The sequence below is a fragment of the Gigantopelta aegis genome, chromosome 1, assembly GCF_016097555.1.
Source record: "Gigantopelta aegis isolate Gae_Host chromosome 1, Gae_host_genome, whole genome shotgun sequence".
In the NCBI taxonomy this organism is placed as follows: Eukaryota; Metazoa; Mollusca; class Gastropoda; order Neomphalida; family Peltospiridae; genus Gigantopelta; species Gigantopelta aegis.
The window spans coordinates 43,692,051-43,816,534 of NC_054699.1; the positions used below are offsets into that span (position 1 = coordinate 43,692,051).

The 124,484-nt window shown below is 37.3% G+C and overlaps 5 protein-coding genes across 5 annotated transcripts; 3 read left to right on the forward strand and 2 right to left on the reverse strand.

Annotated features, from left to right (window-relative positions):
* Nucleotides 1–3,907: 3,907 nt before the first annotated feature.
* Nucleotides 3,908–6,708, reverse strand: LOC121368265 (galanin-like G-protein coupled receptor npr-9). The gene has a single exon (XM_041492925.1). The coding sequence runs from the start codon at nt 6,465–6,467 to the stop codon at nt 5,076–5,078; it is 1,392 nt and encodes a 463-aa protein (XP_041348859.1). The 5' UTR covers nt 6,468–6,708; the 3' UTR covers nt 3,908–5,075.
* Nucleotides 6,709–7,742: 1,034 nt separating this feature from the next.
* Nucleotides 7,743–34,559, forward strand: LOC121382224 (vacuolar protein sorting-associated protein 4B-like). Its single transcript, XM_041511789.1, has 9 exons — nt 7,743–7,850; nt 19,392–19,518; nt 20,878–21,057; nt 22,243–22,396; nt 23,473–23,521; nt 24,938–25,164; nt 25,907–26,097; nt 27,903–27,976; nt 33,895–34,559. Exons 1-9 carry the CDS (start codon nt 7,743–7,745, stop codon nt 34,018–34,020), a joined length of 1,236 nt encoding a protein of 411 aa, XP_041367723.1. The 3' UTR covers nt 34,021–34,559.
* An 8,420-nt stretch (nt 34,560–42,979) lies between these two features.
* On the reverse strand, nt 42,980–81,749 carry LOC121375421. Its single transcript, XM_041502869.1, has 12 exons — nt 81,660–81,749; nt 71,853–72,095; nt 66,019–66,120; nt 64,708–64,872; nt 61,513–61,776; nt 58,320–58,387; nt 57,460–57,567; nt 55,834–56,011; nt 52,894–52,993; nt 51,424–51,530; nt 45,644–45,775; nt 42,980–44,681 (listed from the first exon to the last, which is right to left on the reverse strand). The coding sequence occupies exons 1-12, from the start codon at nt 81,660–81,662 to the stop codon at nt 44,559–44,561; spliced, it is 1,593 nt and encodes a 530-aa protein (XP_041358803.1). The 5' UTR covers nt 81,663–81,749; the 3' UTR covers nt 42,980–44,558.
* A 116-nt stretch (nt 81,750–81,865) lies between these two features.
* On the forward strand, nt 81,866–106,922 carry LOC121375430 (G2/mitotic-specific cyclin-B3-like). The gene is made up of 10 exons (XM_041502881.1): nt 81,866–82,195; nt 86,426–86,530; nt 86,983–87,245; nt 89,885–89,948; nt 90,562–90,663; nt 92,054–92,284; nt 96,261–96,416; nt 97,827–97,976; nt 99,469–99,599; nt 102,108–106,922. The coding sequence occupies exons 1-10, from the start codon at nt 82,100–82,102 to the stop codon at nt 102,157–102,159; spliced, it is 1,350 nt and encodes a 449-aa protein (XP_041358815.1). The 5' UTR covers nt 81,866–82,099; the 3' UTR covers nt 102,160–106,922.
* A 4,953-nt stretch (nt 106,923–111,875) lies between these two features.
* On the forward strand, nt 111,876–117,814 carry LOC121382301. Its single transcript, XM_041511911.1, has 4 exons — nt 111,876–112,190; nt 113,738–113,846; nt 115,091–115,277; nt 117,165–117,814. The coding sequence occupies exons 1-4, from the start codon at nt 111,876–111,878 to the stop codon at nt 117,643–117,645; spliced, it is 1,092 nt and encodes a 363-aa protein (XP_041367845.1). The 3' UTR covers nt 117,646–117,814.
* Nucleotides 117,815–124,484: the final 6,670 nt, after the last annotated feature.

The following is a 124,484-nucleotide window of genomic DNA, read 5'->3' on the forward strand; positions in this document are numbered from 1 at the left end:
GAATTTTATACTAACGGTAGGAAATACGAGATCACACCGACACTGACAACAGATTGCAACCAAACACTTCGTCCATAGTGTCCGGAAGTTAACCGTGTTACTATCACTCAGTCTCATATCCAAATCCACATTACATCTTTGTACTGTATACAGAAGCTAATATTTTCTATGTCTTACATTGTGGTGGTGCACACGCCGAGTATATTTGTAAACTGACAAAACCACCATCCGTAATCTAGACCGTAGCTGTGCACAGTGCAGTCGGATGGGTATTTGACAAAAATAATGGTTGATTCCACGAATATCTATGTAGTGTTTTGTCTGTAGGAGGACATCCACTCCTGAGGAGATCCTTTACAATACACAAGGCCGGATTTAGACATGGGGGGGGGGGGGGGGGGGGGTGTCTGGCAGGGGGACCCGGGGCAATTGCCACCTTTGCCCCTTATAAATTCGGCACTGACAATACATCTTTCCTGCACTGTTCAAAAGACGAGTGCAGCTACTCCCCGACTAGTTTACTAAATTATACCTAACACCGGACAGAGCTCATTGGAATAAATACAGCTGTGATGACATGCACTCTTGAATCACTGTTAAAAGGGGGGTGGGGGTATTACTGTAAATTCAGTGGTCTTCGGGATCAATCTAATTAAAATTAGCTCCACTATTACATGTGGATCTAACAGCAGCCAGTTGGAGCTCATGTCCTCCAATCAAAACCTTACTTGCAGAATCCTGCCAGTGATTTAAACATAATTTGAAAACATTCCGAATTATCCTGAGGGTATACGACATGTTTCGTGTGAATTACGAATGCCTTAAAACATGTTTTATTTTATAAAATAAATAATTCGTAATGTAAAACTGAAGACTGATTTAGTTGGGGTTTTTTAATAAATAGTGCGGCCACTAAAATAGAGAGAATACTACATGAGTGGTTGTAAGATACCATTCGCCTTACAACGAGTTATTTATATAGAGAATACTACATGAGTGGTCGGAGTATACCATTGGTTTTACAGCGAGTTATTTATATAGAGAATACTACATGAGTGGTCGGAGTATACCATTGGTTTTACAGCGAGTTATTTATATAGAGAATACTACATGAGTGGTCGGAAGATAGCATTGGTCTTACAACGAGTTGTTTATATAGAGAATACTACATGAGTGGTCGAAATATACCACTGGTCTTACAACGAGTTGTTTATATAGAGAATACTACATGAGCGGTCGGAATATACCACTGGTCTTACGAGTTGTTTATATAGAGAATACTACATGAGTGGTTGTAAGATACCATTGGTCTTATAACGAGTTGTTTATATAGAGAATACTACATGAGTGGTCGGAATACATCATTTGTCTTAAAACGAGTTGTTTATATAGAGAATACTACATGAGTGGTCGGAATACACCATTTGTCTTACAACGAGTTGTTTATATAGAGAATACTACATGAGTGGTCGGAATACACCACTGGTCTTACAACGAGTTGCTTATATAGAGAATACTACATGAGTGGTCGGAATATACCACTGGTCTTATGAGTTGTTTATATAGAGAACACTACGTGAGTGGTCGGAATAAACCACTGGTCTTACAACAACTTGTTTATATAGAGAATACTACATGAGCGGTCGGAAGATACCACTGGTCTTACAACGAGTTGTTTATATAAGGAATACTACATGAGTGGTCGGAAGATAACATTGGTCTTACAACGAGTTGTTTATATAGAGAATACTACAGGAGTGGTCGGAAGATACCACTGATCTTACAACGAGTTGTTTTTATAGAGAATACTACATGAATGGTCGGAATATACCACTGGTCTTACGAGTTGTTTATACATGTGTATAGCGAATACTACTTGAGTGAATCAATCTAATTAAAATTAGCTCCACTATTACATGTGGGTCTAAAGACAGCTAGTTGGAACTCATGTCCACCAATCAAAACCTTACTTGCAGAATCCTGCCAGTGATTTAAAAATAATTTGAAAACATTCCGAATTATCCTGAGGGTATACGACATGTTTCGTGTGAATTACGAATGCCTTAAAACATGTTTTATTTTATAAAATAAATAATTTGTAATGTAAAACTGAAGACTGATTTAGTTAGTGTTTTTTTTATAAATAAATAAATAATGTTTAATGTAAAATTGAAGACTGATAACGTATTGGTATTTTTCGCTGTACTGCGGCCACTAAAATAGACTCGCCCGATATTTTTAGAATTTGTATGCTCCCAAATAACGTTATAAAAGGCGAAGTGTGATTGGTCAATATTTAAATTATTATTTACAGACGAAATGTTGCCTGGACATTGGGGACTACGCAGTGTTGTTAGTTTTAAATCACTGACAGGATTCTGCAAGTAAGGTTTTGATTGGTGGACATGAGCTCCAACTGGCTGTCTTTAGATCCACATGTAATAGTGGAGCTAATTTTAATTAGATTGTGAGTGAATAATCGCTCGCATCGCTCGCGTCCGGTCAGGATACAGCTTTACTCTTTGCTTATCAAATCTTTATTTACACGTATTTATATACTATTCACCATTAATGCACGTACCCGTGTATTGTTTCTGATTTTGTCATTAGCACGATGTTTTAACAACAAAACGCCGAATACAATAACTTCCATTAGGCCTTCACTATGACTAGTGGCCAGTCTAAGTGCAGCTTCAACTATCTTGTTTGTTCTTCTTGTGACGCGATGTAGTTCAGTGGTAGAGTGCTCGGCTGGGATGTCGGGGATCGTGGGATCGATTCCCTTCGATGGACTCCTCCCAACAAATACATCAAAGGCCATCGCCTTCACGGAAAAAGGGGTGGGATTTAGCTCAGTCGGTTGAGTGCTCGTTTGAGGTGCTTGTGTCACAGGATCGAACCACCTCGGTCGATCCATTCAACTGATTTTTTTTTTTTTTCATTCCAAACAGTGGACCACAACTGGTTAAAAGCCGTGATATGTGCTTTCCTGTCTGTAGGAAAGTGCATATAAAAGATCCCTGGCTGCATTTGGACAAATATAGCGGGTATTCTTTGATGACAACATGTCTGAATTACTAAATGTTTGACATCCAATAGCCGATGATTAATTAATCAATGTGCTCTAGTGGTGTCGTTAAACTAAACATTTTTTTCACAGAAAAGTGCATATAAGAATACATTGTCGGTGTTTTTTTTTCGGTAAGAGTAGCTTATGTGGTGGCAGCAGGTTTTTCAAATTGTTTTCAAAAAATTTGTTTTGTTTAGCGACACCACTAGAGCACATTGAATTATTAATCATCGGTTATTACATTTGGTAATTTTTGACTCGTAGTCTTAGAGAAAAATCAACAATATTTTAGCATTAGTGACAATTAACGGACCTTTTATATGCACTTTCCAACAGACAGGACATCACATACCACAACCTGTTCTACATTCGATATGTATAATTTCTTACTGCAAGCTGAAGCTGAGAAGAGATACGTTATTTAGTTGAGATTACTGGTCAAAGGTAGTTATCGTGACACGTCGACATTTCGGTCTCGGAGAAACATTTAAGATAGATGAAATGTGTGTCCAGGATACCATGCTTGAACCTTAATTAAGTTATGGACTATATACAGAGGAATATATATTTTTAATGTCTCTCTTGAATAATAATCCTGTGGTCATTATCTAATGCCGAAATCTTAATTATTATATACATGTAACTCAGGGTATTTAAGGGGCGGGATGCAGCCCAGTGGTAAAGCGCTCGCTTGACGTGCGGTCGGTCTGGGATCGATCCCCATCGGTGGGCCCATTTAGCCTATTTCTCGCTCCAGCCAGGGCACCACGACTGGTATATCAAAGGCCGTGGTATTTGCCATCCTGTCTGTGGGATGGTGCATTTAAAAGATTCCTTGATATTAATGGGAAAATGCAGCGGGTTTTCCCTCTAAACCTATATGTCAGAATTACCAAATGTTTGACATCTAATAGCCGATGATTAATTAATCAATGTGTCGTTAAACAAAACAAACTTTTTTGTTTCCAAAAACGAACTTAGATATAAGCCACAACATATTCAGCTTTATGGAATACCATTCACAATGAATGGTATAGTGACATTTATTATGGAAACGTGTATTAAATAAATATTTAAAAACATTATGAACAAACTTGAAGCTTGTCTGAAAGAGAACATGAAGCCAAAGTTCAATGAACACATCAGGTTTGCATGTTAAGAAACAATAAAACCAATACATATATCTCGTCTGATTCTGCTCTTTATCAGATGAGAAGTGACGATAATGTTGGTCCGGGCGAAAAACTCCCTTGTTTTCAATGCTTTGTGAGGGGGCGTGTTGTCATGATGGAGCACCCAATTGCCAACGCGCCACAGTTGAGGTCGTCTGCGCCGAATATCCTCCCTCCGATGCCTCAGCAACTTCATTGATGGTGATCCGACGATCCTGATGCACAATTCGTTCAATTTCTTCGACATTTTCGGGGGTTGTGCTCGTGGAGGGTCGATCTGACCTCTCGGCATCCTCCAGTGACGTTATGCCCCTCTTAAAGCGAAAATGCCACTCAAAACACCTCGCCCGGCTCATTGCTTCGTTGCCGTAGGCTTGCTTGCATTTCGAGAGTCTCCGTTGCTGATTTCCCGAGTTTCACACATAATTTCTGCTCAAGTTTCAGGTCCATAGTAAAACCGCAAATAAGCAACTACACTTGGTCACAAAAATGCGTGTGGCATACTGAATAACGAAAGTCACTGCTCGCTCCTGCTGCACGTGCATGGCCATGTCGCGCTCCTAACATGACAATATATGGGATCTATGGACTCACGAAGCAGGAATAAAAAATGTTGATGATGATCCTCCACCTCAGGCTACCACAGTCATAGACATAGAGGAAAATTTGATAGATCAAACATTACAATAGGCGAGAATACTCAAAAGATGCATATGTTGCACTCCTGATATTTGAGGGTAGCTGACATTATTGGTGCATTAAACAAACAGAGAAAGACAGCTGAGTAGTTAATAGTCTAAAACTCCTTAAACAATTAAGAAGAGAATTTTCTTTTAAATTTCTATAATGCTACGGCCCTGGTTACATCGCCCCAACCCTGAATTAGATCTACTTGATGAGCGTCTCCCGAGATTCCTAGCCACCTTGCAGCCAAACATCTCGGCGACCCGACCACGAAACATTCGGCTGCAGGCCACGTACAGGAGGAAGTTTATCGAGTAGTTCAACAGCTCCAGCGGCTGCGCAATTTCTCGCATCACGGTCAGCGTCCGGTCTCTCGACTGAAACAGATTCTCTCCCTTGATGAGGGCAATGTTCATGCAGATGACGATAGGCGTCGCTAGAACAATGTAGGCCACCATGACGCTGAGGAGCATGGCAAAGGTTTTGTTGTTGGTCGCGTGATGGCTGATGGATGTTTCCGATAACTTCCGGCGTAATTTGGTCTGCAGTGTCAGGCGACAAATAATGGCTGGGGTCATGATGCAGAGAAGAACGGTGGGGATTCCTGCATACACCAGTGTCCCGGTCAAGGCGAATATTTTAGATTTCAGGACTATTGCCGGATAGGTGTAGCTGACCAAGCAGACGTTCCCGACGACCCTAGATGTGAAAGACCAGAAGCTGTTCAAGGTGATGATCGTTACGAGCACCACGGTCAAGGAGATGACGGCGTTCCGCTTTGTGCAGATGGTGTGAGCTCTCATAGGCAGCCAGACGGCGATGAGACGCTCCAGACAGACGAGCACGACGAACCAGGACGAGCACATCTTGGACGTCCTGAAGAGGGTGAAGAACACCTTACACGACACGTCGCTGAGCGCGCGCACGTCCACGCCAAGGAATCGGACGAGCCACACCTTTGTAAAGGGCTGCATCAGGAGCAGTGCCGTGTCCGACAGAGCTAAGGCGACGAGGATGGTGCTCGTTGTCATAGACGAGAACTCGCGACCGAACATCACTACGATCGTCAGCACGTTGCCAACGATGCCCATCGTTACGAACAGGAACGTGGTGACGTAGCTAACATACTCGCTTATACCCTTTGGTACATTTGACATTTCCGTCGTGGTTAGGATACAAGATGTTTCATTGGCGTCAGTTAGTGTTGCTGTTGAAGGTCTAATGTCTTCTGATGTTTCGTTGGCATCAGTTGGTGTTGCTGTTGAAGGTCGAATTTTTTCAGTTGTTTCGTTTATATCTTTTGGGATTATGGTTGAAGGTTCACCACCTAGGAAGGCTTCCCTGGCGGCACTTTGATGTATGGATGAAGGTTCAACGTCTTCTGTTCGTATATCGTTCTCTGTTGTGCTTCTGTCAAGGGAGTTTTTGGCTGTCGTGATTTTGACAAGGACGTCGGAGCCTGAAGAAACAACATCAGCGGTACTGACCTCTTTTTTGACGTGACAAATGGTTTGACTGGTCTCTTCTGTTAGTAACAGCATTATTATCAACCATAGCAACTGTTTTCTGTGGAGGAAATAAAATGTTCAAGTATAAAGTATAAAAATATGTAATGATTACAAATAAAACTTAATTTTTTAATTTTTTTACAGAGCTTAACTAAAATGATCCATAACTAGTTTAGTATAAGTTTGCTTGAGAATTGAAGCCATAGTGATCAGAGAAAGTTTGGCACTTAAAGTTTCTTTTGTTTAATGACACCACGTTCGGTTTTTAAGTTTTAAAGACCCCCCCCCCCCCCCCAAAAAAAAAAAAAAAAAAAAAAAAAACACAAAAAAAACAAACAAAAAAAAAACAAAAAAAAAACAAAAAAAAAAAAAAAACCTAACAAAAAAAAAAAACAAAAAACGCGTGCAGTTAGGATGCGTCAATGGAAATCAATGATTTCTAAAACAATCGCTCGCGGCCGTTTAGGCTAAAGCTGCATCCTAACCGGTCGCGTGTGATTTTATTTTTTTAGAAACCATTGATTTCAATTGCTGCATCCTAACTGCACGCGTACGGCACGACAGATTGATATATTCGAGCGCACAACACAATACCGATAGGAATTGTTTCAATTTTGTTGTCGCGCGACACGACAAACATATATAAGGGACGGTCCATAAATGTCAATGGTTTTCATAATCCTAACAATGTTAGGATTGGGTTTGACCCCCTCCCCCCCTCCCCTAATCCTAACATAAAAACATTGATATAATGTGTACGAAACATTGACCTTCGATGGACCGATGTTTTACCTGAAAAGCAATCCGAATATGGTTTTTACCCCCCCCCCCCCCCCCCCCCCCCTTCCGAACATTGTTCGGATTGTGAAGCACATCGATATTTATGGACCGTCCCTTAACTAATCAAACAGCTTTTACTTGGCGGTTTCAACTGTTGATCAATAACAATTTTAAAAAGAAGTCTGTCGTTATGTTCGCAACTGAGTGAATCGAAATAAAGTTTGAAAGTTTGATTAGGATATAAATAGTGTCGTGTCGCTCGCAACCGGTTAGGATACAGCTTATATTTAAGGCCTTTACACACTATACGCGAATTCGCGAGCGAATTAGTCAGGCGAGCGAGTGAAAAATATAGAACAAACAAACTATACTGTGAATGCACACTGCACGCGTACGAATGGAGAGCGAGCGAATACTTAGGCGAGCGAATTTAAAAAATAGAATCAATCCTATTTTTTTCGTACGCGTTAACAATTCGCCTGCAACGTCATTTCCTGTTCCCGGTCAAGAAGCATGTGGTTAAAAAAAATGGCACCGTCAACCAAAGAAAATAAAAAGGAAGAACTGATAATAGCCATCCAAGAACATCCAGTGCTTTATGATAAAAGCAGCTGCAACTACAACGATGCAGAACTTGTTCTTAGACTGGGATGGACCCAATACATTCTATATTTACGGTGTTGCTGCTGCCTACGGCGTAACAATAATGTCAATAGCAACATTTCCTCATCATCATCCTCGTGGTCAACTTCGACTGTGACAGTCGTCATTTTACACTGACAACTGAAAATTCGCACGATTTTTTTTTTTTTTTTCGCGAGCAGTGTGCATGTACTTATTGCTAGCGTCAACGCGAAATACGCGCCAACAATTGCTCGCGTACAGTGTGTAAAGCACTTAACCGGACGCGCAACGACGCGAGCGATTATTCTAGAAATCATTGATTTCAATCGCCGCATCCTAACCGCACACGTGCGACTCGACACAACAGATTTATATGCCGCGCCGCAGTGGCGTAGGCAGGATTTTGTAGGGGGGGGGGGGGGGGGGGGACCTGTGTAGTGGGATATGACACAGGAACCTTTTTAATGTTATTAATAAGCGAAAAGGTAAACATTTCCGTGGATTGAGTGGTGGGGGCATGGCCCCCCTGCCCCCCCCCCCCTCCCCCTCCGGCTACGCCACTGTCGCGCCGTACGTGTGCGGCAGGATACAGCTTTCCTCTTTGATTATCAAATTTTTATTTACACGTATTTATATACTATTCACTATTAATGCACGTACCCGTGTATTGTTTCTGATTTAGTCATTAGCACGATGTTTCAACAACAAAACGCCGAATACAATAACTTCCATTAGGCCTTCACTATGACTAGTGGTCAGTCTAAGTGTTAGGCCTGCACTATGACTAGTGGTCAGTCTAAGTGTTAGGCCTGCACTATGACTAGTGGTCAGTCTAAGTGTTAGGCCTTCACTATGACTAGTGGTCAGTCTAAGTGTTAGGCCTGCACTATGACTAGTGGTCAGTCTAAGTGTTAGGCCTTCACTATGACTAGTGGTCAGTCTAAGTGTTAGGCCTGCACTATGACTAGTGGTCAGTCTAAGTGCAGATTGGACTATCTTGTTTGTTCTTCTCGTGACGAGGCGTGACGTAGCCCAGTGGTAAGGCTCTCGCTCGATGCGCGGTCGGTGTGGGATCGATCCCCGTCGGTGGGCTCATTGGGAAGAAGAAGTTTGTTTTGTTTAACGACACAACTAGAGCACATTGATTTATTAATCATCAGCTAATAGATGTCAAACGTTTGGTAATTTTGACATATAGTCTTAGAGAGGAAACCCGCTACATTGTTTTCATTTTGTAAAAATAATTGAATTATGACAATGGTCCATAATTCAAAAAGTAAAATTGCTGAGAGAGTTGACATGGTTCCGTTAAGATGATGAGATAGCTAGATTTAGTTTCCAACAATTAATGTTAGTTTTATTTATTATTAATTTTTAGAGAAATAACGCCTTAAATCCGTGACAGTATGCCTTTAAAGACACCACTAGAGCACATTGATTGATTAATCATCGGCTATTGGATGTCAAACATATGGTCATGTTGACACAGTCATAAAGAGGAAACCCGCTACATTTCCCCATTAGTAGCAAAGGTTCTTTTATATGCACCATCCCACAAACAGGATAGCACATACCACGGTCTTTGATATACCAGTCGTGGTGCACTGACTAGAACGAGAAGTCGCCCAATGGCCCCACTGACGAAAACATTTAATGATGATTTTGTTATGTTATCCTTAAACATCGAAGGAAAAAATACTTACAGTTTTGTTATATGCATTCTGAAGTTCAGCCGTGCAGGTGCAAATCCAGGTATGTTTGTCTCATGATTGTCACTCTCTTCTCGCTTTTTGTAGAGGAAGAAACGGCATGTGTAAGTGCTGGTAACAAAGGTGTATGTTAGAGTAACGCCGTACTAAGTGGACATGCCGTTGGATTGAAATGACGTTTTAAGAACCAGCAGACCATCTATTGTTCTACTTCCAACAGTCTTCGAATGGCTCTCAGCTGTTCTGTTTGTATCTGTAGTTATAAAGCTGATAAAGTTGTAAAATCTAATGCAATGAAGCACTTGAACTTGTCTTTAGAATGTGTCATCTTCATGGACTTTTTCACTAATTGCTGTTTACAAAATTCTGCCCATTTCCAACTCTGCCCACGCACTCCTTCTGTCCCGGATCCAGTCACTGGCGAAGTCGGAGATTGTGCCCCAGGAAAGACAGGCTTGAACCTTAATTGGATATAGACACGTTGATATGTTGTCCAATCCATGAAATGCTAGTGACAATCGGGAATGAACATTTTCCTCCACAAACACTTATTTAATAGTGTGAGAAGATGTCGCCACCACAAACCTGATATATTTGTTATATTGCTTTTGTTTTATTGCTTTCTAACACATTTTCAACCAGAACTGATAAAAATTAAAACAAAATAACCCTTAAAGGCTCTGGTCCTAGTTATTAGGTAGAGTAAACAGTTTTTGGCTATCACGATTAAATTACATATTATTTACAACTTTATTCTTAATTTATTAATTTTGACAATTTCAATGTACAAGTGTTCTGGTTGTCTTGTTGTTTCTAGATAGTTGCTCCGGATATATTTTATGAAAAACCATAAAGGTACATAACTCAAACATTTGGATCAGTGACGTTACGGTTTTTACAGTGTAGGCCCACGCAGAAAATGGACTCCCAAATAAAGTCATTTCACGTCTGCTTCTTAATTCTATTGGCACCAACTTGTGATGTCGTTTAGTAACTATGCAACTAATGCATTCGACTCTTATGGCAACAAATAGCTTTTGTATAGTTATCAAAAGTCATCATTTAGTATAGGTACGCTGAGGGGGAAATGAGAAAGAAAGTCAATTCAGGGGATCTATAGGTCTTTATAGAAACGGAAATGTGGGCCGGAAGTAAACGTTTGACGAGTACTTAAGGAACGAAGTTGCGCCTTTGTAATTAAAGTTATATTTCTTGTATGCACGTTCCTGACTCGAGCGTTACACTTCCCCAGTATCTGTTTAAACACAAACATAATATGGATATTCGAAACAATGTGGACTGTAAAAACAAAGTTGTATACGTAGATGTGAGTACATTACATGTTTAATTTTTTGCAGTTTAAAAAAAAAAAACGACCCCCACCTCCCCCACCAACAAGACATGGGCAAACACATATATATGTATATAGGCATTGGTTGATAACATAATGCATATATCAAAGGTCATGGTATGTGCTACCCTGTCTGTGGGATGGTGCATATAAAAGATCCCTTGCTACTAATGAAAAAATGTAGCCAACCCCCGTAGCCAATGGGGGGTCGGGGAGTCGGTCGACCCCCCCCCTTACCGGTGGCTTTTTTCAATATCCCCCCCCCCTTACCGGTGGCTTTTTTCAATATCCCCCCCCAGACTCCCCCCCCCCTTACCGGTGGCTTTTTTTCAATATGCCCCCCCCCCCCCTCAAGCAACTCGGGCGCTTCGCGCCCTCGTGTGACACAAGCCTAAACGACCCCCACCCCTCTCAAAATCCTGGCTACGGGCCTGTAAGACTACATGTATATGTCAAAATTACCAAATATTTGACATCCAAATGGCGACGATAAATAAATCAATGTGCTCTAGTGGTGTCATTAAACAAAGCAAACATTCTTTCCCGGACATGCAGTGTGGACGTGAGCGTGGGCGGAGGCGGACTCGGCGGTGATGGAAGAATTCAGATTATTTATTTATTTATTTATGGGCTCCCATTTTTGTAATGGGTGCAGGCTGGCTGTTGTTCGAATTAAAGGAAAATGCACGAATCTGGATAACATCTATATAGGGTTGCAAACGAACTACTAGGCCTTCATTTGTACATGGATTACAACCACTGGCGTAACCAGGATTTTATGGGGAGGGGGTGGTGGTGGCAACCCACACTATGTATGATTTTATAAAATTTAATAACAGTAAAAAACAAAAGGTATAATGGGGAGGGGGGGGGGGGGGGGGCATTGTCCCCGTGGCCACCCCCTCGCGACATCACTTATTACAACTAATTTTGAGAGTAGAATGATGGAAATACATGTTTAAAAAAGTATCGCGTTAGCAGATTTTACTCGAATATCTGTATAATTTTTTCCCGAATTTGAGTTTTTGCTCCAGCGCAGTTGCCCCCCCCCCCTGGCTCGTACCTTATGAGTGGGCCCATGTTCAGGAATTCATTTAACAAAAGCAATGTTTATTTACATACATGTATGGATGGTTAGGTTAAATATTTACTTTGGCGAAATCAGTATTCCATGTACAGTAATATTTTGATCGAAAATATTTTTAACGGAGTGAAATAAATTGAATTCCGATCAGAATAGTGTAAATAACGATTATTTGTAAATGTGATCTAGCGAGTTTAACTGCACGTGGTGTAGGCCTACTATTTGTGTAATATTTTGCATAATTTTTTTGTTTTGTTTTTTGTTTTGTTTTCCTTCACAGTCTTTTGTATATAATTCATTTCCTTCCACTGGTTATTCTTGAATGTATACATGTAGTTTATATTTACAGCTATGTAATATAGGTCGCCGTATATATTGTATGAATATAGAAGAGGGCCTCGTAAGTTGTCAAACTTGTGCCCAATTATTTTGTTCCTTGTACAATAAAATATGTTTGCAATAAAAAAAACCCAATAAAAACAACAACAACAACAAAACCCCAGTGTAAATAAATTAAAACGAAAGTTCCAGACAGCTAGCTTTTTCAGAAACGAAGTTCCTGTAAATAGATGTCCACACCGTGAAAGCTCTTGCAAATAACCCATAACGAAGATACACGTGCGGCCAACACACCACATGGTTCATCTACTAGTCTTAACGTACATTCGTGAATCTGCGGATAAAACTGGCACTGGCAAGTATGTATAAATGTATGTCGGGTTAGACTAGTAGGCCTAAAAACATATACACATGTGTACTACACATATGGTTAACAATATCTTGGTACATATCAACGTGATACGTCTGCCAAACAAGTTGAGTGACATAAATTAAGATCGATTATGGGTAATAAATAGGATATTAAACTCACTACCATTTCGAATCATGTTTAGAAGAAGAAATGTTTTATTTAACGACGCACTCAACACATTTTATTTACGGTTATATGGCGTCAGACATATAATCATATGTCTGACGCCATATAACCGTAAATAAAATGTGGACCTTGAAGGACCATACAGATTTTGAGAGGAAACCCGCTGTCGCCACTTCATGGGCTACTCTTTCCGATTAGCAGCAAGGGATCTTTTATTTGCGCTTCACACAGACAGGATAGCACAAACCACGGCCTTTGTTGAACCAGTTATGGATCACTGGTCGGTGAGTATACCACGTGACCGTTATCATTTTGGTTCGGTTTGTTTTCTCGTGCACGGTTCGCGCAATCAACATCCGATTTGTTGTTGTTCATTTGTGAGATTTTTCTTCACAGTTCGTGAACATTTTCAGTAACAATAAAGTTCAGACAAGTAAGTATCTCAATACAAAACGTTACAAACCCTTAAAACCAATAATTTTGCTAAGTCCTACGATATCTGGAGAGGGGATACAACCAGGACAGAACAGTTGGAACATGTCCAGGAGAGGTGAAAAGAACGCACCCCAAGTCTGTGAAATTTGTCGTGACGTAGGCATTGTTGTGCTTCGAGCGACATCTACCGGTGACATCAGAATACAAACTTTCAAAATTATTTCAAGCAATTGGGACATGGGGATTCCCATGGTATTTATCGATATAAAACCTGCTTTTTCACTCCATTTGATAAAAACGTGATCTAAGTGTGTTACAGGTTTGTAGATTAACCAAATTATATTTTATTTTCGCTGGATAGAACTAGGGTGTGCGGCTTTAATTATGAACAATAATTTCCTTGGATATTATGAAGTGTAGAAAACTGTCCCCAAAGACGTTCAAACTTAAATAGTCCCTACTATTAAAGGTTCTTTTTCTGTGCAGGACAATTGACGGTGAATATTCTCCGTTAAATTTTTTAAAAATTAATTAATTAATTAACTTTTAATTTTAATTTTAATTTTAATTTTAATTTTAATTTTTTAATTTATTTTATTTTATTTTACATGGTGTGTGTGTGTGTGTGTGTGTGTGTGTGTGTGTGTGTGTGTGTGTGTGTGTGTGTGTGTGTAATAGAATATAATAGATACCCGTCCCTCCCCTCACTCCTAAAACGTGCGCACCGACTGTTCAATTTTACTATTTTTATTTTTATTATTATTATTTTTTATTATTATTATTATTATTTTTGTTATTATTATTATTATTTTTTTTTTTTTATTATTATTATTTTGTATCCCCGGTCAGTATTCTATGGGGATCAAATTACCAAACTACACCGGCTCCGGAATTTAGAGTTACGTTCCTTGGCGTAGATAGCAGACGATTTTTCTGCAACTGATGAGGGACGTTACTATGGATATTGAAGAGCTTGAATTATATACAGGTTACATTGTTCAACAAAATAAACCTAAAATATTAATTTCACTATTTAATCCCATGATTAAAGCGGTTTAGTAACTAAGAATTATGACTTGGTTGTTCTAAACCAGACATTGGCTATGTCACAGTATGTGGATAGTGGAGTCAGCCTCGAGGCTCGATGGATGACTTAAAATATTTTAATAAAATATTGATTTAAATTAGTTTTCTTTTTTCCTTCTGCACATTATTCATTAGCTCGAGTCACCTCCAGCCCTCCTATTATTGATATTGATAAGTAGGGGGAGGGAGGGCTGGAGGTGACTAGCTCATTATTCACACAAAACTGACAAACAATTAAAAACAAGAAACTATGTTATGAATAATGATTATAATACTCTATGCGCGGTCAGTCTGGAATCGATCCCCGTCGGTGGTCCCTTATTTCTCGTTTTAGCCAGTGCACCATGACTGGTATATCAAAGGCCATGGTATGTACTACCCTGTGTGGGATGGTGCATATAAAAGATCCCTTGTTGCTAATTGAAAAGAGGTTTCCACTCATCTGTAGGCTATGGTCCTTAACCATATGTTTGACGGCATATAACTGTAAATAAAATGTATTGAGTGTGTTTTTAAATAAAACATTTCCTTCTATTATTTTATTACACTTTATTATGCAAATATTTATCATCTTGTAACCAGTTTTCGGCACCTTAACGGAAAATGTGATGTTTTGCTCATTATCATAATAAAACGGAAAATAAACCTTAGCTACCAAGATTTTTTTTTTTTTTTTTTATATAGTTTCGGTGGTTGCGTCGTTTGTGCACAACAGTACAAACATTTGAATATTTTTTTACGAATTTGACTTTTGCACGGGGAAAGTAAACAAATGTTTGTCATATTCACAGAAATGTTCCTAAAAATAAAGTTAAAACTAGCAAAGAAAGCAAGATTGAATTTTACCCACTCATAAACACGGCACATTTCTTAATACCTTTTTTCTATGATTTTCAAAGACTGTAATTTGGAAGAAAACTTAAATTTTAAAAACTATTTCTGTCTGTTCTTAGCTGTACTGGTATCTGGTTATTGAATTCACATGATTGTCACAGCATCTTTACAGATACTTGCCAAAAATGTATGGTCCTTGTATGTTTTAACATAAATATCTTTCTGGATATCTGTTTATATATTTATTAATGCTTAGAATGCAGCTTATACTTTTTAACCAAACAATTTCATCATTATAACCATTCCTTTGCTCAACTTATAACATAATTGAAAGACATCATAATTGTTATATTCATTTTGCTAAAATGTCTGTTAACATTGGTTCTCGACGACTCCGTTTTGTAATTTGCTTTAAAATATTTGAAATAGTTTTTATAAATTATTATAAGTGCATGTTTTGCTGAACATCATACATGTTTTGATAAAACACTGAACATTTTGTGTGGGAAAGTTTTTTGCTGTAAGCTATACCACTAAATTATCACTCACCAAAACAGGTTACATAGTTAACAATATTTACTGCTGATGCATGCTATATTTTTTTACACACATTCGATACGTTTTTAACGAGTTGTAAGATAAATGGTATTTAACGGACACAAATGTCGTATTCTATTTCTTACATATCATCAGAAAACAGTTTTAAAATAAATTTAAACGCCTTTTCTAACTAAAAGCTAGGTATGGCCCTAGCCCTTGTGCGTCACAGACAAGTCAATTTCAGTGATAAATTCGAAGGTGCTTTTTTTTCATTGAATTGTATGGCATTGGTGACCTGGCCTGGTCAGGCTGGTGCTTGTAAAACTTTTAGAGTCTAGACTCAAGACTCAGATAGAGTCTGAGACACTGTGTCATGACAGTGCCATACAACTTGTATGCGTATGATGTCATTAGAGATTGAGACTGGACTCTATAAGAAATAATATTAATACATGGACTATAGACAAAAATATTCGTGTTTTCATCATGTGACTGAGAATGGTGCATTGAACAAGTTGGATGTTTACAAATTACATACATGTAGTATAGTATCTGTTGAATAAGGAAAATAATATAAAAATTACATGTAACTTCTTTTAATTATAGATATGGTCTTTGTTATTTTATATTTTATTTTAAATAACTGATCGACCTATATTATTAAAAAAATTATTTTTATTAAAAATGAATAAAATTTCATATTTATTAAAAATAATCAGATAAATATATCAGTAATTGAAATTGAAATTTGGTAGTTTTTAATATAAGATATAGCCAAAATGGTCTCTGTTTTTTGAAAATAGATTTTGTTTGTTTACATTAGTGCTGCAACGATAAACCGGTATACCGGTATACCGCGATAATTGATCAGCTCGATACGAACCGCGGTACAGTTTTGCGTATCGCGATTTTTATACGCTATTTTTTTTCCTTGTATTTTATTTGACTTGAAATAGGCAAATAAACAAACAAAAACCACATCATTTTATTAATTGGTGGTGACAGGAATTGTAACTATCACGTTAAGCGTAGTCGGCTTACTTGTTGGCATACGAAGTGATAGGTCGGTTATACTTGGTTCTGACTTCTAAACAAAACGTGTTTAATGTCCATTGAAAATAACCAGTTAACGATAATTACAAATAAATGTTTTGTTACTTACACGTTATCATTCATTGTCCATTTACGTTGGAATACGGCTACGGCTATCATCTTCAAAGAAATAAACCAACAAGTGAGAATCACACTTCGCTGTTTTTCACTGAACTCGGAATACTTCAGCCGATCCGATCGTTCAAAATACCTCGGCTAATAACCTCGGCTCTGGTTTGGTCGATCTGCGCGAAACATAGCGACTCAATACGTACATTTCCGTGTTAAGCGAGCAGCAACGGAAAAGCCCGATAGTAAGGATTTCCGAATGTGACAATTTATAAATAGTTTGACACCGTCACACCGGTGTTCTAGTAGACAAGTATTGTGTTAAAAAATAAAAATATGGCCTAAAACATTTAGCCTGACAGCTGAAACTAATAAAAATCATTAAAAAGTTATGCCTTCTGTTTTCATTAAAAAAAAGACCCAACCCATAAATATTAAATTTAAATAATATCAACTATATTGCAATACATATTGCAATACGGTTTCTTATATCGCAATACGGTTTTGACCGTATCGTTGCACCCCTAGTTTACATCCAATTTTCTTTTGACAAATTAATTTTTTAGTCCAATAAAATGAATTAGTGAAACAGCATCTATTCACCAGTTATACAAACACAGTGTAATAGCTTACCTGTCAGAAATCATATGAATAATATTGTTTTATTGTCAATAACTTCAGTTTTAGTCTATCAACAAAAACAATCGCAGACATCAAAAACGTGTGCAAGGTACCAAGTTGAGCTTTTGAAGGTAGGTTACGTCTTTCGGTTACTTCATGATAATTTAACTCTTTTTTTCTTCTTTTTTCTTTTTTCATGCACAAATTCCTGTTGGCTGATGCCTTTATACAGAAGCTATAGCATGGTAAGCAATTTTACAAAGATGACTTTCTTTTCTCATGTTGACAACACTACTATTAATTTAGTTTTAAAGGCATATTGTCACAGCCCACTGACCTATTTAATGGTCTAACAAATAATTACCTTAACAAAAATAATTTGATTTGTCTCTAAATGTACTTTATTCAACCATCTTCATAACCACCATACTCCATTTACTAATGACATTTTGTAAAAATGATTCCATTTTACTAATGACATTTTGTTAAAAATAATTGAATTATGGCAATGGTCCATAATTAAAAAACTAAAATTGCCGAGAGGGACGACATGGATTTCACTCCATCATGGTTCAGTTAAGGTGATGCGATAGCTAGATTTGGTTTCCAACAATTAATGTAATTTCTATTTATTATCCATTTTTAGAGAAATAAGTTCCTTAAATCCGTGACAGTATGCCTTTAATCTCGGGCTATATTATTTATCCTACATGTACTCATCAATCTTTAGGTTGCAAAAAAGATATTTTGTGAATTTGATACATTCTGTAAAAATCTGTTTTGTCAACTTAAATAATAAACAAACATTCATAAAAATTATGCTAATTAAAAAAAAGAAGCAAAACAAAGGTTTTGGAAAATTCAGCTTCAATTTGCAAAATTTATTAAATTAACTTTCTATAGCTTTTCACTTTTACTTTTCTTCTTACGTCAAACCAAACTGAAATTATTTACAAAAAACATATTTGTAAGAGGATGGGACGGACAATATAGATCCAATATATGGACCACACATTTATATTTCCGTTATTACTATAAAATATTTGAACAAACACTGACAACACTTGCTTTCCTGTTCTGAGTGAAGAAGCCGGCATAAGTCAACACCTGTGCCCACGACAGGCGTGCGCTACAACAGGGCCCGTGCTTATAAAACTTAAAGTCTAGACTTTAATAAAGTCCAGACTTGAACGTAATGCTATTTGAATAGCGTTGCCATGACGTTAAAGTCTGGACTTTATTAAAGTCTAGGCTTTAAGGTTTATAAGCACGGGGCATGCTTGCTCTGAATGTGCACGATAATCCCTTTGACCTGACCTGGGCCCTGTTCCATAAACCGATCTTAGCCCTAATATCACCTTAAGTGCATAGCTACCTTATGCACTAAGGTGATCTTAGTGCTAAGATCGTTTCATGGAACGGAGCTCAGACAGACATATAATACTTTATTAATCATACGACTGTTCTCATTGTGCTCAAACATATGTATCTAAATAAGACTAATTTGATCAAAATTTACATGTAGTTTTGTACTATTCTCGACTTTCTTGATGTGTGGTAACCTCCTGGCAACCTGAATAACCGTTCTCAACTCATTTCGATCCCTGTTTGTCAGGTGCAACTTTTGATGCTGTTTTGTAAAATGGAAAGAAATTACTACAATCACACATGGTATCGCGAGGGATTTTTAATAGGGTTTCATTGTTTTTCAAACTGCACATAAAAATTGAACATCTTTGCTGTTTTCAAAACACTTTTTCTTTTCTTTTTACATCAAGTGAAACTGGAATTAATGACAAAAAGATTTACAGTTTTACAAGGTGTAGTTAGATGTTAAGATTGGTTTTTTTGGTAGGAGGCACTGTGTAACTTGGAGGCAAGTCTGTGCAGTCACTACGATGTTCTTCTCAAGAAGATAGGACAGCTGAATGCAGACCATCATGTGGGCACTGATACACAACAGCCAAAGCTGTCTGCACCTGGTAAGCAATGATTGTAAAATAAAAAAATTGATGATTATGAATAATAATCACTTCTTACACACCAATGTTAGAATTCACTTGTTGTTTACATAATTTGTCTTCTCAAATGTATGTTGGAGATCAGCTTTGAGACTTGTGATTGGTTACCCCATGGTGTTGACCTGGTCGCCACAGCCATGCCATCCAATGGTCACTAATGTAATATTCTCTATATAATATATTCAGTAAAGATTTGAGAATATCCTTGGCATTTTTTCATCTACATCCCAATATCATCTCCATATCCATACTAATCTCCATATTAATAATCTTCTCCATATTCATCTTCTCCATCTTACTCCCATCTCCATACTAATCTCCATATTCATCCTCTTCTCCATCTCACTCCCATCCCTATCTCCACACTAATCCCCATATTAATCGTCTTCTCCATCTCACTCCCATCTCTATCTCCACACTAATCTCCATATTCATCCTCTTCTTTGTCTCACTCCCATCTCCATACTAATCTCCATATTCATCCTCTTCTCCATCTCACTCCCATCCCTATCTCCACACTAATCCCCATGTTAATCGTCTTCTCCATCTCACTCCCATCTCTATCTCCACACTAATCTCCATATTCATCCTCTTCTTTGTCTCACTCCCATCTCCATACTAATCTCCATATTCATTCTTTTCCCCATCTCCATACTAATCTCCATGTTCATTCTCTTCTTCATTTCACTCCCATCTCCATCACCATACTAATCTCCATATTCATTCTTTTCCCCATGTCCATACTAATCTCCATGTTCATTCTCTTCTTCATCTCACTCCCATCTCCATCTCCATACTAATCTCCAGATTCATTCTCTTCTTCATCTCACTCCCATCTCCACCACCATACTAATCTTCATAATCATCCTGACTTCTATCTCTATATTACGGTTTCTGCCAGAGGGTAAAACAGGTATGGCGCCATACCCAAAGTTAACCTTTTGACAAAATTAATGACTGTTTTATCATTACAGTATGATTTTCTTAACCCTAACCCTAGACCTAACCCAGTTGACTGTGGTTTTGTTCAGTCACATAGCGCCATACCCCAAAATTTTAATATCCATACTAATCTCCATATTCATCTTCTCAATCACTCCTATCTCCATATCCATACTAATCTCCATATTCATCATCTTCTCCATCTCCCCACCATAGCACAACAACTCTATTTCAGATGCACAACTGTAGCTGGAATTTGCTCAGCTTCCATTAAACATGTGAGAAACTATTTCATCGATGACAAATGACAGTTTTGTTTTTGTTGACAAGTTTAATTTACAGGTAAACAGCTGTATCTTTCAGACTGTCTTTTTTCAGAATCTGCTATGGCACAAAGCAGCGAGGATCTGCAGAAGAGAAGCCGACAGTCTGCGATAGAGGAAACGATCGTGCGTGCAGGAAGTATCCGCTTCAGCGACGTTGCCGGTCTGACGGATGCCAAACAAGCCCTGACTGAAGCCATCGTCATGCCGCTTCACTTCCCGCAGCTCTTCACTGGTGAGTGGGCGGGATGTAGCCCAATGGTAAAGTGTTCCGCTTGATGCATGGTCGGTCTAGGATCGATCCCCACTGGCGGTACCATTGGGAAATTTCTCGTTCCAGCCAATGCTCTGTGGGGTGGTGCATATAAAAGATCCCTTGCTGTTAATCGGAAAGAGTAGCCCATGAAGTGGCGACAGCAGGTTTCCTCTATCAATCTCTGTGTGATCCTTAACCATATGTCTGACGCCATATAGCCATAAATAAAATGTGTTGAGTGCATCGTTAAATAAAACATTTCCTTCCTTCCTTCCTTTCCTCTTCACAGAACGGGTCACAGGGACGGGACAGCAGACAGTTGGTTTACACACCCAGCAACCACAAAATAAAAACCTATAACCGGCCGCAGTGGTGTCGTGGTTAAGCCATTGGACATAAGGCTGGTAGGTAACGGGTTCGCATCCCGGTATCGGCTCCCACCCAGAGTGAGTTTTAACGACTCAATGGATAGGTGTAAGACCACTACAACCTCTTCTCTCTTACTAACTACTAACAATTAACAACTAACACACTGTCCTGGACAGATGGTACAGATAGTTGATGAGGTGTGTACCCAGGACATCATGCTTGAGCGTTAATTAGATATAAGCACAAAAATAATTTGAAATGAAATACTCACCTATCAACCACAAAATAAAAACCTGTACATCCATCTACACTTCTAGCCACCCTATCCACCTCAATGATAATTGTTTATTTGTTTTGTTTAACGACACTACTAGAGCACATTGATTTATTAATCATCGGCTATTGGATATAGGCATGGTAGGGAGGTTTCAGCTTTTTAAAGTCAGTTCAGCTTTTATTTTTAAATGCCTATCACATCCCTGTATACTGTCTTGGTTTACTTTGAGTAGCACTGGCAAAGCTCATTCATCATTGGTATTATTATGTTTAATATATTAATTATTTTGTTAGACTTACTAAACAGCAATGTCAACAGAAATTCCAAAAAAAAAATGTAAAATTGACTTGTAATTAACTCCACTGCAAAAGCATTAAAAAAAAATCCAAAACAAATTCCTTTTTTTGTTTAAAATTCCAAATGGATCATTCACCCACCCACCAACATCAATTTTTTTTTTATTATTGGATTTTTGTATATTTACAAAGCCCTTTAAGCATGGAATTGTTTTTTTGCAGGTGGGAGGAAACCATGGAAACGCATTCTTCTCTATGGTCCACCTGGAACGGGGAAATCTCGACTAGCACAAGCTGTCGCATCGGAGATCAACTCAACTTTCTACAGCGTGTCCAGTGCCGATCTCGTGTCCAGCTGGGTTGGAGAAAGTGAAAAGTAGATCCTATTTACATGTCCTAGCCTTCAGTTGATTACAAGGGGTGGGAGTTAGCTCAGTCGGCTGAGTGCTCGCTTGAGATGCTTGCGTTGCAGGATCGAACCACCTCGTGAATCCATTCATCTGATGATTTTTTTTTTCTCTCGTCCCAACCAGTGCACCACAAGTGGTCAAAGACCATGGTATGTGTTTTCCTGTCTGTGGAAAAGTGCATATAAAAGATTCCTTGCTGCATAAGGAAAAATGTAGCAGGTTTCCTCTGAAGACTACAACTGAGAATTAAGACATTTTTGACATCCAATAGCCGATGATTAATTAATCAATGTGCACTAGTGGTGTTGTTAAACAAAACAAACTTTTAATTTATTTTTATTTTTTTTTCCATCAAAGCTAGGATGGGATATAGCCTGGGTGTAAAGCACTCACCTGCTCCACAACTGATATAACAAAGGCTGTGGTATGTACTAGCATATCTTTGGGATGCTGCAAATAAAAGATTCCTTGCTGCTAATCGGAAAAAGTAGCCCATTGCGTGGCAGCAGGGTTTTCTTCTCCAATTATCGGGGGGGTGGGGGGAGATGTAGCCCAGTGGTAAAGCACTCGTTGGATTGATCCCCGTCGGTGGGCCCATTGGGCTATTTCTCATTCCGGCCAGTGCACCACAACTGGTGTAGCAAAGGTCGTGGTATGTACTATCTTGTCTGTGGGATGGTGCATATAAAAGATCCCTTGCTGCTAATCGAAAAGAGTAGCCCATGAAGTGACGACAGCAGGTTGCTTCCCTCAATATCTGTGTGGTCCTTAACCATATGTCTGACGCCATATAACCGTAAATAAAATGTGTTGAGTGCGTCGTTAAATAAAACATTTCTTTCCTTCTAATTATCTGTGAGGCAGGGTTTCTTCTCATTATCTATCTCCGATGCCATATAACCGTAATTTAAATGTGTATCATTAAATAAAACATTTCTTCCTTCTTACTTCGTCAAGGCTGGTCATTAGTATTCTTGTACATGTACGTTGTTATTAAATATTGTGTATGATATTTAATCCTGTATACATTCTCTTTTTCAAGGTTGATAAAAGAACTGTTCTTACAAGCCACGAATGAGCCCGGTAGATCAGTGAGTATGGTTCACTTCCATCATGTCGAAATGCCATTTGGTCAAAGAATTATTAATAATTGAATTGTAGAAATGGATGAGTGAATCACATCCATTTTTGTGAATAATATTTAATGAATAGTTTGAATGTGATTGTATGATTAATGTTAATTATGTCCAAGTTTAATGAAATGTCCAGTAGCATCAAGGTACTGGGGTATTTATGTTGGTGTGTGTTAGTGGGGCTGTCAAGATTGTGACTCTTCTCCACTGCTCGTGCTGTACTTTGTTGATAGTATTAGACATTGTGTATGGTTGTTGATCATCTAGTTTTCATTCATTTACCTTTATTTCACACACAATAGCTGATATATTTTCATTAAAGATTTATTAATTCATTCCCCCATCTATCCATCCACCCATCCATCCATCCACTCCATCCTTGCATCCATTTGTCTGTCCATCCATCCATCCATTCTGGACATGGAATAATGTTGGTTGTGTTGATTGGTTGGTTAATGTTAGTTCTACTGACAAACCTTTTCAAAGTGAACAGGAAAATAGCATGGTTGCATTCAGACTGGTGCTTTTCAATATCAGACATTTTACAGCCTAACAAAAGGTTCACTTACTTTGTTTAACATCAGTTAATTTTCAAGTCTACCATCTATTAATAGATTTCTATCTGTGGCAAGTTGATTTTTGATTTTCTTCAACTTGTAAATTGAGGGCTGATAAACAAATGCTATACTTTTGGTTTAATCAATGTTCAGCATATAGGCCAAACCATTGTTGTGTGTTAAATTAATCACAGACAAAACAGTCTCCCAAAAGTATTTTGGAGCAGTCTATTGTAAAAGTAAAGTAAAGTTTGTTTTATTTAACGACGCCCGCTGTCACCACATAGGCTACTCTTTTATGACAGGCAGCAAGGGGTCTTTTATTTGCGCTTCCCACAGGCAGGATAGCACAAACCATGGCCTTTGTTGAACCAGTTATGGATCACTGGTCGGTGCAAGTGGTTTACACCTACCCATTGAGCCTTGCGGAGCACTCACTCAGGGTTTGGAGTCGGCATCTGGATTAAAAATCCCATGCCTCGACTGGGATCCGAACCCAGTACCTACCAGCCTGTAGACTGATGGCCTAACCATGACGCCACCGAGGTCGGTAGTCTGTTGTAAGTCTCTTTAAATGTTAGCGTCTTGTATGAAAAATTATGCTCACTGAGATTTTCTTATTTACAGTGTATGTATTTTTTACAATTATGTAGCTTTGTATCACTCCTATTATAAGTTTGTTTCACCCAAAACCCTACATTAAAAAAAAATCAAAATATTAAATAGTGCTCTCATATTTACAAAGTGTGAACACAAGCATTTCTGGTTGTCAGAATTCAATATGTTTGCAGGGTTATAGCAGAGTTTTTATATTCAGGTTGTGTTTATTGACGAGATTGACAGCATCTGCAGGAAGAGAAATAGTCGCGAAGAGGAACACACAAGACGAATCAAGACCGAACTACTCAAACAGATGGAAGGGGCAGACACCTCTGTGACAGCTGATAAGATATTTTTGTTGTGTGCGACAAACTGTCCATGGGAATTGGACTTGGCATTTCTGAGAAGATTTCAAAAGAGGATTTACATCCCCTTGCCAGACAGGTGCTGACATAATGTTCTCTATAGTTTGTAAAAATTCACCAACTTTTGTGATAACCCCATACAGGTATATAATTAAAAAATCTTACATGTTTTCATGTATCCATGATTTATTATTACAGTTGTAGTAATATACTCTATGTATCCATATTATTCACTTACAGTACAATGTTTATCGTATGACATGATTTATTATTACAGTTGTAGTAATATACTCTATGTATCCATATTATTCACTTACAGTACAATGTTTATCGTATGACATGATTTATTATTACAGTTGTAGTAATATACTCTATGTATCCATATTATTCACTTACAGTACAATGTTTATCGTATGACATGATTTATTATTACAGTTGTAGTAATATACTCTATGTATCCATATTATTCACTTACAGTACAATGTTTATCATATAACATGAAGGGATATACTGATAGCAGCAGGGTCTCTGCCAGAGGGTAAGGAGGGTAAAATTACGTACTCTAAAATCTTGGTATGTGCTTTCTTGTCTGTGGGAAAGTGCATATAAAAGATCCCTTGCTGCATTTGGAAAAATGTATCAGGTTTTCTCTGATGACTACAAGTCAGAATTACCAAATATTTGACATCCAACAGCCGATGATTAATTAATCAATGAGCTCTAGTGGTGTTGTTAAATAAAAACAAACAACTTTATTGCCATTAATTTAAAATGTGCCGAGGTGCCATTAAGCTAACATTCCTTTCCTTGGTTTTCTGAAGAGAATCGAGACTTCAACTGATGAAGCTGCACTGCCGGGGAACGCAGGTGAAATTCACTGATGATGACTGGAATCAACTGGCTGATCAAACTGATGGATATTCAGGAAGTGACATCGCGACCTTCACCCTTGGTGCTCTGCTGGAACCTGTGCGAGATCTTCAGTCCACTAAACACTGGACTCAGTTACCAGGTAAGGACATGGTTCAAACACCTGGTCTTAATGCAGGCTCTAGGCCGGCTTTCCAGTAACTTGATTTTATGCATTATCAATACAATACGCGTTTATCAATACAATAAGCATTTACAGAGGACCTTTTCCATATACATGATTTTGGTTGCGGAAATAAAATGTGATCGATGATAAATTTTTCAGCGTGGTGACTTCATAACGTGAAGCATTTACTTTCTGCTTAAAGGTAGTATTAAACCAAATAACTTCTAACTGGGTCAAAGTTCAATGTGCACTGAACGTTTGATAGAGAAGTGAACACCACAAGTCCTGTCATTGGTGATAAATGTGAGTGTGTTGGGTGTAAAAAAAAAAGTAGTTTCATCTGGACCAAAAATGTATGCAATTTTATTTCATTTAGTACCACTGTGTCAAGTAGCCTTGTGCTTGGAACATGTGAGGGGTACCTGTAAAAAAAAGTACTCAAATTTTGTGCGGAACTAGGGTAGTCATAGATGCTACCCGTTATCTCTGAAATGAACAGTTCACCCCCAATTTTTTCTGATTCACTTTAAGAGTGAGGAGTAGAGTAGTATTTATATTTTTGGTGTTTATGTTGATTGATACACTTTAGGTAGGAGTTTTAGCCACATATGTTACTATTGTCATCAATGGGATTTGATTTGGTAGTATACACCTTAAATACACTCTGACAACGTAAAAGTTAGTATACAATCCCATGTAGTAATCTGCTTGCAAAAACGCAGATATGGAAAATCACAATTCTGTGCGTGGAAAATCACACAATAAAATGTGGAAAATCACACAATAAAATGCACATGGAATCGCGTTAATGAAAAGCGGTCCTTAGGCTGTCATTCATCAAATGAAAATTAAATGTGAATTTTGCATGTATATTTCAATGTTAAATCACCAGAGACCAATTTTACCAAACATTGTGACGTCTGTTTTGCATGTAAACATAAATCTATAACTAAATCACAAGTTTGCATTACTAACAGCAGTATAATAACATAGTTTGAAGTATACATAATTCATTTGCTTTTGTCCTTACAATGCTCAATCATTTGTAATCATGTTTTTTCTATGTGAAATAAGAAGAAGTTTGGTTTGTTTAACAACACCACTGGAGCACACTGATTAATTAATCATCGGTTATTGTGTGTCAAACATTTGGTAATTCTGACTCGTAGTAATCAGAGGAAACCCACTACATTTTTTCTAATGCAGCAAGGGATCTTTTATATGCACTTTCCCAGAGGCAGGAAAGCACATACCACAGCCTTTGTCCAGCCGTGGTGCATTGGTTGGAACAAGAAAAAAACCCATTCAGCTGAATAGATCCACTGAGGTGGTTTGATCCTGTGACGCAAGCACCTCAAGCGAGCACTCAACCAACTGAGCTAAATCCTGCCCCTCTATGTGAAATAAATGCTACATTTATGTAAATACATGTAAATATACAACAGGTATAAATGCTATTCATAAATGTAAACATGAGATAAAAATTACAAGAATACAATTCTTTAAGGGAGACCAAGAGAGAAGTCATTAGTAAGCATTAGATTTTTTTTTAGTTGAGATAAAAGTAATTTTTGAGTGTGAATTTAAATTTAAAAAATCTATGAGAAATTTAAGTGAAAGTTTGTTTTTTTAAACATTTTTTGTTATTTTTTACACATAGACTCTCACTCTGTCTCTGTGTCTCATATAGTCAGTTGTTTGAAGATATGCTGGGATGTTGTTAACCATTCCTTCTTTGTGATGATAATGTCCATTCCTTCATGCATGTGTCTATATTTCAGATGGCCATTTCATACCGTGCAGTCCTCATAGTGATGCCATCAATGCTAGCATGGTGGACCTTCCTCCTGATAAGGTAATAGAGAGAACCACATACCAGTTCATATATCACATTGTTTATTGCATGAGTTTATAGTTTGAAAGAATATTATACCACGAGACCATGGTATAAATCTTGCGCACTATAAACAAGTGCAATAAACAGTTTGGCAAAACAACTGGTAATGTGGTTCTGTATTACATACCACCTTTCTCCACTATGATTAATAAAAGTTTAATTAAATAACACAACTTACTTTGTCTGGACAGTTGGTTGAATTTTATGGAATTGACAAAATGCTGAACGTCCTGGCTAGGAACATGACATCATTCAGGTGAACATGCACTACGCATGTGAGATTTTGTATCACACATATGTTCAATAATTAATTTTTTTTTATTTCATGGCCAGAATTGTCTTTATTACTATAATGGTAAGATTAAATAGGTATGTAATACATCCAGATTTGTGCCTTAATCATGACCATCAACCTATATCATAGCAGATAGCTTGACTAAATGTTTTTATTGATGTAGACTTGGTGGTTAGTAACGAATTTTATTAATTAATGAAGAAAATCACTGGTACCATTACTTATATGTGTGTGTGTGTTAAAATTGTTTCAAGCTAATTTTAATATTGTCTGGTATTGTGATTGTTACTGAAATGGATGCCCCCATTAAAAATGTACACAAAGTATCAACCGAAACCATATCTTAAGTTTTCAACAGAGAATAGTGAAATTTATGTATAAACAACAGAATATCTGTTTACACTGTACATACAGGTACAATTAATAGTCCAGAATTCTGAATAAATCCAGATTGTACCTCGTGATATTTCACTGTTAAACTTCTATCAGTTTATCATTCATTTCACATTGTACTCTATTGTTTCACTGTTAAACTTCTATCAGTTTATCATTCATTTCACATTGTACTCTATTGTTTCACTGTTAAACTTCTATCAGTTTATCATTAATTTCACATTGTACTCTATTGTTTCACTGTTAAACTTCTATCAGTTTATCATTCATTTCACATTGTACTCTATGGCGAACACCCAGAAATTATCTCCCCCTTAGAGGTCGCGTTGTCACTATACATCCTAGCGTCTCGCTTTAAACAGCTGTTCAGTAGTGTGATTTGATACTGGTCGTATAAAATTACTTGTCCACCTCTGTACGAACAGGAAAAGTGGTCATATTTTTTCAGACGATGATGCATATTGCACAAAGAATGTCTGGACTGCATAACGGATCTAGTATATGACAAAATACAACAACAACAACAAAAAACAAAACAAACAGTGAATCGCTGAAAAACGAGGCGTTTGTATGTCATTGCCAAAAACCTATCCATTCTCGGTGTGTGAATTTAAAACAAAATTAATTGTTTATATATTATTTGAATAAAATCTAGTTGAAATATTATATTTTCTTCCTTTTATGTATGCTATGTGGACATTTGTTTATTTGTGTGTTTTGTTCACTGCTTTTTGGTAAGGGGGAGGGTCTAGGTGAGTTCGTCCTACCCCCCATGGCACTGATCATGTTTGTTGTCGATTATTTAATTTATTTATTTATTTTTAATAAATAATTTCCAAGACTAAAACAATATTTTTTTTTAAAACAACACTTTTTTTTTTTTTTTATGTACAGGGCCAGCGGAGTGTATTTGAAAGTGGGGTGGGGGTACTTATAGTGTGCTGTTTGTTAAAAGGTTGTGGTGTGTGTGAGAGAGAGAGAAAGACAGAAACAGAGAGAGAGAGAGAGTGTGTATACATGTATTTGAGGGCCTGAACCTGTTGGTGGGGGTTTGGAGGCATGCTCACCCAGAATAAGTTTAAATATCAGATGTTAACATAGGCCCTATGACATCTCCAGACTTTTGAGAACAGTAACAGGAAAAAAGAGGAGACCATGGCCCTATCGGCCCTCACCTCTTCCACAGCCCCTAATACACAATTTGAAGAAGAAGAAAATAATAGTTTGAGACATGCAAATAGCATACATACAATATAAATAGAATAGTGAGATGTGGAGTGCCCATTGAGGTGTAAAAACAATTGTTTATTGAAACCGACCCTACCTAAAAAAAAAGGCTTACCCTGATTATTTTTCCCAATTTTTTTTTAAGTTAAACAGATTTTTTTTTTTTTTTTTTTTTTTTTTTTTTAAAGTTTAGACTGGCCCTACCTAATATTTTTTAGTCATGTTCCCAGAATTTTTTTTAGGTACAAGGCAGAATAAAATTTTCTTTTTTTCATTTGTTAAACTCTACATTTGATTATTCCTTTGTTAATCTATCTATAGGGGGCCTATTAGTTGGGTATCTCTTTTGTAAGCTGTAATATGTATGTAGGATGCATTTTCTTTTTATACTAAGCATATCTGAAATTACTGACAAAAACACTACCAAAGGATGCTGTGATGGGGGGTGGGGGGGTCTCTTTATTCTTTGTCTTTTTTTTATTATTGCCTAACTGGACTATTTTGGACAAATGTAGCAAAATCCCAACATTTTATTCTCCAGTGACTGTTTAAGCCTATAACCGTTTATAATACTTTTACTTTTTGGGGTAGTATGTTGACTACATTGTGATAAATTCTAGCATGACATTGAAAAAACCCACACTGTTCGACTGAAAATATATATACCAGATAGGTATTGTTTATGTACAGTTTATCAAATACATGTACATGCTAAGCAAGTAACTCATCATACATTGAACATGAAACAAGCCATGTGTGAATACTGCATGTAATGCATCTCTTGAATTAATGTAATTAGTGTTAATTGTAAACCATAAGTGTACTTTTATATACTGAACAAAAAAAGAAACTTCCGATTTGTACATATAGTATTTGTTGTGTTAAAGAATTCATTGTGTAATGAAATTATATAGGTAGTATTAGCCGTGAGCTGTATTATCAGGATTCATGAATTTTATCGATTATTTTTGCACTGTTAATCGTCGACAACGTGAAATTCAATTTGCACATGCATGCATGGTTCGACATGTCCCGTGTAGTATTCGGTCAATTTGTTTTACTTGTCTTACTGACATTGTTGTCAAGTGAACGAAAACGCTTCAAAATTTGTAAAAACATTAACGTTTTTTACATTGTAGCATTTTGGTATGCCAAGAATACCCAATAATTTCTGCGAACAGGCAATTGGCATGCTTGATGCTGGCATGTCAACAGAAGACGTTGCAAGGCATGTTGGGAGTTCTAGTCGAGCGATACGAAATCTTCGCGTAAGATTTTGAACGACAGGAAGCACCAACGACTTGCCACGTCGTGGATGTCCGCGTGTTACAACGCGTGGTCAAGACCGCTATATCATGAACACGCATTTACGCAATCGATTCCAAACTGCCACTGCTACTGCTGCTAACACACCTAGGCTTCATAATAACCGAATCAGTGGGCAAACTGTTCGTAATCGTCTGCGGGAGAACGGTTTACATGCACGACGTCCTTATGTCGGATGCGTTTTATCGCAACGTCATCGTCTAAATCGTCTTAATTGGGCACGTGTACACACTCGTTGGATACGGCGACGCTGGAATACCGTTCTTTTTTTTGGATGAATCCAGATTTTCTTTACAACATGGTAATGGCAGGGTGCGCGTCTACCGTAGGAGAAATGAATGCTATGCTGACTGTTGTGTTCTTGAACGAGATCGTTTCGGGGGTGGGGGTTGTGTCATGGTCTGGGCAGCCATTGCCCATGGTTATCGTTCACCACTAGTCGTCATTGATGGCAATTCAAATGCTCAACGTTACCGCGATGACATTCTCGCTCATCACGTCATTCCTCTCTTCCATAACAACGCCAACATCTCGATTTTTCAGCATGATAATACCACCTCTCATACAGCTAGAGACACTGTAAATTTTCTTAGGACAAATAACATTGATTTCATTGATGACTGGCCCGCTAAAAGTCCTGATCTCAACCCTATCGAGCATGTCTGGATAGTCTGGACAGACGATTGAGGCGTCATCCCAACCCACCCGCTAACGTCAACGAACTTCATCAAGCACTCATTCAGGAATGGAACAATATTCCACAGGCAGAAATCAACACTTTAGTCAATTCTATGCGCCTGCGATGCACTGCAGTGGTCAATTCAAGAGGTGGTCATACCCGTTATTAAGTGGGTGTTTTGTTTTTTAACCTCTACCACACTTGGTCAAAATTTCTCCCAGTTTCTGTTAACCTATGGCCATGATTTTTGCACCAAACGATGCATCATGGAACACTCTTTAAATGCATATATAACAATTATTCCCCCGGTTTGTTTTCATCAAGTTATGTCCAAGCAAAGTTAGCGAAAGTTTCTTATTTTGTTCAGTATATATAGTCATAATTATTTCTTGCTACATCTGGTTTTAGAAATCCACATTTGTAAAATAGCAGTATTTTGTTTCTTTAATTTATAATTTATTACTCTTGCAGCCTTTGGAGAGAAAAAATAGTATAATTTCTAAAGCAGTTTTCAATTGCTGTTAATTTCATTATCAGTGGAAATCATGGAAAGTCATGAATTTTCTTGGTAAATAAGTGTATGAACCATGATAAAGATTATTTACGTTGGACTTTTCTTAATATAAGTACTGAAAAGTATAAAATTTAGATACCGGTAGGTCAAATAGATTCATGTTAAAACAGGCTCAGTGAAATCAGAATTCCTATGAGATTATGTCATTTACATTAACAAATTATAAATATTGAAAAACAATACCACTATCATTTCTAATTTCATGTAAAGGTGTATGAAAAAGTATTGTTATTGTTTCTACTTACATGTGAAAAAAAAAAATTAAGAACCAAAAAACTATATATTTAATATATTAAATTTCCTATTTATTTTTCATCATTTGAATATTTCTACTTACATGTGAAAAAAAATAATTAAGAACAAAAAAACTATATATTTAATATATTAAATTTCCTATTTATTTTTCATCATTTGAAAATTTAATATTTATTTCTGTAATTATATATGTATGTTATTGATTTTTTAAAATTTATTACATGTATACATATAAACAATTTTTTAATATATATTTTTTAATTTATTTTATTTTATTTTATTTTATTTATTTTTTTGATTTTGTTTGGGTTGGGTTGGGTTGGGTTGGGTTGGGTTTGGTTGTTTTTTGTTTTGTTTTTTTCATTGAAATAATTTATGAAAAATAATTGTTGACAAATTTGGTTGAATTTACTCTACTTTGCAAACGAATAATTTGTGGTTTTAAACACGTATATCTTCATATTAAATCGCGATAACAAACATTGAATAGTAAATCAATGAATGAATGTTTAACGACAACCCAGCATGAAAAATACATTGGCTACTGGGTGTCAAACTATGGTAAACAAATAACATTGAATAGAACCCGGAAGTAAACAGCGAAGAATGGAGCGTGGCGTTTTACAAATTAAAACTTTATTAAATGCTGTTACCGGTTTTTTTTATTGCAAACACTCAAGTATTATCAGTCAAATATGTACACATTTAATGGTTTTGGCATGGTGGATATATGATAGAAAGTTGTAAGAACGGTAGGCAGTAGCCTACATGGTTGGGGAAAACCCACGATTTAGCTGGACATTATTTTGTTCTTTTTTATTCTTCCATTTTTTTTTTTACTATCAACTGTGGAATTTCGTTGATTTTTATTATTTACTTTAATTTTTAGCCGTTCTACGCTTCAGTCACATACATGCTCACAATTAGGTCGGGAATAATAGAGTGGATATACCGATCGGTGCTTTACGACAATACAAATTTAGAAAAAGGAATGGTGTATAGTGCACGAGCGCCACCTGTCGGAAAGTCTCGGATTGTTCGCCATTGTTTCACTGTTAAACTTCTATCAGTTTATTATTCATTTCATATTGTACTGTATTGTTTCACACTGTACTCTATTGTTTCAGATTGTACCACGTGATGTTTCACTGCTAGACTTCATCAAGTCCCTTCAAACTCACCGTAAAACTGTGTGTGAAGAAGAGCTTCAGAAATTTGAACATTTCACCAAGAATTTTGGAGAACATGGATAAGAAAATGACTTTGACCTTGGATTAGCTCATAAATCCTTGACACCAGTAGCATGGTGAATATTGTCTAGCCCCCCCAATAGCTAAATAATCTGACACCCCTCATGCTTCGAGATAAAAGCTGTAGCAATATAATAGAGAAACTGTTTCAAAATATAAACTAGTACTGACCAAAGTACATGTAACTTGTCTGCAGTGAATATCTTTCATTCTGGTAATTTATTTTGGGATATTTAATTAATTTGATAAATGATATATTTATACTTTACCTGTAGTTGATTTATTAGGCAAAGGTGAACCTCTAAGTCATGTGACATTATTATTCTAAAAATCTAAAGCATAAAACAAAATTACCATTCTTTCAGTAGGTAACGTGATGTGTTTTGATCTGTATTAGTCATGTGACCATTTATGCCATTTTTATGTTATTTAAATCAGGGGTGAGACGTGGCCCAGTGGTAAAGCACTCGCTTGATGCGCGTTCGGTTTGGGATTGATCCCTGTTGGTGAGCCCATTGAGCTATTTCTTGTTCCAGCCAGTGCACCACGACTCAGTTTTGTATATCAAAGGCCGTGATATATGCTATCCTGTCTGTGGGATGGTGCATATAAAAGATCCCTTGCTATTAATGGAAAAATATAAAGGTCGATAAATAACGAGCTACTCTCGAACCACTAACGAGCTACACTCGAATTCAAAACTATACTAGCTCAAACATTTACCTTTCGACCGACCGTTCAAAATTGCGCCAAAATTACTCAACAAAATTGCGCACCTTTTCTCTTTGGTTTAAATCGCTCCACTCAAAATTCCATAGCACCACCATCCCATCCGCCTGCTACCGATTCAATCGGACTGCTGGTGCTCCCTTGCACCTGCCAGTGCAGACGGTCCCTCCTCCTTCCCCCCCCCACCTTTCCTGTCTTGGACAGAGAGGCCGGCCAAGGCCGGCACCTGTGCCCACGACAGGCGTGCGCTACAACAGCTTGCTCTGAACGTGCACGTAAAACCCTGATATATGCCCGCTAATAAAGTAACCGTAACCATAACAGATCATTCCTTCAATAGCTGCGCATGGTCGCTGTTGAAATAACATGTTTAAGTGTTAAATAGTCCATTCCTCGTGAATCTTTTTTAATATGGAAAATATCAACCGAGTCTATGTTAATCAGTATTTGTTGAGGCTCTGCTAAGACAAATACAGATTAACATCAACGAGGTTGATATTTTACATATTAAAAAAACACAAGTAGCGAATTCTATTTAAATAATATCCAATAACACTTCTAAAATAACATTTTAATTCAATATTTAGTTAATCAAAGTTGTCTCACTGGTTAGCATAAATGAAAGTTTAACATCACACACTTCAACTAAATTTCATCAAAATGTTACTCTCTGGTGTACAAGTCTTATTGGATGTAAACAAATGACCCCATTGACAGCAAATAATGGTAAATATCATCCATTAAAGGTTTTTGTAGGAGATATGGCTGGCACTATAATTTGCGATATCCCCTACAATATTCTACTAGGAGATATTGCTTCTTTTTGTGTGTATGTGTCGGCGCTAAACCTATCATTAGTGACGTCACACCACTGTCGTTCTGCTACTAGGCTACCTTTGCCAAATACAGTGACATTCAATCCACATTACTGACATTGTTTATAATTGTCGCAAATGAAAAGAATGATAATGGATGATAAAAAGAATACCCCCTTCATGTCTTGTGATATCATAATTTATCACCACTCGTTGATAAAGGAATTAAAATCCTTGGCAAGCCTCAGATTTCATACTTTTGTCAAGTCGTGCTGTTAAATTATGATATCACAAGACACTCTGTGTTTCTGCAAAGAAATTTTTGGGTATGGCGCTATGGAATTGAATGCAACCACAGTTAACAGGGGGGATGGGGGGGGGTGAGGGGGCCTCCCCCAGAAAGAAAATTGATTCAGTTTAGGGTTAGGGTTAAGAAAATCATACATTAATGATAAAGAGTAATTAATTTTGTTAAAAGGTTAACTTTAAAAAAAAAAAAATTGCAAATAAATCTGGGTATGGCGCCATACCTGTTTTACCCTCTGGCAGAAACCCTGACTTTGGTAGTATCCTCTATATATGAAATGGGTTTATGACATGAATATTATGGGCAAGTTATACAGAGGATACTCCCCGAGTGTCTGGTGATATCATAATTTATCAGCACGGGTTGATAAAAGTATGAAATCCGAGGCTTGCCTCTCTCAATATCCACAGTGACGTAACAAAACATTGTCTTGTGATTAAAATTTGACCAATCAAGAATACAAGAAGTGATATCTCCTCCTGTGGAGATATCGCAAATTATAGTGCCAGTGATATTTCCTACAAAAACCTTTAATGGATGATCAACCAATTTATTCAAAGACTGTTAAAAAAATACTTACCCTTGTTTGTTACTAAATAAATGATTGAAACTTTACACTTGGTTTTGTCATCTTTGCCTTCTATAGTTTCATGAAATTTAATATCGTTCATTCATAATCATTTTAGGGGTGGGACGTAGCCCAGTGGTAAAGTGCTCGCTTGATGTACGGTCAGTTTGGGATCGATCCCCATCGGTGGGCCCATTGGGCTATTTCTTATTCCAGCCAGTGCACCATGACTGGTATATCAAAGGCTGTGGTATGTGCTGTCCTGTCTGGGATGGTGCATATAAAAGATCCCTTGCTGCTAATTGAAAAGAGTAGCCGATGAAGTGGCGACAGCGGGTTTCCTCTCTCAATATCTGTGTGGTCCTTAACCATATGTCCATCACCATATAACCATAAATAAAATGTGTTGAGTTTGTCATTAAATAAAACAGTTCCTTCATAATCATTTGGACACTTAGATGCCACAGTATATTGCAAAGTGTATTAAAAGATCCCTTGCTGCTATTTGTAAACATTACTTGTGCTGAGGTGTCATACAAACATTTCCGTCTTCTGATTTGCAGTCTCCAATATAATTTGCAATCTTTCTAGACCACGGAAAAAATACACATTGTTCTCTTTTTTTTCTGTTATGTTTTGTATTGGTATGGGACTTGTGTGACTTCGCTAAGTATGGCTTAATTCTTTCAGTTCACGGAGATCTGAACCAATCAGATTACGCTAAAGAGTACAGACTGATATGTACATATTATAACGTTATATTACTACAAATTCAAATAATGGTTTAATATATATACACGTAGTTTAATAACTGAATGTTTCTTCAAAAGTAAACAATATTTGGTTTAATATATAATTTAATAACAATAATTGTATTCACACAAAAATATATTTTCAGCATTTCACATATAAACAGAATATATATATTGCACATGATGTAAAAACAGAAATTCATGTCATTCTGAAATAACCTTTGGTCAACAGCAAAAAGCAAAAGAAAACAAAAAAAGCAAAAACTTGGCATTGTAGGTGGATAAACTTTGTGGCACTACAAGCCTTGAAAACAAACATTTATTCCAAATAGATTTTAAAAATATAATTTATAATCTATTGTGTAATAATCAAGTTGAAATCAGCCAACAAATATAGTTCTATGTCTACCTCTGATCATTATTTTTATTGTAGATCGGTCTAACTGAAAGACTTTTATGTCAACAAAAACATGTAATCATATCGTTTATTATTTTTAAACCCCATCTCCCATTTTTTTTATTCCACTGCCCTCTTTCAATTCTGTCTTTTGAATTCCATGTCCTTTTTTCCCGATCTGGCAACACCTCCAATCCTATCAACTTCTTTCGCCATCCACAAAGACTTGTTTTACCCACTTTATACAAAGAAATGTATATAGATATACTGTCAAAATTATACTGACGTCCAAAAGAAACTATACAAATACTCTGAGACTGAAAAACAAAAATATGTTGCATGTTTAATAGTGTTTTCCCTAGCTTGTTTTAGAATGGTGCAGCACTATGACTCAATAGTCTAACACCATCGTGTCTTAATCAGCACCATGCTGCCCTGAGATTAAACAAGCCTTTTTCAGTAATTAATTCTAAAATTGCCTTTATAAAACACCCCCAAAAAGGTATTATTAATTAATAAAATATGCCTTTTATATCTTCTGCCATTCATTTATTGAAGCAAGCACATAAATTACATTAATGTTTATTTCAATTAATTTTTGGGTATTTTTAATGAAAAACAAGTGCCCCGAAAATGGTGAAAATGCCCCAAAAGTGTTTGGTCTACCATGCCTTGCTTAATTTCTAGGGAAATCACTATTTAATACATGTACATGTATATTCATGTTAGTGGTGGGTTTTTTGCATGTTGGGAACAAAATCTCATTCCATAAAAGCAGATACATATTTAAGCACCATTTTATTTTCATTATCCAAATTATAAAGGAAATTAAATAAAAATGTGTGTGATATAAAAAAAATTGGACGTCAGTATATAACATCACTGTTGATATGTATGTTACTATTTACAGCTGAGGTAATCCGTTTAGCTGCTTATAATTAAATGTCTGTTATATTCATTACTGTTTAAATGCATCCCATTGGTCCAGCCACAGCAACAACAGTTTGTTAATTTTTCAGTGAACATAAATATAACATCATCAGGGAATGTCACAGATGTCATTTTATATTTGGTACTTTGTTATTATTTAACATTACTGTCATAGAACGATAAAAAGGAATTAAAAACAAAATAAGATTTTGTTTGTTTTTTATTAATAAGTATGATTCAAACATAATTATATGTCTGTTATTACTTTTATGTTTATCTGGGTAGGAAAAAAAAATAGCCTGGCAAACTTTTGTGTGCATGGTTTGTACATGTTTTTTTTGTTCATGACCCAATTAACCTAACAGAAATAACAGACAATATTCAAGAGAAGGTTTGATTTATGAAAATGTAAAAACAAATATCAGTAAAAAAGTTGGATATGTAACAGAGAATTGCATACATACTTGTCGGATTCACAAAGCAGATTTTAATTTTTTTATGTACATAAGATATAATTCGATTTATATTTAAAATATATACATTTATTTTATTATAATATATATAATTTAATATATGCATAATTTTATTTTATTTTAATATATATAATTTTATTTTATTTCAATATATAATATAATTTAATGTACAGTAAAGTACTTTTAGAATGAACATGCTTACAACAAACTACCAGTTAGAACGAACTGATTGTAAATCAAGTCCCGTTTTCTCCCCTATATAGTACGAAGTGTGTATAGCGAATTAACTGTTAAACATAATCAATTTGTTAGTCAAAATTGTGAATTTCAGTGTAAATTAGTGTAAATACAGTGAACCAATAATAATTTTTTTTTTATTTGTATAATATCAGTCCGTAGCATTAATGGTAATGCATCTAAAATGATTGCACTGATATTGGTGATAATAAATGAAATTTTAAAAAAATCCACTAATCCTTGTTTAAATTTGAAAAATCCCTAATGGCTGACTTCCTGAATGAAAATGGCTGACTTCCACAAATGTGTATAATGAACTACAACTATAACGAACCGATGTGTCTGGTCCCTTGCAGTTCGTTGTAAGAGTACTTTACTGTATATAATTAGGCAGTAGCTGCCATTCATTTTCATATAGAGCAACTGTTGAAATGACTGTTAGACATTAAACAGCAAAAAATTTAAAAGTATTTTAATAAATTTTTAAGAAACGTGCAGAAATCCATTTCTGGAAAAATGGGTATGTCATAGCTGCCAACTTGGACCTTCAGTCTGAAAAATTCAGGAGAGTGAAACATGAAGCGTGACTGAGATCCACTAATTGTGATTTAAAGACCTCGTGTGATATCGATTTATAACATACATACATGTGTATGTAATTTCTTAGATATTACATATGTATGTTGTTTGTTTCCAAAACAAATTAATAATCTGCTTTTTTTTCATGAAGGATGTTTAAAAATACAATATTTAATTTATTAAAATAAGAATACAAGGAAGTTGTTTTTATTATTAATCTGATTATTAGATTCACTAAATTCATACTAGGGGTCAGGAGGCAATTTCACAAAACATCGTAAATTTATTTCTGAGACTAGCATTTATACTGGGCATACATTTACACATGTTTGGCATCTATTTTACACAGAAAATTACATCATTAAGGAAAATAGAGCATTTTAAAGACAAAAAAAACAGAAGAGAAGAAATATGTGTGTTTCTAACTATTTGTTTTATTATAATTATAATAATAAGAATTGTGGGTTAGTCATAGATTTATGTTTACGTGCAAAACTCGACTTAAAATGTTTTGAGAAAATGGGCTCAGGAGTTTTGCATCCTTCAAAAACAAGCAGTGATAGAAATATGCAGAATTTTTTACTAGTCCACCGGACAAATACATCTAGAAATCGACTTGTCCGCCAAAATGTTCACTTGTCCAAATATATGGTTTATTTTATTTAAGTGTCAGGATGATGTTTGTGACTGCTAAAAATTAAACTATACTGAACATTTTTACTTTTCCCCTGAACAATGACCGAGGCACATTTTGCTTGTCCGAATAGATTTTCACTTGTCGGGACAAACGGACAAGTGCTTATTTCGAACACTAACAAGTCTGCAACTACAGTAAGAAACAGAATGTAAAAAAAAGAAAGAAAAGTGTATCTTCATTCATTCCACGTTATATTAAGGTGATTATGTTACTGCTGACATCTGTTACATTATAAATGATATAAACCATATATATTAATAGGTATGTATACATACACATAATATAAAACTAACATATATATAACATTTCACAAATTGAACAAAAACGAACATTTAAAGATTTATATATAAACTATAGATAATAAATATAGTCTCCTGTTTTACAATTCAACACAAATTATGAAAGACATGGCTGGTTAAATATGTAGTGATATATATATATTTCTTACAATTCAACATTTAAAAAACCCTATACATGGTTTGCTACCATTGTAACATTTAGATTAATGGATAATTTTTTAACATTTAAAATTACATACTACTAGAATAGCAGTGTCTGTATATTTAATGTACATGTCATGTCATGTCATAGGGTTTTACGTGCACATTCAGAACAAGCTGTTGTAGCGCACGGCTGTCGTGGGCACAAGAGCCGGCTTTGGCCGGCTCCTCCGTCCATGACAGGAAAGTGGGGGGGGGGGGGGGGGCGGGGGGGGGGAGAGGAGGGACCGCCTGCACTGGCAGGTGCAAGGGAGCACCAGCAGCCCGACCATGTGGTATTCCTAATATTTATAGTAGCCCAGAAAGAATTTTACATCAAAATAATTTCATATTAGGTGAAAAAAACACCCAAAAAACCCAAAACAATATATGTATGTATGTATGTATGTATGTATCTATATATATATATATATATATATATATATATATATATGTATCTATATATGTATCTATATATGTATCTATATATATATATATATATATATATATATATACTCTGTTAGGAAATAAAATGAAATTCAGGCATGTGCAAGGGGGATGGGTTGGGAGTTGAACCCCCCCCCCCCCCCCTCTTTGCTCCAATGTATTTTCTGTTGCAGCTTGACTGACCCCATCCCCTGAAAATATCACTCGCCACAATCTAGATGAACCCTGGACAATTACCTGAATATGTGTCTGAAGTTCAAGCTACTACAAATATTATGACTAGAAACACATTGTACATACAAACCCTTTTCCTTTTATGTTCCGACTCTGGCTATGTCAGACGGGGTGGGATGTAGCCCAATGGTAATGCACTTGCTTGATGTGTTGTCAGTCTGGGATCAATCCCCGTCAGTGGGCCCATTGGGCTATTTTTCGTTCCAGCCAGTGCACCACAACAGGTATATCAAAGGCCGTGGTGTGCTATCCTGTTTGAGGGATGGTGCATATAAAAGATCCCTTGCTACTAATGGAAAATGTAGCAGGTTTCCTCTCTAAGACTATATGTCAGAATTACCAAATGTTTGACATCCAATAGCCGATGATTAATAAATCATGGTGCTCTAGTGGTGTTGTTAAACAAAACAAACAAACTGGCTATGTCAGAGTTTGTACTCACAATGAGCGTGTTTGAACTTTAAATGGATGTAAGCATGTAAAACCAGTTGATAGATTGATTGATTGATTGATTGATTGATATACAAACACTGATACTCCAAACAGAAAACTATATTTATGTAATTATAATTGTTGTAAAGGCTTTGTTAATTGAGAACACATCAACAATGGCAGCAAACTCTTGATACAGTTTTTTTGAATTAAATAAATTCAATAATTTAACAACACTGAACACACAATTATTAACTTAAAAATGATTATACATATTGTGAGGGTGTAACAGAATACATGTTTTTGCAGGAACCTCAGTTAGGTAACACCTGTAGTGCCAAGCTTACTGTTCTCAAAAACATGAACTTTGTTGATCCTTGCCCATTGGGCAATTTCTCGTTTCAGGCAGTGCACCACGACTGGTATATCAAAGTTTGTTTTGTTTAACGACACCACTGGGGAATATTAATTAATTAATCATCGGCTGTTTGATGTCAAACATTTGATAATTCTGACTTGTAGTCATCAGAGGAAACCTGCTAGATTTTTTCCCAATGAAGCAAGGGATCTTTTATATGCACTTTCCCACAGACAGGAAAGCATATACCACAGCCTTTATCCAGTTGAGGTGCACTGGTTGGAATGAGAAAAAAACCCAATCACCTGAATGGATCCACCGAGGTGGTTTGATCCTGCGATGCAAGCACTTCAACCGAGAACTTGACTGACTGAGCTACATCCCACCCTGGTATATCAAAGGCCGTGGTATGTGCTGTCCTGTCTGGGATGGTGCATGTAAAAGATCCCTTGTTACTAATGGAAAAATGTAGCAGGTATTCCTCTCTAAGACTATGTCAAAATTACCAAATGTTTGACATCCAATAGCCAATGATTAATAAATCAATGTGCTCTAGTAGTGTTGTTTTTTTTGTTTTTTTATACTTAAGCACTTTTAACATATACATAGAATACAGCACTCATTTTCGCTGGATACATTTTTACGAAACGAGTGAACTTCCCATATTAGAAGATACATGTACCATGGGTGGTTCAGGAGTTTCATAAACATCTAGTGACAACAAGTGTGGTATTTTATTTATTACCCACCATCAAATAATGCAAAATCTGACACTTAATTATTTCCAACATTACTCAATGACACATGCGAATGCACACAGCTAAAACCAGTGAAGATAGCATCACTAACCGAAATGACGTCATTTTGCAACTAACACGCACCACCAGGTGCATACAAAATGTGTACGACACAACCAGACATTTACTAGGAGGGTAATAAATAATTGATAAAGTTTTAGTTTTACACCATCAAAAGTCGCATATGATGCTACTCTAGCATAATTTTATCACATCAAGGTTAATCATTAGTAGGCACTGATTTGTTTTAGGAGTCCATCATAAAATGGTGTAATATAGATACTCTGGAATTCCATCTCATAATCGTACGATGCCAACCCTAAATCTGTGATTCATTCAAACACAGGATTGTGTTAAATTTGCAACCTGATTAGCCTTTGGGTTTCTGCCAGAGGGTAAAACGGGTATAGTGCCATACCCAAAATTTAATTTTTTAAAGTTAACTTTTTGACCAAATTAATTACTCTCATCATTTCTGTATGATTTTCTTAACCCTAACCCTAAACTTAACCATTTTCTTTCTGGGGGAGGTCCCCCATACCCCCTGCTGACTCTGGTTGCATTCAATTCCATAGCGCCATACCCAAACATTTCTTTCTGGCAGAAACACTGTCAGCATATCACATGAAGATAAATTTGACCTTTGATGACCTGTAACTTATTTTGCTACTTTAGAATATCACAACGACACAATTGGTTTGACATCAGATCATAGCTTTATAAATCTCTGTGACCCGTTTGAGTTTTGTTCCCTTTTTTCACCAACATCAATGTCCTATATTTTAAAAAACACCAAACTACATGTATTACAACAGTCTTGTACTTTCATATCACTCAATAATGTCACGGTCAATCACAAGTTCTGCGTATATTCCTGTCAGTAAATCTAATATACACAGACTTACAACTTGAACAGTTTTAAGCCAGTATAAATTAAAGTCTTAACTTGGTAAATATATTTTAAAATAAATTCACCAAAAAGCTAATGCTGAAAACTGGCAACTTCATGATCCTTTGGTTAAAATGAGCTGAAGCTGAAATGTATGTTGCCAGATTGCTTAAATCAAGTATGTGATTTTATTCAGCTAATGCTAGTATCAGTCTACCAACTGCCAGCAGAAAGTTGACCAACTTTCTGCTCTCACGACTTCTATGACTGTCCAGTCACTAGCCTGAGCGTTCTTACAATTTAATTCTCATCGGATAACCCATTAGTTGTTAATCCGAATGCACCAATCGTAAGTTGGGATTTGAGTTGCTGGCAGTTGGTAGTCTGATGTTAGTATTACGCCCCAGCATTGTGACGACTGCTAGAAGATGTAGTCGATGGGTCCGATGCTGCTGGTTTGGAAGAGAATCAGCAGGACGAAGGCCGTCAGCACGAGAATTGAGATCACGTACGACGGCTGGATCGGAATGTGGAACAGCTTCGCCTGAAAGAAAAAAAAAAAAGACTAAAGTTTGTTTTATTTAACGACGCCACTAGAGCACATTGATTTTTAATCTTATCATCGGCTATTGGACATCAAACATATGGTCATTCTGACACTGGTTTTTTTTTAGGAAACCCACTGTTGCCACATAGGCTACTCTTTTACGACAGGTGGCAAGGGATCTTTTATTTGCGCTTCCCACAGGCAGGATAGCACAAACCATGGCCTTTGTGGAACCAGTTATGGATCACTGGTCGGTGCAAGTGGTTTACACCTACCCACTGAGCCTTTCGCCTGAAAGAAAGACATTATTTGTGTTTTTTAATTAACACGGGGGTGGGGGTGGGGGTGGGGTGGGGTTGGGGTGGGGGTGGGGTGGGGTTGGGGTGGGGTAAAGTACTTGCTTGATGAGTGGTTGGTCTAGGATCGATCCTCATCCATTGGACTATTTCTACATCCAGCCAGTGCACAACGACTGGTATATCAAAGGCCGTGGTATGTGCTATCCTGTCTGTGGGATGGTGCATATTAAAGATCCCTGGCTGCATTAGGAAAATGTATCGGGTTTCCTCTGATGACTACATGTCAGAATCACCAAAAAATGTTTCACATCCAATAGCCGATGATTAATTAATCAATGTGCTCTAGTGGTGGGATCTCTCTCTCTCTCCTTTATTTCTCTCTCCTCTCTGTCTCTGTCTCTCCTCTCTCTATCCTTTCTGTCTGTGCATCTGTCTCTCTCTCTGTGTGTCTCTCTTCTCTCCCTCCCTCCCTCCCCCCTCCCCTCCCTCCCTCCCTCCCTCCCTCCCTCCCTCCCCTCCCTCCCTCCCCTCTCCCCTCTCCCCCCTCTCCCTCCCCCCTCCCTCCCTCTCCTCCCTCCCTCCCTCCCTCCCTCCCTCCCTCCCCTCCTCTCTCTCTCTCTCTCTCTCTCTCTCTCTCTCTCTCTCTCTTTCTTTCTTTACCTTTAACCTGGTCTGTCCGACAAACTGAAGGAAGGAATCGAGATCCAACTGTGAGTTATTCTTGTACCCAAAGACTCTCATCTCGAGCGATATTTTCTTCAGTCTGCGACACACAGAGTTCACCCTTGCTGCCTGTACAGGAAAACAACAGTTCATCTAATTATGTATACAATGAGTGAATGAATGAATGTTTAACGACACCCTAGGACAAAAATACAAAAAAATCGGCTATTGGGTGCTGATGATATATATAGAGGATTCATCACAAGTGTTTTTAAATATGGAAAATATCAACCTAGTTTATGTTAACCGATTATCTAGATGAGGTTGATATTTTACATATTAAAAATCACGAGCAGTGAATACTATTTACCCTATAACACTTCTAAAATAACACTGTAATTCGATATTTAGTAAATCAAAGTTCTAAAGTCACCTCACCAGTAATATGACATCAATGCGATTTGCACAAATGTAGTTTGACATCATGAACTTCAACTAAATCTCATCAAAACATATCCAGCCTATACAAGTCTCGTGGGGTGTAACGAAATTACCCATCAACAGCAAAACATTATTAACAGAGTTAATAATTATAGGATATTAAACGAGCTTCCATTTTGTATCATGTTTATATCCTGAGTGAAATAATTTTCAATTTTCATAGAAAATTATTTCACAAGAGCATAAACATAATATGAAATGGTAGCTAGTTTAATATCCTATTTATTACCCATAATCAATCTTAATTTATATCACTCAACTCATTTCGTTGATGTTCCTGTAGGTTGCAGTGCAATGTCATCAAATTGAGGAGAATCTATGTAAGGGTTACAGTGCAGTGTCATCAAACTGAGGAGAGTCTATGTAAGGGTTACAGTGCAGTGTCATCAAATTGAGGAGAGTCTATGTAAGGGTTACAGTGCAGTGTCATCAAATTGAGGAGAGTCTATGTAAGGGTTAAGTGGTCATCAAATTGAGGAGAGTCTATGTAAGGGTTACAGTGCAGTGTCATCAAATTGAGGAGAGTCTATGTAAGGGTTACAGTGCAGTGTCATCAAATTGAGGAGAGTCTATGTAAGGGTTACAGTGCAGTGTCATCAAATTGAGGAGAGTCTATGTAAGGGTTACAGTGCAGTGTCATCAAATTGAGGAGAGTCTATGTAAGGGTTACAGTGCAGTGTCATCAAATTGAGGAGAGTCTATGTAAGGGTTACAGTGCAGTGTCATCAAATTGAGGAGAGTCTATGTAAGGGTTACAGTGCAGTGTCATCAAATTGAGGAGAGTCTATGTAAGGGTTACAGTGCAGTGTCATCAAATTGAGGAGTCTATGTAAGGGTTACAGTGCAGTGTCATCAAATTGAGGAGAGTCTATGTAAGGGTTACAGTGCAGTGTCATCAAATTGAGGAGAGTCTATGTAAGGGTTACAGTAATAAGTTAAAAAAAGGTTTGTTTTGTTTAACCACATCACTATAGCACATTAATTTATTAATCATCAACTATTGGATATCAAACATTTAGTAATTTTCACATATAGTTTTTGAGGAAACCTGCTTTATTTTTTAATTAGTAGCAATGGATCTTTTATATGCATCATCTTACAGGCAGAATAACATATACCACAGCGTTTGATATACCAGTCGCAGTGCACTGGCTGGAATGAGAAATAGCCCAATAGGCCCACTGATGGAGATCGATCTTAGACCAACCATGCATCAAGCGAATGCTTTACCACTTGGTTATGTCCTAGAAGGGTTACAGTAATAAGTAATAGACCTCTTTCACATTCCCATTGCATATGTGCACGAAGAGTACCATTCCATGCTGAACTGGACGATATCCAGGCTATATAAAAATTGGGGGGCATGATCGACAGTTGTCATGAGCATCGTAAGTAGCTTCGTAGGAGCTGTAAATCTCCAGCGACTAATGTACATATTTGGTACAAGATGTTAAAATGGCTGCGAAAAACGGTCTACTAAACTTGACATTGGAATGGTTTAAGAACAAAAGCAGTGAAACATTAACTTAGATGAAGTCTCTGGAGCCGCCTGTCAAGGGTATTTTAACAATGTAAAATTAAAAGATTCATACAATAAAATTAACTTTAGTGGAATGTGTTTTTTATGTTTAACAATTAGAATTATAGTTAAATACTCACACGGATTTCCAGTGATGTTTAATTCTCCACATGTATCAGTATTTAAATTTAATCAAATATGCCTCCCCTTCCCCCTAAAAAAAATAACAAAACCCCTAACTCACATAGACCTTTATCACAGCTCTTTTTTCCCCTTATCGTTTCATTAAAAAAGACAGTCGTACAACTCCTAATCAATGTTACATGTCTATCCACAAATTATTTATTTATGTATTTGTTTATTTACTTATTTATTTATTTGACTTATTTTATTTTCACTGTCATTTATATCAGATACATACAACTTCACTTGAAATAATATCTGATATTTACGAAGTTTTAAAACATATATGAGCCGTCACACGCAAAAACCTACAACTTAGCATGACGTCAGACACCGAGTAAACACGGCTCAAAGTTTGACATCACATGTAAATGCGGAAAGTAAAGGTTGACATGCTGTTTGCGTTGTTTGTTTTGAAGAATTTAGAAGATGACATCTTCTTCTTTACATGAAGATCAGTTTGAAGTAAACATATATCTGTAAGTACAATAGTGTTTGGTTACTATTTTGTATTTTGTACCTGAGAACATTGGTCGAGATCGTTAGCGATACCATCAGCACTTTGATACACATTTACAAGTATAGGGAGAAGTCCTATATATCGATATGGTATGCAAGTATCACACGTTTTTATAACGTACATGATTATACATAACATAAAGTGCAGCAACTTTTCCACAGTGGTAGACCCATGCAACCCGATACGATCCTAATTTGATGTTTGGTCTAACTTATGAATAGTGTATATAACTTCAGGCCCGTAGCCAGCATGATTAGCGCGGGGGGGGATCGAAATTTCATGTAAACGGAACTCATCAACGGCAAGCCGTAGATGGGGGTGTGTGTGTGTGTGTGGGGGGGGGGGGGGGGTGTGTTCCCACATATATATATATATACAAATGTATATATATATATATATATATATATATAGAACCCCTTGCCAAACAATGACATGACACCGGTTACACTCGAGAATAATACACAAACTTTTGTTGCAAAATATACGTTAACAAGTTGCATTAAGTTGTGGTATGCATGTAAAATGGCCTGGTCACAAAGCCACGACAAGAAACTGTTTGTTATCAGTCGTACCAATGTATTTATAATAAATGATACATGGCATACTTCTCATATCCCCCAAACAGGATAGCATACACGACGTCCTTTGGTGGATCATTGGTTGGGACGGGAAATAATCAAACAGGCCCACTGAGGAGGATCGAACTTTCAGCAAATGGAACCTCAGACAGACGTTCTTGTTATGTTATCCCGGTCATTTGGGGACAAGGACTTTTATATGTGAAATGTGATATTTTTTTTCCATTTGAGCAGAACTCTCAATCCTGCGTGGGGGATTGTCCGGTCCCTCCGATCTCTCCTAACTACGGCCTGACATGGTACTTAATATGTTTGCTTCAAACATTCAAATGAAGTACATTGTGACTGCACATAATAAACCCGCATGAATTTATAATAAAGAGACCATCCTGAGTTTGTAGCTATATTATCAAGCTGTCGGCTAGACTAATCTGTTATAAATAAAACTTACATCTTTCTTAGGTTTAATAATCTTGTTCCGAATTTAAATAGCTGTATATGCAATACAGTTACATTTCTGACCATTTTCAGGTCGGTAGCAACCGAGAAGTCGGAGGGGGGGGAGGGACTATAGCCCCACTTTTATAAACCCGGTTTAAAATATGGCTTTTGCCCCCCCCCCCCCGACTGTGTCCCTCCACTATAGATTGTGCCCCCTCCCCTCCCCCAACTCCAGATATCATTCCTACGGGCCTGATTCTAATGTTTTATATACCATAGCTCAACTTTCATATGTATCATTTAATTTGATTCCAAATACCGAACAAAATTTTAAATAACTTGGTGAAAAGAAATCCCGACAAGAATCCTGAATGTATTTAACTGTATAATGCTTTATAAATATTTAAATTATGTTAAATACAACAAATCTCTGCATATATACACGCGCGCACACATTAATGTTATTTCAGCCCATATCTGATATTTATTGCGTACGAATCCGAACTGATGGTTTGTCGGGCGTTAACAACAAAATTTCATTATAAGCAATAATTCACAAATGTCTCCAATAAGTCTTATTGGATGTAGACAGAATTTTTGGGTTCCCTACTGATAGAATAATTAATCATGGAGATATTCACATTCCTATTACGTGGCCTCCATTTGTCTATGCCCCTCAACTTGTTCACAGGTCTATTTTTACGAGATTTCACGTGAGTTCGCATTTTGCGTCCTTGAGTTACCCCGCAACGGGAACATGCGCAGTAGAATGTGAAAGAGGTCTATACTGAAGGAAACAGAGCTGTGATTACCTGGAACAGTGGTAAACTGAGCACCAGTATCTAGAAGGGTTACAGTAATAAGTAATACTGAAGAAAACAGAGCTGTGATTACCTGGAACAGTGGTAAACTGAGCACCAGTATCTAGAAGGGTTACAGTAATAAGTAATACTGAAGGAAACACAGCTGTGATTAACTGGAACAGTGGTAAACTGAGCACCAGTATCTAGAAGGGTTACAGTAATAAGTAATACTGAAGAAAACAGAGCTGTGATTACCTGGAACAGTGGTAAACTGAGCACCAGTATCTAGAAGGATTACAGTAATAAGTAATACTGAAGGAAACTGTGATGACCTGGAACAGTGGTAAACTGAGCACCAGTATCTAGAAGGATTACAGTAATAAGTAATACTGAAGGAAACTGTGATGACCTGGAACAGTGGTAAACTGAGCACCAGTATCTAGAAGGGTTACTGTAATAAGTAATACTGAAGGAAACTGTGATGACCTGGAACAGTGGTAAACTGAGCACCAGTATCTAGAAGGGTTACTGTAATAAGTAATACTGAAGGAAACTGTGATGACCTGGAACAGTGGTAAACTGAGCACCAGTATCTAGAAGGGTTACTGTAATAAGTAATACTGAAGGAAACTGTGATGACCTGGAACAGTGGTAAACTGAGCACCAGTATCTAGAAGGGTTACTGTAATAAGTAATACTGAAGGAACCAGAGCTGTGATTTTCTTGAACAGTGGTAAACTGAGCATCAGTATCTAGAAGGGTTACTGTAATAAGTAATACTGAAGGAAACTGTGCTGTGATTTTCTTGAAAAGTGGTAAACTGAGCATCAGTATCTAGAAGGGTTACAGTAAGAAGTATTATTACCCATATGGTTAAAAATATCTTAGTTCATATCAGAGTGATATGTACCACTAGAACGCCAAGTGGGACATTATAACACTTCGACGTCATACGATGATGTCATCGAATGGCACACTACAACCTTACAAGAACATCAACTAAATAAGTTGAATGATATAAATTAAGATCGATTATGGGTAATAAATAGGATATTAATTAATTAAACTCGCTACCATTTCATATAATGTTTACATGTATGTCCCTCGTGAAATAATTTTCATTGTCACTTGCTAAAGCTCATGATAATTAAAAATGTATTTCACTCGGGACATAATAATGTTATGAAATGGAAGTTCGTTTTATATCGTGAAGGAAAGTGTGCCGTGTTTACCTGGAATAGAGGGAAACTGAGCATCAGAATCCAGATGACGGGGAAGATGCTTCTGTACACCCACACTCGCACCAAGTCATACTTGTTCAACGCCAAAATACTCACTCCTGAAAGTTAAGACATTTGTTTTGTTTAACGAAACCACTACAGCACACTGATTTATAAATCATATCGGCTATTGGATGTCTAACATTTGGAAGGAAAGAAGTGTTTTATTTAACGACGCACTCAACACATTTTATGTACATTTATATGGCATCAGACATATGGTTAAGGATCACACAGATACTGGGAGAGGAAACCCACTGTTGCCACTTTATGAGTTACTCTTTTCGATTAGCATCAAGGGAACTTTTATATGCACCATCCCTCAGACAGGATAGCACATACCAAGGCCTTTGATGTACTAATCGTGATGCACTGGATGGAACGAGAAATAGCCCAATGGGCCCATTAACAGGAATCAATCCCAGACCAACTGTGCATCAAATGAATGCTTTACCACTGGCTATCTTAAGAGTTTACCCATTGTAGCAGGCTCACCTTGTCCATTGTCGATTAGCCACTTGCTAATTTTTATACAAAATGGCTACAACATTTAGCATTTTGCTAATAAAATGTTCTTTAAATTAGCCTCTATTGAATAATTTTCAAGGAAACACTCTGCATATCTGAACATTGGTTGACATAAAAGTCTTTTTGGTGTGAGCCCTGCATTTTGGAAAGTTTACCCATGATGTTAATGTTTACCCACGATGTTAACGTTTACCCACGTTAATGTTTACCCCCATGATGTTAATGTTTACCCACAATGTTAATGTTTACCCACAATGTTAATGTTTACCCCCATGATGTTAATGTTTACCCACAATGTTAATGTTTACCCCATAATGTTAATGTTTACCCCATGATGTTAATGTTTACCCACAATGTTAATGTTTACCCATGATGTTAATGTTTACCCATGATGTTAATGTTTACCCATAATGTTAATGTTTACCCCATGATGTTAATGTTTACCCATGATGTTAAAGCTTACCCATGATGTTAAAGTTTACCTATACTAAAGAAAGAAATGTTTTATTTAACGACGCACTCAACACATTTTATTTACGGTTATATGGCGTCAGACATATGGTTAAGGACCACACAGATTCTAAGAGGAAACCTGCTGTCGCCACTACATGGGCTACTCTTCCGATTAGCAGCAAGGGATCTTTTATTTGCGCTTTCCACAGGCAGGATAGCACAAACCATGGCCTTTGTTGAACCAGTTATGGATCACTGGTCGGTGCAAGTGGTTTACACCTACCCACTGAGCCTTGCAGAGCACTCTCAGGGTTTGGAGTCGGTATCTGGATTAAAAATCCCATGTCTCGACTGGGATCCGAACCCAGTACCTACCAGCCTGTAGACCGATGGCCTGCCACGACGCCACCAAGGCCGGTTTACCTACAATAATTTTTTTACCTATGATGGAAAGTTCTGCTAGGATAACCGACGTCAGTGATGTCATCTTAGACATGGTTCCATTCAGCAAACTGATGCTTTGCCTCAACAGTAGCATATCCTGTTAACAGAAATAATCCTTTATAGTGTTAATGTTAGTATGTTTGGTGTTTGGTGCCAGAGTATGAACTTGACAAAATAATGCCAAAAAACTTGACCATAATAAAAATGTACTATGTATGTACAAGCATCAATTCCCTTGAAATTTTAAAAATACATGTACACCTTAAAAATATTATATAACAAATATATAAATTCAAGTGAATAAACAAATTCTGCAAAAGAAAAGCAAGAAAACAGAGTTATTTCTTATGATATTTGCATTTTTCAATGTTCTGTATCGTGTGCATGTTCCATCGATAACATGACAATAGTCTTTATCAGACATACATACAACATTGACGTTCCGTCGACAGCATGGTGAACATGTCCAAGTGTGTGCGTAAAATCATCATTGTAAAGAGTTTGGCAAATGAAATATGGGTAATTTTGATTTTATTATCACGGGACACAGTCGCGAAAATAATTCCTCACGAAATTGTAAAATGAAAGCCCTATCGCGAATTATTTTAGCCGCAAAAATATTTGCGTATACGGTAACTAATATGTATTATTCACTGTAATGCATTATTATGAGATAAACATTATCAGTAATTTAAAAAATAAAGAACAAAGTTAAAACTTTCATAGCTGTCATGACATTGGTGGATTTCTTCTTTAGTTAACGTATCATTTCCACTGTATTATTTTGTGTACTAAAAATTAATGTAAACAGAAAAACAAAACCCCAAACAAACATCATAGCTGTAATCAATGCATTAATTGGATTGTAAATTAAATTAAAAAAAAAAAAAAGGAATTCGAATAAAATTAAATAAAACAATTATATTATTTGGACAAATAGGCGATATAAAAGACATATTTATAAACTGGCTCTTAATAAATATTAAATATTATATATACAAGACCAAAATGGAAAAAAATTAAATAGATATACAAGCTTCTCAAAACGTTTTGCAAAATAAATACGAAATAGAAAAATATATTATTTTCAAAAACTGTAGATATGAAGAGTATAATACAATCTGGGCACCACGGAAACGACTTTTCTAAACTTATATTTACTTTATGTCCCCATTACATCAACCAGCCTATTTAAATATATTTCTATTATCTAGCCATTTATAATATGTTATTAATATTACTATCTACATGTACATATGCATTAATATTAAATATACTGACACACAATGAAAATGCAAAAACAACTTTTCATTGCAAATAACGACAAACTATTAATGAATTGATGGATAATGTAATATGACATTAATGACTGATAGTCATGGCCAGTTATCATCAGTAATCGAGTTGCATTCATAATCGAAAAGTTCAACCCCCCCCCCCAATATCAAGGTCAGTATCTGGTGTGTCCACCATTGGCTTGTGAGCATGCGTGAAGACGACGGGGAAAGGATTGGCACAAACATCTCAAATAAGCCACAGGAATGTTCCTCCACTCCTCCTGCAATGCCTGTGCAAGCTCAGCGACGTTACGCGGTGGTGGCTGGTGGTGACGTACACGACGTCCTAACTCATCCCACATGTGTTCAGTTGGGTTCAAATCCGGTGAAACGGCGGGCCAGTTCATAACAGTGATACCAGCTTGTTGCAGGAATGCCTGGGTAATTCTTGCAGTATGTGGACGGGCATTGTCTTGTTGAAACAGAAGGGGACCTCCTGGTCTTCGGTGATGGCGCAAAAGTGGTTGGAGAACTGGTCTTAGAATGACGTTAACATAACGCTGGGCTGTAAGGGCATCGTGGACAGTGATGAGATCACTCCTGAAATCACAGTTGATTGTCCCCCCCCATACCATCAGACAACCACTGCCAAACCGATCATGTTCCTTGACACATCCATCAGCGTACCGTTCATGGAGTCTCCTGTACACACGTGCTCTTCCATCTTCCTTTGACAAAGGACTCATCTGAGAAAACAATGCTCCGGTAAAAGGCTGGCGGATGATTACCATTCTGGAGAGCAAACTGTAGTCTCGCAGCACGATGTCGCAGTGTCATGATGTTACCGTTGTACGGGCGTCTGTATCTGAGTCCAGCTGTTCTGAGTCGACGGATGACCATCATCGGATGGATATGCCTTCCATGACGTCCTATCGTGTTGCTTGCTGTCATCGTCACAGTTCTGAACCGGTCACGGAGGTGGTGTCGTCGAATTTGCCGATCTTGGCGTGGGGTCGTAACGGGACGTTGACCAGGTCAAGGTCGATTACGGACACTCCCAGTCTCTTGATGACGTTCAACAAGTCGTCCAATAGTTGATGGATGAACTCTGAAGGTCCTAGCAACTTGGCTTTGCGAAGTCCCCACCTGAACCATGCCCAACGCTCGCTCCCTTTGTTCTTCTCTGAGTCGTGGCATTCTTAATGTGATGAGGAATATGACACCATTATGTGACTTTTATGTGTTCACATATTGGCATTTCACGTGCATTGCATGCAGCATCATTGAGCATGTAGTGAACGCATTTCACACCATTTTGTGTGTTTGTATGTGTAACGAGAACAAAACCAGGATTAAAACCCAGACAAAAGTACTAATCAATGGCTTCCTCTCATAAATTGTTATTTTAAGTCCAATAAATATATTTTTCATTGATCACAACAAAATATTGAAAAATATCTGTTTTGCGTTTTCATTGTGTGTCAGTATATATCATCATCTACATTATTTGTACAAGTATTACTATTACTATAATATACTAAAATATTTTTTTTTAAAAAGCAACAAAAAAAGAAGAAGAGCATCAATTGCAGTGCATCTTTGTGTGTATTAAAATTTAATTTAAACATTAGAAAAAGACTCGACATAAATAAATAAAAACCTTCATGGCTGTTTTAAGATCGGTTGATTTCTCCTGCAGACGAAGAGCGATACCCATGACGTAGAAGAGAATCATCTCGCACTGGGTCCCATAGTTGACGACGACTGCCAAAATCACAGAATTCAACACCATACGGCCCAGCAGCTCTATAGCAAACAGGACCCAGTGGACTTCATGACTACAACCAAAATGAAAGAGATACAAACACTTCCCAGCAGCTCTACCGCGAACAGAACCCAGTGCACTTCAGAACTACAACCAAAATGGAAGAGATACAAACAGCACTTCCCAGCAGCTCTACCGCGAACAAAACCCAGTGCACTTCAGAACTACAACCAAAATGGAAGAGATACAAACAACACTACCCAGCAGCTCTACCTCGAACAGAACCCAGTGCACTTCAGAACTACAACCAAAATGGAAGAGATACAAACAACACTTCCCAGCAGCTCTACTTCGAACAGAACCCAGTGCACTTCAGAACTACAACCAAAATGGAAGAGATACAAACAACACTACCCAGCAGCTCTACTTCGAACAGAACCCAGTGCACTTCAGAACTACAACCAAAATGGAAGAGATAGAAACAACACTTCCCAGCAGCTCTACCACAAACAGAACCCAGTGCACTTCAGAACTACAACCAAAATGGAAGAGATACAAACAACACTTCCCAGCAGCTCTACCTCGAACAGAACCCAGTGCACTTCAGAACTACAACCAAAATGGAAGAGATACAAACAACACTTCCCAGCAGCTCTACTGCAAACAGAACCCAGTGCACTTCAGAACTACAACCAAAATGGAAGAGATACAAACAACACTTCCCAGCAGCTCTACCGCGAACAGAACCCAATGCACTTCAGAACTACAACCAAAATGGAAGACATGAAGAGTGCTCCTGAAAAAGACTTTTAAATGACCTTGACCTTCTTAACATCGGTTCAAACTTACTCTTCTATTCCTTCCTTCATGAAGTTAAACTTGATCTGTAACAGTACATGGTAAAGGTATACACAGCTCAATTATATCGAGGCATTGTGAAAACAACATGTGGAAAACTATATGTGGGACAGATTAACGGACAGACAGACAGACAGACAGACAGACAGAGATGAAACCTATAGTCCCCTCCAGTTGCATTGGTAAGGGATTAAAAACATACACAAATATATTAAAGAAAGAAAGAAATGTTTTATTTAACGACGTACTCAACACATTTTATTTACGGTTATATGGCGTCAGACATATGGTTAAGGACCACACAGATCTTGAGAGGAAACCCGCTGTCGCCACTACATGGGCTACTCTTTCTGATTAGCAGCAAGGGATCTTTTATTTGCGCTTCCCACAGGCAGGATAGCACAAACCATGGCCTTTGTTGAACCAGTTATGGATCACAGGTCGGTGCAAGTGGTTTACACCTACCCATTGAGCCTTGCGGAGCACTCACTCAGGATTTGGAGTCGGTATCTGGATTAAACATCCCATGCCTCGACTGGGATCCGAACCCAGTACCTACCAGCCTGTAGACCGATGGCCTAACCACGACGCCACCGAGGCCGGTCACCAAATATATTAAAGATGACAAGATTTTTTAATGTTGAAAGATGCACAGTAACTTACCCAAGCTTTTTGAAAAATAACAGCTGAGGGAATTTAAAGGCCCAGACATACAGGCCTTGAAGAACTAGAGTAAGGATCACCCACAGGACACCACACACCAGAAACAATCTGAAATAGTCAACCCATTTTTTTTATTAAAGTTAAAAAAAAAAAAAAAATATTACTTGAGTAAAACTTTTTACGATAATTTATTGATGTACAAAGTATTAAATTCAATTACTTTCTTTTATTAAAATTAAAAAACAACAACATTTGGTTACTTGAGTAAAAAAACTTTTAATTTATTGTATTATTTTACTTAAAGGCACCGACTATAGTCACATTTTACTACCAACCATGAAAGAAGGTTAATTGTAGTGACTTACTATAGCCATTGCACAAAGCAACCTTACGGTAGTCGTAAGCGCTCCTTTAACGATTAACATCTTTGCATGGAAGTGCGAATTAGTTAAATAATATATTGGTTGAATTTTTTGGGTCCACAAAAGCATGCCAATTGAGAGTGATGTCGTCATGTGTGAAACGTGTTACTATAATGAGAAGTCTTATGGTATACTGTGTTTGGATGTGCTCGGAAACAGGAAATTTCCAACTTGTCAAACCGTATTTGCTAAGACTAATAATTATACTGTTCATGTGTAGTTCATGAAATTCTTCATTAGCTGTGGTTTCAAATTTCACTTTATAAATAAATTAAAAAAACTATTAAAAAAAACCCAAAACCCACAAACTTTTCGACATTGTTTAATGACACCACTACTGGAACAGCACACTTATAAATTAATCATAGGCTACATTTTTACATTACCAGCAACAGATCTTTTACATGCATTTTCCCTAACAGACAGGACAGCACATACCTCAGTTTTCTGACCACTATCTGCTGAGAGGCTGCTCTGTTCTGTAGTGGTGCAGCTTGGAGGAAAACCTGAAATTTGAGAAATTAATGAAAACGGAATGTTTCCCCTTTTGAGAAATACTTAATCTGACCTCTCACCTAACTTGAATTCCCCAAAACACCCCTAAAAAAAAAAAGTTTAAAAAAAAAAAAAAACTAAAAAGAAAACAAAGCATTCTGAGAGTACGGCTAAAGTAGTACATGTAACCCTACCAGGCCCAAAACAATTTTGTATCTCCTAATTTCAAGGGCCATAACTCTTGTCACAAATGAAAGAAAGAAGTGTTTTATTTAACGACGCACTCAACACATTTTATTTACGGTTATATGGCGTCAGACATATGGTTAAGAACCACACAGATTTTGAGAGGAAACCCGCTGTCGCCACTACATGGGCTACTCTTTCCGATTAGCAGCAAGGGATCTTTTATTTGCACTTCCCACAGGCAGGATAGCACAAACCATGGCCTTTGTTGAACCAGTTATGGATCACTGGTCGGTGCAAGTGGTTTACACCTACCCATTGAGCCTTGCGGAGCACTCACTCAGGGTTTGGAGTCGGTATCTGAATTAAAAATCCCATGCGTCGACTGGGATCTGAACCCAGTACCTACCAGCCTGTAAACCGATGACCTGCCACGACGCCACCAAGGCCGGTCTGTCACAAATGAGCAAATTCCCAATGGCATGTAAGGTCTCACTACACAGATCACTTCCGGGTGAGAGTTCATTGATCACGGTCCACTATAGTTCCTAATTGTGACACATGTTATGGTTCACATATTCACTTCTAGGAAATGGTGAAAAATTAAAACAATATGTATGTTTAATGGTAAGCCTTCTGGCTGTATTTTGCCCATGTTATTTTGTAATATTGTGCATGGACATGGGTATATAGCGCAAGTGACAGCCGGAGTGAATCGGTTAATGAACCACCTGTTCGGACCGGTACTACAGCCAGATGCGGTCGGTCATATAGCAAAAAACTGAGACGGAAATGTTCTCAATTTTGGAGTGAAAATAAATGCTTATATATAATGTATGTTCGCAATGGTGTATGTTGTTAGTGCCAATGAGAACCCGTTCTATTGGCAATCTTCGTTTGAAGTTGGGCAATTTAACATGGGTTTCAATGGCAGATGACATCTGTGTAGTGAGACCTCAGTCAAGATTGATCAGTAACTACATGATATACTTGATGCAGCTATACACAAAATTTCAATGGCAGATGACATCTGTGTAGTGAGACCTCAGTCAAGATTGATCAGTAACTAGATGATATACTTGATGCAGCTATACACAAAATTTCAATGGCAGATGACATCTGTGTAGTGAGACCTCAGTCACGATTGATCAGTAACTACATGATATACTTGATGCAGCTATACACAAAATTTCAATGGCAGATGACATCTGTGTAGTGAGACCTCAGTCAAGATTGATCAGTAACTAGATGATATACTTGATGCAGCTATATCCAAAAATTTCAATGGCAGATGACATCTGTGTAGTGAGACCTCAGTCAGATGATCAGTAACTACATGATATACTTGATGCAGCTATAACACAAAATTTCAATGGCTCATCTGTGTAGTTAGACCCTCAGTCACGATTGATCAGTAACTACATGATATACTTGATGCAGCTATACACAAAATTTCAATGGCAGATGACTCTGTGTATTGAGACCTCATCAAGATTGATCAGTAACTACATGATATACTTGATGCGCTATACACAAAAATTTCTGGCAGATGACATCTGTGTATTTTGGGACAGATTGATGGACAGATGATATACACAAAGCAGCTACATACACAAAATCTCATGGCAGATGGATCTGGTAGTGGACCTCAGTCCAAGAAAAAAAAACTAATGATATACTTGGGCAGCTACAAATTTTCACTGGTATGACACATTCGAAAGAAAAGTCTGGAAAAATTTATTTTGGGGTATGATTACAAACCTACATGTCTGTGGACACTTGGTGCTATAAAAGATCCCTTGCCGCTAATCGGAAAGAGTAGCCCATGAAGTGGTGACAGCGGGTTTCCTCTCTCAATATCTGTGTGGTCCTTAACCATATGTCTGATGTCATATAACCGTAAATAAAATGTGTTGAGTGCGTCGTTAAATAAAACAGTTCCTTCCTGTGACTAGAGCACATTGATTTATTAATCATCAGCTATTGGATGTCAAACATTTGGTAATTTTAAAATATAGTCTTTGAGAAGAAACCCGCTACATTTTTTCTTCCCACAGAAAGGACAGCACATACCATGGCCTTTGATATACCAGTCATGGTGCACTGGCTGGAAAAAGAAGTAGCCCCATAGGCCCACCAACGGGAATAAATCCGAGACCGACCTCGCATCAAGTGAGCACTTTACCACTGGGTTACGTCCTGCTCCATCAGAAGGAAATGTTTTATTTAACGACGCACTCAACACATTTTATTTACGATTATATGGCGTCAGACATATGGTTAAGGACCACACAGATTTGGAGAGGGAACCTGCTGTCGTCACTACATGTGCTACTCTTCCGATTAGCAGCAAGGGATCTTTTATTTGCGCTTCCCACAGGCAGGATAGCACAAACCATGGCCTTTGTTGAACCAGTTATGGATCACTGGTCAGTGCAAGTGATTTGCACCTACCCATTGAGGCTTGCGGAGCACTCACTCAGGGTTTGGAGTCGGTATCTGGATTAAAAATCCCATGCCTCGACTGGGATCCGAACCCAGTACCTACCAGCCTGTAGACCGATGGCCTACCACGACGCCACCGAGGCCGGTCATCAGAGTAAGAGTCCAATGATCAACAAACTGAGCTAATAGGGAAATTCCTACTAGTTACTGCCAGTAGGAGCACTTTATACCAACCAGGGGTGGGAATTGGTGAACTGTAAAAAAGACGAAATCTAGAGGGGTCCCTAGGGAATTCTTGAAATCCTAGATTAAAATCTGTGCCATGTGACACATTTTGGAGGAAAGAACGATTAAAATGCGAGGAAATGCAGTGTTCCATGAGAGGGAAAACAGCTGATTGGAGGAGAATTCCCACCCCTGACCAACACTACAGCTACAATATTGTATATTCCATCCCAACAACAAACACTACAAATTTAAAGTAATTTGATCCATCTACATTTACCTTCTCCATAAGGGCATACAGCTGTTCGTTGTCCTGTATTCTGAAATAGTAGAGCCCCATGAGGTATGCGACGAAGTGAAGGATGTTTGGAATGATGTACGTGGTGATGATGTGTTCGCAGGCCAGCGGCGGCCGAGTGGCGTCGGTGGACAGGTTGGTGGTGATGATCTTCGCCGGAACCATCGTCACGAACGGGTAGATGGTCGTCTTGTTAGTGGTGTTTGCTGCGTGAGTCGTCAGGGGTGTTGTCGTTGGAACAATCACCTAAGACAGAAAGGAAACAATTATTTTGCTTTACATCTCGGTAAGGAGGTAGAGCGTCACAGAGGGAGAGAGATAGAGAGAGAGAGAGGGAATAAATAAGTGAGAGAGAGAGAGAGAGAGAGAGAGAGAGAGAGAGAGAGAGAGAGAGAGAGAGAGAGAGAGAGAGAGAGAGAGAGAGAGAGAGAGAGAGAGAGAGAGAGAGAGAGAGAGAGAGAGACAGACAGAGAGAGGAATAAATAGAGAGAGAGAGAGAGAGAGAGAGAGAGAGAGAGAGAGAGAGACAGAGAGAGAGAGAGAGAGAGAGAGAGAGAGAGAGAGAGAGAGAGAGAGAGAGAGAGAGAGAGAGAGAGAGAGAGAGAGACAGACAGAGAGAGAGGGAATAAATAAGTGAGAGAGAGAGAGAGAGAGAGAGAGAGAGAGAGAGAGAGAGAGAGAGAGAGAGAGAGAGAGAGAGAGAGAGAGAGAGAGAGAGAGAGAGAGAGAGAGAGAGAGAGAGAGAGAGAGAGAGAGAGAGAGAGAGAGAGAGAGAGAGAGAGAGAGAGAGAGAGAGAGAGAGAGAGAGAGAGAGAGAGACAGAGAGAGACAGACAGAGAGAGAGGAATAAATAAGTGAGAGAGAGAGAGAGAGAGAGAGAGAGAGAGAAAGAGAGAGAGAGAGAGAGAGAGAGAGAGAGAGAGAGAGAGAGAGAGAGAGAGAGAGAGAGAGAGAGAGAGAGAGAGAGAGAGAGAGAATAGGGAGGGAATGAGGGAGGGCAGAGAGAGACAGTGACAGACAGAGTCAGAGAAAGAGAGAGACACAGAGAGAGAGAGACAAACAGACCAGTGAAAGAAATAAGAAAACAAAATTCACTTGTCCATCAGACAAGCATACCACAAAATCTACTTGTCCGCCAATATTTCCAATTGTCCATCTACGTAGGGCAGGAGGTGGATGCAGAAGGAATAATTATAGTCCTGTGCTTTTCTTTTTAAAACAATTAGCTTATTACTCTTCATTGTCGTATTCTGTTCACTATTAAATATGGAAAACTTTCAATTAACAACTACAATAAAATGTGGATAAAATGATGCAATTTATAAACACTTGGCTTGCGAGGTCGGGGTGCGTTTTATCATCAAACAAGTTGACGTTTGTCAGACTTTTGACATGTTGCAATTTCATTTGAAAATGAAATACAGTCGGCATCTTTCCACGAATCCAAGAGGAAACATTTATTTTGTTAAATACACGTTAAAAACTTAACAACTAAAAAATAAAATTCACGACTGACTTTCACATTTGTGGTATTTCATTTTAACCTAAGCAACAAAACAATAAATGTTTTTTGAGGTTGTTTTTTTTAATACGAATGGTATCGAATACAAATTGTCAATCAAATACATTATTTATGTCAGCCGAGATGTTCCGAGTGGGGAATTCGTAACTCCAAGGTATTCTGAATATTCACTAGCTAAGACCATGTTTATTCAGCTCTCAAACCATGATATTTGTGTAACAGTTTGTGATGAGTTCGTTGTTTGTTTGTTTGTTTGTTTTTTGTGAGGTTTTTTTTTTTTTGAAGTACAACAATTGCTAAAAATTCTGATACTGTTTTGTGAAAAAACATTTTGCTTGTCCACCGTATAACCACTATGGCAAATTATGCTTGTCCGAGTAAATTTTCACTTGTCGGGACAAACGGACAAGTGCTTACTTCGAATGCTGGAGACAGAGAGAAAAAGTGAGATACAGAGAGAGAGAGATAGAGAGAGAGACAGAGATAGAGACAAACAGAGAGACAGAGAAATAGAGATAAAGATCGAGAGAGAAAACACCTGCTGCCACCACATAGACTAGACCTGCCTATAAAGCAGCAAGGGATATTTTATATGCATTTTACAATATGCAGGACACTACATACCATGCCTTTTAATGTACCATCAAGTCCATAAAAGGTGCTCCTATAAAAACATCATTTTGCATTGGTCCTATAAAAAATATCATTTTTTTTATTTGTCCTTAATCAGTTAGGTTTTTTTACTGGCCTTGCATCTAAAGACATCTGAATATCATGCCCAGGACAGTGTGCTTCAACCTTTGCTGAATTTATAAGCATGATAATACATTAACCTCGACACAAACAGGGCAAAAGAGACAAAAGAGGTGAACCCTTGATTGAAGTGACAAGTCATGCACACAGGAGGCTTTAGAAATATGTCATTTGTAAGTAAACAGTGATAACAGATCTGGCTGTAGATAACAACTACTCAAAGGTGCAAATCCACAGGTGCTTGGGGAGGGGGGCAACAGTTGGAAGAGCATAAAAATGTATTTATTTTCATTAGGGAAAGTGTGTTTGTAGGGAGATTGTCATAGTAAGTGAATCTACAGATGTCAAGCTTAGTCTGCCCAGAGGCAATTAGATGCATTCCAAAATCACACTTTCTTAATTGATACATGGCAGAGGTGAAGATCGGTTATTTGCTGCACCTGGTCACTGGTGGTGAAATATCCCTTTTTTATAGTAGTAAACATTTACTGTGGCTGCTTAATATGGGTATTTTAGCGATACGGGATCCGATCTAAGTGACCGCTGGCCAAGTTAGCCAAGTGACTGATTATTACAGGTGCATTTACATTAAAAATCGTTTGGGAGGGACAAAAGTGGCCGTTTAAGGCAGGATGACCACTGATCACAGGTGACTGCTAGGACAGGTTTGACAGTATAGTATATACCAGTATAGGTAATGCATATATTAGTGCAACTAGGAATAATGACTGGCATCAGCCCACAGAAAATGTCACAATATTTTATGTTTTTATGTATACTGTATGACCTACTTAATATGCAAATGTTACACAAATTGCAATACTGTGAAATATGCACAAAAATTATTGAGAATCAAAGAATGATTGTTTTTACAATAACACCTCGGTACACAAAATGCTAACCAACGTGTCTTTCTTGAGATTGAGTTTCCACTCACAGGCCACCATCTCGTATATATAGGTGTAGATTAGTAACAGTACGATTACACTGGGATAAACAACATTGACAATTCGCCAATGGAGACTGCCAGAGTAAACACGCTCCTTGCCGAAACCCCGCCATCCTATCTGGAAAATACAACATAGAATGAATAAATGGATGGATGGATGGATGGATGGATGGATGGATGGATGGATAGGTTTGGTTTTTGGTTTTTGGTTGGTGGGTGGATTTTTGGGGTACGTGCTTGGTTGGATTGTGTTTTGGATGGATGGATGGATGGATGGATAGATGGGTGAGGTTTGGTTTTTGGTTTTCGGTTGGTGGGTGGATTTTTGGGGTAGGTGCTTGGTTGGGTTGGGTTTTGGATGGATGGATGATTGGATGGATGGATGATTGGATGGATGATTGGATGGATGGATGGATGGATGGATGGATGATTGGATGGATGGATGGATGGATGATTGGATGGATGGATGGATGAATGGATGATTGGATGGATGGATGGATGGATGGATGATTGGATGATTGGATGGATGGATGGATGGATGGATGGATGGATGGATGGATGGATGGATGGCTTGATTGATGGATGGTTGATTGCTTCCTTTAACTGAAGAATGGATGGTTGGAAGGATGAATAAAATAATGAATGAAAGAAAGAAAGAAATGTTTTATTTAATGATGCACTCAACACATTTTATTTACGGTTATATGGCGTCAGACATATGGTTAAGGACCACATAGATTTTGAAAGGAAATCCGTTATCGCCACTACATGGCCTACCGATTAGCAGCAAGGGATCTTTTATTTACGCTTCCCACAAGCAGGATAACACAAACTATGGCCTTTGTTGAACCAGTTATGGATCACTGGTTGGTGCAAGTGGTTCCATTGAGCCTTGCTCACTCAGGGTTTGGAGTCGGTATCTGGATTAAAAATCCCATGCCTCGACTGGGATCCAAACCCATTACCTACCAGCCTGTAGACCGATGGCTTAACCACGACGCCACTGAGCCCAGTAAAATAATGAATGAATGAATGAATGAACGAACAAATAAACAAATGATTAACAACACCTCTAGATATTGGGAGTCATTGTTAAAAAAGAATGAATGAATGAATAAATGAATGAATGTTTAATGACACCCCAGCACCTGTTAAAAAGGAAGGAAGGATGAATGAACAAACGAACGAACAAAAGAATGAACGAACGATTGATTAACAACACCTCCAGATGTTGGGAGTCATAGTTAAAAAGTAAAATACTAACAAACATGAGCAGAGCCCAGTACGGACGTAGAACTTGTTTCTTGCAGACTCTGAGGGCACTTGTAGTGAGATTAACACTTCCATCTCCAACCACATCGGTTATCTGAAAACAAAAACACGGTTGTAGTGAGATTAACATTTCCATCTCCAACCACATCGGTTATCTGAAAACAAAAACACGGTTGTAGTGAGATTAACATTTCCATCTCCAACCACGTCGGTTATCTGAAAATAAGAACACGGTTGTAGTGAGATTAACACTTCCATCTCCAACCAAGTCGGTTATCTGAAAACAAAAACACGTTTGTAGTGAGATTAACACTTCCATCTCCAACCATGTCGGTTATCTGAAAACAAAAACACGGTTGTAGTGAGATTAACACTTCCCTCTCCAACCACGTCGGTTATCTGAAAACAAAACCACGGTTGTAGTGAGATTAACACTTCCATCTGCAACCACGACAGTTATCTGAAAACAAAACACAGTTGTAGTGAGATTAACACTTCCATCTCCAATCACGTCGGTTATCTGAAACAAAAAAACGGTTGTAGTGAGATTAACACTTCCTTCTTCAACCATGTCGGTTATCTGAAAACAAAAACACGGTTGTAGTGAGATTAACACTTCCATCTCCAATAACGTCGGTTATCTGAAACAAAAACATGGTTGTAGTGAGATTAGCACTTCCATCTCCAACGAAGTCGCTTATCTGAAAACAAAAACACGGTTGTAGTAGGTTGACACTTCCATCTCCAACCACGTTGGTTATCTGAAACAAAAACACGGTTGTAATGAGATTAACACTTCCATCTCCAACCACGTCGGTTATCTGAAAACAAAAACACGGTTGTAGTGAGATTAACACTTCCATCTCCAACCAAGTCGGTTATCTGAAAACAAAAACACGGTTGTAGTGAGATTAACACTTCCATCTCCAACCAAGTCGGTTATCTGAAAACAAAAACACGGTTGTAGTGAGATTAACACGTCCATCTCCAACCAAGTTGGTTATCTGAAAACAAAAACACAGTTGTAGTGAGATTAACACGTCCATCTCCAACCACGTCGGTTATCTGAAAACAAAAACACGGTTGTAGTGAGATTAACACTTCCATCTCCAACCAAGTCGGTTATCTGAAAACAAAAACATGTGTGTAGTGAGATTAATACTTCCATCTCCAACCACGTCGGTTACGTTGTAGTGAGATTAACACTTCCATCTCCAACCAAGTCGGTTATCTGAAAACAAAAACACGGTTGTAGTGAGATTAACACTTCCATCTCCAACCAAGTCGCTTATCTGAAAATAAAAACACGGTTGTAGTGAGATTAACACTTCCATCTCCATCCAAGTCGCTTATCTGAAAATAAAAACACGGTTGTAGTGAGATTCACACTGCCATCTCCAACCACGTCGGTTATCTGAAAACAAAAACACGGTTGTAGTGAGATTCACACTCCCATCTCCAACCATGTTGGTTATCTGAAAACAAAACCACGGTTGTAGTGAGATTAACACTTCCATCTGCAACCATGACGGTTATCTGAAAACAAAACACAGTTGTAGTGAGATTAACACTTCCATCTCCAACCAAGTCGGTTATCTGAAAACAAAAACACGGTTGTAGTGAGATTAACACTTCCATCTCCAACCAAGTCGCTTATCTGAAAATAAAAACACGGTTGTAGTGAGATTAACACTTCCATCTCCATCCAAGTCGCTTATCTGAAAATAAAAACACGGTTGTAGTGAGATTCACACTGCCATCTCCAACCACGTCGGTTATCTGAAAACAAAAACACAGTTGTAGTGAGATTCACACTCCCATCTCCAACCATGTTGGTTATCTGAAAACAAAACCACGGTTGTAGTGAGATTAACACTTCCATCTGCAACCATGATGGTTATCTGAAAACAAAACACAGTTGTAGTGAGATTAACACTTCCATCTCCAATCACATCGGTTATCTGAAACAAAAACATGGTTGTAGTGAGATTAACACTTCCTTCTTCAACCATGTCGGTTATCTGAAACAAAAACACGGTTGTAGTGAGATTAACACTTCCATCTCCAATCACGTCGGTTATCTGAAACAAAAACACGGTTGTAGTGAGATTAACACTTCCTTCTCCAACCACGTCGGTTATCTGAAAACAAAAACACGGTTGTAGTAGGTTGACACTTCCATCTCCAACCACGTCGGTTATCTGAAAACAAGAACACGGTTGTAGTGAGATTAACACTTCCATCTCCAACCACGTCGGTTATCTGAAAACAAGAACACGGTTGTAGTCAGATTAACACTTCCATCTCCAACCACGTCGGTTATCTGAAAACAAAAACACGGTTGTAGTGAGATTAACACTTCCTTCTTCAACCATGTCGGTTATCTGAAAACAAAAATATGGTTGTAGTGAGATTAACACTTCCTTCTCCAACCACGTCGGTTATCTGAAAACAAAAACACGGTTGTAGTAGGTTGACACTTCCATCTCCAACCACGTCGGTTATCTGAAAACAAGAACACGGTTGTAGTGAGATTAACACTTCCATCTCCAACCACGTCGGTTATCTGAAAACAAGAACACGGTTGTAGTCAGATTAACACTTCCATCTCCAACCACGTCAGTTATCTGAAAACAAAAACACAGTTGTAGTAAATAAGTAAATTATTTATATATTAAATGATTAATGAAAATATTGAGACTAAATTTTAAAAAAAGTTATCAGTGAGTACTAATTTTTTAATTTAGACCACGTTTCAATTTTTTTTTCTTAATTATCCCTCCCCTATTTGCTATTAATTTCAAAATTCCTGAAACCTTAGTGGTATAGGGGCATATTAAAATAGTTCACACTCATACTCCAGATATGGTTCTCAAGGTGAGACAAAACGGAAGCTGAAAGAAAACAGTAATTAATACTAGGAGTCTAGGAGTGTCACAATACACCGATGTATGGATATATCACGATATTGCTGCCGACAACACGATACACAATACCAGGGCTTCTAGATTATGGTAGCCCCACTCCCGTGGCTAGTGATATTCTATGTTGGGCTAGTAAATAACAACTATTACCATGCCAGACAGGGCTTCTAGATTATGGTAGTCCCACTCCCGTGGCTAGTGATATTCTATGTTGGGCTAATAAATAACTACTATTGCCATGCCCAATGGCTAGTGAATTTTTGTTAGTCAAATGTTGCTGTTAAGTCTATTTTGTAAATATGCATATCTTGCCCTCACCCCACCCCCCCAATGTTAGTGTTTTAAACTCTATCTCCCGTTTTAGGTGACATATCCGATTATTACTATTATTTAGTAAAATTGTATTAACTTAAAGTAAAGTAGGGCTAGTGAATTTTTAATCAGGGCTAGTATATTTTGTAAATCACTGATCCCAAGGCTAGTGGATTTTATAAAAATTCTAGAAGCTCTGCAATACCCTTGTTTGTGTGTCAATTCCTATTTGACCTTGTACATATTCCTATTTTCTATTTACGAACACCAACTGAGATGTACTGATTGACAAGCTTGTGTGTCAAGGAAAAACCGTGAAGTGTGGAGATAATATTTAACTGCTTATGTCTGTTGTGTGGTAGTTTTACCCTAAAACTGTGTTCAATTAAGGATTGTCTGTTATGGAAAAACCGTGAAGTGTGGAGATAATATTTAACTGTTTATGTCTGTTGTGTGGTAGTTTTACCCTAAAACTGTGTTCAATTAAGGATTATCTGTTATTTCTTTTACATTCATCGGGGTATGAACAAAACGTTTCAGCTTTTAATTTCACATATCATACTGTGGACTATGTATTGTGATACGTATCGTATCATGGACTATGTATCATGATGTATATCATATAGTGAGGTAGGTGTATCATGATACGTATCATATTGTGGACTATGTATCGTGGTACATATCATATTGTGGACTATGTATCATGATATATATCATATAGTGAGGTAGGTGTATCGTGATACGTATCATATTGTGGACTATGTATCGTGATATGTATCATATTGTGGACTATGTATCATGATATATATCATATAGTGAGGTAGGTGTATCGTGATACGTATCATATTGTGGACTATGTATCATGATATATATCATATAGTGAGGTAGGTGTATCGTGATACGTATCATATTGTGGACTATGTATCATGATATATATCATATAGTGAGGTAGGTGTATCGTGATATGTATCATATTGTGGACTATGTATCATGATATATATCATATAGTGAGGTAGGTGTATCGTGATATGTATCATATTGTGGACTATGTATCGTGATATGTATCATATCGTGGACTATGTATCATGATATATATCATATAGTGAGGTAGGTGTATCGTGATACGTATCATATTGCAGACTATGTATCGTGATGTGTATCATATCGTGGACTATGTATCATGATATATATCATATAGTGAGGTAGGTGTATCGTGATATGTATCATATTGTGGACTATGTATCGTGATATGTATCATATCGTGGACTATGTATCATGATACGTATCATATTGTGGACTATGTATCATGATATACATCATATAGTGAGGTAGGTGTATCGTGATACGTATCATATTGTTGACTATGTATCGTGTTACGTATCATATTATGGACTGTATCGTGATATATATCATATAGTGAGGTAGGTGTATCATGATACGTATCATATTGTGGACTATTTATCGTGATGTGTATCATATCGTGGACTATTTATCATGATATATACATGTATCATATAGTGAGGTAGGTGTATCATGATACGTATCATATTGTGGACTATATATCGTGATACGTATCATATCATGAGCTAGGCAATATGTATTATTGCCCCAGAAGGGAAAATAAAAATCATAATTTTTCAGTGAGAAATTATTATGCATTGGTGTAACGTACAATATATTATTGGACGATTTGATGCTTACAAACTAGTGTCCATGTCAGTACTAAAGACGACGTCATCACGATTTGTCAAACCTACACAATGACGTCATATATACTCAACAACGAAAGGTTAGAAAATATATTTTATGATGTCTAAATTTGTCATGGTTGAATAAACTTTAAAAAAACCCATGTCCTCCTGTTGTGTTAAGGCAAAGGTTCATGAGTTCATGTTGTTTGTAAATGTTAAACATTTCAGATGTGAATACTAATTAATAAACATAGGTTAATTTATAAATGTTATGCCATATCTTTTAACATTAGCTAAACGTTCGTTGTTGAGTATAGTTTAAAGAGTTTGCATTTACGCCTCTGCGATAATAAAATGTCATTTTAATGCCATTCATTATATATTTTTTGAGGAAAATAAAGAGAACTTTTGTTTTTGAAAATTATCTGTTAACGTGATTAAAATACAAAGATATAGCGGTACTCAGAACAGTGTGTAAAGTGGTTTACATTGTTTCTATACATGTACGTGCGTGTGTGTCAAAAATAAAGGCTTTCAGAGAAACAAAATAGCTGGGGTAATAAATAGAATAACAAACTCAGTACCAGTTATTATCAAATTTATGTCCCTCATGAAATAATTTTCATTTGTCACTCTCTAAAGCTCGTGACAAATAAAAATTATTTCACTGGGGACATAAATTTGATAATAACTGGTAACTCGTCTTTTGTCCTCTATTTAATACTTATACAGTGAAAGCTCTCAAGACCGTAAACCGGAATTCCCTCAAAACCGGACGTTTTACAGAGTCCCTTTTTAAAAACCAGGACAGAACTTAACCTCTCTAAACCGGATCCCTCTTATAACCAGACATCTGTCTTTGTTACAAGGGTGTCTGGTTTAGAGGGGTTTCACAATACCTCAACTTTAACCGTGCTGTGAGTGAGAGAGCTCGAGTTGGAGAAGAGGTCGTTAGATGGAAACATTTCTTCCTGAATTGTTGCCGGGATGTCAGACTTTGATGACAGTGACCTCTGGTGACCTTCGGGGACATCTGCATTGTCTCCATTGGCCATTTTGAGGAGGTAGCTTCTGTCGTCGGAGAATGATCCTGGGATGAAAGGGTCGGGGTCATTAGGGTTCTTCGCCACTGGAGGTTCTTGCTGAAAAAACAAATAAAAACTTTTTTAAGTTAAAGTTTGTTTTGTTTAATGACACCACAAGAGCACATTGGAAATGGTTTATTTAGCGACGCGCTGAACACATTTTACTTTATGGTTATATGGTGTCGGACATATGTTTAAGGACCACACAGATATTGAGGGAGGAAACCCACTGTCGCCACTTCCATGGCCTACTCTTTTCGATCAACAGCAAGGGATCTTTTATATGCACCATCCCATAGACAGGATAGTACATACCACGGCCCTTGATGTACCAGTCGTAGTGCACTGGCTGGAGTGAGAAATAGCCCAAGGGGCCCACAAAGGGGGATCGATAGAGCACATTGATTTATTAGTCATTGGCTATTGGATGTCAAATATTTGGTAATTTTAACATATAGTCTGAGAGGAAACCTGCTACATTTTTCCATTAACAGCAAGGGATCTTTTATATGCACCATCCCACAGACAGGATAGCACATACCACAGCCTTTGATATACCAGTAGTGATGCACTGGCTGGAACGAGAAATAGCACAATGGGCCCACTCATGGGGATCAATCCCACAGTGACCACGCATCAAACGAATGCTTTACCACTGGGCTACATCTCACCCCAAACAAACAAATAAGGTGCAAATTTGCAAAAGGGAATTTAAGGTGGGGTGAGGTGGGGGAGACTGGGATAAAAAGTCGAATCTTTATATGCTCATAAAACTGTTAATAAGGCAAAACTAAATTGACCAACCCTAATTTTGACTGTCGACTCACATTTTCATTGTAAGCAGGACATTTTTATATTTTTTTTCCATTTTATTTTGTAATGCATTTTTAATTTTATTTTTTAAAGAATAATAAACCCAAACCTATCTACCCTAATGGGGGGGGCAAGAAATGTTACTGGAAAAAACTACATTTTTTTCCTTTTTAATTTTCTTTTTTTTTTGGGTGGGGGGCTAATAGTGAATGGCCCCTAAGTAAACTAGAGGTTACAGTTTCGCACACACACACACACACACACACCACAGAACCCATCTACAACGAAAAAATACCTGCTCCCACAATCTGTAAAACTTCATGGGTTAATGAACATAATATATACCTACAAACATGTGCAACTGTATGGCTGAAATGAGTCCCTGCATGGCCACATTCTGGATGTCTCTGAATGTATGTATGCTAAAACCCACATTTCATCAAATTCTCCTGGCCACGCCCACACGCTGATCACGTCTTAAAACAACAGTCCCAATCTGTACTGACCACAGCTGATAACATAATTATAGACATGTACTGTAAAGCTTGTAAAATTTTACCGGCATTGGTAGTGTCATGGTTAAGCCATCGGACATAAGGGTAGTAAGTGCTGGGTTCGCAGCCCAGTACCGGCTCCCACCCAGAGTGAGTTTCAACGACTCAGTGGGTAGGTGTAAGACCACTACACCCTCTTCTCTCTCACTAACCACTAACAACTAACCCACTGTCCTAGACAGACAGCCCAGGTAGCTGAGTTCTGTGCCCAGAAGGGTTTTTGCCAGCGGGTAAAACGGGTATGGCGCCATACCCAAATTGTTTAAAGATTTGTCTTTTTTTTCAAATTATCCGTTTGACAAAATTAATTACACTTATCATTACTGTATGATTTTCTTAACCCTAACACTAAACCTAAACAATTCCATAGCGCCATACTGTTACATTTTCTGGCCTCTGAAAATGATGAGAACAACAGGTTCGTTTGCACACCATTCAAGAAATCCTAACCCAATTTTCATTTGTGCATTAGATTTAGGACATAATTACATAGTCATGATGGGTTACCCCCAAAAAAGTTAAAGTTTCTTTTTGTTTAACGACATCACCAAAGCATATTGATTTATTAATCATCGGCTACTGGATGTCAAACATTTGGTGATTCAGACATATAGTTTTAGAGAGGAAACCCACTACATTTTTCCATTTGGTCAGGTCAGGTCATAGGTCTTAACGTGCAAATTCAGAACAAGTTGTTGTATATAGCACATGCCCGTCATGGGCGCAGGTGTAAACTTTTGCCAGCTCCTCCATCCAGGACAGGACAAGGTTTGGGATGAGTGGCATGTGCAAATTTTTTCATTAGTAGCAAGGAATCTTTTATATGCACCATCCCACAGACAGGATAGCACATACCATGGCCTTTGATAGACCAGTCATGGGGCACTTGTTGGGATAAGATATAGCCCAATGAGCCCACCGATGGGCATTGATCCTAGACCAACTGTGCACGAAGCAAGCGCTTTACCACTGGGCTACGTGTTGCCACGGTTATCCAAAAATGAAATGGGTTACCGAAACTTGTTTTTGTGTAACCCATAAATGGTTTACTCAAATTTTAAAATACACCTGCACTGTTAAACCATTGAAAATCTGCCCATTACCTTTCAGTAATGGATAAAAAAAAACCTACTAGTTTATTACCCCATCCAGAACCACTAACGTTAAAATCTATACTTACATATTTGATACATGATATTTTCATTGGCATATTTTAAGTAGGGAAATATCTTCGTAACTCTCCATTCGTGAAAAATATTGGGACTCGGCCCTAGCAGGCGTCATCTCCATTATTTTTCAGGAATGGAGAGTTAAGAGGATATTCCCCCATACTTCCAATTCTCAGAAAATGAAGATGTAATAATCAGATAGTTTACAGCATGTAATCAATTCGTATATAGGCCACACACATGTATACTTGGACTGGAGTGTTAATCTGGCTTATCTGACTATTGTATTTATCCCAGGTTCACTAACCGCAGCCACTTAATGCCCATTTAAGTAGCACACATGTCAAGTGCCTTTGCACTTACATCATCATAGGATTATATGGGATCCCAGTTTTGCACTTACATCATCATAGGATTATATGGGATCCCAGTTTTGCACTTACATCATCATAGGATTATATGGGATCCCAGTTTTGTAGGGAAGCAAAGTAAAGTAAAAAAAAGTTTGCTTTGTTTAATGACACCACTAGAGTACACTAATTTATTAATCATCGGCTACTGGATGTCAAACATTTGGTAATTTTCACATATATTCTTGGAGAGGAAACCTGCTGACTTTTTTTCATTAGCAGCAAGGGATCTTTTATATGCACCATCCCCCAGACTGAATGAATGAATGTTTAACGACACCCCAGCACAAAAATACACATCGGCTATTGGGTGTCACAAATGGTATATCCCACAGACAGGACAGCTCATACCATGAGCTCTGATATACCAGTCATGGTGCAGCACTAGCTGAAACAAGAAATAGCCCAATGGGCCCACCGACGGGGATCGATCCCAGACCAACTGCTCATCAAGTGATCACTTTACCACTGGGCTACATCCCACCCCAAATCTAAATAATAACCATTATTTATATTTTCATTCCTACTAAACTGCTAGTACTCCAAATGAATCACTAAGCATTTTTACACTGATTACAACTAATACTGTGAGTAGAATGAATCGATGGGTTTACATGGTGAAAGGTTTTCAGTCCAGCTCATTTTTCCTCAACGTTTCCATCGTTTTTGCATGAATGAAAAGATTTGCTCTAGCACTGGCGGTGACTCTGCCAGAAAGAAATTTTGGGATATGGTGCTATGAAATTGAATATTTACAATGTATGTGCCGATGGCATCCACAGTCAATAGGGGTTATTAGGGGTCTCCCCTAGAAAGAAATGGGTTAGGTTTGGGTTAGGTTTAGGGTTAGGGTTAAGAAAATCATGCAGTAATGATAAAGAGTCATTCATTTTGTCAAAAGGTCAACTTAAAAGAATAAAATCTGCACAAATTTTTTAGTATGGCACCGTACCCATTTTACCCTCTGGCAGAAACCCAGACTAGGGGGTGGTGGTGTTGGGGTGGAGGTAGTTGCAGTACACAGTAGTATTCACTTACGTATACAATTATTATTATTTACAGATCAAAACATTGACAACTTGGAATTATGAAAATTAACACAGCATGGCGTAGCACTGGCAGAAAACAAAACAAAACATCCATGTCCCATAGTGGTTTCTTGTTGTAACATTTGTATTAAATAGTTACAACAAATATGTTTAATGTCATGTGTGAACTCAAAAATTATCAAACTGATCCAAGTTTGTAGCATTGAATAATCCAAGTTTGTGGCATTGAATGATCCAAGTTTGTGCCATTGAATGATCAAAGTTTGTAGCATTGGATGATCAAAGTTTGTGGCATTAAATGATCAAATTTAGTGGCATTAAATGATCAAATTTTGTGGCATTAAATAAGATCAAAGTTTGTGGCATTAAACTAAGGAAATTTGGCTCATATTTTCAACACGGAACAAATTAAGGACTCTTTGATCATTGAAACTCCGACACCACAGTTAAAACGTATGTCCGCCCTAGCCTCCTGTAGAAGCAGAGTGGTACTAGGTTCACATTGAGCTTGCATTCAACCAAAATAACCACAACTAGCTCTATTTTACTTTTGGCAAACCACTACAAATTACCTCTAAGAAATTACGCAACAGTTTCTATTTGGCTATTATCCCACGGGACATTTGCAAATTCAAAAGCACCAAAAACCACCCTTGTTCGCTTCCGACCCCAGTCAGGTTGCCTGTGCTCACTGGCACTTGCCAGCATAGGTGATCCCTCCCCTCTCTCCCTCCCACTCTTTCCTTTCCTGGATGGCAGAGCCAGCGAAAGTAGACACCTGTGCCCATGACAGGTTTGCGCTACAACAGCTTGTTCTGAATGCACACGTTAAACAACTGACCATGATCATGACCATGAAGTTCACATATTTATTCTGGCTCAGGTCCATTCTAATGCAGGATTTTGTTTTGAGTATTGACACTGTTTTGGGTTGTTGTTGTTTTTTATTGGCCCAGAAATGTCGAAAGTGTCAGGGATGGGGCCCTGAATCACTATCTTACAGATGATGTTGAACATAAATAATATTAAATATATATATATATATATATATATATATATATATATATATATATATATACACACTACTCAAAAGAATTTAAGGGTCAAAAATTTATAACCAAATAAGTTTCAGAGTATATTAGATTGATGATGTAAACTACACCAAATTTTTTATTTATTGTTCCATATTTACAAAAAAACACAAATAAACGTCACTGTATACAAGAAAGTCACATGACATGCTGTCAAAGTTGAAGGTTGTCAAACATGGATTTTACACATTAGAACATTCGTTTAATAGTGTGTGAATCCACCCCTGGCGCGAATACACTCGACACATCGTTGCCTCATGCTGTTGATCAGACGTCTGAAGAACTCTTGGGGAATGGCCTGCCACTCTGCCATAAGAAGTTGACCCAGATCATGAAGGTTGGCCGGAGGGACATGGTTATCCCGAACTCTCCTGCCTAATTCGTTCCAGGCGTTCTCTATTGGGGCCAAGTCAGGCGAATATGCTGGCCAATCCATCCTGGCGATACCTTGTTGTCTAAGAAAGTTCGTTACCACCCTGGCGCGGTGGGGTCTGGCATTGTCATCCTGCAGAACTGCCCCGCCGCCAATCTGCTGAAGGCCTGGGAGAACCAACGGCCGGATAATCTCATTCAGATAGCGGATTCCATTCAGATTGGCATCCACCACATAGAGGGGAGTCCTGTGGTGGATAGAGATGCCGCCCCACACCATGACGCTGCCACCACCAAACCGGTGACGTTGTCTAACATTAACGTCAGCGAAGCGCTCCCCAGGACGTCTGTAGACACGAACCCGACCGTCGTTGAACTGGAGACTAAACCTGGACTCATCAGTGAACATCACTCGACCCCACTGAACACGTTGCCACCGCAGATGAAGCGTGCACCAGTGACATCTGGCCGTTCTGTGACGTGGTAGGAGTGGTGGTCGAACAGCCTGGCGACGGCAGCGTAGATTATTGGCTCTCAGACGATTGCGTATGGTTTGATCAGACACTCGAGTTCCAGTCGCAGTCCACAGATTGTCACGTAATCGGCGTGCAGTGGTTGTGCATTGATGTAGAGCCATATTGGTGATGTAGCGGTCCTCTCTATTTGTAGTGCTTCGGGGTCTTCCCGAACGTGGACGATTTCGAACAGAATTCGTTGCTTGGTACCGTTGCCACAGTCGGCCAACGACACTCTGACTGACACCAAGTCTCAGAGCAACATTTCTTTGCGTATTGCCATCCTGAAGCCAAGCAATAGCCCTTCCTCGATCTTCGATAGTCAGTTGAAATCGTACCATTGTCAAATTTGGAGTGTGCACCGTACACGAACGCAAGCTCCAATTATACGGAAATTCAGCATTGGGAACATGGAATACACGTGCAAAGCGTGCAAATGAAGCGCTTTGTGAAAAAGCAAGTTATGGGCACTTAGCAGACCTTTCGCTTTCGCCCTAATTTACGTGCAAATGTAAGCATGTTTTCGCCATTAGAACTAGTCGACAGTGTCAATGACAGTGGATTTTAATTCATTTATGGGTTGCTTAGACCCACTTTCGTCAAAATGGAACAATACCATGCGAGACATTATGGTCTAGCTAATATAATTGACATTCAGAAAATAATGTCGAAAATATCGTCTGACCCTTAAATTCTTTTGAGTAGTATATATATATATAATACATAAAGAGTATTGTTAGAGATATATTCAGATTGATTGTACAATTTTAATATAAAGAGGGAGGGGGAGGGGAGGAGGAGAGAGGGGTGAGAGAGAGGGGGGGAGAGAGAGAGAGAGAGAGAGAGAGAGAGAGAGAGAGACAGAAACAGAGAGAGACAGACAGAGAGAGAGAGACAGACAGACAGAGACAGAGAGATAGAGAGACTGACAGAGATTAAGTAAAACAGGACAGCAAGACAGTTCTGACATTAAAAAAGCATACACGCACACACACAAGTGTTTTGACATTTTATATGAGTGTTGACATTGTAAAAGACAGACATGTGAAAAAGTGGAACTTGTGAGTAGGTGGGGGTACATGCACACAGAATGCATGCATCACACATTGCGTACATATGAAAGCGCTTCAGTTGATTTCTATATAAACTGTTGTTTACACACTATGTACACATGGATTCCTTGCTGAACTCTGTAAAAAGTAGGTAAATTGCCATGAAAGTCAAACTTGATTTGTAACAGAAAACTATAAAGCTATACACTATAAAATCCGGAAAACTAATTTTTATATCTCTTATGTTCAAGGGCCATAACTCTTATTAAAAATGTGCAAATCACCATAAAAGTCAAACTTGATCTATAACAGAATGTGATAAAGTTATGCACAAAATTTCAATATCTTGAGGTAATGTGAAAAATACTTCTAGATAACTAAATGTGGGACAGACGGACAGATGGATGGACGGACAGACGGACAGAAGGACGGAGATGAAACCTATATAGTGCCCTCCAGTTGGACCGATAGGGGACAAATAAGAAATAAAGTATTGTTACATATATAAGAACTATTTTGTGTCAAATGGTGCATAGATATTACAGGCGACAAGGCATTGATGCCTGATTTTGATTATGGCCATTTCACAATTTATTACATGGGTGAAGGCATTTTTTGTTGATGTGTGCATGTAAAATTCCATTGTCCACAAATTAAAAAAAATTTAAATCATGTGTACGCATAGTTTAATAAATTGAAGTAGATCCAAATTAAAAGAAAATGCCCAAATCATACACGTATTAGCATTACTACCAAACATAGTAGAATCCGGGAAATTTCAGAGAATGTGCCCAAGCCAGTCGTGCTTGGACCTTCAGTGGATGTATGCATGAGTCAAATAGTTGATTGACTGATATAAGGTAACAAACAAATTGTCATACAGTTTTACATGGATTACAAGTAATGATGGACATACGTGGTGAAAATGTTTACGGCCAGCTCATTTTACACGAATTTAATATGTCTAATGATTTTTGCCGAATCAAAGATTTTCTCCAGTTCTGGAGTGGGCAGTTATCCCCCCTAACCACCTCCACCCACCCCATCTCATACACTTATGAGCAGATCTACTAAACAAAAAAATCCAATATTACAGTTTCTCCCACATTCCCCATTTTGGAATAAACCTACGTAATTGTTGAATGGCCATTATCTGTTACAGGGGAGGGATCTAACTCAGTTGGTAGAACACTCCCCTGAGGTGCGTTGGTTGCAGGATCGAACCTCCTTGGTGGATAGATTCTCTGTATAGGTTTTTTTTCAGTCTCAACCAGTGTTCCATGACTGATATATCAAAGGCTGTGGTATGTGCTACCTTGTCTGTGGAAAAGTTCATATAAAAGATGGGAAAAATGTAGCAGTGTTCCTCTGAAGACGAATCAAAATTACCAAATGATTGAACATCCAATAGCTGATGATTTAATAAATCAATATGCCCTAGTGGTGTACACAGGTACTTAAAAAAAAATGTACTTTTAACTTTTTTATCCAGTACAGAATGTTAGTTTATTTTGTTTAACAACACCACTAGAGCACATTGGATGTCAAACATTTGGTAATTTTTACATATATATTATTTAGTCTTAAGCGAGGTAACCTGCTACATTTTTTCTATTAGTAGCAAGGGATCTTTTATATGCACCATCCCAAACAAGATAGCACATACTACAACCTTTAATATACCAGTCGTGGTGCACTGGCTAGAACGAGAAATGGACCAATGAGTGCTGCCCACTTACGGGGATCAAGCAAGCACTATACCACTTGGTTACGTCCCACCCTCTGGTACAGATGAACATATACAGTATTAAGAATAAGCCCAGAGATACACTTAGGACAGCACATACCATGGCCTTTAGTAAATACTATTCATCTATGGTGGAACAGGAAACACACAAATGTTTAAAACGTCACTAGTCCTCAGAGAAGCTTTGACTAGTGCCCTGTGTCTTATTGTAATATAATTATTATTTTGGCACTGTCATGTATAAAAAGAAATGTCTTATTTAATGATGCACTCAACACATTTTATTTATGGTTATATGGCGTCAGACACATGGTTAAGGACCACACAGATATTGAAGAGAGGAAACCCGCTGTCGCCACTTCATGGACTACTCTTTTCGATTAGTAGCAAGGGATGTTATATGCACCTTCCCACAGACAGGATAGTATATACCACTGCCTTTGTTACACCAGTTGTGGAGCACTGCCTGGAACAAGAAATAGCCCAATGGGTCCACCAACAGGGATCGATCCTAGATCGACCGCGCATCAAGTGAACGCTTTACCACTGGGTTACATCCCGTCCCTGTCACGTATAAAGAACATTATAAATACTTATTATAAATGGTTAGGGTTAGGGTTAGTGACAGTGCCAAAGGAAAGTCCTTCCCATTTCTGTATAATAAATAATAAAATATAGAAAGTCTGAGTTTCAGACGTCCTTCAAACACCTGTAAAGACTGAGTTTTGGGAGTTCTTCATAAAAACTATAAAGGCTGAGTTTTGGGCGTTCTTCATAAACACTTTGCAATTACGAAAGGGAATAAAATAAAGTTTAATAAGACTACAAATATGATTGAAATCATTTTACCATTTCGCTGAAGTATTAATGTTTAGACATCTGTGCTGTCATTGTACTAGCTCTTTTGCAATGAACTATTTAAAAAAAAGTACCCCTTCTCTCAACAACAAGGAAATTAGAGTTATTTCCCATGATTAAAACGAAATCCCCGCTAGGCGATGCTTAAAAGCGTTTTTATATTTTGACCAATGAAATCGTTGAACTGGACCACGAATTTTAAAAGCGCTGAGGAGTGATCATGTTTATGTCTTGCTGTAAATTTCTTTGTTTACATAATATTTACCGATATTTCATCACAGATACATTTAAATCGACGCCAGACGAGAAGTGATTCAATATTTACAGAATATCTGTATCTTACAATCGGTTTTATTACTTGCATATTTTATTTTTAGATGAGGATTGTTAGTTCATAAACCAAAACTCGGAAAAGGCGTTTCAAATGTTCTATGTTAATGAATTTTACTCGAACATCCAAGATGAATAGAAAACCAAGTACGAAAACCAAATCAGATGGTGGAAAGAAATCCAAGACAGGTGGAAAGGTGAAATTTTAGCCAGACTTAATAAGTGATATTCAAAGTGCATGCTTACTGATAGTGAAGGCTACATGGTAATGGTTAGGCCTTACGTTTCATCATGTTAACTGTGACCTGAGTCAGTTGAGTGGGTGCATGGTTTCGATGTCCTGTTAATGTTATATTCTCACTTTGTTTTAGCCCAAGTACTCTGTTATAAGAGAGCTAGACAGTCGTATTTACTCACAACCATCGGACTATAATAATAAAAATGCAGAATTTCTACCAACCACTCTATGTACACCAATAATCATTATTATTATAATGCTTACACATAGTTCATTAAACTAATTCTGTGCTTGATACTATACCTTTACATTGATAATTTTAAAGTTCGCTGATAACAAAAGTTCACCCATTAATCACTAATTATCTAATACACACTACATGAAGAAACATGACAGCACCCTCTTTCAACAGTGTGTCGGAGTGTATTCAGGTACTGAGGTAGTGCTGGGAATCAGGCAGGAATTTATATAGGTAATAACTAGTTATGGACGTAGGATATCTGCTTTATCCTTTGAAGGTAAGAATGGGAAATTCTGCGAGGCTCTACCGAGTGGAAATTCTCATTCAGCCTGAACAGGATAAAGCAGATATCCGTTATCATTAACTAGTTATTATCTTTATCCTGCAGACCATAAAAATTAAGGGGGAAAGCTGTTATTTCAGCCACATTGTACGAAGACCTAGAAGTCAAATAAACGATTTTGTAATATAGCTCTATGCATATGGCGTCAAAAGTCATATCCTACTACTATACAGATATGACTGCTTTATAATCTGTCAATAGAAACTGGTTGCAGGATAAAATTATTTATCCAGCAACCACTGTTTCTATCTGATTAAAGACCATTCTTCCCGTCACAGGATAAAGCCTACATCAGTAACAAGTTATTCTCGACATACATGAAGAATTTGAATTATAAACACCAATCTCCTGTTGTTGTGTTCATCGGAATAGACTAAGACCTCGCAAATTGTTATTTTTAACTAAAAGTTATTATTAATAGCTATTTAAAAAAAAATAATTCTGTACGACCACAAACACTAACCCCTACATATTTACATCAATTCCATCATTTAAAATGGTGGAGTAATTACAGTTAACATTTTCCCATATAATCGATTGTGAATTTTTATAATCAGTTGTCACACAGTAGCGCCAAACAATGTTCAGTTAAAATTGGTTATTGGAAACATCACTACTGTTGGGTATCTTCCTAGTTTTTTCACTAGCTTGTTTTATAATGGTTCAGCGCCATGCCTTGAGTATTAGTCTAGCAACATGCTGCCCTGAGATTAAACAAGCCTTTTTCAATAATTCTAATTGTAACATTCTAAAGTACTAAATTTTTTATTATTAATTAATAAAATACATCCCTGCTATATATTTTGCTTTTCATTTATTAAAGCAAGCAAATTAGTTACATTTATTTTTATTTCAGTGTTTTTGTTTTTACTGAAACAAAATAAAAGTGTCCTATAAATAGTTAAAAATCACCCCAAGTGTTTGGTCTTCTTGTACAGCCATGTAATATGTGTATTAAGGTCAACGACAGTCACTTTTCGCACCATTGTTTAGGCTTCGTACACAATAAATATAAAATATCTCACCATAATTTTATTTGAAATCCATATTTCATATAAAAAAAAACCTAAACAAAAATAATAATAATAATTATAAGATTTTTCTTTTAACACATCCAGGTGCATTAGTCAGGGATGTGAGAGCTGCGCGGAAACACATAAATGCACTTTTCCATTTTGTCTAAAACAACCCCCAAAACATGATGTTCAATCCTGTTGACCATACTAGATTCATTTGCACGTTTTCACAGTTTCAAGTTTATGATGTATGCCTTATATTATAAGTTTAACCAGTTTGGATTTGTTAGCACTGAATGCAATTTTTGGCAGTTCCAGGGGTTGCCAGCTGCAATAAGCTTTTTTGTTCCAGCCACTTTCCCATTCCTGATTAGTAATGTTCAAACAGAACATTTTCAATAGCAATTTTGCATCAGAATTTTTCCAGTGTTCTGAAAACAAAAACATCACATACCCAATTTATGTTGAATATATTGTAAGGATATATGTAAATTGACGTCATTCAAATTCAAAATTAGCTATATTAGTTCAATCACAAACAATCCTTTGCCACATTAAAATAAAAACTGGTCCACTAACTCTGACCCCTGTCAAAATTCTATAACGAGCAGACAACACTGTTTACAGGTTGGTATGTTTTTATTTTTCATAATTCTGGACAAAATTTTAAGTTTAAATTTTAAAAGATGAAACAAATAAAAAGTACCTTTGTCAATTTATAGACTATATATGTGTGTGTGTGTATATATATATATATAAAATTACTGTTTGATATGGTATATTTATTGTGTTACGAAGCCAAAACAAGGGTGCGAAAAGTGACTGTTATCGACCTTATCAGTTAATGTGTGAAATATTTGTTATTGATCAGCGAACTAAAAAATGAAAATTGATTAATAATTTTTGTTCCCAACAGTAGTTACTTTTCTAGTCAAAACATTGTGGTATTATTCTAATATATTCATTTGATAAAACTCTGTGAACAGTTCCTTTAAATATCATGGAAAGTGTATGAATTCTGTCCTACTGGAAGTTTTTCTCCCATTTCTCAAATTTAAGGTGGAATATATTTAACAGTGATAGGTAAATTCTTGTTACTGTGTATGCTTTCTAGTTGAGCAGAACATCTTGCCAAATTGTTTATTACACTTTAAACATTGTAAAAAAACCCAGTTATTTCCTAACATAATTTAGCAATAATTGCATGAATGATTTCACCAAATTAAAATAAAACTCACCAATTGTTTTTAAAATTTGCAATTAGTGCATTTGGAGAGTCCCAGTGCTAGCCCTAGCATAATTAGTGTAATGTGGCATTTATCATATTTAAGCAAAATCAAGAATACCAAAATTCCTAATTGTAATTAAAATTTACATTGTTATTTATAAATTGCATGGTAATGATTTTGTGTTGCATTAAATTTGATTAATTATGTTGAGTGTGGCGAAAACTGCTGTCATCACAACCTTTAGTTGTAGATTTAACAATAACTGGGAGTGCCAATTGCCTGTAACTCCATAGCACAAATTAAATCCTAATACACTTACATACATACTTGAGTTGGTATATATTACCAAATAGCTTGGTATCCGATAGATCTCTAACAGCAATAGACCAATTAAATCTGGGTGAGCATGACACCTCTAGTCTGGTGGGATAACAAATCCACTGTGACTAATTACTAATGTTAATTGCTGTTTTAGTTTAGCTCTTGTCTTGTCTTATTATGTTTTGCATCAGTTGGTAACCCTGCACCCATTCATGATTGAGCCAGCCTTAATGATATTGGTGTCTGGGATTATCAAGGATTCCACATCAGATTCTGCTATTAAAATAGTTTTTTTAACTATGATGATTTGGTATTGAGTTAGGCAATACTGTTAAACAGTGTTTATCTTGCACTTAATTAAGTGAATTGATGTAGGCTTGAGAAGAATAACATCAATTCACTTGTACAAGATAAACGGTATTGCCGAGTAGCGAGTTAGGTATTCTATTTATTACCCATTTTCAATATATATTTTCATTTTATGGAAGGTTTTCGAATGAGTTTACAAGTTGAGACCAAGAGACAGTATTGCATCATAAATAAGTCTTGGGCGATCTTCTTTAGAGCTGTAACATATGAGCCTCTATTAATATTTGTATTGCATATATTTATTACACATTAAAATCTTGTTCGTGGTTCATGGTTCGCTATCGTAATTTGCCACCATCCATTATTATTTTTTGGCAAGTTTCGAGCCCTGTATACTTACAACGAACGTATCTCAGTCCAGCCACTTCATTGATTATTATCATATTTTACTTGTTTGATTAGTACCGACAAAGCACTCTACCTTTGGGGGGTTACAGACATTGGTATCGGAGTGAATAACACAGATCAAATATGTATGTCACAGACTGTATTTTAACAAATTTACATGTGTATATATATATATATTTTAATATTAATAAATTTATTATATAACGTTCATTAAGCTCAGAAACTAATGCAACCAGATTATAACTTTACATGTAGCAAAATTTGTAGCAAATCTATGTATGTAAATTCAGTCTGTTCATGTATGTAAGACATGTTCTTTCAGATTAACTCTGATGTCAGTGAAGTGATGTCACTTGGAGGGAAACGTCAAGGCGACCTACTTCTGGAGCAGCTACAGAAAAGAGCAGCATTTGGTGACATCACAAATGTAAGCAGCATCTGGTGTACATTATCGACCAGTATTTAACATTTGTATAATTAAAATCTGTCACTTTTTAAAACAATTTCTGTAGGTATGCTCAAAATTTCCATCAGTGGGCCATTTCACATACAGCAATTTTTTTTCTCTCGTAAATTCAATGAGTGACAAATTGTTAGATTCGAGCCCTGCAATAGGTATAAACATATATTAAATGGTTTAATATACTAAATTTGAAAATATCAAACAGGTTTATGACATGGATGTTGTTGTTGTTGTTATTATTATTATGGGGAAGTTATGAGATAAATGATCTTATAATTGCTTGACTTTTAAAACATTGTTTAACAGCTTTTAAAATTTATCATTCTAGCTGAGCAGTTGGTTGCTTTGCTGTAGAAAAGATTGAGTTGTAAAAAAAACCTGTACGTGTATATATATATATATTGATTAATTTACAGGCTCTCAAAGACAATGTGAACAATATTGGTGTAAAGAAATCTCAGCTGTCGAAGAATGCCAAACCCTTGCACCAGAAGACCAAAGCCAAGGAGAATGTTAAGGAAACAAAATATATAGCTGTTGACGATGAAGACGATGACGACGACGATGACGACGATGAATTTAAACTGTCTCAAGAAGTGTTGTCGTCACAAGAGCTAGAGACACATCAGGATCTTGGTCTATCGTTAGAATTTGAACCCATCAGTAATGTTCAGGATAGGTTGGTCACTTTACATTGTTTTTGCCCTGCAACCATTGTTTTCTATTTCCTGATTATGATTCACCGATTAAAAAAAGTCATGAACATATACTAACAGATTGTCTTGACGTTATCTATATAAGACGTCAGATGCATAGATACAGTACAAAACAGGGTTCAAATTTCACCACAGCACCGATGGCAATTGCCGTTACGCCCCTAAAATCTTACTGTGTCGACAGCAAGAAAAATGCTGCGCTGCCAGATTTTTTATTTTTAAAAATTATTTTTAAACCCATCATCTCATTATTTAGAAATGACACAATATGTAACATGAAAAATCACATCTAGTGAAGTCGGGCTGCTTGTTGACAAACAGAGTGACAAGTCGGTTATACCAGGATGTAAAACAAAACGTGCTAAAATGCCTGTAAAAAATAATGTTATTGACAGCAGTTCAAGTTGACGACATTTATATATATATTCTTTTTGACTTACACATTAGTGATTTTAAATATCATATTAATCAATATATCTTTTCGACTGGCAAGATGATTGGGATGTTGCGGTCACAAACAAGCTTCATTCTGTCAAGCCAGTTCTGAGAATGGCAGTCCTCTTACAGATAGTGCAGGAAGAATGAAGTGTAATCTTGTGCCGTGCCCACATATTTGACACATTCATTTATTTTAACCCTCTAGTGCTCAAAGTTCTCAAAATAAATAACAAAAATGATCCTATTCATTTAACTTACAGGTGTACATTGAACACTTCCATGTTGATTTGTGAATTTTTTAAAATTTTTATCTACTTTTAACAATGTAGCATATCTGCTACATTGGGCATCTAAGGAAATATGCTACATGTTAAATTAACCTTGTAAAATACATTATGGCATATATTTGTATCGGACATAAACAAGACCATACAGTGAAAATTTTTTTGTCTCACAAACTTGATGGAAAGTTAGTTGCCTTCGTACCCCTCTTTTAAAGGAAAGGAAAAATTTGCCTCCAACTTGCCTTGGTGCCCTAATTTTTGTTATTAACCCGAAGGCAACACTTCCTGTGCCCTCCAAAAATGGAAATTCGACCCTTGCAAAATCACTCCTTTGACTTAGGTCATTGTACAGTATCAAGTAAGTCTAACTATGTTGATGAAAACATGGTCAGAATACAGTCACATACTAGATTGTTCTTATCAGTGAGTATCAAGTAAGTCTAACTATGTTGATGAAAACATGGTCAGAATACAGTCACATACTAGATTGTTCTTATCAGTGAGTATCAAGTAAGTCTAACTATGTTGATGAAAACATGGTCAGAATACAGTCACATACTAGATTGTTCTTATCAGTGAGTATCAAGTAAGTCTAACTATGTTGATGAAAACATGGTCAGAATACAGTCACATACTAGATTGTTCTTATCAGTGAGTATCAAGTAAGTCTAACTATGTTGATGAAAACGTGGTCAGAATACAGTCACATACTAGATTGTTCTTATCAGTGAGTATCAATTAAGTCTAACTATGTTGATGAAAACATGGTCAGAATACAGTCACATACTAGATTGTTCTTATCAGTGAGTATCAAGTAAGTCTAACTATGTTGATGAAAACGTGGTCAGAATACAGTCACATACTAGATTGATCTTATCAGTGTTCATGTACTGAATTAGTTTTCTTTCTAGATGGATTTTTATGTATTGTAATTTAACAGTCATACTGTAAATCAGAAAATGTTGGCGAGCATAAAATATTCGCGAATTTAGCGAAGCCATACAAAACGCTAACATTTCATGACGCTAAATATAAACAAAAGTCAGATTAAAACAAAAATCAAACAAGCCTTAAAGCGTATACATATTTAATAACGATTTGAATTAATCAATTCAATTGAATTTCAGAACCAAGGCAAATAAAAAGTTGTCACATCCGTTGCAGTGTCGCAGCAAAGAAAAACGAAATGTCAGTATTATGAATACAGTCTTATAGTTTCAGTGTTTGTAACTTTTAGCAATAAAGACACATAATTGTGGTTAAAAATAAATTGTTTTCTTTATTTGACAAAGTGAGAAAAGTACCAGAGCATTGATTACTAGTACGTCTCAATGGGAAAATGGCGTACGACCCCTGTACGCACAATGGACTGATTATGTGTGCTTGTTTCGTCAGCGATTAACTGGACAAACAGGCTATAGTCTAGATTAGGCAATAAATACAGACAACAATACTAATTATTTTAGACGTATAACACTGTAATGTTTTTATTAAAATTAAGTTGGAGAAAAGAAGCGTCACTTGGATGTTTGAGGCTATATTTCAAACCGGAAATAGTGCACATTGCATAACATCAAAAATTATCGCGTGTTCTTGTCACTAGTCAGTCTGAAAAAACAACAACAAAAACAGTCTACGTTTTTTTTAATGTTTGATATGCCGACCTCGCTAATGTTTTATGTCGCTAATATGTCACTGATACGGATTTCGCTAAATTTTAAGGTCGCTGATATTTTCTGATTTACAGTATATAATATGATTGAATCAAACTATCAATTATCAAGGCGTGACAACTTGTTTGATGTTGTTTTTTTTCTATATAAATACTCAACACGTTTTTGTTGTCATTGTGGTGTGTTATTAATTTTATTCTTTTGTAGTGACCTTTCCAGTGATTCCATCAAGCAGGACCAAACAGTGTCTGAGGAGGAAGATTTGTTGTGTGTAAGTGATTTCTACATTTATAGTCCTTGGTTTTTGAAAATTATAGGCGAGTGGAAAATCGCACACCTCAATATGCTAAGGCCAGTGAAAAATCTCTCTCTAAAATAAATAAAATAGGCAGTGTAGCTCCTATTGGATTTTGACTGGTACATCTAGAAAATTGTCTATTAAACCAGTATTTCCCAATTTGTTCAACAAAGAGAAATACCAGTTTAACGACTGCGTGGAAGCCACTGCCATGTTTTTAATTTTTATTGTTTTAATAAAAGGACCTTCCTATCAGCTAAATGAGCTATGAAAACTTGATTTTTGTAAATAATGGAAATAAATATACCCATCTATTTTGCGTGCGCCGTTTGTTGAGTGTAACATGCACTGTTTTTCACACTCGTCAGATTGAACTTACGTGCGCACTTCAAAAAGCAAGGTCTGCATTTACCATATCTGTTCAAACCAAAGAGAATATCGTTTCACTTCTTACACAGCTGCTGGTGAGAACATTATTTGTTATTTATGATAACACACGTGTGTGTGATATTGAGACATACATTTGGCTGCTCCTAGGTGATGACCCATCCAGAAAACTTAACATTCTGTTTGTTAATTTATTTAGCGTGAAGATGAAATTGATGACATTGATGTAGAAAACCTTGGAGATCCAGTCCAAGTCAGCTTCTATGCCAAAGACATCTTTAACTACTACAAAGAGAGAGAGGTGAGATTGTGTGTTCTACAGTGTAGTCTGGCCTTTAAAAGACATCTTTAACTACTACAAAGAGAGAGAGGTGAGATTGTGTGTTCTACAGTGTAGTCTGGCCATCAAAAGACATCTTTAACTACTACAATGAGAGAGGTGAGATTGTGTGTTTTATGGTGTAGTCTGGCCTTTAAAAGACATCTTTAATTACTACAAAGAGAGAGAGGTGAGATTGTGTGTTCTACAGTGTAGTCTGGCCTTTATGATGTCATTTGTTGATTTGCTCAATACAAATTAAAGATGAATCTAACAATCATATAGTGAATTCACCAGAAAGAAAACCCCACAACTATGTATCTGGTAAGATTTGGTTCTTTTGATTTTTTCATACATTAAACTGACCTGTGGCATGACCCACCCTACCCCCCATCCTCCCCCTTTCAACAGAATATCATTGGTTTGAACTTCCCCAGAGCCCACTGTGTCCTGAGCTGCCAACATCCAGTCACACAACAATTTCATCTGTCTTTGTCCTTCAATTTAATTAACGTATAATTAACTATTTGTAGGGTCTTTCTCCGTGAACGCAACAATAGTTGGGGTTATTTTTTTATTTTATTTTATTTAACGACATCACTAGAGTGCATTCATTTATTAATCATCGCCTATTGGATGTCAAACAATTGATCATTTTGACCAAATATAGTGGAAACCCACTACATTTTTCACATCAATAGGTGCATAGTACTAATAATTCAAATCTTTTCTTAAGTTTGTATAATTCGAACCGATTTTATAATGAAAAGTTGATCGGGCGGGACGTAGCCCAGTGGTAAAGTGCACCCTTGATGCGCAGTCAGTCTAGGATCGATCCCCGTCGGTGGGCCCATTGGACTATTTCTCGTTCCAGCCAGTGCACCACGACTGGTATATCAAAGGCCGTGGTATGTGCTATCCTGTCTGTGGGATGGTGCATATAAAAGATCCCTTGCTGCTAATGAAAAAATGTAGTGGGTTTCCTCTCTGTGACTACCAGAAATGACCACATGTTTGACATCCAATAGCTGATGATTAATAAATCAATGTGCTCTAGTGGTGTCATTAAGCAAAACAAACTTTTAGAAAGTTGATCAGATGGTGCAAACCAATTGTTACTGATGTTCATTGATGAAATTTCAACAGATTCTTAACACTGGTTCTTTTCCATTTTGTCGTCCCTCCCTTCCCCCCTCCCGGCCGAGTTGAGACAGTGTATGTTTTTCTTGCTGTTGTCTTTACACTGTGTTTTAATTTAACTGTTGAATGTTTATATTGATGTTGATCATCACATTGTTTTTGCATTTACCATAGTTTGACACATAGTGCTGGGGTGTCATTAAACATTCATTCATTCTTGCTGTTGTTGCAGGTGAAGTTCCGCATTAAGAAGTACATGTCTCAGCAGCCCCACCTGACGTCGAACATGCGCTCAATTCTCGTCGACTGGCTGGTCGAAGTGCAGGAGAACTTTGAACTCAACCACGAGACGCTGTACCTGGCCGTGAAGCTAGTGGACACCTTCCTCTCCATACAGCAGGTCCCCAAGGAAAACCTCCAGCTCATTGGAGCCGTGTCCTTATTTATCTCATGCAAGTTCGACGTACGTATTCATTATTACTAGGGAGGGGTGGGGGGGTTTAGCTCAGTCGGTTGAGCGCTCACTTGAGGTGCTTGTGTCGCAGGATTGAACTACCTCGGTGGATCCATTCATCTGATTGGGGGTTTTCAGACCTTCGTTTTTGAAAAACCCAGGAGTGCTCAAAATTGCACTCCTCAAAATGCTTACGGGGGGGGGGGGGGGGAAATCACACTCCTCAAAATGCAGAGGAGGCGAAAATCGCACTCCTCAAAATGCAGAGGAGGTGAAAATCGCACTCCTCAAAATAATTAGAATTAGAGGCAAGAGACCGAAAGGAATTGCACTCATTAACATGAATAAGTTTGAGGAGTATTCATTTCTAAATTAAATATCTTAAGTTAATGTTTTGTGTTTTCAAAATAAATATCCTAATTTAACTAATATGATGGTTGTTCTCAAAGATGAAGGAATAATGGGCCATTGCAGTCTTACACAAGAAAAAGAAACACCATGAACACAACATTTATCAATTTCTTATCTATTATATGCATATGTTGCGTTAAAATTCTGAATCATGATAATCTGTTGACTATTTATGAATAAAGAATTGAACAGAAGTATCATAGATTATTATATACATAGCAATGAAATATATAGATCTACGGAAACCATAAAAGTGATATCTGGTGAAAAGTCATATTTTCACTGTATTTTAGCTACAGTGAAAATATAGAAATCGTATTTACTTTTTTGTAAAAGTGCATGATTAAATTATCTCCCTTTGTCTTGTTTTTTCGTATTTAAATTTGATGATTATCAATGCATCCAATCATATTTGAAAAAAAAAAAAAAATGTAATTTAAACAACTACCTATAAAAAGGGGATACGAAGTGCAATTACGATAAAATATCTAAAACTAATTGAATACGAAGCTAAATAATGGTGACACAATGTAGTGTCATTAAGTGTAAGTGTAAGAATTTAACAGCATTAGGCTCATTTTGTTTTTGTGGGAGTTTTTGGAGGATCGCTTTGTCAGGTATATTGGCACCGCAGCAGGGGTGGGGAAAAGCCCTTTTTTCCCGGTCTGGGACCAATCTCTGAGACCGAAATTATTTTTTAAAAACACGCGTTTGCCGGTCCCACTTCAGGGCTGCCAACCATTACGATTTATGCGGAATTATTACGATTTTCCATCACTTATTACGCCATTACTCCCGTAATCTGAAAGATTACGGCAAATCCATGTTTTCCTGGGTTTTTTTGTAATAACCTACCACCCCTACGAATCACATAAATTGGACTCGCCCAACTAGCCGCAAATGCGCACGGAAGTTTTTTTGCGCGCACAGCGCACTTCAGGATAGACGTAGCTTGGGTCTCACTACACAGATCACTTCCGGGTGAGAGTTGATTGATGACAATCCACTATAGTTCCTAATTGTGGCACATGTTATGGTCCACATATTCACTTCTAGGAAATGGTGAAGAATTAAAACAATATGTATGTTTAATGGTAAGCCTTCTTGCTGTATTTTGCCCATGTTATTTTGTAATATTGTGCATCAACCTTTTGGGACATGGGTATATAGCGCAAGTGACAGCCGGAGTGAATCGGTTAATGAACCACCTGTTCGGACCGGTACTACAGCCAGATGCGGTCATATAGCAAAAAACTGAGACGGAAATGTTCACAATTTTTGAGTGAATATAAATGCTTATATAATTCTGTTAGTAATACTAGTGCATTTTGCACTTTATGTCATGTTGATTTTTTTTGTTGCCCATGGCGGGAAAAATTATTGCCAAAGGCACACCAAAACGAAGAAACACCAGGACATCGTTGAGGCCAGCGATAAAACAATTCATAAACAAATATCTGGAAATTTTACACAGCAAAAGGGTTTATACGACGGGTCACAATTCATGCGAAAATGATTACTCTTTCCCGTTTTTAAATGTTGGCAGCTATGCCACTTTTGTCATTCTTGTCGGTCCGAAGCACCTGTCCATTTCTATTATTGGAACAAATTCCTATCAGTCAAGCGGACTGGCCAGCCCAGACATCGGTATCTCGTGCATTATTTAAAATAATAAATAAATAGTGGTCTGGTGTTTCAGACGTTTGTGATTTTAAAGTCTGCCTAAGTATATCGCCAGTCACTGAAGTCAGACCTACAGTAGTGTCAATCGACTGCCACTAGGCTAGACATTTGTCAAAGTCGCTGAGTCGGTCAAGAGATTACACAGACATTAACGATAGCACCATTCTTGGTTTAGAGAGCCATCAATGTATTACACTCCAATTAAAACAAAGGACCCAGAATTTGCAACTGGTTACAATCAACATCTGTCAACACCTGTGTACGGAGCTCTGTCGGGTCGAGTGTCCTAGTCCGAAGCAAGAGGCTTTTGTGCAATACAAACTGCTTAAAATAGCATAAAATAAAATGAAATAATCTATAAATGTATTTATTGTTGACTGTTCAATGTAGTGTATCCAATAATTATAAAGGATTTTAAAATTAACAAAAGGTTTCCACCTTTTTTTTAACAAGTGGGAGTAAGCAGAACAGCTACATGTACATGTACTGTTATCTCAAGAGCCAGTAGAGGTCAAATTTCATCCAATCAGTGATGACGTTATTACTCTCTTTGTCTAAACATGTGCTAGCTCAGGCTGTCAAACGCTTCAACGGTGCCATCTTTTATTAATTTTCAAGATACAGTACTGAATACTCGTACTTTTTATACATATATGGGAATTAAAATTCATAACTTTTATCCCTTTTTTATATTATTTATTCTATTATGTAAAATATATACAATTTGTGGGGGTTTTCACTGATCATATGTGATTAAATATATATATATATATTTTTTCATGTTAATTGTTTCGCGTTCATGATTCAAGATAAAACTACAAATATCACTATGATTTAAAAAAAAAACTATTTGGCAAATATCGGGTTTTTTTTTTTTTAATTCCTCCCACACCCCCGGTAGTGACGACATCAAGTGGGACCGATTGACAATTTAATTTTTCCCCACCCCTGCACCGCAGTATTGTTAAATAAATGTTAATAAAGATAAATTTTATTTAAATTTCTTTTTTAAAGTCTGGTCACGTAAATTTTCTGGAAAAGTTCCATAGGAAGAAATATATCATGGCGTTACATGTTTTCGATAGGATAAGCGAAAATATTACCAATTTGTGAAAATATGGTTTTCACACATCACTCGTTGACATAAAATTCGTATTCGAAAAAACCCATGAAATAGCCTCTATGTATAATACCAAAACAAAGTACCCTTAAATGTTGACTTTATAATAAAGTAAAGTTAAAATGAGACAAACATGGTGTTGCCAACATGGAGTCAAATATCAGGAAATTGCATTCCATAGATTTTCATTCACAATAAAGGTTTTTTAAATTTTAAATTTTTTATTTTTTTATTGAAAATCCTGCATTAAAATTGCTTTTTGGCTCAAAGGGAAAATGACCCTAGAATAGGGATGTAATTTGTGTGATGATGTATTGAAAACAATCCTGAATGATGACACGTAATGAATAATGCTATTATTGTAGGTATTTTGTAATTTACTACAAATGTATGTGTACGTGAAAGCAAAACTAGGACTAACACTGTTTACGAAGTCTTATTACTGAGAACACAAGGTTTACGGTAAACAAAAAACAACTAGGACTAACACTGTTTACGAAGTCTTATTACTGGGAACACAAGGTTTACGGTAAACAAAAAACAACTAGGACTAACACTGTTTACTAAGTCTTATTATTGGGAATACAAGGTTTACGGTAAACAAAAAACAACTAGGACTAACACTGTTTACTAAGTCTTATTATTGGGAATACAAGGTTTGCAGTAGGACTAACACCGTTTACTAAGTCTTATTAAAAAAAAAAAAAAAAAAAAACTTTATGAAGAGAGTAATGAAACTACTTGTATCAGTAAAGTATTTTGTGTTTGCAGGAGCGGTGTCCCCCGCTGATTGAAGATTTCCTCTACATATGTGATGACGCCTACAACCGGCGGGCATTTATTCGTATGGAGATCAACATCTTGAAAACAGTCGGGTTTGACCTCGGGATGCCCCTGTCGTACAGATTCTTGAGGAGATACGCCAAGGTAAAGACCTCACAAGCTGTCATATCATTTTGTATAGGTCTGGGCATGATGTAGCCCATTGTTTGCTTGATGCACAGTCGGTCTAGGATCGATCCCCATTAGTGGCCCCATTGGGCTATTTCTCATTCCAGCCGATGCTCCACAACTGGTGTAACAAAGTGTGGTATGTACTATCCTGTCTGGGATGGTGCATATAGAAGATCCCTTACTGCTAATCGAAAAAAAAGAGTAGCCCATGAAGTGGTGACAGTGGGTTTCCTCTCTCAATATCTCTGTGGTCTTTAACCATATGTTTGACGCCATATAACTGTAAATAAAATGTGTTGAGTGCGTCGTTAAATAAAACATTTCCTTCTTTGTATAGGTCAATCTGAGGGTTGTACCATCCATTTCTGTTTAAATGGTTTGATTTGTTTTCAGAGAGGTAGAGAGACATGTTTTACTCAACACATTTTAATTACGAACATATGGTTAAGGAACACATAGATAATTAGAGAGGAAACCAGCTACCGCTACTCGCTTTGATCAGCAGCATGGCATCTTATCTGATAACATTACACAAGTTTTGGAGATCTCTACACAATTGTAAAACATTAAACAGTAGTTGCCAATCAATTTTCAATTGATAAGAAATATCGCTAATCAAGATTTTGAAAACAATGTGTTTGCCTGCTTTTATATACAACATCCCAAAGACAAAATTGTTTCAAGAAAAATATATCATAAATGGCTGTTTGAAAAACAAGGAAGGCCAACTCCTATAAAATATATGAATTCTGACTTGGTGAGGTTCAAACATATCTGTGGTGACATTTATTTATCCCATAACAAACTTATATATGGATGATGATGAGATGAAATGGTGAATTTGCAGTATTTAAATTTGAAAAATGAAAGCCAATGTGTCATATATGTGAATTGTGGTGTGGACAATCGGCTATCTACTAGAAACGTAACTAAACATATCGTATTGAATATTGCTCTGTTACTAGTCCCCTACCGGAGTCTGTCCCATTTAAAGGTTTTTTTAAAATTCACAATACTTTGATATATGGAGCTGAAATTTTGTGTATAGTTTCATCATGTACTACTGTTACAGATCAAGTTTGACTTGCATGGTGATTTACCCATTTTTGACAGAATGTGGCTCTTGGACTTAGGATATATGGAAATTTGTTTTCTGGACTCTTTTTTTTCTCTCAATACCTCAAGATATTGCTTTGAAATTTTGTGTCTTTACAATGTACTATTACAGATCAAGTTGGACGTTCATGGTAATTTACCTATTTTTCACAGAGTTCTGGCCCTTGACCCTAGGAGATACGAAATTGATTGGGCCTGGTAGCGGACATGTATTGCTTTAGCAGTACTCTCTGAATGCTTGTTGTAAACTGTGTTTATTTTTCCCAGTGCGGCAGAGCGTCAATGGAGACACTCACCCTGGCTCGCTTTCTTCTCGAGATGTCACTGATGGACATGAAGTTCATCGAGATTCCCGAATCTAAGATGGCTGCTGCAGCTCTTCACTTGGCACTGAGAATGAAGAAGGAGAAACAGTGGGTAAGGGAACTGTTTGAGGGCAGTCTGATGGGAGATGGATACAGCTCATACTTCATATAACACTCCAATCGGTGGTCAAATGCTGGGGGGGGGGGGGGTCTTCTTTTTTCTCAACTTTCATAAAGTACCAAGGATGGACCCATTGGTGAAACTTTCTTTTTGTGAGGTGCAAGTGTGACAACACTCATGCCCAACCTTTGGCCCTGGTCAATTCAATCTGAGGTGCGTGGAACCCAGTGATTTATCCAGGAGTTCTGTGGGTCCGAACATAGGCCCCTTCCCGAAAGAAAGTGGCTCTGAAAATTCCCGGTTTCTATGTTGAAAATTCCCAATATAGTGAAACCCCTTAAGACCGGACCCTCTTTAAACTCGAATTCTCTCAAAACCGGACATTTTCCAAAGTTCCGTGATTTACGCATCTTTTAACATAAAAAAATATACCTCTCTAAACTGAACACCAGACGAATAATTCAGCCCCAAACTCTTTATTTAGTGCAATTTGTACCTCTGAAAACCAGACGACCAGACCATTGTCAATCATTATGGTGCCACTAATTGTTTCATTTATTGTCACTTTGCCGTCTTCGGCAGAATTACCTGACTGCAAACATAAATGGTGCAATGTACACATGCTCAGGTTAGCCATTAGATGTGTAATCACCATTATATATGACTGGGTATGGTTGGAAAATAACAATTAAGTAATTAAAGATCAAATGACAGCTTTGATATCCATAAGGATCAACAAAACAACAATGAATTTAATCCATTGTCTTTCTAATGTTTGAATTTGAATCTGGGTTTTTTAAAGCCGTTATTTAGCAAAATAAAGAGTACGCAAAGTAATGTCGCCTTTTCGCTGTTAAAAAGATGTCGTTAGCGTTTCATTGCCATATCGATTTCCAATATGGCACGTCCATCCAAACATACCCGTATTGAAATATCACTCGATGATAAACTTAAAATCATTAAAAGTTTTTAAAATATATAAGCAAACGTTGGATTCATGTAGGTAAAATTGAATGTGAATAGTACACCAGCAGAAACAAATGAGTACAACAAAAGGTTTTGTATCAATTCAAACATCGAAAAACCAGACAAAATCTTGGTCCCATGCATGTCTGGTTCAGGAAAGTTTCACTGTATATATATTTACTGCATTTCTGTTGTAATGAATTAATTTACCAGTGGTGTACTGCATCATTCAGTGGCCTGAAATAAATATCCTAGTTATGATTTACTTGTGTCAATTTTCACAAACCCATCAGAAATTGGACCCTGTCAAAAACCTTCCATTCATTCATTAATTTGTACAGTTCATTCATTCATTCATTCAGCGTCTTAACATTTACACTTGAGAAGCTTTTTTCATGGACAAATTGTGGTGCTAAATAGATCTTTTTTATTTCATGAAGTTTACTGGCTCACTGGAAAATGTAATGATTAATTTATTATCAGAATCTAAAATAAATGTATTATCTCTGTACTGTAGAGTCGAACACTGGAGTATTTCACTGGCTATAAAGAGGCTGACCTCAAAGATGTCACCAAGCTGTTGAATCAGATGAATACAGCCCCACAGTCGAAACCACTGACAACAATCCGGTCGAAATACTCTCACAAGTAAGTCTGTACGATTGATTTATAGAATACATCAATTCACGAGTGCAAGATAAACGGTATTGCCGAGTAGCGAGTTGGGTATTCTATGTATTACCCATTATCAATCTTTATTATTTTATGGAAGGTTTTCAAACGATACTGTTATTGAAAACAAGTTAGCAAGTTGAGAACAAGAGACAGCGTTGCATCATAGCTGTGATGTATGTATCGCTGATGATGTAAGTAATTGTTAAATGTATAAAAAAATAGGTATGGTTGTTTGTTGTTGTCTAACAGTTGTGATGTCAAAGCCTATAGTGAAACACTGATTATGACTTCAAAACACATCTAGGGGAAGAAATGGGGGGGGGGGGGTTTCTTTACCTAGGGAGAGATAATTTTTCTTTCCTCACTTCACTTCACTTCTCTCTGCCCATATAGATAATAATCACTTTATAAAGCATGTTACATCTCGAAATTTATGTGCAGATAGGGAGAGATCATTTTTCTTTCCTCACTTCACTTCTCTCTGCCCATATGGATAATAATCACTTTATAAAGCATGTTACATCTCGAAATTTATGTGCCTATGGGGAGAGATCATTTTTCTTTCCTCACTTCACTTCTCTCTGCCCATATGGATAATAATCACTTTATAAAGCATGTTACATCTCGAAATTTATGTGCAGATGGGGAGAGATCATTTTTCTTTCCTCACTTCACTTCTCTCTGCCCATATGGATAATAATCATTTTATAAAGCATGTTACATCTCGAAATTTATGTGCAGATGGGGAGAGATCATTTTTCTTTCCTCACTTCACTTCTCTCTGCCCATATGGATAATAATCACTTTATAAAGCATGTTACATCTCGAAATTTATGTGCAGATAGGGAGAGATCATTTTTCTTTCCTCACTTCACTTCTCTGCCCATATGGATAATAATCACTTTATAAAGCATGTTACATCTCGAAATTTATGTGCAGATAGGGAGAGATCATTTTTCTTTCCTCACTTCACTTCTCTGCCCATATGGATAATAATCACTTTATAAAGCATGTTACATCTCGAAATTTATGTGCAGATAGGGAGAGATCATTTTTCTTTCCTCACTTCACTTCTCTGCCCATATGGATAATAATCACTTTATAAAGCATGTTACATCTCGAAATTTATGTGCAGATAGGTAGAGATCATTTTTCTTTCCTCACTTCACTTCTCTCTGCCCATATGGATAATAATCACTTTATAAAGCATGTTACATCTCGAAATTTATGTGCAGATAGGGAGAGATCATTTTTCTTTCCTCACTTCACTTCTCTCTGCCCATATGGATAATAATCACTTTATAAAGCATGTTACATCTCGAAATTTAGGTGCAGATAGGGAGAGATCATTTTTCTTTCCTCACTTCACTTCTCTGCCCATATGGATAATAATCACTTTATAAAGCATGTTACATCTCGAAATTTAGGTGCAGATAGGGAGAGATCATTTTTCTTTCCTCACGTCACTTCTCTCTGCCCATATGGATAATAATCACTTTATAAAGCATGTTACATCTCGAAATTTATGTGCAGATAGGGAGAGATCATTTTTCTTTCCTCACTTCACTTCTCTCTGCCCATATGGATAATAATCACTTTATAAAGCATGTTACATCTCGAAATTTAGGTGCAGATAGGGAGAGATCATTTTTCTTTCCTCACTTCACTTCTCTCTGCCCATATGGATAATAATCACTTTATAAAGCATGTTACATCTCGAAATTTATGTGCAGATAGGGAGAGATCATTTTTCTTTCCTCACTTCACTTCTCTGCCCATATGGATAATAATCACTTTATAAAGCATGTTACATCTCGAAATTTATGTGCAGATAGGGAGAGATCATTTTCTTTCCTCACTTCACTTCTCTCTGCCCATATGGATAATAATCACTTTATAAAGCATGTTACATCTCGAAATTTAGGTGCAGATATATATCTGAGTTATCTTTTTGTCATGGCTTGCATGCATCATGAAAAATATGAAATGTTTTGGAATTTTGTATTTGAAAACCCAATCTACGTGTCATTTGAAAGTCATGGAACATGACAATTGTACGTAAAAAATTAAATAAGTTTGAACAGGCTATTGATTATTTGGGGTTGTTTTTTTAGTCTGAAAGTTATTTGACATCTGGCCTATTTGATTTCATTTTGTCTGCAGTTTTCGTGTTGGTTTCTGATTTTGTTTTCTGAAACAAAACATTAGTCCATTTTTGTGCATGTGTTGTTGATCTGCTGTTTCAAATGGCTTGTTTGTGTTTTGCCAAAAGGTGTGGATAGGCCCAAATTAGTGTTTAACCTGTTCGGTCTAGTACTGCATAAGATGTATCAAGACTGTGGTATGTGCTATCCTGTCTGTGGTTAAGGCCATTGTTACATCATTGTGGAATTCTTTTTATTTGTATTTGAATATGGTTTTTTCTTCTTATGCTTTTCTTTTTTTATGTCTATTTGAAACTCCTCTTTTGTATGATTTCAGAGTGTTCTATGAAGTAACCAAAATCCCAGCACTGAGTGAGAAAGATTTATAGAAGACTGCGTGTGATGAACAGAGTGCCGTGAACGAGAGAAAGAAGTAATCATATACAGAGAAGAAAGCTATTTATTAACAAGAGTTAACAAATGCTGGAACATTTGACCCGGCCCGACCTAAACACTGACAGTGGTGACACACCTGAAGATTTGTGTGTGTGATAACGTAGTTACGCAAGCTGAAGAGTCGTTTAACAATGACTGGCAGGCACAAAAAGTAGTAGATGGCCTTGCACTACATTATTTATGCGCAGATGACATTGAATGGCAAGCCCTTCAGAAGCGAAAGACTGGAGTATTGGATGCAGGGTTTATAAAACTATGTCACAGAAATAGTGATGTACAATGAGGAAAGAGAAAGTTGTTATGTCTGTTGATAGGTTGTTGTACAACCACCTCACGAAGAAGGATATGTGGTTGTGATGTGCTTGGTGTAGTCTTAGCGAGGTTCACACAAGTGAATGAGACGGTCTTGTACATTTTCAAATCCTCGGACGGGGCGGGATGAGGGTTGTGGGAGGAGCTGATATTTTTAGTATTAATTTGTAAAGAAAAGTTTTATATAACTTACACAATAGTGTGTGTGGACACTGTTAAGCAATACTGCCATGAGCTGGCAAAAAGGTTATATGTAACTAACATTAAAATAAATATAGGTTCAGGGCATAAAGGTACCACAGTTCTTCCAGTTTGTGAAAGTCTTTTTAACACATCACTCTTCGACATAAAGATCTTACATGTATTTAACAAACGGCATGAGTCAGTATCTTTTTTGTGTTGACAACTTCCACTCCACCTTCGCTTCTAAAATTTATGGGCTGAATTTATGAAGCCTGTTTTTCTTAAACGCAGGTGTTTAAGCATAGTATATGTAGGTAGTTCAGGAGTGGGAATTCTCCTCGGATCAGCTGTTTTTATCTCGTGGAACATTGCGTTTCCTCACATTTTAATCATCCTTTTCTCCAAAATGTGTCAGATGACACAGATTTTAACCTAGGATTTCAAGAATTTCCGGGACCCCTCTAGATTTCCTCTTCTCTTCTTTTTTTTACAGTCCACCAATTCCTAGCCCTGGTAGTTACACACATATAAGTCCACCAATTCCTACCCCTGGTAGTTACACACATATAAGTCCACCAATTCCTACCCCTGGTAGTTACACACATATAAGTCCACCAATTCCTAGCCCTGGTAGTTACACACATATAAGTCCACCAATTCCTACCCCTGGTAGTTACACACATATAAGTCCACCAATTCCTACCCCTGGTAGTTACACACATATAAGTCCACCAATTCCTACTCCTGGTAGTTACACACATATAAGTCTAAAAGAGGCTTTGTAAATTTGGCCCAATATGTTTCTGGGACAGTCAGCCTTGGTGATGATAAAATAAGTTTCATCTTTTACTAAACTACCTCAGAAAAAAATGCTGATGTGGCTGTTACTTTCTTTTGTCAGATCAAGGCAGAAAAGGTTATAAATATTTACAGTGTAAGCTGCCAAATATATCTTTATGTATGACTGGCTGCATTTAGCTCTACATGCAGCTAGATCAAGTATGTTGTTTCATTGTAGCATTTTGCCTTTCATACTTAAATTAGTGGTCATAATAGCCATAGTATTAAAAACTCAGTCTTCATGGCAAACATTTTATACTGATTTTTAATGAGTTAGGATAAAATGGTGTTAAATAAGAAGTAACTTTTAAAGATTCATCTTAAATTTTTATTATTCTTATTGTGGTGTCTAAATATATTTTCACTAAATTAGGATTCAGATTTCAGTCAGTTAATTTGTCGGACAATTTGAAACTGTAGTGATGCATTTATTGACAGTATTCTGTCGGCTAAGAATAAACAGTAGTCTTTAGCACATCTAGAACTTGTAATACCCATGACCCAAAGAACACATTTATTTGTAATTACTCATGGGCCAGTCTATGATTTCTAGGAGATAGGGTTGAGAGGGATCAATAATTATGAAACGGGACTTCTTAACACCATAGATTTGTCGGGTCAGTGAAAGGTAATTTCACTGTTAGTCTAAGTATGTTTAAACAGAATGTTGTAAATGTCAGTGCCTTAGTGTCAGTTTCACTCACATACACGCATGCATGTGCGCACGCGCGCACGCACAAATACACACCTGCTATATCCTCTCTAACATGGGGACCAGTGATGCTGGTCACATGCAGAGTATACATCGTTATCATCTATAGCCATGACATCAGAATATTTTGTGTCACTAAGCTATCCTTGTAATACCAATAATGTGTGATCTGAAAAAGACAGATCTCACCAGCCACAGTGGTGTAGTGGTGAAGCCATCACACTTAAAGACTGGTAGGTACTGGGTTGGCATCCCAGTATCGGCTTCCATCCAAAGCGAGTTTTAGTAATAACGACTCAGTGGGTAGGTGTAGGACCACTAACCGACTTCTCGCCCACTGTCCTGGACAGACATCTCAGATAGCGGAGATGTGTGCCCAGGACAGCATGCTTGATCCTTAATTGGATATAAGCACAAATATAAGTATAAACAACCTAAGACTTAAATCCACACCTGTCGCTTGTAAAATAATTTGAATGTACATGTAACACCAGTCACTGAGAGAGTTATTGTTATATTTTTATATGGACGTGTATTAAGTGCAGCAAAACTGTTGTGCATTATTATTCCATCATAAATGTGGAATAACTCAACATCAATCTTATTCAGTATTTTCACATCACTGTCACAAAACTACTGACAAAATAATTCACTGATATAACATTTAATTTTAAGAATTTAACTTTATTATTTTTAAAAATTTTTTTTATATGAAAAGGACTTTTAAAATTTAATACATATTTTAAAGTGTCTAGAATCATGTGCATTTCCACCAATAATTGCTTCTCAAATGAAATATTTTACAAGAAAGGACTTATAACATTACATGAACAGAACTGAACATAGGTTGGGTTTTTTTAATCATTTAATACTGAAAAGGAAATCACAACATTTTAAATGACCTTTTATCCAAACAATTTTTCTATTTTTAAAACCTTTTTTAGTAAAAAAAACAAAACAAAAAAAGAAGAAAAAGTTTCCATAAATATATAACAGGTATGAACACAAGGTGTTAGGTATTTTTAACATCAATGTAAATATGATTGAATACGTAAACAAATTTACAAAATAATAATGAGAAAAGCCCAAAAAAGTACCCAAACTAAAATTTGATTAAAAACACAGCTTAGTGATGATTAAATGATGGTATGTTTTTCTTTATAAAAGATATGTTACAAACGTGCACTTTGACATATAATCTAGATTTTGTACACTAATTTTATTTTAATATACTGAAGCTGATGTGTTTTATAGTCACAGCTACATGTATAGTATAACCTAGCAAATGTTGATCACTTTTACAAATGTTTTACGGTACGGTATTTTAAAGGAGTAGCATAATAAAAAAACCCATAACAATTTGTTTATTTTTACTGCAGAAAAATAACATCAAATAAAATAGTGACTGCTGTGTATTATAGTTAATACAATAGTTAGTACCATCGTACAACTAGTACATTATGTGACATCCATATTTACCATCGGACTATACATAAAGCTTCATTTTTCTTCTATCATTTTTCTTCTTCTTCTTCTTCTTCTTCTTCTTCTGCCTCTTTTTCTGTCTGGTCTGTCCAGCATACTAGTAGTTGATTCATGTTCTCAGTAAAACAAGTTTTTCATTGTCATTTTTCTACTTTTCTAAATTCTTGCATGTTGACAAGTGACGGCTGCTAAATAAAGTATATTTGATATGTGCCTCTCATTGGTCATCAGCCTGTTATTTGTTAACACTGCTTTAGTGTCTGTTATGTGCAAATTTTTTCTTATAAATCACCAACTTAGGCCTAAAAAAAGATATTTGTGTGTTTCCGTTTCCTAACCTACCCTAATTTTATGTAGCGACCTTGAAATGTTTTGAAGGGGGGGGGGGGGGGGGGGGGGGGGAGTAATTAATTTTTTTTTAAATCATGATCGTTGCAGTCAGCCACACCTTGGCTGCTTACAGTTTCTCGGTTTGATTTGATGGGTTTTTTTTAAAAAAAGGTCCGACTTACCTACCCTATTTTTGTTTTTTAGGATGAAACCTGAAACACATAAAAAAATGTTTAGGCCTTATCAGTCTAGTAAACCAAATTTTATCCAACAGATTTACACCTTTTAAAAAAAAATATATATATTTTTCATTTTATTTTTGAAAGCGGTAGTCTTTGGAGACCAGTTTCCAAAATGTTTAGCACAGCTGCTGGCAATGCCATGCATGATAACGTATGGAAAAAAAAAGTGTTCAAAAAGAACCTTGTTTTATAAAAGACAATGTCATTGACAGTATGGTCATCTATTATACCAGACAAATATTTACATGTCTCAGATTTCTAGTCTTGTTACAATTTTTTAAAGTTTTAGAGAGCTTAGTTTTAACACAAAATCAAGATACCTTAACTATAAATTCACTTTTAGATGTACATACCATTATATAATTTAAGCAAGAGAAATTCCCAATATAAGAATTATTTTGAAAAAAAAAAGAAGAAAAAAGGGTAAAATATATATCTTATACATTTAGACTACCACAGTGCACTCTGAACAAGTATAAGATACTTGGTTTATTTTGAATGTTACACATAATTCCTCTTACCATTTCAATTTTACATGTTTTGTATATGTCTTGTGTACATGTACATTTATGATAATAAATTCTAATAATTGTCTTTGTTTTGTATTATTGTTGTTACCTGTATGTCTGTTGCCACAATTTTTAACAGATTTAAATTTGTCCATGAAAACAAGTGCAGGGTTGTTTTGGGATATTTTTTTTATTTTTTTTTTTATAAATGATCACAGCATTATGTTTTATTTCATTTGTAAATCATTTTAATGAATGAATGTATTTTTAAAACAAGTACAGCTTAGCTTTTGCATGTAGGCCTACCTGGTGAATATAGCTACCAAGCCTATTCTAAATCTGCCTTATGTCGTCCAAAAATTCTCTTGATGTTGAACAACCAACCTAAATCATTGGAGCATAACCATTGCTGGTTTAAAAAAAAAAAAAAAAAAGTATTACAGGTGCAGTTATAGGATTTGTTTATGTAAACGTAAAAAAATGAGGCAGCTACAGAATTCCAGAATACACTAACTTGCATATAATGAGAATAACTTTAATGACGTAGGATACCGGCTTTATCCTGTGACGGTAGGAATGAGAAATTCTTCGAGCTTTGACGAGCACAATTTCTCGGTTATGGCCCGGTAGTAGATAAACGTGTATAAATGGTCCTAAAATGAATTCTGCGTCACGGGACTTGTTGATGTGTACTAATTAGGATCTATCTACGTCCCGGTACTCGTTAATTGCCCTTTTACCTGGTTGACGGTGTGTAGTCAAAAGGTAACAACGAACTAATTCTGGACCACAGTGCAGTTATTAGCACTAAGAATTCATGTCGCTGGTTATGGAAGGAAATGTTATTTAGCGACGCACTCGGCACATTTTATTTACGGTTATATGGCATCATACATATGGTTAAGGACCATACAGATAGAAGAAACCCGCTGTCGCCACTCCATAAGTTACTCTTTTTGATTAGCAGCAAGGGATCTTTTATATGCACCCTCCCACAGACAGGATAGTACATACCACAGCCTTTGTTACACCAATTGTGGAGCACTGGCTGGAACGAGAAATAGCCCAATAGGGTCACCAACGGGGATCGATCCTAAACTGAAAGCGCATCAAGTGAGCGCTTTAGTCATTGGTTATGTTCAATCTGATTAAAATTAGCTCTACTAGTCTACCAGTAGATCTAACACCATTGCGTGGACTCCCATGTCCAGGTGACATTTCATCTATAAATAACAATTTAAATATCGATCCATTACATTTCGCCTTTTATAGCGTTATTTGGGAGCATACAAATTCAAAAAATATCGGGCGAGATTATTTATGCAATAGGCGAACTTGTTGGTCTATTTCATCATTGAAAGAACAGGGGGGAAAAGTGCAGTAATAAACTTTGGATTGTATACTAGTATAAATAGATTTTATGGCTATACCAACAGTTTTTTTGGGATGAAAGGTCAACTGGACATTTAATTAGATTGTGGTTATGTTGTAGGTATTACAAATAAATAAAATAAAATACATTTTAAAATGATATACAATAATATCGGCTCCAACCTAAGTTTTAATGGCTCTGGTGTAAATTTGTCTGTCCGTCCGTAGTCAGTCTGTGTGACTGTTTGTTTGTTAATTTTTATATGTTAATACAACAAACTATCCAATTTAAAAGAAGCATAACATTTTTATTCAAACTTCAGTAACACATTAATTGTTTCCATAATTCCGTTCCACGATTCATTTTGAACGCAAAACATTTTCCGTAGTTGTGAGCAGATATAAAATACTACCCAGGACAGTAATTCTTTAAAACAGTAGAGACCAATAGGAGCAAAATAAAACAAAACTAAGGAGAAAAAGAAGAAATAACCATAAAAGAAAAGAAAACACACACAAACGCCTGCTCAACTGCTACCCGGAACAGTAATGCTAGACTATAAACGCTTCTCATTTCGTTGGTAAAGAAAACACGGCTCACACTGCAATGCAGAATATGTAAACCAATTAGTTCCTTCTACTTCCCGGGACATTCATAATTCGGCAAACCGGTACTACACAAAATTGGATTTTCTACGTCCCGGGCCGACACCAATTTCTCATTTAGCTTGAACAGGATAAAGCTGATAGTCTGTCATTAACTAGTTATTATCATTATCCTGCAGATCATAAAAGGTATTGGGGAAAGTTTATTTCAGCAACATTGTTAAAAGTCGTAATCTGCTAGTATACGTTTATAACATTGCTTTAATCGGTCATCATAATACGCCAGTAGAAACTGGTTGCAAGATAAAAGTGATTTATATGGCAATTTGAAGTTATGGGGTAGGAGTGCGCTGCCCCTGGATCCGCGTCCGATTTATGCCATAGGACAATTTCTCAACACTGACATACCCCGGACTGACGAGGAGTTATATGGTAGGGCCTACTTTGAACTTACAGGGAATGAGTGTGCACCCCATGGATCAGTGTCTGATTTATGTAATAGGACAATATCTCAACTTTGACATACCCCGGACTGACAAGGATTTATATGGTACTTTGAAGTTGCGGGGTGGTGTGTGGACCCGCACCTGAATTATTCCACAGGTTGTAGTAAACTGTATTAACAGGCCTATATCCTTTCAAGACTCAGACATGTCCAAATATCTGACATATTCCATAGGCCTATTTTCAACCGTGACATACCTTGCATACCTTAAAAAAAAAAAAAAAAAAAAAAAAAAAAAAATTATGATATGCTTTTTAAAATCTTTCTTTGATGATTACACGTAGGTTGACCTCTGTAGTACCGGTATTTAAATAACCCATTGGTTTGAAGTTATTTGTTATATGTAGTACTAACTGATAACAATTGTGCAAGTCGTATGGCGCCACTTGTATAACAGCAACACGAGGCGGTGGTCGGACATAGGGGCCATTAATTGAAAACTTTCGTGGTCGACCTATGCTGATTTTTTACACGATATGTGTCAGTTGAGAGCTCTCCCTAAAATTAGTAGTCGCATGACAGTGTTCACGGGTGTAGGACGGTGCCAAAAAGCAAGGGGGGGGGGGGGCACACACACACACACACACATATATAAATACATGTATAAATATATATATAAAAAACCCATCGCTGCTCCCACAAAGTGGGGGGCACAACCCCCCCTCCCCCCGCTTCTTACGCTATTGGTGGTGTATTTTCACAGAATATATTCTGACATAGAAATTGTATTGACCTGCATGGAGTAATTAATGGTGGTGTGTAACCTGTACGTCAGTCTCGACACAAATCAGCAGCTATTGGGTGTCAACCAACTGCAATAAATCATTGGTGGTTAACATGGCGAAAACCCACAATCACAGTTATGACACGGACAAAAAAAGCATCTTAGATGACCATTTTGAACTTTTCCCAGAGAGTGTGTGCCGCCAGTAGCATTCTCAGTTATTCAGTGCAAAGGAACCTCTTCGTCCATTATTGAGTTTTGTAACACAACACTAGAGTCTGTTTGGCCAAATTGTTTATCATTTACACCAATCAATTATCTATTGGAAATAGGCGAAAACTTGTGTTGAATTTGTGCGTTGGCAATCCAGATTGCATTGTTAAGACACGAATTACTTCTCTCGCGTTTTATTACGTCATGTCCTTGGCATCATATAACAATCGAAGGTGTATTTCTTAAATTATATAATATAAATATTAAATTTGTGTTTTTGTGTGTTGTTTTTATGTTTGTTTGTTGGGGAGAGGCAGCATTAATATTTAATTTTACCCAAGTTGGACACCGTCAGTGCATCAATGTTGCATTGAAAATTACTGTCTCTAGTTATTATAGGTAGTGTCAAATATCTTGGGCTATTGCATCCTTTTCCCCGTACAATCATATTATTTACAATTTCTCAAGTACCCATTTTGGCAAATGCAATTTGTTTCTAGTTTCTTTTGCGTTTGCAGTAGCTAAATAAAAACTTTACGTACATCTGGAAATGGGGTAGGCCTAATTGACTTTAATAAAGTAATTATGAAAAAAAAATGTGTCATACCTTTTACATGCCCGTAATAATGTATCCCAGCCCGCCTCTGTTAATTCCAACATAGACTACAATGCATTGCCTTATTACAATTAATTAGCATAATATGAAATCGATCGCTTATCACTGACCAATCAAAAAACAAACAAAAAACGATTAGGCCTACAATCAATGATTTAACAGATTCGACAGGTATCCTGTGGAATTAATTAACATAATAGTATATGACCAAGTATAAAAAAAACGTGAAGTTGTTTAATACCCGAAGTTGTCACTCCTTTGAGTGAAAATAAGACTAGGCAAAACAAGAACTAAGACACAGCAAGATAAGGCATAGCGAAATTAGTGACGGCAGAGACAGACTAGACATATCGCAATAAGACGCGGCAAGGTGACGCTAACCAACACAAGGTAAAACAAGAGACAAAACAGTAAGGAAAGACTGGACACGACTAGGAAAAACAAGTCAAGACAGGATAAAGAAAAGCAGGACAAGGAAAAACAAGTCAAGACAGGACAAAGAAAAACAAGTCAGGACAGGACAAGGAAAAGCAAGTCAAGACAGGACAAGGAAAAGCAAGTCAAGACAGGACAAGGAAAAACAAGTCAAAACAGGACAAAGAAAAACAAGTCAAGACAGCACAAGGAAAAACAAGTCAAGACAGGACAAGGAAAAACAAGTAGAATCAAGACAAAACTGGGCCAAAAAAAGTCAAATCACGGCAAGATACGGTAAAACAAGTCAAGTGAAATCAAATCAAACCAAGACAAAGTAATTCAAGACAAAACAAGGTAAAACAAATACAATCGAGGCAGATACGGTAAACAAGTCAAGTCGAAGTCAACACAAGGTAAAACAAGTCGAGTCGAAGTCAACACAAGGTAAAACACGTCAAGTCGAAGTCAACACACGGTAAAACAAGTCACGGCAAGACAGTAAAACAAGCGAAGACGTCGACAAGACGGTAATTTAGACCGATAATCATCACATCACAGAAGAAGATCACTTCACCTACACAGACATGCATCTCTGTTTCATCGCTCTGCTCTCTGCTACTCTGTTCCTGCACTACCTTGGGAGTGTCGCAGACTTCTCAGCGAGGGCCACCACGTACCTACAGACCTGCAGGCACGACAACGACAACTACGTGTCGCAGACGGCCGAATCGTCGCTTCTCGTCTGCTCGCGCAACTGTGCCGATGATGACAGCTGTGTGGGGTTTAGTACATGTCCGTCTGGTGACGTAGGAGTCCTATGCCAGCTCTTTGACAACGCCTCTAACGGAACCTGCGCTGGAGCAAGTCCCGGATGTACTTACATGGAAGAAGAGGGTGCGGTAAGTTAGATAGTGTACATTGTGCACTGACGGTTGTAGAATCACGAAAGGAGAGGGTGCGGTAATTGCAGAGTGTACATGTGTATTAACGAGTGTAGAATCACAAGAGAGGCTGCGGTAAGTTAGATAGTGTACATGTGTATTAACGGGTGTAAAATCACGACAAGAGAGGGTGCGGTAAGTTAGATAGAGTACATGTGTATTAACGGGTGTAAAATAACGACAAAAGAGGTGCAAGAAGATTGTTGATGCATTTTAATACTTAAATAAAAGGGAAAAGAGTATTCAAATGTGTTGATGCATTAAACAATATTTTAATGTGTAAATATACAAAAGAATATTTGTGAAATATTCATGGCAATACACTATACATATATTTATGTTTACTATGTACACATGTACGTAAGTTGAAGTTAAATGGACGTAAACTAGTAGTATCCCATGTTAAAAGTCAAATATGAGCCTTGTGTTTTGGAAAGATGCATACCCGGACCACCAACACTTACTGACGCTTTAAGAAAAGAAAAACGCGTAATTTTAGAATAAAAAACAAAAAACAAACTTGGGTCAGCCATTTTATTTCTTTTGGTCGCGTCCGGCTTGGGAGGAAATTACGTCAGCTCCTACCAACTCCTGTATGCACAGTGTAAACAAACGCAGTAATTTACTTTACGACACGGCGTTTTGCTTTGATCAATCTGACTTGTAAAACAACATAAATGACGTGATAGTATAATCAACTATTTAACTAAATATATTACAATTTGCATTAACAGAACGAAATGGGATTATAGTATTTTTCTTTCTAAATAAAAAAATCCGAAGAAAAAATGCATACTATTAGGCATACATTTGTATCTTATATTTTAATAATAAGCCAACTGATGAACATTATGTTGTGTTTTTTGTTTAATAATCTTTTGACGAGAACAAAATACCGATTCTGACTTCCTTGAGTTCCTACCGGCCTCGGTGGCGTCGTGGTTAGGCCATCGGTCTACAGGCTGGTAGGTACTGGGTTCGGATCCCAGTCGAGGCATGGGATTTTTAATCCAGATACCGACTCCAAACCCTGAGTGAGTGCTCCGCAAGGCTCAATGGGTAGGTGTAAACCACTTGCACCGACCAGTGATCCATAACTGGTTCAACAAAGGCCATGGTTTGTGCTATCCTGCCTGTGGGAAGCGCAAATAAAAGATACCTTGCTGCCTGTCGTAAAAGAGTAGCCTATGTGGCGACAGCGGGTTTCCTCTAAAAAAAAGTGTGTCAGAATCACTATATGTTTGACGTCCAATGGCCGATGATAAAATAAAAAATCAATGTGCTCTAGTGGCGTCGTTAAATAAACAAACTTTACTTTTCCTTGAGTTCCTGGTAACATGAACGGCCGTTCTCGATTTACTTTGATGGCTGTGAGTGGCCAGTGTAGGCATATGATGTGATTTTTCAATCAGATTGTTTTCTGTTCTCAACTTAATGTGATGGCTGTGAGTGGCCAGTGTAGTAGGCATATGATGTGATTTTTCAATCAGATTGATTTTTATTAGGTATACAACCCTTGTCAGAATGGCGGGTCAAACCAGGGGTCACCGGAAACGCCCAGCTGTGACTGCCCCGTAGGCTGGACTGGGAAATGCTGTGATCGTTACTATCGAGGTATGTCTATGTTCAATGTTTATACTGATGGCATGCATAAATTTCTTCATGGGGGCGGGACGTAGCCCAGTGGTAAAACGCTCGCTCAATGGGCGGTCGGTCTGGGATCGATCCCCGTCGGTGGGCCCATTGGGTTATTTCTCGTTCCAGACAGTGCACGACGACTGACATATCAATGGCCGTGGTATGTACTACCCTGTCTGTGGGATGGTGCATATAAAAGATCCCTTGCTGCTAATCGAAAAGAGTAGCCCATGAAGTGGCGATAGCGGGTTTCCTATCTCAATATATGTATGATTCTTAACGCCATATAACCGTAAATACAATGTGTTGAGTGCGTCGTTAAATAAAACATTTCCTACTTCATAAATTTCTTCAAGAATTCTACATACTTATCTTTGCCTAACACCTAGTAGCCGACGGGTTAATCGTTAATCATTCATTATTTGAAGGCATAGTCGTACAGACAGTTGTTAATATATATATATATATATATATCTATATATGTTATTACCAGAGTGTTTTTCGGTATCGTCAATATCATATATTAGGAATAAGTGTACGCGACCGGGGAAAGGGCGTTTCAACTGCTGACAGATGAACAACTTCTGGGAGGTAGAATATAAATGATTATAAGTGTCAGTTTACGTAAGATTTTGATGCAATCTAATTAAAATAAGCTCCACTGGTTAATTACTATTAACTGTGGATCTAACAGCACCCCGTTGGAGTTCATGTCCAGTTGACCTTTCATTCGACCAATCAAAACATTACTTGCAAAATCATGCCAGTGATTTGAAAAGAATTTGAAAACATTCGGGATTATGCCGAGGGTATACGAAATGATTCTGGTGAATTACGAAGTATGCCGGAAACTAATTTCAATATAAAATTTTATATAAAATTCGTTTAAAGACGAAACAAAAAGTGATGGTGTAGCCATAAAATCTGTTTATACTAGTATACAATCCAGAGTTCATTACTGCACTTTTCCCCCTGTTGTTTTAATGTTGAAATAGACCAACACGTTCGCCTATTGCATAAAATTAAGTCTCGTCCGATATTTTTAGAATTTGTATGCTCCCGAATAACGCTATAAAAGGCGAAGTCTAATTGGTCGATATTTAAATTGTTCTTTATAGATGAAATGTCACCTGGACATGGGAGTCCGCGCAATGCTGTTAGATCTACTGGTAGACCAGTAGAGCTAATTTTAATCAGATTGGATTTTGCTGCTGTTTCAGATTGTTTTGAGGCCAGTTCACTTGGCGGTTTTATCACCGGCTGGATGACTGTTCAACCTTTGAACTATCCAGATCCCTTCGATATTTACTGCAACTACGGCTCGACGTTCTTCCTTCGCAGGGGTCGCAATATACCTTCAACATGTCCGCCTCCATTTAACCCCAATGGCAGCATAGAGTATTTCAAGTTAGTGGTTTTTAAAAGATTTGTTGTTGAAATTGTTATTGTTGTTGAAATTGCTACTGCTGTTGTGGAGGTGTTCTTGTTTTGTTTTTCTTTGTTGTTTTTCGTTTGTTTGGGGATTTTGTGTTTTTCTTGGGTATGGGTGGGTTGTCAGTTGTTTTTAACTTGTATTGTAATTACTTTATTTATTTTGTGTGCGTGTGTGTGTGTCTCCCCCATCCCCCTTCTCTCTCTCTCTCTCTCTCTCTCTCTCTCTCTCTCTCTCTCTCTCTCTCTCTGTCTGTCTCGGTATGTCTGTCTGCCTGCCTGCCTGCCTGCCTCTCTCTCTCTCTCTCTCTCTCTCTCTCTCTCTCTCTCTCTCTCTCTCTCTCTCTCTCTCTCTCTCTCTCTCTCTCTCTCTCTCTCTCTCTGTCTGTCTCGATATGTCTGTCTGCCTGCCTGCCTGCCTGCCTGCCTGCCCCCCTGCCTGCCTCCCTCTCTACTCTCTCTCTCTCTCTCTCTCTCTCTCTCGCCCCTCATCTCTCTCTCTCTCTCTCTCTCTCCTCTCTCTCTCTCGGTATGTCTGTTGCCTGCCTGCCTGCCTGCCTGTCTCCCTCTCCCTCCCTCTCCTATCTCCCACTCTCTCTCTCTCTCTCTCTCTCCTCTCTCTCTCTCCTCTCTCTCTCTGCATCTCTACCTGCAGGTTGAACCTGGCTGCCCTAACCCCTTGCCTTGCCTCTTCTCCTCACTCGTCTCCGTCGTCTAGTATATACTTTTAATGGCTAAAGGCTAAACCACGGGGTTCACTTATCAATTTTAGAACAATATGGATATTTACAACTTCGTTTGCGTTCAGGTTTTTCACCCGATATATATATTGTGCACAAAAATATTGATATACCATGACAATCATGCCGCTGGTGCCATGCAATATTTCAATACCCATTACAATTTGAGCAATTTCGTAAGTCACTATTAGTGAAGAAGACATCCTGAAAACTGGGCAGGCCATACATTATTGTCCGTAATGCTAGGCTCAGACTGCCAACTGCCACGACAAACTTGGCTAACTCGACGGTTGCGTTGTAATTTCCGACTTACGACGTTTGCGCTCAGATTAACAACTTAATGGTTATATGACGAGGCTCGATTTGTAAGAGCGCTCAGTCCCAACAACTGGGCAGTTGTAGAAGTCGCGACAGCAGAACGTTGGCCAACTTTGTGCTGACATTGGTAGTCTAATACTAGCATTACGAACAATACTTTATAGTATACCAAGTTTTGCGGGATTTGGAGTATTATAGTCAACGAGCTACGAGGCAATACCATTTATCGTGCAAGAGTGAATTGACTTATTCACACTGTAATGATTATGTTATAGTCCGTGCCATTCGCCTACAAAAAAAAAATATATGTAAATAATTTCAATTTGGTTTGACGTAAGATGAAAAGTAAAACTGTTTTGGAAATAACAAAAAATTACTATTTTTGTGTGCAATTTAGAAAACAATAGGCTCAAATATAAATAGCTTGTAGTAAATATCCCATAGTATGAAAAAAGGCGTTGTCTATGTATTATTGTTTATTTTTAAAGCATGGGTGGGGACATTTATGATGCCAGGGGCTGGTATGCATAAATCTTAGCTGAAGATTCACAAAGAACTGTGGTCATCGGCCATGCTTGCTATTAGCGGAACGCTCCGGAACTGGAGAGCGGTTAGGGAACGTAACTCTGCCTAATTTTCTCGCTAATTTCTAATAGAGGCGATAGACAAATAGCCAAAGTTTAAAATTGTGGTGAAGAGTCGTTAATTGCATATTCCTTTCTTTTCCACTTAATGATTTTTAACATTAATTTAAAACCACTGTTTTACAGGCATCTTTTTTTTAATTCTTATATTGAATTATTAGGCAAACCCACGGCAACCCGGGGGACAGTTGTGATTACTTCCTTGGGCTGGACAAGCTGTCGGCCATTCTGCTTCAAGGTGATTACATCATGACCACTTTCCTACAGTACCACTTCCCTAACATGACGGCTCCTGTTTCTTTACACGCAAAGTACGAGCATTTCACAGTCCAGAATGAATCTTCTGGCTTTGTCATGGACCACGGTCCTTATAAAAACATCGCAAATTTGCCTCTAAATCCCGATAATCGCAAAGGGAAGCAACTGTTCCTGAACGACCGACCTCGACGCTTCTGTACAACGGATGACATGAACTGCGCCTGCGCACAGACAAGAGACGCCTCCTGGTGGTACGGAAATGACTGCCAATTGGAGTTTCCGTTGACGGCGTCGCCCCGAAAGAATTTGAAAATCCCAATAGATGAGATCCTTACGGACCTCTCATTGGCTGTGATGACGTTTTATCCAAATTATTACTACTAGTGAGGTTATGACGAATAACCTCACAACACTCATGAAATATTAATTCACGATGTTAAGATGGATAACCTTATAACTACGTACTCGTGAAATGTTAATTATTATTTAGTCGTGGTTGCGACAAATATTACATTTTATTTTAGAATACCATAATAAAGGAGATCTCATGGAATGTTTTTTTGGTGTTTTTTTGGTAAACATAAAATTAGCTCCATTGGTTAATACTATTACTGGTAGACCAGTTGGAGCCGATTTCAATCAAATTGTAGTTATAGAGTCCCCTATTTCACACCCATAGAGTGCTTTTGATATAAAGCCCCAGTCACACTGTCAAGGATCGGGACGTCGGGTTACTCATGGATACGATCCGGCATCATTCGTGACAATCCGTTGTGGTCCGTACTAAACTGTATCGATCCTTAGCAGTCTGTAGCGACCCGTAGCGCTATCCGTTGTCAACTAACCCCTATCCTTAATAATCCTTGGTTTATCCGTCTCAAACCGTGGTGCATCCGTGAGGTTTTCATCTGTCGTAGATCCGGCCAGACGATCCTTGACAGTGTGACCGGGGCTTTAGCAAAGAATGTCATTTGATATAATGTCATTGGTTTATATATAATACAATATGCAGTAATTATGTGTTTTACACACACACACACCACACACACACACACACACACACACACACGTGTATATACAAACACACACACACACACACACACGTGTATATACAAACACACACACGCACACACACACACACATGTATATACAAACACACACACACACGTGTATATACAAACACACACGCACACACACACACACGTGTATATACAAACACACACACACACGTGTATATACAAACGCACACACACACGTGTATATACAAACACACACACACACACGTGTATATACAAACACACACGCACACACACACACACACGTGTATATACACACACACACACACGCACACACGTGTGTATATACACACACACACGCACACACACACACGCACGTGTATATACACAAACACACACACACACACACACACACACACGTGCATATACAAACACACACGTGTATATACAAACACACACACACACGCACACACACACACGCACACACACACACACACACACACAACAATATAACCATAATAAAGTGTGAGTGACGAGTCATCAAATCAAGGGGACGGGACATAGTTTAGTGGTAAAGGGTAAAGCGTTCGCTTGATACGTGATCGGTTTGGGATCGATCCCCGTCGGTGGTCTCGTTGGGCTATTTCCCGTTCCAGCCAGTACACCACGACTGGTATATCAAAGGTCGTGGTATGTGCTATCCTGTTTGTGGAGTGGTGCATATGAAAGATCTCTTGATACTTATGAAAACATTTAGCGGGTTTCCTCTCTAAGATTATGTCAAAATTTACCAAATGTTTGAAATCCAATAGCCGATGATTAATAAATCAATGTGTTCTAGTGATGTCGTTAACCAAAACAAACTTTATTCTGTTTTTTTTTATTTTGTTGTTGACTTATTTGAGTTTTTTGTTTGTTTGTTTGTTTTCTTTCTTTTGATTGTTTGTTTCTTTTGTGTGTTTTTTTATTACCAAAGCAATATGTCCAACTGTATCTCTATATTTCTATATATGTCTGACTGTATCTCTGTATCCCTATACATGTCTGAATGTATCTCTGTATCTGTATAAGTCTGACTGTATCTCTGTATCTGTATAGGTATGACTGTATCTTTGTATCTCTACATATGTCCGACTGTATCTCTGTATCTCTATATATGTCTGACTGTATCTCTGTATCTCTATATATCTGAATGTATCTCTGTATCTCAATATATGTCTGACTGTATCTGTATCTCTATATATGTCTGACTGTATCTGTATCTCTATATGTCTGACTGTATCTGTATCTCTATATATGTCTGAATGTATATCTGTATCTATATATATGTCTGACTGTATCTGTATCTCTATATATGTCTGACTGTATCTGTATCTCTATATGTCTGACTGTATCTGTATCTCTATATATGTCTGAATGTATATCTGTATCTATATATATGTCTGACTGTATTTCTGTATCTCTATATATCTGACTGTATCTCCGTATCTCTATATATGTCTGACTGTATCTCCGTATCTCAATATATGTTTGACTGTATCTGTATCTCTATATATGTATGACTGTATCTCTGTATATGTCTGACTGTATCTATGTATCTCTATATATGTCTGAATGTATATCTGTATCTCTATATATGTCTGAATGTATATCTGTATCTATATATATGTCTGACTGTATCTCCGTATCTCTATATATGTCTGACTGTATCTCCGTATCTCAATATATGTCTGACTGTATCTGTATCTCTATATATGTATGACTGTATCTCTGTATATGTCTGACTGTATCTGTATCTCTATATATGTATGACTGTATCTCTGTATATGTCTGACTGTAGCTATGTATCTCTATATATGTCTGACTGTATCTCTGTATCTCTATATATGTCCGACTGTATCTCAATATATGTCTGACTGTATCTGTATCTCTATATATGTATGACTGTATCTCTGTATATGTCTGACTGTATCTCTGTATCTCTATATATGTCTGACTGTATCTCTGTATCTCTATATATCTGACTGTATCTCTGTATCTCTATATATGTCTGACTGTATCTCCGTATCTCAATATATGTCTGACTGTATCTGTTTCTCTATATATGTATGACTGTATCTCTGTATATGTCTGACTGTATCTCTATATATGTCTGACTGTATATGTATCTCTATATATGTGTGACTGTATCTGCATCTATATATATGTCCGACTGTATCTCTATATATGTCTGACTGTATTTCTGTATCTCTATATATGTCTGACTGTATCTCTGTATATATCTGAATGTATCTCCGTATCTCAATATATGTCTGCCTGTATCTGTATCTCTATATATGTATGACTGTATCTCTGTATATGTTTGACTGTATCTCTGTATCTCTATATATGTCTGACTGTATATGTATCTCTATATATGTCTGACTGTATCTGTATCTCTATATATGTCCGACTGTATCTCTGTATCTCTATATATGTCTGACTGTATCTCTATATATGTCTGACTGTATCTCTATATATGTCTGACTGTATCTTTGTACCTCTATATATGTCTGACTGTATCTGTATCTTTATAGCATTTGTATAACAATTTATTCATGTACCTTTTCAAACACTCATATTTATTTGATTACATACTTAATACGGCATACAGAGGGTGGGACGTAGCCCAGTGGACCGGCCTCGGTGGCGTCGTGGTTAGGCCATCGGTCTACAGGCTGGTAGGTACTGGGTTCGGATCCCAGTCGAGGCATGGGATTTTTAATCCAGATACCGACTCCAAACCCTGAGTGAGTGCTCCGCAAGGCTCAATGGGTAGGTGTAAACCACTTGCACCGACCAGTGATCCATAACTGGTTCAACAAAGGCCATGGTTTGTGCTATCCTGTCTGTGGGAAGCGCAAATAAAAGATCCCTTGCTGCTAATCGGAAGAGTAGCCCATGTAGTGGCGACAGCGGGTTTCCTCTGAAAATCTGTGTGGTCCTTAACCATCTGTCTGACGCCATATAACCGTAAATAAAATGTGTTGAGAGCGTCGTTAAATAAAACATTTCTTTCTTTCTTTCTTTAGCCCAGTGGTAAAGCTCGCGTGATGCGTGGTCGGTCGGAGGAGGTGCTAGTGTGACCACAAGCGAAAATATTTCAGATAATTATATCTATGTGAATTAACTTTCGGACAATTTATTGACCAATTTCATTTTCGTATATGTATGTATGTTACATATACTGAACAAAATAAGAAACTTCCGCTAACTTTGCTTGAACATAACTTGATGAAAACAAACCGGGGGAATAATTGTTATATATGCGTTTAAAGAGAGTTCCATGATGCATCGTTTGGTGCATAAATCATGGCCATAGGTTAACAGAAACTGGGAGAAATTATGACCAAGTGTGGTAGGGGTTAAAAAAAAAAAAAAAACCCCACTTAATAACGGGTATGACCACCTCTTGAATTGACCACTGCAGTGCATCGCAGGCGCATAGAATTGACTAAAGTGTTGATTTCTGCCTGTGGAATATTGTTCCATTCCTGATTGAGCGCTTGACGAAGTTCGTTGACGTTAGCGGGTGGGTTGCGAAGACGCCTCAATCGTCTGTCCAGACTATCCCAGATATGTTCGATGGGGTTGAGATCAGGACTTTTAGCGGGCCAGTCATCAATTAAATCAATCTTATTTGTCCTAAGAAAATTTACAGTGTCTCTAGCTGTATGAGAGGTGGCATTATCATGCTGAAAAATCGAGATGTTGCCGTTGTTATGGAACAGAGGAATGACGTGATGAGCGAGAATGTCATCGCGGTAACGTTGAGCATTTAAATTGCCATCAATGACGACTAGTGGTGAACGATAACCATGGGCAGTGGCTGCCAAGACCATGACACAACCCCCACCCCCGAAACGATTTCGTTCAAGAACACAACAGTCAGCATTGCGTTCATTTCTCCTACGGTAGACGCGCACCCTGCCATCACCACGCTGTAAAGAAAATCTGGATTCATCCGAAAAAAGAACGGTATTCCAGCGTCGCCGTATCCAACGAGTGCCCAATTAAGACGATTTAGACGATGACGTTGCGATAAAACGCATCCGACGTAAGGACGTCGTACATGTAAACCGTTCTCCCGCAGACGATTACGAACAGTTTTCCCACTGATTCGGTTATTATGAAGCCCAGGTGTGTTAGCAGCAGTAGCAGTGGCAGTTTGGAATCGATTGCGCAAATGCGTGTTCATGATATAGCGGTCTTGACCACGCGTTGTAACACGCGGACGTCCACGACGTGGCAAGTCGTTGGTGCTTCCTGTCGTTCGAAATCTTACGCGAAGATTTCGTATCGCTCGACTAGAACTCCCAACATGCCTTGCAACGTCTTCTGTCGACATGCCAGCATCAAGCATGCCAATCGCCCGTTCGCGTAAATTATTGGGTATTCTTGGCATACTAAAAATGCTACAATGTAAAAAACGTTAATTTTTTTTACAAATTTCGAAGCGTTTTCGTTCACTTGACAACAATGTCAGTAAGACAAATAAAACAAATTGACCGAATACTACACGGGACATGTCGAACTATGCATGCACGTGCAAATTGAATTTCACGTTGTCGACGATTAACAGTGCAAAAATAATCGATAAAATTCATGAATCCTGACAATACAGCTCAAGGCTAATACTACCTGTATAATTTCATTACACAATGAATTCTTTAACACAACAAATACTATATGTACAAATCGGAAGTTTCTTTTTTTGTTCAGTATATGTATGTATGTATTGATGTATGAATATCTATATATTGTATGTATGTATGTCGAGGTTGACTGTTACATACATAGATATTAACGCAATGTATGTATGTAGGGCCTATGTATGTGTGTCTGTGCGTATCTCTCTCTCTCTCTCTCTCTCTCTCTCTCTCTCTCTCTCTCTCTCTCTCTCTCTCTCTCTCTCTCTCTCTCTCTCTCCCCTGCGCGTGCTGTAACCTCACCGTGGTGCAGGGGTGTAACATTCTCTTTGAGAATGGCCAATACAGCACAAATTGAAGTTTAGAGTAAAATTCAGTATCCGTAAAATTCTGTGATATTTGTATTTGTATTTTTGCACAGTTCTTTACACTGTTTTTGTTTAAATCTCGAATTTTTATATTGATGTTGATCATCACTTTATTTATTTGCATTACCATAGTTTGACACCCAATAGCCGATGTATTTTTCGTGCTGGGGTGTCGTTAAACATTCATTCATTCATTCTCTCTCTCTCTCTCTCTCTTAAAAATTAAGATACTTTATGACAAAACTGCAAATATGCAAAACACAACACTGTCTAGTAGTTTAGTTATGTTTTGGAGACGTCGTTGGTTGTTTTGAGAATAAAACCATTTCAGATTCGACATGTATAAAAATCTGCAAATACAACTGATTAAATAACAAAAAGGTTTGAAGGTCCCACCGAGATTTGAACTCGGATCACTGGATTCAAAGTCCAGAGTGCTTTTTTTTTTATCTTTTTATTCGTGAAACTCAATATTGCACATGTATATAAAATTTACATATAAAAATAAGATAAAGATTCACACAAATCCACACACGTACTCTCACATAGAACCAACCACACATTTATCACACACACACACATTCACACAAGCACACGCAAAAATTAAAAGAAAATTGAGGGATATCTATCTTACAAGCTAATGTTAATTTTTTAAAGATATATACTAAATATAAATATCAGTTTTCAAGTGGGTATTTAAAAACTAATTCATCATTATTTAGATTAAAAAATATATTATTTTTAATATATTTATTAATAAATGCAGGAAATCTATTTTTAAAGCGATATTGATTTAAAAGTATTAAGAAGTACTGTCTCATATAATGTTTAAAAAACTTAACAATATTAACATTTACCCCCCTTGATTCCGCTATTAAACGTCTCTTGAAAACTGATATTCTGTATATTGAGAGCAAAGCATTGATGAATTCATTTGAGCAGGTTTGTATTTTAAAATAACACCCGAAAAGCAACATTTTTTAAAATATTTCTAAAGAAAATCCAGTATCCTTAAACATATAAATACATAATTCATAAAAAATAGAAATTAAATCATAAAGTTCATCACAATACAAAAATAAATGACACATATCTTCTTCTTCCTTAAAACAAACAGGACATTGGCTAGATGATACCTTGCCATATTTAAA

Excerpts from the sequence above, each read along its gene's own strand:
- LOC121368265 (XM_041492925.1), bottom strand. The coding sequence starts at position 6,467 with ATGCTGTTACTAACAGAAGAGACCAGTCAAACCATTTGTCACGTCAAA.
- LOC121382224 (XM_041511789.1), top strand. The coding sequence starts at position 7,743 with ATGGCACCGTCAACCAAAGAAAATAAAAAGGAAGAACTGATAATAGCC. Across the intron at positions 21,058-22,242 it reads CTTCCCGCAGCTCTTCACTG|GTGGGAGGAAACCATGGAAA; the intron begins GTGAGTGGGCGG and ends GTTTTTTTGCAG. Across the intron at positions 25,165-25,906 it reads TACATCCCCTTGCCAGACAG|AGAATCGAGACTTCAACTGA; the intron begins GTGCTGACATAA and ends GGTTTTCTGAAG.
- LOC121375421 (XM_041502869.1), bottom strand. Across the intron at positions 57,568-58,319 it reads ATAGTGGTCAGAAAACTGAG|ATTGTTTCTGGTGTGTGGTG; the intron begins GTATGTGCTGTC and ends TGACTATTTCAG. Across the intron at positions 52,994-55,833 it reads ATCTTAAAACAGCCATGAAG|GATATGCTACTGTTGAGGCA; the intron begins GTTTTTATTTAT and ends TTCTGTTAACAG.
- LOC121375430 (XM_041502881.1), top strand. The coding sequence starts at position 82,100 with ATGTTAATGAATTTTACTCGAACATCCAAGATGAATAGAAAACCAAGT. Across the intron at positions 82,196-86,425 it reads AATCCAAGACAGGTGGAAAG|ATTAACTCTGATGTCAGTGA; the intron begins GTGAAATTTTAG and ends ATGTTCTTTCAG. Across the intron at positions 92,285-96,260 it reads TTATCTCATGCAAGTTCGAC|GAGCGGTGTCCCCCGCTGAT; the intron begins GTACGTATTCAT and ends TTGTGTTTGCAG.
- LOC121382301 (XM_041511911.1), top strand. The coding sequence starts at position 111,876 with ATGCATCTCTGTTTCATCGCTCTGCTCTCTGCTACTCTGTTCCTGCAC. Across the intron at positions 112,191-113,737 it reads ACATGGAAGAAGAGGGTGCG|GTATACAACCCTTGTCAGAA; the intron begins GTAAGTTAGATA and ends GATTTTTATTAG. Across the intron at positions 113,847-115,090 it reads CTGTGATCGTTACTATCGAG|ATTGTTTTGAGGCCAGTTCA; the intron begins GTATGTCTATGT and ends CTGCTGTTTCAG.